Source organism: Marmota monax, unplaced genomic scaffold (assembly GCF_021218885.2).
Source record: "Marmota monax isolate L192 unplaced genomic scaffold, Marmota_monax_Labrador192_F-V1.1 WCK01_AAM20220418_F8-fsc00188, whole genome shotgun sequence".
NCBI lineage: Eukaryota > Metazoa > Chordata > Mammalia > Rodentia > Sciuridae > Marmota > Marmota monax.
In genome coordinates, this window is record NW_026692655.1 from 2,890,448 (window position 1) to 3,034,626 (window position 144,179).

The window sequence follows — 144,179 nt, forward strand, 5'->3', positions numbered from 1 at the left end:
AAAATGATAACTCTGAACAAAGAACTGGAATCTATTTGGCGGTGGGGAGGCAAATGCTAATGCACTTTCAGCTAGAACTAAAAATTAAAGCAATTGAAATTAATTCAATAGATAAATGTAAAACCAGATTAAATGCACCAGAAGAAATGAGGGTAAAGAGTAGAAATGATTCCAATTGATAGAGAACAAAGAGAACAAAAATATAGAAAAATCCATAAGCAAAAGATCATAATGAAAAGATCTAACATATGTATAATTGAAGACTTAGAGAGGAGTGAGAAAAAAAACAATAAAGAAGTTACTGGGGGAATGATATTAACCAAATGAGACTGTTATATCATGTGCATGTATGAATATGTAACAACAAATTCCACTATTAATAAAATATAATTATAATATACCAATAAAAACATGGGAAAAAAGAAGTACTATTGATGAAATACATCAGGATACAAATTCAAAAAAAAGCTCCATAAGCCCGAAGTAAAATGTTTATTTTTTTAAAATGAATAAATTATATAAAACTAATAAAGACCAAAGAATCTTAAAAACTATTGGGAAAATGGTAAAAAGAAAAGTTACTTTAAAAGGACCATGAATAAGTCATTCCTGACTTTTCACATATATCATGCAAGCCAGAAAACAATGAAATAACATCATTAAACAGTGCTTTTCTAAATGCCAAAGAATAAAGCAGAGTGGATACTAGAAAATATTCTAAACTAAATAATATTGATAAATAGCAACACAGTTTATGGTATGTGAGCAAAACTCAGGGAGAAACTCCAAAAGATTTAGAACTAGAAAATAATTAAGGTTGAAGGTCAATTCTCTAAGTATTCATCTGAAGTCGGGGAAAAAAAAGACATTTAATCTCCTGAAAAACACACAAATTGAAAACCAAAATAATATAATTGGAAAAAATGACAATACAGAAAAATCTAAAATTGCTTATTTGAAGTGATGAATAAAACAGCTACTCCCCTAGAAAGAGTAATCAAGAAAAGAAAGAAAAATCCAACATTACAATATGACAAAGATAAAGACCACATCACTACAGGATCTATAGACTAACAAAATAAGAGGATTACAACATCTTACGCAAATAAATGTGAAATTTTAAGTAGAATGGGCAAATGCCTCGAAAAACTGTTTTAAGGGGAAATGCAATCTGAAGAGTTCTTTATCTAGTAAATAAATTGAATCTGTAAATAAAACCTCTCACTAAGAAACCTGCAGTCCCACGTAGCTTCACCATCTTTAAATATTTAAAGATGAAATTACCCCAATCTGGCTAGATGTTTCTAAAGAATAAAAGAAAAAAATTAACAACTTAATGACATCTCCACAATGTTTTTATGTCAAAACCTGAAAAAAAGACAATCCATAAAAGGCAAGTAACAAGTCGATCCCTCTCCTCATGAACATTTTCTTTCAGTCGAAAGCAAGTAGAACAACAGTAATAGAAATTGGAAAGTAGGGGCTGGAGTTGTGGCTCAGTGGTAGAGCTCTCACCTAACAAGTGAGAGGCCCTGGGTTTGACCCTCAGCACCACATAAAAATAAATAAATAAAGGTATTGTGTCCAAGTTAAAAAAAAAAAAAAAAAAATATATATATATATATATATATATATATATATATATATATATAAGAAATCGGAAAGTAGAGATCTTGAGTGGATAGTGAGAAGCTGGATGAGCCTGGGTGATGGCTCTAGATGGATTTGAGTAGTTGACCATTTTATAAATAATTCATCACAATGAATGTACTTGTACATGTGTATTTTAATCGTAAGTGGTTTTTAAATATGCAATACAATAATTTCTTTTCATCTCCTCCTCCTTTCAACTGACACGGATATTATGCTCTCACTGCGTTACCATTTTCTACAGTTCCAAGCACATACAAAGCACTTAATAAATATTTGTTGCAAACTGAATGGACAAACCTTTTGTTAAACATGTAAAATCTCAATGCAGTGTCAGACACACACAATGGATGTTCAATACATACGTATTTTTTAAATGAATAAATAATGAACTCCTGGATGAAGGAACAAACTCAGGAAAATGGTACCTTTTGCCAAGACTTCTTAACAACAAAAGTCCTTGTGGAGGCATTTAGAGACCCAATAAGAGGAAATAACTGAATAAACATAAAATACAAGTGAAGGCCGCACAGAAGAAAGTAGGAAGAAAAAAGAGAAAGAGGTTTGAGAGAAAGATGGAAATGAAGCATAAGAAGACAATGAAAATTCTCAATGAATGTCAACCTACTAGGGCCCACAATACAAGTATACACTTGACTTCAAAAGAAAATTGGGAATTTCCTCTGGGAAGAAAGTCAGGATGTGATCAGCACTGATATGAGGCCTTCATTTCTTCCTCACTGATCCTACCTTCTCTTCTATTTTAGGCCTTGGAGTCAAGGGATTAGGAGCCATCACCTGATAATCCTGAGACCTAGATCCAGGCAGCCATCTCACTCTCCAGGGCACTAGGTGACTAGCCAGTAAATTGGGAGGAAAAGTTTTCTTCATAGCCTACTCATCTACTCCATACGACTGAAGAGTCTTCTGGTGCACTGAGATTTCCCAAGTAGTTCTAAGCTCCCTTCTTTAAAAACAAAGAACAGATGCTTGCAGAAAAAGGTAGTAAGGGCATTCCGTAACTTGTGTTAGGAAAGGCTGGCAGGAAGCCTCAGCTTCCCCTCCATTCTCAGTCTCAAATTCATCATAATACTTCAGCACAATTAGGCAAGCTGCTCAGTTGCTCCAAATATCCATCTCTCTTTACAAACTATCATTGAAGCCTGTCAAAGCAATGTTGAAGCACCCAGCATTCTCCTCTCTGAATGTCATTATGGACAGAGGCTTGCATTATGCTAATTACATAAGCTGAACAATGTAATCTCACCTGATTATCACTATTCTTTCCTGTTGTCCTTCTCCTCTCTCCAGGCCCTCTGCCTCAGCATTTTTGCTTTTCTTTCATTCATCCCTTTCATTAATCCATTCATTCATCCCTGCAAGAAATATTTCCTGAATATCTCCTATGTGCCAGGTACTTTATATATACAAGTGGTCCCCAATTCAGTATGGCCTGACTTATCATTTTTGTCTTGTTTTGTTTACTTTATGATGGTTGGAAAGAGATACACATTCAGTAGAAACCAAACCATGCTTTGAATTTTGAATTTCGGTCTTTTTCTGGGCTTGCAATATGGAATACCATACTCTTTAATAATGTTGGGTGGCAGCAGTAAGCCACAGCTCCCAGTCATTGATGCAATCACAAGTGTAAACAGACAATACTCCACAGTGTACTGTATTCAATAAATCACACAAGATAGTCAACGCATTATTATAAATAGGCTTTGTTTTAGGTGTTTTTGCCCAACTGTAGGTTAATATAAGTACCCTGAACATATTTACAATAAACTAAGCTAAGCTATGATGTTTTGTTAAGTGTACTAAATGCATTTCCTACCTATTATATTTTCAAGATTCTATGAATTTATCAGATATAACCCCATCATATGTCAAAGTGTGTGTGTTTATTCATGTATATAATTTATATATATGTATATAAAATGAATGTATGTGTCAATAATAAGCCAGGTAAGTTTCCTGCCCTTGTAGATTTTCACAATCTTCTTTCACATGTCCTTCACTTTAGTTGGAGCTAAAGTAGAGTAGAAAGACACTTTAATTATAATTAGGCTTCCTGTGTTCTTCTACCAGCCATTCTACAAGTCTATCCGGTAAGTAGATTCATCTCTCTGGGAATAATTTTTCCCTTCTGCAAATAACATTGTTGAACAAGACCACTAAAGATTTCTCACATGGGATTTTTCAGTGGTTCCTAACTAGTCCCTGCTTTCCTTTTGTTCTTCCCCCAGCACCCCATACCTACCTCCTTCCCAAACACACATTTTATTCTGGACATAGTAGCCAGACAAATCTTGTTTAAATGTTAAATCGGATCTTGTTTTTCCTCTACTCAAAACTCTCCAATGGCTTCCTGCCTCATTCAAAATAAAAACCCAAAGTCCATCCTGTATCTACCAGGTACCAGCTCCCAACCTCGCCCACAACCACTATTGCTTTCACTCACTATGACCAGGCACACTGGCCTCCGTGCTATTTCTTGAACACTCCAAGCACATTCCCTTCTGGGAACTTTTATATTTGCCTTTCTATCTTTCAGGAAAACTCTCCTCCCCTCTCCAAGATTCACATGGTTCAGTCCCTTCCTTGAATTATTTGCTCAGGTGTCCCCCTTTCCAGAAGGCATTCCCCGATCTGATCACTTCACATAAAGTAGCATCTCCGTGTCACTCTCTGCCCTTACCCTGCTGTTTTCTTTTTACTCTTCCTGATTGCTTAACACACCATTTATTTCCTTGTTTAGCTTCTGTTTCTCTCCACTGGAACATACACTCCATTAGAACAGGGATCTTTGCCAGTTGTATCCCCAGTACCTAAAGTGGTGCCTGACACATAATACATGTTCAATAAATACTTGTTGAATGAATAAAACAATAAATTTTTCTACTAATAAGATAAGTTTCACTGTGTGTCCAAATTTATTCATACTTAATAGGGTTCAAATCTGACTATTGAAACCTAAAGAGACAAGTCAAATATTGAAATTACACTGTATAGTGGGTTATGCAGAATATTTTTTTAATTTTTATTGTTGGTTGTTCAAAACATTACATAGTTCTTGACATATCATATTTCACACTTTGATTCAAGTGGGTTATGCAGAATATTTACCAATAAAAATGGACCACAACCTGAAGCCAGTCTGTTCCATTCCATAAAAATTTTTGCTTAGTAGCATGATGAGTTATAGTAAGATAAGTTCTCAATATCATTTCTTCTATGCAGTTCCTTTCGGTGAGAAGAGTAGGCCTTACTGCCCTCATTTGACTTAAGCCTGAAATTTGGTCATTCGTCCAATGCATACAGCCCTTCTGAGGCAGAGATAAAATAAGGACATAAATATCCTACCTATTCCACAAGTTGTTTATTTTCAACATTGATCTACATAAGAACGGGAAGATCTGGGTATAGTATTTAAGAGCATAAGATGATGCACAGAGTAAAAAGTGTAGATTAACAACCATGAGGTACTTTTTTCACTGAAGCAATTGCATATGTCAGGGGTTCAAAGTACTGTTTATCTTATGTATTTTTATTCCTCCAATGCTTGGCCCATGTTCAATTCAGATATGCTGATTAAATGAAAATATCAGCCTCATAGTTAAGAGGAGCCTATTGAAAAACAAAAACTCCTCCCTCCAGATAATACCCTCATCTCCTTCACAGACCACCGCCTTGGAGTCATGCTCAGTCACAAGCACCAACAGAGGGAGAAAGAGAGAGAGAGATAGTTTCCCTTGAAGGAGAAGAAAAAGAAACCTCTACGCATTGTGCATCCACATCTGATTGCACTGGTGCTTCCTATCTAGTTGAGTGCAAGGACAACCTTGCCAGTTCCCAGTGTGTTTCAGTACCTCTGAGGCACCACAATGACACACATAAGGTCGGCGGAACTTACATGTAAGTAGGGCATATGGCAAGGGGGAGACCCATTGACAAATACAAATGGACAAATACATATATATACTTCAAATCCTCTTCAGAATTAGGCAGAATACAAATCACAAATAAATTTATATAGAGAAAAAATATATACATGCTGATTTTGTCCAGTTATACTTAGAAATGTACCTGTATGCATGTACACAAACATATGCACAGAGATAATAATGTATATCTCAAGGTATGACTGTGAAATGTAAATGAGGTTACATCAAGTGCACAAGAGTACCAGGCACATAAAAGGTTAGCTTTTGATTATGTATTACATATTTTTAATAGTAGATATTACTATCTATACATATATTTGAATCAGATTCATGTGAATACTCATCATCAAAGCAAAATTTCCTTTTCAGTCTCTATGCAGAGCATCGTGGAAATTCTGATATATGGGAGCCAATAAAAGAAGCAGTAGTATAGAGTGTGTTGTTACAGCACAGAAGGGAAATCCTGCTGGTAGAAAGCTGGTAAACAAAGCTTTCCAGACATCCTTGCTTGAGAGAGAAGACCTGGATGTGGAGAGGGATGAGCTGTTGAGAACTACTCTAGGAAAAATCAGTCTCCAAACAGTCCGAAGAAGGCGTCCCTAAAGTTACTGAGTAAGGGGGAGGGGTTGCTATCCCTCAGTAGCCTTGGAAGGGAGAGCCCCCAGAGTCCTCGGGAGTTTAAATCAGCCAGAAAATCCTGCAGAGGCTATTAATCCACCAAAGTCGAATAGCTTGGAGAAAATCTGATTAACTCCACCTCTCCAGATGGGCTCCAAAGTGAAATGTATATCTGGTTGCTGAGACTCAAACAAGGTGGAGAAACAGAGAGGTGAGATGAAGAAAAAAAAAAATAGGAAGAGGGAGCAAGAAGTGTTGGATACCTGTGTGTACAGATTGACCCTGACATTGATTTGCAGCAGGTTACAAGCTCTAGAAACTCAGCTTAGAAAATGTGAATAAAACTGTCTCCTGTCCACTTGGAAGAAAGCTATTTTTCTTCTCTTCCAAAAGGGTGCCAGAGAGGACAGCTCCCTCTTGACCCTGGAAACTATTTAAGAATTCTTTCCTGTGTTTTTCTGCTGCAGTGACCCTGGATGGGGACTTCCTCTATCCACCAGACTTCTTTTTGAAAGCCTCTCCTTTCCTTCCGGAACCAAATATTGTAACTTCAGAGTTCTAAAGAAATTCAGTGATCTGGCTCAACTCTTCCCTTTTGAAATGATAAACTGAGATCAGAAGCACACCCGAACTGGGACCCAGGGTGTTTTACACACTTACGACTATGTTCTTGTAAATGGTAGGATTTTGAGAGGCCTCAAGAGATTAACTCCGTAACCGCCCTCACCCCGCACCAAACGCTCGTAGAGACCCTGGGGCCCCGGGAAATGGGGGAAGCGGATGTCGCCCAGCACTCGAAGCGTTAAACTCAACCCAAGGTCTAACACGCGATTGGCCAAATACCGGGAGAAGATCTGGTTTTCGCAGCCGCGGGCCAATGAGCACCTCGAGTGGGAGGGTTTGAAGATACTAAGGAGTTTTTCCCCCCTTTTCTTTCCCCTCTCCACCCCCTCCTATCGGCCATCGCCCCCTGCCCGCCCCTCCATCCCCTACGCCGTCAGTTTGTTAAATTAATGCAGTAAGAAAGTCTGAAGATCTGGAGGAGTCCTGGCCAAAGGAAGATGGGCGAGCCCAGAGAACCGCGATGCATCTGAAACCCTGGGCTCCTGAGCCCCTCGGGGTAGCCATGGACCCTAGCAGCCCCTGAAACTTGCCCTGGGCTCTTTCCCGCCTGCAATCCTAAGCAATGGGACACCTTTCCTTCAGCGATCATAACTTATTCGGCGGGGACCAGAGAACAGGGATTGCACAGCGACAGCAGACCGGAACGGAGACAGGGGAGCAAGATTCTGGGACTCGGTCGCGATGCGCCAGCCTGGCACACTCTCCGAGATTTAACTGAAGGCTGCGCCGTCAACCGCTTTCCCCTTGCCCCTGACCCCCTCAGGCCAGCCCAGAGCCATCAAGCCTTGCTGCGTCTACCCAAGATGCTCGCCCAATCTAAAGGTCCGCGGCCAGCGCTCTGATCTCCACAGAAGAATTTTGCCCTTTCACGGAGCTGGCCGTTTAAACAGAAAAACAGGGGTAAAAAAAAGAAAATATACCCACCCCCAAACGTGCCTCCCCAGCGCCGCAGGGAGCCAACAGACACGCTGGAGTTTAACAAACAGCAATACTCTTCGCGCTCCTGAAAAGCGGGGCTGGACGCTCTCCGTGGTGCTGAAACGCTACGCGGCCGCCGCTGTCCGTGGTACCTACAGCCTCCTCGCTCCAATTTCCCCTGAGGCTCTCTCTCCGCACCCCTATTCCTCACCTACCCTTAACATCTGGATTATTTTTCCAATAGCTCTCGCTGGTTTTGTAAGTGCCAATTTGAAACATTTTTTTTGCCCCCGAAACTCGTGGACTACAAAGCACAAGGACCTGAAAAATGTACAGCTTCAATACTCTTCGACTCTACCTTTGGGAGACCATTGTATTCTTCAGGTATGCAATTTTCTACCGACCATATCGCTCTGTTGGAAATGGGGGGAAGGAGTACAGACGCTTGACTCTGCCCGTGGTCCCATCATTTGAGGGAGGGGGTTGCTGTGTACCGCTGCAATCGGGTCCTTCCATCCCCCGCCCCCTTCTCCCCTCCCACCCCCCGCCCGCAGGGTGTCTGGCTTGTGCGTGGAGGTCTGAGACAGTCTCAGCTCTGGCAGCTGTTTGCCTGTTTCTTGCGGTTTGTTTGTACTTCTGCCTGCTACACCCCGACATTGGTTCCCGGCCCCCTGTGCATATTAGCTTTCACTCGGTTGAGGACTTTAAGGGGAAGCTTTAGGAGTTACCCAGTTTAATTAGGACTGCATTCTCTGTAACCGCAGTGCCGAAAACCTCAGCTCTCCCGTCTGGGAGCCAAGTGACAACTAGCGGTGATAGGGAAGGTTGCACTCCAACTCGCTGGACACAAAACATACCATTTTCTATCCTTTTTGTTGTTGTTGTTTTCTTTTTTCTGCGGGGGGACAGGGAGGGGTTTACTGAGGCTTAGTGCTAGGAAACAAGAGAGTTATGACCTCCGTTTGTAAAGCCCTGAACTTGGGTGCAGAAAGAATTTAAGAACAGATACTGTGAAACGTTCCCCCTATCAAACTTTGACTCTCTCCTTTCCCCTACCCACCTTTACAAACTACTCTGTTAGCAGCAGATCTTGAACTAATGGATAATGCCTCTTTGTTTTGTTTCTTAATTTATCCCTATCCTTGACTCTATAGCTGAGTTTCCCTATCCATTGTCTCCTACGTTAAATTTTTTCTGCCTACAGGCTTGGCATTCTTGTCTTAGTACAAGTGAAAAGTGAAAAATCATCTCTTTAGGAAGTATTGAAATAGATGGGCCTTTTGTAAGTGAGTGAATCATGCCATCTTCAGAGATGGTTATGATAAATTCCATTTATATGAATTGAAAAAAAATTATTCTTCTTCCACAGCTTGCAAGGATCATTAATCTTCCTCATTTTAGATGCCTGCTTCTCATGTTTTACCATGGCATTGGATTAAAAGACATTTGAAAAACCCCACTACAGTTGTTTCAAATAACTCAGTGACCACCAAATATTATCCTCTCCCATCATAAAACAGCAAATAATTCTTTTTTAATACATTGAGTAAAAATTGTTTGTTTGATTACTCCATTGATTTGTCTATTAAATGAATGACACCTCCCCCAAAAATTTTAAATTTCTATATGTAAGTCTCTCTCTTTATGTCTTTCTGTCCAGATGAAGACAAGATCCCCCTCTTCTCTGAGGTACCCAAAGCTCCAATTCTACAGTTTCTAATCTCTGGTTTGAATAATTGGTTGTTAGGTCACTATCCTGACCACAGCTCAGAATGTAAATAGTCAAGTTATCAGGTAGAATGAAAAAAGTACAGTAGTTCAAGGCCTTGTAAATTTTACCTACTTTAAAGCAGAAAGTGTCCTCTTAATACTATCCGATCCTGTCCCCCCTTTATACCTGGTAGAACTGTGAAATGCTGTAGAGATGGGGTACTTGGTAACATTTGTATGCAAATTGATTCTCTGTTTGTCTTACCCGAGACAGAACTGAACCAGAGAGATTAAAGAGCAAATTAATAGGACAAGCACATCGTTCTACCCTCTCCATACTCCTTTTTTTCTTGATGAACAGTATGCGATGCCTGATTTTCCATTCCCAGACATTGTCTTTCACAAAAAGGAGACTCAGTCTAAAAGGTCTGCATTGTAATCATTTTGATAAGGTTACGAATCTACTGCTGCATTAATTCTTCAGGTAAACTGGTAATGGCCTATCAGGAAGCATCAGTTTACATCTCTGTCCCCTACGTGTGTGAAGGCACACATGAGCTTCAATGGATGTAAGACACAATTCCATGTGTTTATCAGGAAAAAAAATGAGTCACAACTATAGCAGGCTGGAAAAGCAGTGGTGCCATGGCACTTTCAAAATATAGGAATAGATACTTCATTTGAGGAGCAACTCCATTTCTGAACCATAAATATGGGGAATTGAACCAGGGGAGTACCCTAAGCAATTTTTTCAGACAGATGAAAGAAAATAAAAGGTCAGAAGGAGGCAAACTGAGTAGATTGTCTTTCTTCAATGGGTATTTCCATTTCTCATTCTTTTATTTTTTTCAAATTTTAGATGAAAATAGAGAAGTATTAAAACCTGGAGACTTATTAAAATGGGTAAATGGGTGCTGGCAGCTCCCTAGCAGTCCCCGGTTGAATACCCCCTTCTCCCCTAAGGCGCTGCTTTGGGATGAACCAATCCAATTGTCCCAGGCACTCCTTAGATTAAGATATGCCAGCTGCCCACCTTGCTGAAAAATAGTGGGGGCTCGGAAAGCACTCACTAACAGAGGGGCTGCTGCTGCAACCTATAAGCAATGAAATGGCAAAAATGATAGCAAAACAAACAGAACAACAACTGAAGAGAGTACGGACAGAATCTCATGTGATGCCAACACAGAGAACGAATCAAAGCCTTAGAAAGGGAGACTTGGGGTCCTAGGAGACCAACAGCATTGCGGCGCTCATCAACTGTGTCCCTATAAGAAAAAGGAGGTGATTTGGCAGAAGTTCCTGCTCTGGTTTTTGTAAAGCCTGAGGTTCTAAAATACTGCAGGTGGCATTCTAGAATTCAATAAACTAAATTTTTTTCTCATTTGGGAGATGGAGTCTTATATCCAGACAAACCAAAAATAACAGACAAAAACATTTTGTTGTGATGATGGGAACACGTCCCTTTCAAACCATCTTTCAAGCCAGAGGTAACTTGGCTTTAATCCCCAGAGCCCTTACAGAGGCTTTTGTCCAGGACAGGTCTGGTAGGACCCCAAAATTCTTTTGCTTTATCAACAAGTCAAACAGACCCACAATAAATAGCATTTCTCCACTTCTACACTATTGGCATTTTGAACAGGACGATTCTTTGCTACGAAGGCTATCCTGTGCACTGTAGGATGTTTAGCAGCTTCCCTTCCCCTCCCACCTCCAGTCATGACAATCAAAAATATCTCCAGACATTGGGGGGAGGGCAGGAAAAGGAGACTCAATTGCCCAAGTTTTGATCTGCCATTTGAAATGACCAAATTTTTAATGATTTGCTTTTAACATCTGAGTTATAATAAGGAAGTTAAAATAAGAAATTCTAGCTTCCTTTAGAAAAATGTCCCCAAGGAGATATACAAACCCTCCCAGTGAAACAAAAAAAAGGGGGGGGGCCTAGCTTGTGCTTCAGAAGGGAATAAAGATAGGAAGATAGATGTAGTCTAATCTATGTGTGGCTCTCCCAAAACATGATTAGGTTTTCTTCATGTGCCCCTTCCATCTCCCATTCCAGTAAGATGGTATTTCGCACGGGTTTTGTATTAAATATGGTACTCATTTACCAAGAAAAGTCATTAGAGCTTGAAGGGGAGATGTTTCAAACACACTAGGATCAAAAGGAACATGATAAGCACATTGTTTTATACTGCAGTCCTAAAAATAACTACCCAGTTGAAAAGTAAATAAACTTCGCTTGAGGTGGCCCTTCTGGCAGCTGGGTCTCCCAGCTTGTCAAGAAGGGCAGATGGGGGGCTGGGGTTGTGACCAGTGGTTGAGTGCTCGCCTAGCATACGTGAGGCACTGGGTTCTAACCTTAGCTTCTCATAAAAATGAAATGAAGATATTGTGTCCACTTACAACTAAAAAAATGAATATTTTTTAAAAAGGGGGCAGATGACCACCTTGATCTTTTTCTCTTGGTGACATAGTTATACCCTGCCTTGAGTCTTACTTGCTGCATTTTTGATACTGCGGAAAGTGTCTAAGAGCTTCTGAAATAGGCCAAGGACTTTTTCCTAAGGAAAGGGGAGGCTGCTGGGCAAGTTTGCATCAGGACCAACAAAAAATGTCAATCAGTACACCCTCCTTTTGGGTTTAGAAACCTTAACAGGGGTGGGGGGGAGTCATTTTTTTCCTTCCCAAGTGTCAGCCTGGACAGGGACCCAAAGCCAGTAAATGGAGTTATGGATCAGCACACGAACATCTGCATATTTGCCAAACTGGTAATGACCTATCAGGGAACATTTAGGGAATTTGTGTTTGAGACTATCTTATGAAAGAGGCTGTAACTATATGGTGCAGTGAAAGAGCAGTGTGGCTATGATCTGAGAGCCCCTGCTTCTAGAGCCAGCTCTGCTCCCATCCCACAGCTTGGCCATAACAAGCTCCTTCCACGGTGAGGACTCAGTTTGCAATTCAAATGACTGAATCCAACCCTTGTAAGTTCCCTTCGGCCTCTGGCATGCTCTTTATCAAAGACAGGGCCCCAGACCCACAAAGGCTCAGGATGAATTGGTTCTAGTGGTGGCCCTGCCTTCATTTCTTCACCAGACACTTACTTAGCATGTGCATACGTGTCCAGTCCAAAGCTAGGCTCTCTGCAGGGCAGATGTCACAGTCCCTGTCCTTGCAGAAAAGGAGACACTTCTTCCTTTAAAGCTACACTAAAAGCGTCCTTCTCCTTCTTCAGAAGGCCCACAGAGCTCTCCTCCAGGCAGCCTGTGCTTGCGTCCTGCAACAGCGTCACATTTATGTGGGCGTCATTAACTTTATTTCCTTCATCAGCTGGCAGAAGCCAGAATGATTTTTAAGATGGATGGCACTGTCTCCCCGCATGGCCATCTTAATTCTATTCGAGGGTTTTAAAGTACGCGTTAGGCAAAGCCGCACTGGCCCAAAGGCCGCAGATCCAGGATCTAGAGTTTAGCTGAGTGTGACCTTGAGAGGGTTCTATGACCTTTCCGGCCCTCAATTTCCCCACCTGTAAAATGAAAGGATTTGACCAATCACTGTCTCTAAAATTATTTTTAGCTGTATCGTTCAACCTCTTCCATCACAGCACAGTTTGGGTTATAGCTATTGCAGAATATTTTAATTACTACCAAAAAATATATAGCCATACCAAGGTATATCCCAGGTCAAGACCTGAAAGAATTGAGAACTTCACAAAGCCACTTCACTCTTTGGAGGATTATCCTAACCTGGACAGGATTACTGACAGATACTATAAATGTGTCAATTTCCCCCAAGAAAAGCTTAGAATATTGAGAAAATGTGATACCTGATCACTGTCTTCAGTCTGAAAAAATGATGCAAGACAGACAGACCAAAGTTTCATACTTCCTATCAATAATTCTTCTTAGCATGACTACTCCACAAAGCCTACGCTTTAGAAATTTATTTACTAAATCCCATTCAGTATTAACTTATTTTTCCATCTTTATTAATCAAAGGCATACATAACTGCCATAAATACCAAATATCACAGCACAACGCCACTCCATTGACCTAAGAAGAAACAAAACTGAAGATATGTGATGCTTTTGAAATAATCCATAAAGCTTTGCCAGATGTGAACATGTAGTTTGTCAGTCTTTGGCTTGTTTAAGATGGATTCTGAGTCCTCATTACTATTTCATGCGCCTCCTAGGTGCCCAGGGACCCCATATTGGGAAACATTAGATTTATTCTATGTAACTACAAGAGAAGAATTGGTAGATTTTTTTTTAATGCATACACATAAATTCTGGCTCAATGTAATTCAGAACTTTCTGGTAGCTCTGTCAAATGGTGCAAAGGGCTTCCTCAGTGGTAGTGAAGGTTCCTGTCAGTGGAGGTGTGCAAACAGAGAGTGGAAATCTGCTTCCCAGGAGAAGCCTAGAAGAAATCCTTCTTTTGTAAATTGAGGTTTATCATTTGCTGCAGAAGAATAAATAAAATGCAGGTTAGTGACAAACCTTCACAGTGCTAATGCTCCCCATTTCCTGATTCCCAATTTACCATCTGATGGGTATAAACTGACTAAAGCATACCATCAACACATCCTCTCTGGGTATTTTTTATTTTTTTAAATAAACAAACTGGGCAATAAACATACACAATGTGACAAAGAATTATTAAGAGGAAATCACCATGGTTATGGAAAAGCCTGGTTTTAAGAAATGAGAAGCACCTCAGCATAAGCCAGAAGGATCCACCGGAAAATGCCAAGGTCCAAGGACGAACCCTCAGACCTGGTCAGTCCTCAGGACTCTATGCTGAACTCCAGCCGTCTCCCCTGAAGGAACCTCCGTTAAGCCTAACACAACCGAAAACACCATAGGGGGAGCCAGCAAATCCATTCAGAGAGCACATTAAAGGAAACAAAGCTAACAGGGCCCAGGCTTTGTAATGCAGGCCCTTATGAGGGCTGCCCAGACCCCAGAGCTTTTCAAACTCTATAAAGGAGCCCTTTGTGGTTTCCTGAAGTTGAGATTGTCCCAGTCTCCTGAGGCTAATTCAGTGCAATTAGATTACCACTCTCTGCCTTTGAATTCGGCTGTTTTTCAGTGTCCGTTGCTAAATGAGTTTACCATCTTAACAGGGAACTGCCAACAAACGTTAATCCCAGCCGTGAAATGGGCAATGGCTCCTGGGCAGCATTCTGTCTAGCCCCGTAGACAGGAGACCCCCAGGCACAGAAAGAAGAAGCCTCAGCTCCCGACTGGGTACATTCTCGACTTACCCACCTGTCCCGCACCAGATATCACACTGTCCTTTGGAGTCTCGGGGCAGCAAAAGGTCTAGAAAGTTCTACAATTCGGTAGTCCCTCACTGTGAGGGGTTTGTCAAAAAGACAGAGTCCCCAAAATTTTCTAAGAGGGTAAATCTTAAATATTCTTATTACAAAAATAACAATAAATACAATAAATGAGAGGACAGGAGCAAACCGTTGGAGATGATGGATATGTTTATGGCATAGATTGTGAAGATGATTTCACTTAACTCCAGACTCATCAAGTTCTCTACATTAAATATGTACAGCTTCTTATATGTCAATCATATCTCAATAAATGATTTTAGAAATTAATCAAAGTCAGAGCCAGAGGTGTAAGCATTTGTCTAGCATGGGCAAGGCCCTGGATTTGATCTTCAACACTGCGAAATATTTTAAAATTAAAATTAAATAAAGTAAATTATATATTTGTAAATTGCTGAAACAGAATTTCCCAGGATGAGAATAGAGAAATCTGCAAGGTCAAGAGGAGTCCCTAAGTCAGTGCTTTCCAAACTCCTGTGTGCATGGGAATCACAGAGAGTGTAACAAAGACACAGCTGCTGGCCAAGTCGGCCTGGGGAGCCTGAGAATCTGCATTTCTGATAGCTCCCAGGGGATACTATTGCTACATGGACAGAAGGCTTGAGCAGAAAGAATCTAAATCATCCTGACCAAAACCTCTGACATAAATCGACTCTTTTATTTTTTAGAGGAAGAGAGGATACATGAATTCCTCAAGGTTATGGAGTGACAGGACCCTCAAAGTCATGCCCCAGACATTGCACACGCAGCATTTGTATACTGGTCCCTATGCCCTGACTACCATTGCACTTTCCTTCCTTCAGTTCTCTCAAACACCGTCAGTCTCATAAATATTAACCCTTGCACATCAAGAGGACTCCTCAGGGAGCTAGCTCCATCCCTGAACTGGTTCTGGTCCCTGAAGACCTAGTGAACCAAAAGCTCTCATTTACATAGCTAGGAACTCTGTGTGACAGAAGGACCACCCAAGGAATCAACCTTTAATCCAGGCCCCCTGGGGCCTTGGGTCATATCAGTGAGGGCCTGCCTGGATCAACAGAGGAGGTGAATCAAAATAGTCAGAAGAAGGAAGTCTGTTTTTTCTCCAAGGAGCTCACTTAGCAGCCTTCCTGTGCACACTGTATAACAGTGTGCATAACAGGAGGATTGCTTAGGACTCCCAGATGTCCAGAGGCCACTGTCCCATTTATTTGATCTCAGGACCCTGTCCTTCTTTCTTTACCCCTTTGTCTGCCCTTCCACAAAGCATGTTAGTATCTTATACACCAAACAGATTAACTGCCGTGGTCTCCAGCTTTTTGATAGCTGCGTGTTTATTGCTACACACTGCATTCTGCAACCCTCCCCAGCACCACAGAACTGCGGCAAGGCCGCCGCAAGCCTGGCTGCCAGGTAGATCTGCTGTACTCTTACCAAAGCTCTTTATGGGTTAGAGTATCACATAGCTCCAAGCCCATCACCTTGAAAAGTAGACAGCAGACTGTGGTCACTGTGCCCATTTTAGAGCTGAGAAAACTGAGGTTTGGAGAGGAAAAGTGATTTTCCACTTGGTAATCACAAGTAACCAGGCTGTTAATCTCACAGTAAAGCCAGAATTCAAATACAGATTTCCTTGCTCCCAACCCACCACACTGAAATATGTCTGTGTATGTCTGTGTGTGTATGTATACAGTATATCTATATAGATAGATATACGCTGATAGATCTATCAATATAGAGAGATAGATCATATAGGTGGATATACACTGATATACACCCACACTCTGCACTCCTGTGAACTGCTACAGACATCAAGAAAACAGTCCCCTCTCTCTGCCAGTGGGCCACAGAGGTGGAAAGAAGATTAGGAGAGGAGAGCAGGAATTTCCCATGAGGACTTTGGTTTGAGAGAGCCATAGTCTTCCTGTTCTTAACTAGAAAGGCCTTTCTTCCTGTGTTTTCATTCTTTTTTTAATTTTTCAGTTGTTGATGGGCCTTTATTTTATTCATTTATTTATATACGGTGCTGAGAATCGAACCCAGTGTCTCATATATGGGAGGAACGTGCTCTACTACTGAGCCACAACCTCAGCCCTCTTGATCATTCTTAATGGTAAAATATATGCATACTTTTTAAAGAAATTCTAATACTATATTTAAGCCCAAAGCCCCCTTTGATAATGACCTCCAGGACCCTCCAACTGTTATCCCTCTCTATCATTTTTATTCGTATGCATTATATTCTACATACAAATACACGTGTGTATAGCCACACACACACACACCACATACACCCACTCATTTCTTGCACTCACTTTGCCAACATAATTCCGCAGTTTGTTTTGCTCATGTTTCTGTGTGTCTTGGGAAGCCTTACCTGTTGAGGTACCTCATTCCTTTAGCCACTGCAGAGCATTTTATGCTATGGAGTTCTAATTGTATTCTGCCATCTCCCTATTGATAGGCATTTATACATTTTTTCCCTAATTTTCCCACTGCAATTCGTGCTACAGTAGTCACGGTGCACATACATCTTTGTGAACACATGTGTCATTTCTCCAGGCAGATAACAGAAACAAGAAATGGAGTTGCTGAGGCACAGAGCGTATGTATCTTTTATGTTAATAGATAGCACAGGCAGCCAAATATCCCTTTCTTCCTGAGCCTTCTCTTCTGTCCTTCTCATGTTGACCCAGCTCAGCCCAGACTGCAACAACTCACCAGTAATAATCCTTAGTACTTATTGAATATTTATGGAATCCTAGGTACTGTTACTAACAACATCATATACCTCATCTCATAATTCTCACACACAAAAAAAACTGAGATGTAAATAGCATTATATTCCCATTTTATAGGCAACAAAATGAAGATACCATCAGGTCACGTAACTTGATCAAGGTGAGATAACTAGTAAGAGGCAGAGCCAAGATTGAAAACCAAGTCTGACTCTAGAAATCACTCTTTTAATTGTTCCGCTGCCATCACAACTCCACAAATGAAGCAGAGTAGAAGGGGGAGGAGCCTGAGGTGGATGAGGAAGGTGGTGGAGATGAGTTTGCCTCTCCAGGTATTCAAGAGCTTATCTCTTCCAGCTTGTTCCAGGTTATAACAAACCTAAGAGGCATCTATAATAGACGTGTGTTTCCAATCTCCACCCTTTGCACAGAATTTCACTAATTTTCACGCCCATCAGGAAGGCATCTATGCAGAGCTCAGTGGAAGGGTGGAGATGATTTACTACATGGCATCTTTTCTTCTCTGTCCCAGATGCCTTGTGGACAAAACCATTCAATTGAAAGAGCTATTTAGGATTATGGGAGAAAATTTCTGAGTTGGGAAGTCAGGAAGAGGGACAGCATTGCCTCTGGCCCAGGAACACAATTTTTCACATTTTTTATTGGTGCATTATAATGGTACATAATGGTTACCTCTTCATTCATGCACACAACATAACAATACAATTTGGCCAATATTAATCCCCAATACATCCCCCTTTCTCCCCTCCTCCTTCCCCTGGTTCCTTTCCTCTATTCTACTGGTCAACCTTTGGTTTTCATGACCAGGAACAGAATTTTTTTAACTATTGGTCCCTGGTACTCAGATCAAGGATCTGTCAGTCTCACCACTAACCTTCCAAAATTGCAGGACTGAGTAACCCCAGTCTCCCTTTATCTTCTGTATGAGAGGTCAGAGAGTCAGTCCCATCCCCAGAGCCAGAGATCCCACCACATGTCCAAGATTGCCACTCCCAAAGCAGACCCAATGGGCACCTCAGAACTTCTCTATACCAGGAAGCCACACCCAGTCCAGATGTGTCAGGGTGAGGACAAAGGGGGAGGGAGCGAGGACCGAGCCAGTCTTCCTTTATGACCACGAGCATCACTCCAGATGTAGGACCCTGGACAATGCTGTCTCAGACACCGGTTTTCAGTAGCTTTCTGATTGATACCAGAGATACCTCCCAACACGTCCCTAGCAGACCTGTTGCTAATAGAAGAAAAAAATACAGTAGAAATAAAGTCTCCCAATATCAACTCTTGAAATAGACCTGCTGGCTTTTTATTTTGTTTTCCTGTCTTTTGGTTTGTTACATTATAAATATTACACTTGTTTGCCTTAAAATATTAAAACAACATAGGGAGAAACGTTTCAAAACAAAAATACACTGAATTTTATTCCCTAGGATAAATCATTTAACAGTTGGATATTCATGCTCCCAGATGATTTGAATAACATAATAATAACCCAAATATAAGTGCTCATGTGCCTGATGCCATTCTAGAAGTTGAGTGTCTCTGAACCCATGCTGATCCTCAGAACAGTTCCATAAAGCACACAGTATTCTTCATCCCATTGTAGGGAGGAAGTTAAAGAATTTCCCAAGGATCATCCAGCCTGGAAGTAGCAGTGTGGCTCCAGGAACCATTTTTAACTTCTGTGCTACAGTAATAAGCCATTTGTGCTGTACAAAAAAAAAAAAAAAAAGGAATTACTCTAAACACCGTGTTCTTCGTCTTCCTTTTATCACTCAGCAATACTGTCACAGTACCTACAGATAGATGCATCTCATGCCTCTTGTAGCCATGCTGCCCTTCTCCTGAAAACACCAGGTTTGAGAATAACACAAAATTCAACTCGCCACCCTTGCAACCCCCATCTCTATTTCCAGCTGCTTTACTTCACACAAACCAAATCCCAACCCAAAACGGATTTCTCATTGTCTGTAAGTCTCACCTTGCAGTGTTTCCAACCCCCTCCATAAATCTGGAAACTCCCCTCCCTTCAATTCTGCCTAGAAAGACCTCTGAGCCAGCTCTGGTTTCAAGCTAATCTGATTTGGATCCACTTGCTTCCCGTAGGATCTTGGCAGTTGGCTCAACATTTTCTGAGCTTCGATTTCCTCATCTTAAAGACTAAGGATAATAATTTCACTGATAAATAATGAAGCTCCATTCCAAATGCTTTTTCTTAGCAGAACACAAGCCCTTAACCAATAGTAATTCCCTCTCCGTGTCTCTGAGATCCCATGGATGTATGGAGACCCATCTCTAGCAACGCTTCCTTCTTGGTATCCCCTGGATTGCCACACTGTCCCTACCCACAACTGGTCACAGACTCTCCTTTCTATATTAAATCTCCTTGGAAATGTAGGTATTACTGTTGTTTCTCAGCTTGCTCAATATATTTCCATATATTTGTGGAGGGACTTGCAGCTCTCCTGATGGATTGTAAGCCTCTCAAAGGCTAAGAACTTAATGAATTCCTTCGTGCATGCCAAAGGCAAACAAGACAAGGGACATATCCCTGGTACTTCCTACAGTCTTCAACTGGCTCCGTTTCCTCTCACAAAGCATCATCCCAGTGGAACTCAGTGTTTCTTAACCAAATTCATTTGTCCCCATATGCCTGTTCACGTCCTCCTCTTATTGGCTCTGCAGAAACCCAGGACCTGAAGAAATCCAACCCACCAATCCCGAAACTCTGCTGTGTCTTACCATGACCTCTTTTTGCTCCAAGAAATAAGTCCCAGTGAGAGAGTGCACTAGCTATGGCAGCTCAGTCCTGGCTCTCTCGCTGTTGCAGTGAGGGGTTCATCCTCATCCTTGCTGCCTGACAGGCCATGTCTGAACTTTAGGCCTTTCAAAATATCTGAGCCACTGCAGATAGGGTTGCTTCCCATGGTAAGCTAGGCCTGCAGAGAGGCCTCTTCCATAGGACAAGACAAACTTTCTAAAATGGCTTTATTTCTGCAAAAAGCATGAATTTCATTGGAGGTAGTTTTATCACTGTGACCCAAAACATCTAGTAGAAGAGAAAAATTCTCCACAGGAGCCAAGAAAAAGATTGCATCATGCCCAGAGAGAGGGGGCTTGAAGGAACTCATAGAATTTGTCTTGGAATGTAAAAAATCTATACCTCCTGAAAAATAGGCTGAGGAGGCTCAGGCGAAGCCGTGATGCTCCATACTGCCTCAAAATTAGACCATCTCGAGATCAGAGCAAGATGTTCCTTTCCCTACAGGCTCTCCCCTGACTTTGTGAGTCTAATTTTCCCCAGGCCTAAAATGAGATTGGACTAGGTAAAGGCTATGGGTCCTTCCCCTGTCAATGCGTAATCTTTAAGTTGAGTAGGATCACAGAAGACCCAGCAGTGGAAAACTCTATCTTGGGAATCAGTTATAATCTGAAATTCTAGTTACACCACTTACTAGGTGTATGCCCTTGGAGCAAAATTGCTTTTAAGATTTCAAAGCCTCAGTTTTTCTTATCTGTGGAATGGGAGTGACAGGTTACTCTAAGTGTTAAATGAGAGAAGAGTGTTGGCACAGCATTTGGTGCATAACTGTACAAAACAAAAAACGCTGTTATTACTATAATTAAAATGGGCTGGGTGCAAAGTGTGGTTGAAGGTTTAAAGAAAGTCTGACTAATCTGTCTGGAGGCGAGCATATAGCATAAAGTTGAAGACAATTTTGTAGAAAATCAGGACAATAGAGGATGTTTAATTCACCAGGTGGCCAAGAGTACCCACAGAGTGATACCTGTGCAGGAACAAGGCTGGCAGAGGAGGCCTGCAGGATGATGCTGACCTCCAGGACATGGTGGGCAACTGTCCAGTTGTTACCCAGGCTCAGCCCAGTTCTGCTCTGCCCTGTTCTCTCTCGGTGGATCTATCAACTAGAAGCCCAACTGAGAGTAGATAATTTGTTCTAAGTTCTGAGGACAGAGGCATCAATGAACAAACAGAATAAGCAGGGTCCCTGCTCTCGTACAGCTTAAACTCTAGAAGGAGGTTCAAACAACTAACAAATTGGGAAGCTAGAATTTCAGGGTCCGGTAAGTGCTATAAACTCAATACCACAGTAGAACAGGACACAGAATTGTCCACCAGGGTCTACCCCTTGGCCAGGTACCTACACTTTGAAACACAACCTTCTCTTTCTTCAGCCTTCTATCACAGGGAGTTAGAGGAGGCTGCTCTTTTTACAGGTGAGGAAACTGAACCCCTGAGAAAAAATGACCATGTAATGAATATCACATGATCAGTCAGAGCCATGCCAGGTGACCTCATTCCAAGCAGAAAAGTCAAAAATATCCTGGATGAAGGATTAAATCAGGCAGGTGTGGGGAGACCAAGTAGCAAAAGAGTATTATGGTAGGATCCCATTTTTACTTTTTTGTGTGGATTAATGTTCTCATACAAGGACAAAAACCTAGAGAAATGGATCGAGAACTGTTTATACTTTTTATTATCTCTTGAGAATGAGACTAAGGGGGACTTTTATTTCCTGCATTAAATATTTCTGTAATGCTTGAATATTATATATTACTTTTAAAAGATGAAAAATATTTTTTGTAAAAAAAAAAAAGAGGATGTCAGAGAGTACAAAGTTGGAGACATACAAATTTGGAGCCCTCCTTAATAAAAGACAACCTGAACCAGGTAGGGGAAAATGACAAATCCAAAGAAAGCCAACTGGCCGAGCTGATTGTGTTTTCTTCAAGCACAAATGAGCCTAGAAGCTGAGACCATTTGGTGCGGTCGTTGGAGTTTTCTGAGCAACTAGAAGCTGCTTTTCCCACTGATATCATCCTTCTGGAAGTAAAATATCACTACAAAACAAAAGGCCAGAGTTAGGCTATTTGTGTCTATAGAACAAAGTGATGAGTGGAACATAGTCTCATCAGAGGGATGAATGCCATCAATACCATATGCAATTTCATCAGATCCTCCTAGTCACAAAAGAAGAGAGAGTTAGCCATGAAAAGAATTATCTGGCCCAATTCCTTAAATTTACAGTGGATTAGATCTCAGCCCCCAAAATAACTGAGGATTCCGAGTCTCTTATGCCCATGACAAGGTTCCCTAAAATCCAGTAAGTGTGCCAATAATAGTGTGCGAGGTAAATCGCAGTGAATTTTATTTTGGTAGAAGATTTACCACTTCCACTATAATATTAATAATGTTTAAATTGTTTAAGATAAAAGTCAAATTAAAAAATAAATAGCAGGTCAGGTCTCAGACATTGACCGACCAGAATAGTAAATGAGAATAGTTCAGATTAGCGAATGAGACAAAGAATGGGAATTTGGAGGTCTGGCTTTGTCATAGGCTACCAGGGCATCATCTGTGAGTCTTATCTAAGTCACAAGGAAGAATGTTTCTTTGCAGTAAGCCATTTCCCAGAACACAAAAAGATGTGTTGTGCAATAAAAAAATGATAATTCTCCAAAGCATAAATTGGTTGGACTAAGGAACAAAAAACACATCAGAGAAGATGGCCTTTAAAAAAAAATGATACTGAGAAAACTGAATATCCATGTGTAGAAGAATAAAAACAGATCCCTCTTATCTAGCCCTGTATAAAAGTCGACTCAAAATGGATCAAAGACCCGGGAATTAGACCAAAAACTTTGCAATTGCTAGAAGAAAACATAGGGTCATCATTTCAATATATTGGTGCAGATGCCAACTTCCTTAACAAGACCCTTAAAGCTCAAGAAATAAAACCAAGAATCAGTAAATGGGAAGGCATCAAGTTAAAAAGCACAGCAAAGAAAATGAGGGCATGAAGAGAGAATCTACAGAATGGGAGAAAATATTTGCCAGCTATTCTTCCAACAGAGTATTAATATCCAAAATATAGAAAGAACTAAAAAAAAACTTACCATAAAAAAACTAATAAAAACAACCCAATCAATAAATGGGCAAATGAACTAAACAGACACTTCTCAAAGGAAGAAATACAAACAACCAGCAAATATATGAAAAAAATGTTCAATGTCTTTATCTATCAGGGAAATGCTCATCAAAATTATACTGAGCAGGTCGCGGTGGCACACGCCTGTAATCCCAGTGGGTTGGGAGGCTGAGAGAGGAGAATTGTGAGTTCAAAGCCAGCCTCAGCAAAGACGAGGCACGAAGCAACTCAGTGAGACCCTGTCTCTAAGTAAAATACAAAATAGGGCCAAGAATGTGGCTCAGTGGTTGAGTGCCCCTGAGTTTAATCCCTGCTACCAAAATAAATAAATAAATAAAAAGAAACTACATTGAGATTTCACCTCATTCCAGTTAGAATGGCAATCATAATGAATGCAAACAATAATAAGTGCTGGAGAGGATGTGGATAAAAAGGAACACTTATACACTGTTGGTGGGATTATAAATTAGTACAATCACTATGGAAATTAGTATGGAGGTTCCTCAAAAAATTAGGAATATAATCTCCATATGGCCCACCTATACGCTCACTGATATTTACCCCAAAGAATTAAAATCAGCATACTGAAAGCAATACTTGCATACCCATATTTATAGCAGCACAATTTACGATAGCCAACTGCAGAACAACCTAGTTGTCTGTCAATAGATGAATAAATAAAGAAAAACCGGTATATATTAAATAAATAAATAAATAAATAAATAAATAACAGTATGTGAATTAAGCAAAACTTGTGGCATGTTATGCAAGTGGTTCAGGTTTGGAGAAAGTGAAAACTATCACAAGGACTTGTGAAACTGGCCAGTTCTGAGCAAGCCTAACTTTAAATTTAAACCCAAATTGCTTCTCTGGTGGGTCATGTACTCACAGTCTTCGATTCCCTCCGTATGTTAGAATGACATCTGTGACTTCCAACATTGCCTTATGGACAATAATTCCTCTAATAATATTTATAATTAATAAGGTTAGCAAATAAGGTGTAGTTGGAGCTTATGTGAGGAACTAGGCTAAAAGCTCTGTATGTATTAAATATTTATCTTTATAGCAACCCTATGAAGTAAGTACTATTATCATCTCCATTCAGGGATAGACTAAGGTAGTAATCTTACCAACTTGGGACCCCTTTAGGCCACCTTGCCAATCCAAGTGCAAATGAAGGATGTTTCATATGAAAAAGACATACAAACTCCTCCAGGGATGTGGTGGGGTAGGATGGAGGTGTAGATACTGTGAAGAAGAAAATCAAGGTGCTCACCCCAAATGACAGCCTTTCCCAGTGGGGAAACAGAGGTGGGGAGAACCTGTCAACACACTTCCCCCTCATTTCTGCTGCCCAAAGTCCTGATTTCCTTTCCATTGATCACCATGGGATTTATGAAGAAACATGAGATTAATAAAGATGTTGGAGTTGAGTGCAATTTGATCTCTAGACCCAGGTGGCTGAGGCAGAAGAATTGAGTGTTCAAAGCCAGCCAAGGCAACATAGGCAACATGGCAGACCTTGTCTCAAAAAAAATAATAATAATAATATTGGGCAAGAAATAAAATGGAAAATTTTTAAAATGAACAAGAAAGGATAGGGAAAGAGAAATCAAGAGAGCAATAAAGAGGGAAGAGGAGAGAAAGGAAAAAATAAGCCTAGTAATAATTAGTAAAGGACACTAAACACGGGTCTACCAGGAACTCACTGTGTGAGTCTCCTCTGGACCACAGTCTTCTCATCTGTAAAGTGGATGAGTAGCTTGCACTAGATGACTTTTAAGATCTCTCTCAGGTCCGCCATATTGAAGGTAATGGAAGGTCAAAAAACAGAAAAGAAGAAGAAAATGCTAAGGAGGAATGATGAAAGGAGGAGGAAACCAGAAGAAAAGAAGGCATCTTCCAGAGCAACTGGAATCTGCTTATCTTGTTGCAAAAAGGAGGAGGAAGAAAGCATCAAGAACTTCAGCAATTAAAGCTTTCCTCCTCTCGCAGCCAACTCCATGCCTCCCTCTGGTGGGGCCCATGGCTGATGGTGGTTTACAATCAGCCTAAAGTCATGTGTACAGAACAGGGACCTGAATGGAATCCTGATAGGAGGGAGGATGCTGCCCGTTCCCTCTGAGAAAAGAAGGTTGCCTGGAGGGTCTTCCTCCTCCAAGCCCAACAATATATCTATTGTTATGATTAGCATATTCCCAAGCCCTGGAAGATATCCCAGTGAAATGACTAGAAATATGTCCCAAGAAACACAAAATTGCAACATTGTCACACTGTGCCTGCTAAAACAAACCCTGGGGACCACCAAAAGGAGAAAGTCCCAGGAAACAGATCTTCCAAGGTCATCTTCTCAAAACCACTGCCTCCAAGCACCCCTCATCTAACTGCCAATGGGGCTATAATCCAACCCAAAAGATTCAGCATGGACTGATACTCAGTCCTATTAGCTAATCTCTTTGTGATTATTTGAGCCATCCCAGGCCTTCAGACCTTTGAAGACAAACACTGCCTTCACTGATTGAACGTCCCTTGATCCACACAGCGTAGTGAAATCCATCTGATATTTGATCAATGGGTAAAGTAATTCTAATCTCCGTTCTCATAATATCTCTTCTGTTGCCTAACAGTTTAGTCTAACATTCTTTAATTTATTCTACTGCCCCTATTTTCAAGTCCAACCTGTCACTGGCCAGAGGAGACAGAAACTAGTAGTTACCTGCCTCAGAAAACTCATGCTGCTAGAGACCTGCTCAGCTCAGAAATTGACCCCCGTGATGAAGTGTGTAGATAGTGTCACCATATAAATGAGAGCTGCAGATGAAAATATGCAAATCATAGATAATTATTCATTTAATATATAATGTATACTAGGTTCTTAGCTAAAAATTTGGTCTGTGTTTTTTAAATTCTCCCCAACTGTTCTAGAATTAGCCAGTATTCCCAGTTTATGGAAAAGAAAACTGAGGCTCAGAGAGGTTAAGCAACTTTCAAGAATGCACAAGCATTCAGTAGAGTCACAGTCCTATCCCACGCCCTAGCTGTCATGCTTACAGCCTCTACTTGAACATTTCTGATGGCCAGAAATCCAGCATCTACCTAGGCAGCCTCCCGGGCTACCAGCGGACTGTCATGGTCAAATTATTCTTTCCTTACAAGTATCAGGCAGCTGTACCCTTTGAAAGTCAGACTTGCCTTTCCTGGTCACTTGGAACAGTCCATGGGCTATAGAAGGTGCCCAAACTATGGAATTAGAATGATCCGGTTCCATCCCTGCCCTGCTACCTACTAGCCAGGTAACTTTGAACCAAGTCACTTTCACCCACATGCTTCAGTGGCTTCGTTTGTACAACAGGAATACAAACACATGCATCCTCTATGTACAGTGTCTTGGAGACGGAAAAAAATCATATTTGCAGAGGGCTGAGCTCAATGCCTGGAAAATAGAAAAATACTCAAAACCATTATTTTGTTAAGTTTGTTCCCTCTTCCCCACAACAGCCCAGCAGACTGATCCCTTCTGCCTGAGTCTTTTCTGAGCCAAACACCCACAGAGTCTTTAATTATTCCTTATAGGTCAATTTCAAGTTTGTTTACCAGCCCAGTTGTTCCTTTCTGGACCTGTTCCAGCTGTTAATGTCCCTCTTAAAATGCAGGACCTACAACTGAATACTATAAATTAGCCAAGATTTAAAGTACAGCCCACATCCAGTATTTCCTGCTCAGGATTATTTGTTTTAACCTAGGCTGAGCTAAAATTTTAGTGAAGAATATCTAAACTAAGGAATAGATACTTTAATTTTTATATTTGTGAAAAATGGCTATCATACTCCATGGTTTGTATGTGCCTGGCAACTGTGATTAGCCCTTATAACATATGTTCACAGGTAGTTCCAACAATCTAGGAAGGGGGTCTCTTATTTCCCTTATTTTCCTGATAAGGAAACAGTTGAAGGAGTTAAGTGACTTGCCCAAGGTCACACAGCTAGTTAAGTGACACAATCAACATCGGGCCCACCATTTGATCCCACCTCCCATTTTAAGCATTTAGAAGATATAAGGGTTTTCAGGGATGACATGTGACACAAAGCAGAAGACAACAGCAAAGTAATTTAATCCTCAAAGAGATGCAGGGCATGGAGCAATGTTGGGCTTCTGAACAACCTATCACAAAGATGTCCCCATCTGCCCCCTAGCGTGTCCCCATGTCTGTGGCTCCATGGGCAATATGAGTCAGTGAGGGAAAGAGGGAAATGTAGAAGCAGTCTTTCACTTTCTTTCACTTTCACTTCTCACCACTGCCTTTGGTCTTTGCCTGTAACAGACTCTGTACTACGAAGAATTTATTTTCTTTTTTCCCCCGCCAAGTTGCTGGTCCTGGGGGCTAGGAGGGGCACTGCCACACTGGTAGAGCCTTTCTGCCTCAGAAATATTCCTACCCTTTGACTCAGCACTTTTGCTTCTAGGACATGAACAGAGTTTTGTCACCAAGGGGGTTTTTCACAGCATAATTTATAACCACTAAAAATTGAAAACTGTATAAATGGCCATCCACAGGAGGATAGCTAAGTGAACACTAAAGCAGCCACACACTGGCATATGTAGCAATTTAAAAGTGTGTTTCTAAAGGTTTAATAATGAGAGGAAATGCTCACTTAGAATCTTTGGTTCATAAAAAGAAGGAAACAAAAACTGATTATGATCTATAGAGGGAAAAAATAAACCTAAAAAATAATCGACCAATATGTTAACAGTAGGTATCTGGATAATGGGATTTCCAAGTGGGTTTTATTTTTTAATTTGAACTTCATTGAATTTTTCCAATGTGCATTTATTGCTTTAATCATCAGAGGAAAATGATGTTTTCTTAAAGGGTTGAAAGAATCTGGTCTGAGGGCAGCCAGCCAGCTCGTGAAGATCAGGTTTCCACTGGACAAGGTCCATCTGTGTAGCAGCAATTACTACTCTGTTACCATCAGATCATCTTAATCCTATTGATTAAAATGCCAAAGTAATGCTATTAATTTACTACTTAAGTGGTAAATTACTAAGAGCAAAGCAATAGAATTACCTGAGAGTGCTGTGCTACTCTTCTAGGTGTGTGAGTGGGTAGACTCCAGTCTCTTCGTAGACTCCCGTGTAGCACACAAAGAAACCCTGTAGAAGTTCATATATTTATTCCCTATCACAAAGCCTAGCTCAACCAACTCTCTTTAAATCAATAAGAGTTATATTGAACATCTACAATGCACCAAGAACCAAAGTAAGCACTATAAAAAATATTTGTTCTTTCTAACAATGTGGTGAGAGGCAACCATTATTCTCTCTATTTTACAAACATAAAAGCAAAGACTTAGGATAAGTTTCTTGTCCAAAGCCACATAACTAATACATGGTAGAGCCTGGATTTGATCCCTGAGAACACCTGCTTAACCCTGGAACATACACTATTTCAGCCTTCCACCAAAAAATGAGTTCCTGTTTGTTTCGTATCTTCCACTTTCATTGACATGGTGGGTTTGGGTGTTTTATTTCTGGGGATCCAACCCAGGGCCTCACACATGCTAGGCAACAGCTCTACTGCTGAGCTACATCCCAGTCCTCGACATGATTTCAACTTGTATTTTACAAGTTAAAACAGAGGGTACCTACGCTTTATGGGTGAGGAAGCTGATGTTTAAAATAACAAGGACTTGTCCAAGATCATAAGGGAAAGAATCACAATAGGTAGAAAGAAGTCACACTCAGGATGTCTGCCTCTGCACCCAGAGCTTGTCCCATTCCTTGAGTCACTTCCCTTTGCCTCTGTGACATGCAAAAAGAAGCAGGAGGGGCCAGGGTTGTGGCTCAGTGGTAGAGCACTTGCCTGGCATGTGTGAGGCACTGAGTTCGATCCCCAGCACAATATAAAAACAAATAAAATAAAAGTTTAAAAAAAAAGCAGGAGGCAGTGGGAACTAGGCTCTGATCTTGTCCCCCTGAGCTATAAAGAGGTGACCCTACTAGAGAATCCTGAAGGCAGGAAGTGAAGAAGAATAAAACTCCAAGATGAAAATACTTGATATCTTTTCATTTGAAAACAGGAAGGGGCCCTGGACATAGAACCTTGCTGTTCCAACATCAGACATTAATCTTCTTTCCATCTCATTGAATCCTACTAGCTGTCCGTTAACACCTCTCCTGAATTCTCCTAATACTCCCATCGCTTCCCAGGGACTTTGTATAGAAGCTTATACTAAACCACAGATGAGCAGAAATTTAAAACAATGCATATTTGAGTTGAGTGAGCTGTTCTAGCAGATTTGAACAGCTGCTCCGAAGCCTCTGCCAAAATTCCACCTCAGCTGGATTCATGTATCAACTCTGCCTCCATGTCACCTTGGTTCAGTCAACCTCTCTGAATGTCAATTTCCTTATCTGAAAAATAGAGAAGAAAATGGTTAATGTTCCTTAAGGTTGTTAGGAGGATTAAAAAGCTCCTAGGAAAAGGTTCTTAACTCTGTGCGTGGCATCTAGAAACTACTAGACCATTGACAGCTATCACTATTCTCAGTTCATCTCTGAGTCATCTCTTGCATATATAAACCAGAAATGACAGTCCCTACTGACCTTGCAGGACTGTGATATATAGTCATTAATTAACAGCAGATGGTCAACAAACTTTTGTTGTTGTTGTTAATGCACAAGGTGACTAGGTCCCTTAAGTCTGATTCTTCTACCCATCTATTCCCAAGACTTTGGAACCTGATGCATGAGACAGATTCTACCCTTCTGAGAATAGCTGTAGCTTTGATTCTGGATTGGAGATTCAAGGGAATCACCAATTTGGAGAACATCACTAGAGACGTGGATCTTCCCTACAATTCTATGTTAATATCCAAATACTTGCTTCAGCGAAACCCTCCTAACTCATCAGAAAGTGCTCACTTTCTGAAGACCTGTTCCTGAGCTTATTAAAGTCAGCTTCGAGTTTTGCTGAAAATTGCTCTTTCTACAATTTAAGATCCTTTCCTCCTTGGTGCCTAGCAAGGATTGGTTGTTTTCTGGACATCATCCTTTGTACCATAGTCTTCTGAATGTTTGAAGACCACACAAACTTCATTCCAATGAAAACCATTGGAGGGGATCAGTGGCATCATTTGTGCTGATGCGTTTCCCATGGGTTTATTGCATTTTGGCTTTTTTATACCACAGGTTAGAAATAGTATAGACTTGGGAGCGGGAAATGATGTACTTTTTCCTAATAGGCCCATAGAGGCAAGCACATATTTGTCTTCACAGAGATTTTCCTCTACTAGTTGGAACGTCCTTGGGAAGCAACGGTTATCACATGTTCATCATTGATAAAGGTAAAAGAGAAGGCTGTGAGGGCAGGTGAATCTGGATAATCTATTTAATCCCATGAATCTCAGTTTCCTCATCTGTAAAATGGGAATATGATACCCAACTCACAAAGTTATTGGGGAGGTTAAATATTATTACACACAAAACTATTAGTATAATATATGGCACTTCAGAGCCACTCGATAAGGACTAGCAGTTGTTGTTTTTATTTATATCCTGCTCTAGCACCTAGTACTTGAACACATAATAGGCATTCTGTAATCATTTTTGTCATTATTATTATTATTGTTGTTGTTATTATTTTGAATACATAAGTAAATAAAAGAAATAATAAACTAGATGGAATGATCATTACCTCAGAGTGCCTTTTAAAGTTAACAAATCTGAAAAAGAAGAGTTTCTTTCCACAGCATTTGTAAAAGCACTGTGGAAAGTGCTTTTACCATTCAAAGAATGCCTGCCCTTGGTAAAGATTGAGACTATTTTAAGGATGAGAGAACTGGGACAGAAAGGGGTAAAATGAAATGCAGGTTGAATTCAGAGAAATGTTGATAGAGTCAATTTAATAAATAGTCAAGAAGGTTTACCCAACCCCATGCTTCATTTGGTGGAGAGGGGGGTGGCCAGGTGGTCAAGCAGGTGTCTCAGACACATTTAGAGATCCCCCCCATTATGTTATGCTTGTACCATCCAAGACCCCAAGCAAGTCCCTCATCCTCCAACGGAGCCTTATCACCATCATCTGCACATGGAGATGCTATCACAAAGAGGTTGTGGGGATCAAAGACCGTTGTGGATTTGAAAGTGCCATAGAAACGGAAAGTGTTATATGTGGGCAAACGATTGCCACATGGCTCCCAACCCGTACTTTCCAATTCTCTCCTGCTCCAGATTCTCTCTTGTAATTCCAAAAAGTCATGGGAACATTTATATCATGAACTGGAGCAGCTCCTCAGAGGGACTTTGGAAATCACTATCACTTGAAAGAAGCAATAGACTGTGGTGGTTCATCATGTGGGCTTTAGAGACCAGTTGACTCATGGACTTGCCATTCACCAATTGCAAGATCTTGGCTAAATATCTGAAAACCAATGTGTCAGCCTCCTCATCTATAAAATGGGGATAATGATGCCATCATGGGGATGACTAGGAAGATTACATATGGTAACGTATGGAACGTGTCCAGCCCATCATGAATTCTCAGTGGCAGCTAGCTATTCCTCTCATTGGCTGATCCAGTGTCTCCATCTATTTTGAGGCTATTACTATTTCTTCCCATTATTTGTACCCCTCCCTGAGGCTTCAAGTGACCAATCCCTGCTGTTCATTGTCATTGTTTTTCCCAAAACTTTTTGTCCAGAAGCTCTGAGCTCCGTCCTCTGCAAAGATGCATTTCTGTAGTGTGATTTATCTGATTAAAAAGAAAGCTGCATTGAAGGTAATGAGAGCCATTTGCTCTCTGTCCAGCTCGTGGCATGCATGCTAATTACGCAGGGCCTGCTAAGAGCTTTTACTCAGGCAGAATAAGCCCCATAGGCCTGGCCTCCAGCACTCACACCTTTGGAAAACCCTCAGAGCCCCTCACGGTGTACCACATGGGGGTGCACAATGCAGATAGGCTTGCACTGAGAGTTTTTTCACCAAATGATCAGACTACAGAATGGCAATGAAAGTCAGAGGCACAGGAAGATTTCCCCAAATGAGATATATAGGGGCAATCAGGGCCAAGTGAGATGGTTGTTGTAGGATTATAGGGAGTGACGTTAGAGGCAGGAACATGGGGTTTAGGAACAGACATATAGGTTTGGCTTAGGCCAGTTGCCCAAGTCATTGCATAGGAAGGCTCAATTCTCTTATGGAAAATAGAGAGAGAGAGAGAGAGAGAAAGAGATGACTTCTTCCCTACTTTCCCACCTTAGATTTCCCCAGAGGACATTAAGTATTTTTCCTAAGGGGTTAAGGGTACCAAGAACAGAGTTCAGGGCTTTTTTTTGACTCTAACCAAACACATCACTGATGCCACATGGCTGCACAGCTAAATCTGGAATTACAGGTACATAGCAACTGGTCAACAAAATCTATGAAGCCATGATCATGCACCAGGCTCTGTGTTTCATGAAAACCATGTCTACAAAGAGCCCAAAAAGAAGACTGTGGGAATCGTGCTTTGGGTCTTGTCTACACAAGACCTTGCTTGACACCCTGATTCTGAGGAAAAGGAAGGTTACTGAACTGAAGGTTGCCCTTGAACCAGAAAAGACTGAAGGCTTCCATGCGTCTAGGCTTGGGAACAAACATCTCCACTTCTCAGGCTGTTTGGAGGATGAAATGAGACAAAATACATAGTGGGGGCCAGGTGTGGTGGTGCATGCCTATAATCCCAGCAGCTCAGGAGGCTGAGACAGGAGAATCCCAAGTTCAAAGCCAGCCTCAGCAAAAGCGAGGTGCTGGAGCCAGGATTATGGCTCAGTGGTAAAACACTTGCCTAGCATGTGTGAGGCACTGGGTTCAATTCTCAGCACCACATAAAAACAAATAAAGGTCCATCAACAACTAAAAAAATATTGAAAAAAAAAAGTGGGGTGCTAAGCAGCTCAGTGAGACCTTGTATCTAAATAAAATACAAAATAGGGTTGGGGATGTGGCTCAACGGTCAAGTGCCCTTGAGTCTAATCCTCAATATCCCCCAATATGTGTGTGTGTGGGGGGTGTCTTTTAGAGTGCATAATAGGAACAGTAGGTGCTCAGTTGTTGTTATTTCTTATCACTAAAGAAGAAAATCCAAAAAATGAAGCTTTGGGGAAATAAAAGGGTTGTATGAGAGGCAGAGTCTCCTCTTCGGACAATCTACAAGAAATCCCTACCCTGAAGAGTGGGGCTTGAGGCTCTAAGATGCAGTAGCAAGGCCAGGACTCGGGGAAGGCAAGTGAGGCACCAAGTTTAAGGACACACTCAGCCTGTGGTCCCTGCCAGGGCACAGCTGGTACTTACACAAGCCTGAGAGTTTTCCTGGAGTTTTGCTAGGCACCTCATGCACCTCATTCTATTGTTGGCCCTGCTTTGTGGGGTACATAAAATGAATCACAAAATTTATTCGTCTAGAGGAACAGACTAGATCCCTAGGGATCCCTAGAGAATCAGGGGCAGAAGCAGATAGCATCTCAAGGTTCCTGCCAGCTCCAAGAATCCAGGATTGTATTTTGTTATCAGAAGAGAATCATGTTAAAGTGCATATGTTCCTTACCCAGAGAAGGCTCCTTGTAGGAGGAGATTCAGCTGTGGAAGGGGGAACAAGAAGGAGAGAAGTGTGTCTTGTTCCCTAAGACCCTGGGCTCAGAACATGCCGACTGTGACATTGTGCTCCCAGGGGTGCTGAGCAGATCAAGAAGTAAGCGTAATAAAATGTCAGGCACTCCCCTGCCAGCCTAAGCCCCTTACAGAAATCAAACAAAATCAGAATTGCACAGCTGGCTGGGGGAAGCCAGATGTTGATCTGATGATAAAACTCAGGCAAGGACAAGGGTAACCAGCCAGCCCAAGCTGCATGGCAAGTGCCAACCAGGAACAGGAAACTGGTTCGGTCCATAAGGCCAAGAGAGCCACTCTGGCTCAGCTCCACCTATCCCCAGGGGCCTACAGCACCTAGTCCTCTACCCTCCAAATTCTTTTCCCAAAAGCAGAGCCCCTGCAATGGAGCAGGAGAAGTCTTTCTCCCTCAAATGCCCAACTTGAACAAAGCCAAATGTTGGATCTTTTTAAAATTACACAGAAACTAATATCAGCAAAATTCGAAGTTTCTCTGATGAATCCGCCCCACCCCCGCCTCCTAAATACCGCCTTCCTCCTCCAAAACACCAGAGCGGTCCAGTTACGCCACCTCAAACAGGTGACCACCTCTTATAATGATTGCTAAAGCACCTAATCTATTCTGTCCACTGAACAAGAAATAATTAGAGGGCAAATGTTATTCAACAAATGATTACGGATTGCTACTACTTGCCAGGCTCCAAAAAAGACAGACACGTTCCATCCACCTGGGGCACTTTTTCTGGTAGGCAGTAACATGTTTAACCTGTACCCACCCTCATATGCTTGTGCATACAAGGAGTGCTGAACAAATCAAAAGGGTCATAGGATTTTAGAACAAGAGAGCCCATGGAAGCCAGAAGTGCCACTACTCCCCAGCACAGGGCCTTGGCAGAGACTGATAATCTATCCCACTATTCCTCCCTCTGGTTCAGCCCCAGAACCCTTCTCTGAGCAGTCAAGACCAGTGGTATCGGCACTCCAGATAAAACTGTTTGCCATGCCTGACCTAATCAAAAACTGCCATTTATACTCAAAGAAACCGAGGTCCACCTAGGAAAAGTAGTGTTAGACATCCATCCGAAGCTACCCAGGGTTCCTGGTTTCTACCTCAATGCTCTATCCTCAATTGCACGGCCACCTTGATAGTTGTGTATTAATAAAATGCCTAGGGTGACCTAGAGCGGGCCCTCCAACAATGCTGGACTAGTTGACCAGGCATCCTCAGCACAGAATAAATTCCAGTTCATTGAATACCTCCCTGCCGAGGCAAAGCAGGTCAAGTCAGAGGACAAGTTGCGTGGAAACCAAAGACACTGACCATTGGGTGGTGTCTTTGGAGGCCCCATTCCCCAAGCTGGCCCAGGCCACGGTTCAGTTTAACCAGATGACAGATGAGACATCAGATTGAACATTGTTACTGTAAATGGGTTGAGGAGGGATAACCTTACCTGAACTTTCAGACACACCATAAGGACACAGACCAGAGGGTCCCATCCTTGCAACTCCCGCGGACACTAGTGTTCCATCTTCATCAATTACCATTGTCCCCACCTCCCCACATCTTGTACATACATCAAACTTCTTTCACTTTTCCAAGTTCTCTCGCCTCTAGACTTTACATAAGCAGTTTCTTTTACCTAAAGCAAACTTCCTCTCCTATTTCTCCAAGCCAAGTCCATACCAAGCTTCAAGTTTTGCCACAAAAGCCATTACACCTCCAAACCCTCTTGGAATCACCCCCAACCCCCATCACTGCCCTTCCATCCACAGCAGTTGAGTGCACAACCTCTAGGCACACAATTCCTCAGTAACAGCACAGCGCATGCCTCAGACATCTCCTCGGTCACACTCTCCTCTTCCTCCCCACTTCCTGCCTCCTTTCCTCCTCAGTCTCTAGCCCCATAAGTCCCACCTCTGGTTACCCTCAGCCTCTCGGTCCCTCTTCTGCCGCTCACCTATCCTTCCCTTCCTCTTCCTACCTGACCTCCAGGACTTCCTACCCAAAGTGAACGAGGCCACTGGAATCTGGGAACAGCCCTGTGAAGCCAGAGTGGTTCTGGGAGGTGTGATGCCCTGGATGGTAGAATTGAAATTGTTACTCCCCACTGTTTTGGCAAACCCCAGTTCATCTGAAATTCACATTGACAGTTTCACATTGACTCTCTGTTTCCAATTGATGTTGTAACTGGAGAACGAGAATCTGAGCATCGATCTGGCCTTTCTTCCACCAAATTCTTGAGAAACCATTTGGCTGACTGGAGAGAGATCTTGAGACTGGATGGAAAAGAAACAAGATAAACATATTTCCCCACAGGAGTTCAGGCAAAGTCAGATTCTCAGACCAGATGCATGAACAATAAGAGAGAATATTACAGATTCATAAAATGCTGGCTTACAGCTGGAGGAGTCTTAGGAGATCACCCCAATTCCCTCACTTTATAACCTTGGGAAGCTGGAAGACAAGAGGGGAATTGGCTCGCCCAAGGTCACACAGTCCCCACTTCATTAGAGCCCATGACCTCTGTCAAAATCTGTTCCTAAACCTTTCTGTGCTCTTTGTCATGATTCTTTAAATACCACACTCTCGATGTGACAAATCCCAACTAGAGGTGACAGAATCTAATGGTCCACCCAAAGTACCTATCACCATAAGCCGTCAGTGGGGAACAGAAAACTTGATCCCAGAAGTCCTCACTGTCCTTCAGAGATTACTACTAATCAAAGCTGTCTAAACTGAGCCTGACCCACCTATTACATTCAGTAATCCCTGAAACAATTTGTATCATTTCCAAATACCTTCATAAGGTCAGAAAATCCTAGTGAGTGTTTGCTTTCTCAGATTCATTCCCAGCTTCGCTGCTCAGCATCTCAGAGTCTAGAAGCAAATGCTTAAGTCCAACAGAGGCGGCAGTTACAAATGCGTCTCAGTGTCCCCTGATGTGTGTTTACTCCACACAGAGGCACAGAACACAGAGGCACTATAGGTGGAGGAAGGCTTAAAATAATCCTGTGCAAATTGTACTGTCTAAATATAGGATTACCAAGAGTGAGGGAAACGGCTATTTTGTCATTAAAGGAGACCCTTTATATTTCACAGGGGAAAACATTGGGGAACTTTTGAACTAGAACTGTGAGAAATGGGTTGGGGGTGATTTATCATTATTGAATATACACAAATAACATTGAGTTATTATTGAACCCATCCTCTTAACCATCATTGCATCTAAACAAGTCTCAGTGAGGTGTTAGTACGTCTCTAACGCCTTCGAACACTGCTGATCTTCCTTTGAGCAGCCCGCAGATTCAGGACTCTGACAAGAGGCAGCAACAGCCCAGCATCTTAAATGCTTCTCTTTTTGCCTATTCTCATGACACTTGCTATTATTGTTATCTTCTATTACGGGAAGTGACACAAGTTTTCCACTTCTGAATAGTAAAATGTAGTTTCCTTTTTTACAAAGAAAAAGTGTACATTTAAAAGAAGTGAGAACATTTAATTTTTTTAAAGTGAAGTAAATAGTAGAGGTGGTACACAAACAGAACATGAGTTATAAAATGATCACGGAAAACCACTGGTAAATGATATATGGGAAAGACTGGACCAGAGAATCTCAAAATTTCAAAGAATTCTGCTGTGAATCTCTGAACAAAAGATCCTTTGGTATCTGGCGATTGTATCTTCTCCATTTTTAAGTGTTGTCAGTCAAAGCTGTGCGTGCCGGGATCACTAGAAGTCAGACATGTGTTTTGATGTTCTTGGATACAACAGGATCTAACAAGCTTCAACAACAAATAACAACAGATACAGTCATCTGATCTTTGACAAAAGTGCCAAAAACATACATTGAAGAAAAGACAGGCTTTTTAAGAAATGGTGGTGGGAAAATTGGTTATCCATATGTAGAAGAATGAAACTAGATCCTTATCTCTTACCCTGCGTAAAAGTCAATTAAAAATGGATCAAAGACCTAGGACTTAGATCAGAAACTATACAACTCCTAGAAGAAAACATAGGGTCAACTCTCCAGTATATAGGTGTACACAATGACTTTCTCGATAGGGACTCCTAAAGCTCAGGAAATAATGCCAAGAGTTAATAAATGGGATGGCATCAAGTTGAAAGCTTCTGCACAGCAAAGGAAACAATTAGGATGTGAAGAGAGAACTTACAGAATAGGAGAAAACCTTTGCTAGCTACTCTTCTGACAGAGGATTCATATTCAGAATATACAAAGAACTCAAAAAAAAAAAACCCAACTTAGAACCTAATTAATAAATGGGAAAATGAACTGAACAGACTCTTTTGAAAAGGACTCTTAGGAGATCATCCCAATCCCCTCACTTTTGAAAAGAAAAAAATACAAATGGTCAACAAATATATGAAAATATGTTCAACATCTTTAGCAATTAGGGAAATGCAAATCAAAACTACACTGAGATTTCATCTCCCACCAATTAGAAAGGCAGCCATCAAGAACACAAACAATAATAGATGCTGGAACACTTCACAGAAGAAGAAATATGATCCATCAACAAATATATAAAAAAATGTTCAACATCTCTAGCAATTAGAAAATGCAAATTAAAACTACACTGAGATTTCATCTCACTCCAGTCAGAATGGCAATTATCAAGAATACAAATAACAATAAATGTTGGTGAGGATGTAGGAATACATTTCTGGTGGGACTGCAAATTGGTGTAACCACTCTGGAAAGAAAGATGGAGAATCTTGGAATGGAACCACCCTTGACCCAGTTATTCCACTTCTCAATATATACACCCAAAGGGCTTAAACTCAGCATACTGTGGTGACACGGCCACATCAATGTTTGTAACAGCTCAATTCACAATAGCTAAGCTATGGAACCAACCTAGGTACCCTTCAATAGATGAATAGATAAAGAAAATGTGGTACACATACTCAATGGAGTACTACTCAGTGATGAAGAATGAAATTATAGTGCTTACTGGTAAATGGATTGAACTGGAGATCATTGTACTGTCATGTGTCACTAATTAAAACAAATTTAAAAAAAGAATGTGGAGGAAAAGGTACACTTCTACACTCTTGGTGGAGTTGTAAATTAGTACAACCACTATGGAAATCAGTATAAAATTTCCTCAAAAGGCCACGCATAGAACTACCATAAGACCCAACTTTGCCATTCCTTGGTATTTATCCTGAAGAATTAAAGTCACCATACTACAGTGATAACACGCACACCCATCTTTAGAGCAGCACAATTCTCAATAGCCAAACCACAGAACCACCCATCTGATCCTTGGAGGAATGGATAAAGAGAAGGTGGTACAAATACACAGTGGAGTTTTAGTCAATCATGAAAAAACAAGAATGAAATTATGTCATTTGCTGGAAAATGTATGGAACTTGAGACCATTTCGTTAAGTGAAATAAGCCAAACTCAGAAGGTCGAGGGTCTCATGTCTTCTCTCTCATGGGGAAGCTAGAGAAGAAAAAGGTAAAGAGAGGTTTTGGGGGGAATCTCATGAAAATTGAAGGGAGATTAGTTGAGGAAAGAGTCCAGGAAGAAGGAGGAGGAAAGAGAAAGGGGAAATACCGGGGAATGATATTGGCCAGATCATATTGTCTTATTGTGGCATATATGAATACGGAACAACACAACAAATCCCACCATTATTTACAGCTACAGTGCACCAATAAACATATGGAAAAAAAAGAAAGATTAAAAAACAAATAACAATCATAGCAGCTATCCTGATTTACAGTCTTCACCATTTACAAAAGGCCTTTCCTTATGTCGTATGTAGCATTTCTATAAGTCAGCTCTTGAAAATCTGAGTTCTTATCCCTTCTCTCATTAAAGTGCTGTGTGGCCGGGCGCGGTGGCGCACACCTATAATCCCAGTTGCTCGGGAGGCTGAGGCAGGAGGATCTCGAATTCAAATCCAGCCTCAGCTACTCAGTGAGGCCCTAAAGAACTCAGTCAGATCCTGTCTCTAAATAAAATATAAGAAAGGTCTGGGAATGTGGCTCAGTGGTTAAGCACTTCTGGGTTCAATCCCTGGTACCAAAATAAATCAAGAAAGAAAGTGCTGTGCGACCCGAGCCAGTTATCTAACCTCTCAGAGTTCTCTCCGGTTCACCTCAGCGGTTCACCTCAGGATTTTCAGTGAGCCAATGGCCAGGTGACTAGACTGCAAATACCTTGCTGCAGACACGTGAGCTAGAATAACTAGAGGACTCGGCGGCCGGTGGTGGAGGATCCCAGTATTAAATGGCACGTTATGCTAATAGCAAATGGTCTGGGATAATTGGGGACGAATTCATTCTCCCACTGTACCGCCTAATAGGATTCAGGCTTATGAAAGAGGCCTCAGAGCCAAGAGATGGCTTGTGCTCTAGTAGCTGCTGGGAGGAGTGCTATGTCCCCGAATCTGATTATCAAACTGCCACTCTGAAAGAGGTTCTAGGGGAGAATCAGAAGCAGAAGAGTCTCACATCACCCACTGTATGCCTGGACCCCTTTACTCCCCAGAGCTGCAGAGTAGCCAGGAGTCTCCTGCTGAATAGGGAAAGGCTGAAACTGTGGTGCTGATAGCACTGGGCCTGAGAGAGGGCTTAGCCATGCAGGTCCTTGGTGCACCTGGGAGCAGTGTGAGAGGAGAAGCCCTCACATACACACACACACATACACACACACACACACAGCATAAAGAAGACTGTATGGAGGGCCTCCTGTGTTCCAAGAACTGTCCTGGATATTATTTACAGTGCTATTTCAGATACTCCTTGTATGAAGCTAATGTGATAGATGAGAAAACTGAAGTTCAGAGAGGTTACTTCGCTTTCCCCAGGTAACACACCTAACTAATAACTGAGGTAGAACTGATTTCAAATCACCTGTTTTCTTCTTCTGCGCTATCTTATATCTCACAGTACATTCAAAAACAAACACACCGAAGATACAAAATCTACAAAGGCATTTTATATATTTATACCGTATACCCCACATACACACACAAAAATGCCCATACGAAATGCCACCCTTATCACAAACACAGGTATCCATAGTTTTGCACATATTTATGTAACAATCCACCGCACAGCCACAAACACTCCTGTGCATGCTCTAACCCCGGCACACATACTGCACATCTATCCATTTGTACACATGACACACATCATACCCAGGTCACCTAGAGACCTACATCTCAGAAATTCACCTGCATCCATAGTCACACACATAGAAAAATGCACCTTTCCCTCATCCTGTCCATCAAAACTAGCTCTTCAGGGTATGCATAAGGTATCTTCAGATTGTCTAATCCTAGAATACCTTCTGAATCCTCAAAAGAATACCAGATGGTGTCAGTATTTTCATGACTGTGTAAAATAGTGTCATTATTTTTAAATCGTTAATCCATATATAAATATTTATGAACGCTTCCTACTAGCCAGGATATTTGATTAAAGTGGCATCTTATTCATTCATTCATTCACCGTGCAATTACCGAGCACCAATTAAGTGTGAGACATCCCGGTAGACACCGTGGGGGGTTAAGAGAACAAATAATAAATAAAACCACCACGATTTCCAACTCTTGTAAGACAAGCACAAATACTGATGCTGCAAAGTGACCTGGCTTGTGCCTTGACAGGACCTGCTAGAGGAGGGATGAGCCAGGAGAGGGGGACAAGAGAGGGTCTTCTAGTCCTAGAGAACAGGGATACATTGGTGTCCTCTGGGGAAACTGGGATCTGGAAGGGCAAGTTTGGGAAGGAAACTGTGGCTGTCACAGGTGGACTTGAGGCACAGGGCCTGCAGGTGTTTGCAACTGAGGAAAGAGGCCTTCAAGGGAGAGCCCAGAGTTGAGATAGAGACTTGTGAGTCATCCTTTAGAGCAGACCCCTTGAACACTTACAACTGAGGAGATCAGAAAGGGAGCTGGCGTGAAGAACAAGTTGAAAAGGAATCCTTGGGGACCGCCATGTCCTACTTAATTCCCTGACACACCTCTCTCCCCACGCTCCCTCCAACACATCAGCCCCACAAGCACAGAGCTCCGGGTTGCATCGGGCTCTGGCTCTGCCCTGGGGGTCATTTCAGGATTAGGAAAGTTCAGTGGCCCAAGCAACCCAACGATTGTTCTTCAACCTGGAGCCTCCGATCTTGACTTTATTGAAATCTGTGCACCTTTGAGAGGTTGTCAGGTGGAAGGTCACTGTTCCTAGACATGAGTGATTCAGACTGTGAGGATGTGAAACTGCTTTGCTGAGGGAGTGGGGGACAGAAACCATGTGAGGCATTCCCAGGAGTTTGAGTTCAAAGTACCCAACTCTTGAGACAAAGACCACGGATTGACTCTGGAATCTATGTTAGTTTCTCCTGTGAGCTGGGTCTCAACTTTTCCAATTAAGCACTTTTTAAAATGCATGTTGCATGAGATAGTAGCCCCAGAAGCACCCACATATAAATTTGTTAAAAGCTCTGTGTAGACCTGAGGTGAGGATGCCTGGTTCGATTTGTATTACCAAATGCATTTGACATTGGAAACTTTTTTTTTTCTTTTTTTAACTCAGTGACTGATTCTAAAAAGACACCTTGGGAGAGAGAGCCTGGATAATTCCCTGTCCAAGGTTCGTTCAGTTATCTGCTCCATGGACCTATGAGAGGGCAGATACCCAGGCAGAGGGTGTCAAAGGGTTAACCCTTCAATCTTACCCCCTAGGGAAACACAGTAGCCAAGTGTGATTTCCTCCAAATCCCAGAGATGACACCTTACAGAAGTCGGTAGTTTCTCAGCATCAGTCAGACACTTGGCTGCCTGCCAGAATCCCACAGTGGTTTATATATTTGGGTTGGGTAAACAATTTAGCCTGGGCCGTCCTTCATTAGAGACCATATGACTGTTCCTGGGGCTAGAACACTCCAGAGGTTCCACAGGGCTGGACAAAGCTGGGATCTGATCACCACATGAGAAAGGGTCACCGTTAACCTTTGCTTTTCTCTTGCTCTTCTTAGCCTTGCTGCTTCTAAGGAGGCTGAAGCTGCCCGCTCTGCGCCCAAGCCAATGTCACCCTCGGATTTCCTGGATAAGCTGATGGGCAGGACTTCTGGATATGATGCCAGGATCAGGCCCAATTTTAAAGGTAGAGAAAAAAAATTCCTTTCAGATCCATAAGAAAATGCTTTCCCAAATTACAACATGGTATTTATGCAGATAGTAAAATCCCATGACTCTTTCTGTACCCAGGACAGACATTGCTAATCAATTCAGTCTCCTCTCCCACCAAGCCCAGACAAAGCCTCAGAGAATCTGACTCAACCGTACTTCTGGCTACTAGAAGTCAATAAGTACATTAATATCTATTTGCTACTTCTGGTGTAGACAGAGGATAAACACAGAATGTGGAAAAATAGGTTCTAGTTTAGGCTCAGGCACAAATTTACTCTTTGGGGGTGGAGGGAGTACCAGGGATTGAACTCAGGGGCACTCAACCACTGAGCGACATCCCCAGCCCTATTTTGTATTTTATTTAGAGACAGGGCCTCACTGAGTTGCTTAGCACCTCACTTTTGCTGAGACTGGCTTTGAACTGCGACCTAGATACACCTGTGGTTTGTCAAATTGCAAACTCTAGACCAGGCGATCTGAGAAGGTTCTCTGAGCTCTCATAGGCCTTGAGATCTCAATGTCTATAACAAGAGAACAGTTCTCTATGTCTACTGAGGCCTTGAAGGTGTAATCACCTTAAACTGCCTCCTTCAAGTCTGGGGGTCTTAATGACCTTCCTCCTAGCAACCCTGCAAAAATCTTACTCCAGGGACCTGCAGGTCAACCTCCAAACCAACTCCTGATTCCGGATGCCCTTCCTCAGCTCCTCTGGGCTCCAATCCAAGAGCAAACAAGGGATGTGACAGCTGTAATGGTTTTCTGATATTTGCTCAGGTTCCCCCTGTTCTCTGAGTCCCCTTCTCAGAGGGCTCTATCCACAAGTCTCTGCAAATAGAAAACAGTCCATGAGATGCACTTAGGTTTGTGCTTGCCCCACCCCAACTCTGTTCACCTTAACACTCCTACACTACCGCTGCCCCTGCCCCTTGCCTCTGAGGCCATATTTTCCATCATCATTAACAAGATGGGTGAGTCAGGCCTGAGGTTGCCGGCATAGCACAGTTGACCCAGTCCGTTGACCCAGTTCTTCACCAGGGTCACAATCTCAAATACCCTGATGGGCCAGGCAAGAATTTCTCATGAATGAAACAGTATGAGGAGAAAAAAAAATCAGAAGACGTAAGCTTATCGAAGGGTGGCCTCTCTTTAACTCCTGCCTGTGGCTCCTGGCAGGAAGGAATGTGGGCCCTGGGATGCCATGCCTTGACATAGGACTTAAATCTAGGGTTTTATCCAATATTCTCTAAGTTTACAATTAAATCACCACCTTTAAAAATATCATTGACTAAACCGAACCCAAGGAGAATGGGTTATAAGCCTCCCCACCAGGTCCCATCCTTTACCACCAGTGGTTTCTTAGGAATTCCAGTCCACCACGCCCCCTGGTGGACTCTCTTAGAACTTCATCCTCTGGGGTCATGGTCTTGCTCTCCTGACAAAGATTCCTTCATTCGTTCCATGAGGGTGTGCCCAGGGTGGGTCACTTATCCGGGCACAGGAAAGGCCCTCAATAAACTTTCCATGAAGGAGTGAGTGACCCAGTGAGTCAGCACATAGGCGAGGTGAAGGCTTAGAGCTGTTAAATGACTTTCCCAAACCATGCTGTCAAGACCAGGATCTTAATCCAGCTACTATGATTCCCTTCTTTATCTAACACTTGTTTACTCATTTATTTACTTACTTACTTAGCGGAAATACTTTTAAGAAATAAAAATGTTATGACTGGGGATATAGCTCAGTTGGTAGAGCACTTGCCCTGGGTCCAATCCCCAGCACCACAGGAAAAAACAAAAGAAATAACATTTTATTTTATCCAGACCACTGAATCAGGGCCCCTCCCCTGCCCACTCTGAGAATCTTACTCACAATACTTGAACCCAAAATCAACAGACCTAGATAAATCTCCTTGGCCTCTCTCAACCCTACATGGGCTCTAACCCCTTGGCCCTCCTCCTCGCTCAAGGTGAGGTACAGCTTCCTGGAGCCTCACCTCAGGAACTGAAGGACGGGTTTGCTACTTTCCCTGTGGTGAGAGTTAAAAAGCTGGTAAGAAGCGATATCCCACCACTGAGCCCCACAATCCCCTTTGCATTTCCACTTAGGCACAAAAAAGTTTCCCCAAAGCGTTAGACACACCACAGGGCTCCTGAAAAGGCCATAGGTCAGGCCCCCAACATCTCAACACACAGGGAGAAGCCAGCATTCTTTTTTTTTCTTTTTTAACTCTGCAGAATGATAAACCACTCGGCAGCTTCCTTAAGGCATCAGAAATTTCCCAGCTCTTAAAGCTAGGGGTGGCCAGGAACCACAGGCATGGTCCACAGAGCCCAACGGTAATGCAAATCATACTGCAGCTATAAAGCACTAGAACTGGACTCTAATCCTCCCCCCCCCCATGTACATGATGCGTGTGACCCTGAATAAATCATTCACTGTATCTGGGCCTCTGTTTTTCAGCATCTGTAAAATTAGCCAGTAGGACTAGGCCTTTCCAGCTCTGATGTTCTGCCTCTTTTTCTAAGAATTCATGGATTACGATGGCTCCCAGGATTAGGGGCACAGCCCGATGCAAACACTCACACAAAAGCAAAATTAAACTTTAATATTTAATGAAATATATACATTATCCTGCTGCCAAAGGCAGCCTGATTGTAATTTTCTTGAGATAATTTAATTTCAGATTTATGTCAATGAACCGCACCTCCCCATGGGGTCCTTTTGGCAGGCGCCCTCTTGCACACATAAATCAGGATCTAATTTATATGGGCTTCACAGTACCAGACAATTGCAGGGCCTGGGTGGGAACCCTGCATGTCATTTCTAGCCATGGGCAGTAACTCTTTGGGGCATCTTAATGGTATGAGGCTAAATGAAAAGAAAAACCTAAGTCTGAGGCTAAACAAAGGAGAAAAAAAAAACAAGCTTTTGTTTAAGTGGAAGTAACAATGAGGCACATTTCCACTCAACGAAGGGGGAGAAAAATAACACAGAGAGCTATCCAGCTAGGAAAAGGGCTCAAGACTGAGCATCCCCCTGCTGGAGGTTCCAAGGCATCAGTCTTGAGAGGAGAGCTGCTGTATTGCATTGGTCCCCAAACCTGGCTATACATGAGCATCACCCAGGAAACTCATTGAACAATAGCCTCAGGGCTCATCTCCAGAGATTTGGCATCACCAAATGTGGGGTTGGGCCAGGAATTCTGCAATTTAACAAGTTTCCTGGGTAATTCTACTGCCCATTAGAGTCTGGTCTGCACATTTGTTTTAAACGCAAAGGTTGAGGTAACCTGTAAGAAATCTTCCAGCCCTGAAACTTTGTAACTCTGAAATTCAAAAGGATCTTGAAGCAGAGAAATTTTTAGTGGAGAGCTTCCCTAAGATAATCCCAACCCTCTGGGGCTGAGAATGGCTTCCTAGTTCAAGAGCTACTCTCTCTCCAGATGGCTAGGGAAACTGAGGCCTGTCAAATGGGAGGGGCACTCCTGAGGTCAAACAGCCAATGAGTGCTTGGAGTTATGCCTAAATTCCATAGGCCCTGACACTCCTGCAGAGGAAGAACCCGGATTCTAACCCAAGCCTAAGTCTCCTCCTATGCACCAAGATCTCAGAACAGAAGGAGATCTTGGCTAAGTCTGGGTACAATAATTGGGGCACCTTTTAAAGAAGAACGGAATGGATTGGATACCAGAGGACAGACAGAGATTTACTTCCTTCTTTCCACTATCAGCAAACTTTGGTTCAAGTCCAAAGTTTCACCCCCACTACTTTTTAGCTAAATGAGACTGAGGCCGTTATTAAAACTCTGTGCTCATAAATGAAGTGGGGACAATGATTCTTTTCTGCCTACCTCAGTCCCTCATGGGGATCAACATGAAATTGGTCTTTAAAAAATTTTCAAAAACTGCAAATTACAATCATCCTGTGAAGGATTATGACCTATTATGGAAGCTCTAACCACCCTCAAGTTCAGCTCAAGGTCATAACTGTTACAAAGTCTTCCCTGTCTCACTCTTCAGAACCTTTCTCACCTAGACTCTTGCTGTTTTGTTTTATTTAATTTTTTTTAGTTGTTGATGTACCTTTATTTTACTTATTTACATGCAGTGCTGAGAATCAAGAACACAGTGCCTCACACATGCTAGGCAAGCTCTCTAGCTACAAACTCCAGCCCGACTCCTGCTGTTTTTATCACCCATACCCAAGGTCTTGCATTTCTCTTTTATTATTTTACACTGGTGCTCTTGTCAGCAAATGTGGAAGCCCAGTGATTAAAATTCTGGATTCTGCCAGTGTCTGTAACTCTAGCATGCCTCTTCCTTCCCCTGAAATCTCTCTTAGAGTGTAGACATTACGATGATCACCTTTGGCAGGAGACAAATCTAAACTCAAACCCTGGCTCAACCATTGATTAGCAGTGGTGGCCATGGACAAATAATTTAACCTCTCAGAGCCTCTGTCTCCCCATCAGCAAGAGAAGTAACATACCCATTCCTTCTCATGAAGTTGTTGGGAGAATGCAATGAGATGATCTTTAGTAAAACTTAGCACAGCAGCAAATGCTATATTGCTTGGTAAATGGTAACTGCTATATAAATATGATAAAAGAAAGAAATTGGGCTCCAGCTAGACAGAATGCTCTCCAACAAGGAGATACCAATGCAGTGAATATTCCTCCATTTCTTTCCTATCTTTGGCTGTAAGATTAAAAAAAAATTAAATTAAATTAAATTAAAAAAACAACTTGCCTTGAAAGTGTTTAACAAAGATGTGGACATTCCTTGAGATTCCCTCTGGATTCTCCACTGGTGATTCCTATCATCGCCCTTTCAGGCAGTCACTCTTAGTTCATAAGTTCAAGGCAAGGAACTTGCTGTTCCTTGCGATTCCCAAGATGGCCTCCAAATGTTGGAGCCATAAATACATTTCAGACATAAATTAGGAGGCAGCCAGTGGGGTTTGGAGAAGGGATTTCAACCATATGGCAGCATGATGAATCATCCTGTGTTAATGAAAGCACATCTCAGCTCAGCCTCTGGTGTTCTATACCTGCTGCTCACCTGGGGACAAGGAAGTCTGGCATAGAGATGTTAAATGGAGGCTCCCCCCACCCCTCCCATGCTTGGGGGTGGGGTGGCAGGCAAGTAAGGAGGTCTTCCACCAAGGGGACCCGTCCCTGAAGTCAGTGTTCTGAAATAGGTCCTATACTGTGGATTTCTCCATGGCCCGAGGCTAAGCAGGAATCTCTCTTGATTGGCAGGTCCTCCCGTGAACGTGAGCTGCAACATTTTCATCAACAGCTTCGGATCTATTGCTGAGACGACCATGGTGAGTGAGTCAAAATACAAGCTGCTACTTCCCGCTGGGGATATGTCTCTCCCGGAAATAGTTATCCTCTGTATTGATCTTCCCCAAGGAGGTAGAGACTCAGTGTTTTATTGTCAGGTCTCAGTGGTAAACCACAGGGCTCCAGTGTTTTTTACTGTCCTATTCAAAGCTGTGGGTATATACACAACATATGAAAATGGATAAAAAAAATAATAATGATAATAACAGGGCTAACACTTGCCAAATATCTAGGATTACAAAAAACAAAACTATTCAACAAGCTAAATTTTTAGATTACAAGAAAATGTGAAAACCTGGTCATATGTTTAAAATTTGACTGCAGAATGGCAGAAGACTTCTGGTTCTAGAAGCTGAAATGATATGTTGGGTTAACTGCGCAATTTGCTCCATTTGTTAATGTATTTAAAATTTTTCTGCAATAAAAGCTTAAAATAGATCAATTATACGAGAAAAAAAAGACCATAAAGCAAAAATTGGTGTTAATAGCAATTGTCTCCGAATCACTGACTTACAGATAATTTTTATTTTATTCTTTCAGTATTGCTGTATTTTTCAAATCTCTACAAGGAGTGAATATTACATTAATGATCACAGATATATTCGAATGACTAACATTTTTCTCAACCTTTGGAAACAAATAAAAAATAAATCAATTGTACTCATGTGAACAGAATGATCTAGACTGTGAAAAAATAATCAGAGCGACCAAAAATCAACCCTCTGAGCAGAGAGACAGGCAGCCAATGAAGCCAAGTGCCATGTATACTGTGGGAGACCAACCTTGCACTTGACTGAGTCACACTCTTTGGCTGGGTGCTGAGGCACTCAGTCGCAGAAATGTGGCAGAGCATTCCCCACCCTTCTTGGGTTCGAGGGTCGAGGGTCGGTGTCTCTGGCATGGGTGTGTCTTGCTACAGCCCTTGGGTGGAGCTATGCTCACCTGTTCCTTTGTAATATAACCCCTTGCCCTGTTTAGGATAGAATCTTCCATGGAAGTGCCTTGTGTGTGTCCCCTTCTCTTACTGTGCCCTTGGGTGTGGCCTACCCAGGTGTCAGTCAACCTGCTGACAGTGGACATCATGAAGATAGACTCAGCCCCCTGAAACCTGACTCCTTGCCTCATTTGAATAGCTTCTCAATAAAAGGAGTCAGCGAGTGCTCTCGCTCTCTGTCTTCCTGCAGACCCTTAAGGTCAGAGGAGCCGTCACAGCGACCCCAAAGAAAAGGGTATTTGTGTCTCTTGTGTGGTTATTTCGTGCAGCCCAGTTAGCCCAGTTCAACTGGAGTGACCCCTGAGCATTTTAGTCGCTAACAGAAACCCGGCAGTATACTGCTGCCCCGAGCTCTCGAAATCATCCATTTCTCCACATCCACCTGCCCCTTCTCCAGTTCAAGTGGCCGTCATGACTTGCACACATTCCTACAAAGCCTTCTTGCCCCACTCCAGTCGATCCCGCAAAGCAGCATTTCTCAGACACAAATCTAGCCACCCACTCCCTTGCTTAAGCCTTCCTGGTGGCTGCCCACCCAAATTCCTTGCAAAGCCTTTGAGGCCCTTTGTGATCCTGATCCGCTTCATCTCTTCTCTCGCCCGCCGCACGCTAGTTATGCCCATTGCTCAGTGTTTGCCACACAGATGGCTTCTCTTGGGTTCACAGGCTTCAGTTGATGTCCTGAGGCCTCTGCCTAAAGCACCTGCTTCAGCTTCTTTCCCTTGCCAACTCCTATTCTCCTTCAAGACTGTGCTTAGAAGTCCCTCCACAGGTCGCCTTCCCTCTCCAACATATGTGTGCAGGCGTGTGTGGGTTTAGACGCCTTGGGTCTCTTCTGTTACGTCAAGACACATTTTACTACTCCCTCAACGGCACTTGCCACTGTACCCATCTGTATTCTTTGTCCCTCCTATGACTATAACTTAAGTTCTTTGCAGGCTAGAATCTTCTCCATTTCCTGGAGCCACCTCAGCATCTAGCTCAGGGGTTCAATAATAGACACTTAATAATTTTAAATAAATAAAGCAAATAGGATATATTGTTTGTGAGTTCGAACCATTATTCACTCCTAAAAACATTTATGAAGATTAGATTTAAATTTTTAGTCAAAGACTGGCAAAAATCACTAGGCTCTGTAGGTCATGGAGCAGATATCCCCAAATTTATTCTTTTGCAAGGAGACTTGTCTGGATATGATCAAGAAGACCCAGTACACGAAGGGCAGCTGTGAACTAGGAATAACTGTGGCTGCTTTTCACCAGGTGTCCAGGCCAAAGAGCCAAGTTTTTCTACCCCCTGAAAGACTGTCTCACAAAAACTGTGAAGGAGCCCTTCTGCTTCCCTTCCTCTCCTCCCAAATCAGAAACATGTTGGCACCTGCACTACCCATTACCTTTGCACTCGTCTTCCTCAATGGTAGGTGGTTAGCAAACCAAGTCACAGTCTGGACTGCCTGGTTATGTAAGGGGACTGGCTCTTTGAGGTCAGAGCAGGTATCTGCACAGCACCCTCCCATTCCTACTCACACTGGTTTCCTTTTATGACCCAACAGATTTATCTCCTTATTACAGATTCCTGAAAGAATAAGAGCATATCCTTATTCTGTCTGGGTGGAGATTAAAAGCCCCTGCTATAGAGTCACAGACCTGAATTTGAATTCACTCTCCATCTGCAAGGAGTTTATTTGCTTCATGTCTTTAAGCCTCAAGTTCCTCATCTGTAAAACCCCAGGGGTGATTATCACACCGACCTCATCAGGTTATTACGTGTACCATATGCAGGAAAGTATTCATCTCAGTAAATGCTTTATGAATGTTACTAAATATTTTGGCTAAAGATAATGACGATGTCGAAGACGATGATGATGATGGTGGTGGAGATTCTGGACACTGAAGCCCCAACACTTACACTAATTAGCTGTGTGATCATGAACAATCCCTAGACTTCTCTGAGCCTTGGTTTCTCCCTTGCCTACCCCCATGTCTTCTACCCCCTCCCTCTTGACACTTTTTACTTTCTAGAGTGACAGTATAGCACAGTGATCAAGGCACTGTCTTCAAGACCCACACAAAAATCTAAGACTCAGCACTGTGACCTTGGGCAAGGCCACCTAAGTCAGCTTCCTCAACTGTAAAATGGAAATAGAGATGGCCTCATCTCGTGACCTGTTGTCAGAAGAGACAGTGTGAAAAGTGCTAAGCACAGGGCCTGACTCAGAACACACAGGCAATGAAAGTCTGCTCTTTTGATTCCTTCACCAAATGATGGGTCTTCACACCACTCTGTGAAGTGGACCTGGCTTACACCCCATTTTACAGCTGAGGAAGCCAACATGGAGAAATTACATCACAGAGGCAGTTAGAGACCAAGAAAGAATGAGACCTGATGTTCAGAACCCATAGATAAGTGTTCTCTACCACACTGCCATAACAGCGAAGAACTCAAGGAATCAGGGGCCAGAGACCTACAAATCACAGAGAAGCAAAAACCAAAGGGTTCTCAAAAGTGGAAATCCATAGTGGGTACAGTGACACACAACTGTAATCCCAGCTACTCAGAAGACTGAGGCAGGAGGATCACAAATCGGAGGCCAGCCTCAGCAACTTAGCAAGACTCTGTCTCAAAAATGAAATACAAAGGGCTGGGGAGTGTAGCTCAGTGGTAGAACACCCTTGCCTTCTATCTCCAGTACTACCCGCCCCCCCCCCCAAAAAAAGAACAAAAAAGAAAAATAAAAAAGAAAGAGAAGGAAAATAAATCTAATCCCAGATTATGCCAGCTCACACACCAACTGATAATGGAGATGACCAATAAAAGAAGCCCAGAGGAGATGGCCCCTTCGGTGAAGATTAATCATCTTTAGAGAGGAAATGAAGGCTGGGAGTGAGAGCTTCCTTAGGAGAGGTTCACGGTTCACGTTGCTCCCTCCTATTTATTAAGGTAATCCAAGGCAGGGCAGGGGCGCCATTTCCAGCTTGCACCTTTGGTGATATTGTGAATTTTTTCATTAGCTTCTTAATTATCTGTATGTGTTAAATTTTCTTTGCAGATAATTTAGAAGAAAAAAAAAAAACCTAGAATCTCAATCCTGGGGGGAGGCTCTAGAAACTGTCTAGCCCAGTTTTACAGAGAGAATCTGATGGCTAATGTGATATAGTCCCTTGAGCAAGGTCACATGGCATGAAACAGGGAGACAGAAAGCCAGGCCCCACGCTCTCTGCAGTAGCCTAGGTTTTTCCTCCCTTCATCTTCTTTCTCCCCAAGACCCTACCAACCCCCTATGGACCACTTTCCTACCGGGGCCTTTCACCTGTCACTCAAAGTGTGTTTGGAGAGCAATGCTGCACCTGTATTCATATAACAACACGAACAACAGCTTGTTCTCGAAGAACATTTCAGATGCTACCCTGTGTCAGGCAGTGTGTGAAGCAATTCTATGTATATCACCTCATTTCAGCCTCACAATTACCCCCAGAAAGTAGGGAAGGTTATATACCCAGTTTATAAGAGAGAAAATTGAGGATCAGAAAGGTTAGGTTATTTACCCAAAGATACATAGCTAATGAATAGGAGAGGTAGAATTTGAAATCAGAGCTCTCTGACCCCAGCACATGGGGTCAAATAGAAATATCTGATTCCTGGATGTTTGGGATTTCCCAGCCATTGCTTGTCTCCTTCGATTATAGGGAATTAGAAGCGAAAGGGAGCTCCTTTGAACAGACACAGAAACAAGCGGCTGGAGAGAGGATTGAACTTGCCCGTGAACCCAGAGCTAATAGGTGCCGCGGTCAGCCCTGGGTTCTGGCTCTCCACCCACACAGAGCTGGCTGTGCACATGGACATAGTCCCAGTGTCAGAAACTTTCCAGACTGGGTTTGCTTCCCAGGAGCAGCAGGATGCAGAGCAGCTCCCGAGACCGCTGGAGTCCCCAGGCCTAAGTGTCTGCCTCCCAGGGCTTGGCTCTGTTCACTGGAGCTAGCAGACCTGAGAGCAGAGAGAGGCAGCCAGCAAAGCCACGGGGCCTCGGTCCATTCCCGTCCCGGGGAAGCCTGACTTGGCCTGCCCTTCATCTGACCTTCGCAGGGCTCTTTTTGAATCTTCCCAATAGGAAGGTACAAGTCCATGGGCTGGGTCTGTGGCTCAGGGGTCGTGCACTTGCCTGGCACGTGTGGGAGACATTCTCAGCACTGCATATAAATAAATAAAATAAAGGTCTATCAACAACTAAAAAAAATTTTTTTAAATATAAAGTAGATAAAAGTACATGCAGGAATACATAAGAGAGTGGAAGAAAGGGATCCTGATCTAGAGCTAGAAGCCAGCTTCTCTGAACACGTGTGCTTTCGAAGGCGCCGTCGTGTGCGCCCTGGGAGACAGTGATCCAAACCCCCGGCACCAGGGTTTGAGTTGTAGCCCTGCCGCCACCTATGAGGCTCGGGTCCCCCAGGCACCCTGTTCTAACAATGGTGCATAGATTACCCAGAGCAATGGGGATGTAAGCATTCTGTGACTGCTGCAGAGATGTAGAACATTATTATCCACAGAACTAATCACACAAGGGCTCCAACACATACACATGGGGAAATGCCTTTCTGGTTGGTTGGTTGTATCTGTTTGCTATTCTCTCTTCAATCCGGGGCTCTTTTCACCCTACTTATGAAGGTTCTATATGGGTTCAGTGTGGTTGAGGCTCTAGGGATGGAGTTCCATTTCGGTCTTTAAGCTAAGCATTTTCACAGAAACAAATAAACTCCCAAATCTCAGTGTCTTAAAACAACAAAGATTCACCCCTCCTACAAAGCCTGCTGCAGATCTAGAGGACTCTCCAGGGCTACTGTCTCGGGGCAGTGGCTCAGCACTGCGTTTCCACATCAACTCACAAGTTCACATTTTCCATTAAAGGCAGGATGCACGGGTTCATTAGTCCGCTTGGGCCACCATAACAAAATGCCAAACAATAGAAATTTACTTTGACACCATTCTGGAGGCTACCAGTCCAAGATCCAGGTGCCATCAAGGTTAGTTTCTGGTGAGGTCCTCTCTTCCTGGCTTATAGACAGCTCTCTTCTCACTATGTCCATGCAGGGCTGCTTCTCTCTGCATGCAGAGAAAGACAGACAGACAGACCAACACACACACACACACACACACACACACACCTTCATCTCCTTCTAAGGACACTAACCCTATCAGATTAGGGCCTCACCATTATGACCTCACTTCACTTCCTAAAAGACTCACGAATACATTCCCACTGGGTGTCAGAAAATCCTCTTATAAATTTTGGAGAGACACAAACATTCAATCCATAACAAGAGACAAGTAAATGCTTTTTACCTATAAGTGACATCGGCCACATCTGCTCCCATTTTACCACTAAAATAAAGACACACGGCTCTGCCTGAAGAGTACACTCCTCCCACGTTTTTAGAAATAAACAGGAACAAGGCACCAGGGAATAGTAGGTCTCCGTTTTCAAGGAATCTATTGGGCAAAGAAACCAAAGATAATAGTAGAGTCTGATGAGTGAGATTACAGAGGTATGCACAGGGTGTTATAGAACACAGGGAATACTAATAACCAAAAGTACCACAAGCTAGTACTTACTGAATGCATGTCATGTGCCAAGCACTGTGAAAAGTGCTGCTCTGTGATTTGGAGTAATTTTGCTACCGGAGCAATCTGATCGTGCTATTCTCCATGTTAAAATCTTCCAAGAGAGCACAGTTTCAGGGGATGACTCAAAGGATGAGGGCTTTGAAAAAAATGAGTCTGTGCTCCGTAGTGCCAAAAAAAAGGAGGAAGGTCCAGTAAGACTATAGCATAAGGGCTGGGGATGTGGCTTAGTGGTAGAGCACTTGTCTAGCATGGGTGAGGTCCTCGGTTTGATCCCCAGCACCCAATGGATGAATAAAATAAATAGATACATAGAGGAAAAGAGAAGAGCATCCATAGGTTTGGCAGAGGGACATAGGAGGAGGGAACATGTACGAAATTAGGGAAAGTGATTTCAGAGGCATAAAGAAAGCAAAAGGCAAATGAATACAACGACGGCATACAGATAAGGTCTTTCAAAAAGCTCTGCCGTGAATGGAGTGTGAGGTTTTATATTGGTGTTTGTCATGTATTGAATACTTTTCTGAAAGCCAGATAACTGTGGTTAATGAATTATGGTAATTAGGTCATATAATACAACAGCCTCATTTTATAGATGAGGAAAATGGGGCTCAGAGAGTCTTGATACACCCAAGTTTTTCCAGCTGATGAAAACATGAAAAGGATAAAAACATAAAGGAAAAAAACCATGGGAAGATTATAAAAGGCAGTTCTGATCTCCAGGCCCCCTGACTTCTGGAGGCCTGTCCTTGGCCTGGACCATTGCTAAGCATGAGGCAAGAGGGAGGTGGCCGCGGGGGGTGTAGCGCCAGGGTAGAGCACTTGCCTCTCACGTGCAAGGCCCTGGGTTCCCACCCCAGTACCGCAAAAGGTAAAGAGATGAGATGAGATGGCAGAGCCACGTGAAGACATAACCCCACCCTGGTCTTCTGCCCCAGGGTTTTTCCAATAAAATACTAAATGGTATTTATTTAATTCTATCAGAACATTTATTACAAGAAGACTCTGCCCATCCATCCCTTTGGGTATTTGCAAACAAGACCTCAAGGTGTAGGAAAACAGGGGGAAAAAAAGATATAGGAAAAGGCTCCCTCACAAGGAAAGTAAACCCCTTTGGCCCAATCACAAATATTAACACATTGGCTAGGAAGCATTCACTGCCCGTTGCCATTCAGCTGGGTTGATCGAAAGAGATACTGTGAATCCTAGGAATCCATCTGTTGTTTTCCATCTTTGCTGCTGTCAACTCTAGTTAAAACTGACATCATCTCTCTCTTGCTTGACAAAAACAGTCGCCTGACTTCCCTCCCTCTGCTCCTCCTGTCCCCTTCCACTTCCGACTGTTGCTTGGGGGTTCATTTGAAACCCCAGGTCAGATCACAGAATTCTCCTGCCTCCTAATTCTATTACTTATTCTGTTCCCTCTACCCAGAAAGATCTCTGCAGGATTGGCTCCTTCTCATCCTTTAGCTCTCAGCTCAGGTATCCCAACCCTCTTGCCTAAAAAAATTGCTCCCCTTCCTAGCTACTGTCTATCACACTACCATGTTCTCTATCCTCAGAGCAATACCTAAAATTTTGAAGCTTCTTATTTGTCCATCCATTGACTTGCTTGCTTTTTTACCAAGAGCAGGGACCTTGTCTCTCCTCTTAATCAGCTCTACATTTCCAGGGCCCAACACATGGTTTGAATCATAGGAGCTAATCAGTGTTTGTGAAAAGAATTAACCTTGGACATTCTCTAGTCTGACCTTCATCTGTTGTTAGAATCCCTGCCACAAACATCGTGGCCAAGTAATTCCTGCTTGCATAGCGCCAGTGATAGAGACTCTATTACCTCACACAGCAGCCCTTTCATCTTTGGACAACTCTCAAATCTCTACTTACCAGTGGTTTGAGTCCTGACCCTGGCGCTACACAGAAACAATCTATTTACCTGACGACCCTTTAAGTAAATGAAGTTGGCTCTCTGGACACCTCCCAAGCCTGGCCTCTTCAACCATTCTCTCTAGATGTCAATCGCTTCACCATGCATGTGGGGCCCTCTCCTTACATTGCATCCATACACCCGGGAGTGGTCAGAGCAGAGCAAAGGGATGGCATCATCATCCTTATTCTGGTATATTGAATTTATTTATTTATTTATTTATTCTATTTTTTATGCATGACAGTAGAATGCAATTCGATTCATAGTACACATAAAAGCATAATTTTTCATGTCTCTGGTTGTACACAATGTAGAGTCACACCATCTGTGTCTTCCTACAAGTACCTAGGGTAATGATGTCTGTCTTTTCTACTCCCATGTCCCCTCCCTCCCCTTCCCTCCCTTTTGCCCTATCCAAAGTTCCTCCATTCCTCCCATGCTCCCACCCCCAATCCCCATTATGGATCAGAATCCACATATCAGAGAAAACATTTGACATTTGTTTGGGGGGGGATTGGCTTACTTCACTTAGCATCATATTCTCTAACTCCATCCATTTACCGGCAAATGCCATGATTTTATTTCTTTTAATGCTGAGTAATATTCCATTGTGTATATATATCACATTTTCCCTATCCATTCATCTACTGAAGGGCATCTAGATTGGTTCCACAATTTAGCTATTGTAAATTGTGCAAAGCATTACTTTTTCTATTAGAGCTTTATAGCTATACATATTAATTGGGTTCATCCTGAGACACTCATACGTGCATGGAAATTGATTTCAGTTCATGATCGCCCCTCCATTTTCCCTCCTGTCCTACCTTCCCTTCCCATTCTGCTTCCTTTACTCCACTTCCTTTCACTCATCTATTAATTTGTATTTGATTGGTTCTTTATATCATCCTATCCTTCCCTTCCTCTTACATTGTACTCTAGCTTCCACATATGAATTTCTGAGTTTGGCTTTTTTCACTTTGCTTGATATTCTCCATTTTCATCTATTTACCAACAAATGCGATAATTTCATTCTTTTTTCTGGCTGAGTAGAACTCCATTATATATGTACCTGAGTAATACTTGAAAACAATCATTTGCAATTAATCCAATCGAAAATAGAGCAAGATGGGCTGGGGCTGTAGCTCAGTGGCAGAGTGTTTGCCTAGCACGTGTGAGGCACTGGGTTCGATCCTTAGCACCACTTACATAGAAACAAATAAAATAAAGGCATTCTGTCCATCTACAATTACAAAAAATAAAAAAGAAAAGAAAATAGAGCAAGAGCCAGACACTGTGGTGCACGTCTGTAATCCCTCAGAGGTTGAGGCAGGAAGATCGCAAGTTCAAACCAGTCTCAGCAACTTAGTAAGGCCCTAAGCAACTCAGAGAAACCCTACCTCAAAATAAAAAATTAAAAGAGGATGTGACTAAGCATGCCTGGGTTTAATCCCTGGTACCAAAGGAAAAGAGAGAGAAAGAGAGAAGGAAGGAAGGAAAGGAGGGAGGGAGGGAGGGAGGGAGGGAGGAAGGAAAAGAAGGAAGGAAAATAGAACAAGAGAGAAATAAGAACATTCCTGCTCTACCCTCCCCTCAATTCCTATTTTTTTTAACCCTGAGGTAACCACTACAAATAAAATGTAGTGTACACCCAACCAGTCACTTTCCCTTGAATATACATACATTTAAGTACACATGCATGCCTTTGAATAACACAATTTGCTTTTCCTCCTTCCATCCTGGCTGGGCATCTCTGTCTACATCACCACATCTAGGTCTACCTCATTCTTTTTAACTCTCTTCAGGTCAGAAATTTGGAAATGTGGGAGAGGACATAACAAATGACTTATTAATACTACATTAAGTACACGATATAATGATGCCATTTATGCTTCTGGACTTTGTCCTATAACATTCTATGGTGTGGACTCACCACCACTGTTTCATGGTTTTCAAATACTTTCCCCATGATGCACCTTTAGGTCCATCTCGATTTTTACTATTATGAACAATACCATAATGAACATTCTGCTGCATAATTCTATGTTAATTTCTAATGTGCATTGATAGATATTATTACCCAGTTCCCTTCCAGAGACACTTCAATAATTTACATTCCCTTCAGTAGTGTTCATTACTCTCCATTCTTGCCAATCCAAAACATTATCAAGCTTTTTTTTTTCATCAAATGTGATTTCAAAATGGTGCATGATTGTCTTTTTTGATTTATACTCCAAATTCCTAGTGAATTTGAGTATCTTTGCATAAGTTCAGTGAGCATTTTGAATAATATAGACGATTTTTATATGTACCTCCATTTGGAATCTAATCTTCTATGGAGTTAGTTGTCTAACTCTATTTTTCTCTGATTAGATATCAATTATTCCAATGCCATTTGTAAAATAGCTATTATTTCTCCAACAATTTGAAATTTTACCTTTCTCATCCACTAAATCCCCATATATACATTTTTAGTTTCTAGTTCCAGTTTATTTCCTGTTCTAGTCCGCTTTCTTGCTACTGTGACTAAAAGACCAGACAAGAACAATCTGAGGGCAGGAAAAGTTTATTTAGGGGCTCATGGTTTCAGAGGTCTCAGTCCTTGGAGGCTGGCTCCATTCCTCCAGGCTGGAGGTGAGGCAGAGTATCATGGCAGAAGAGTGTGGCAGAGGGAAGCATCTCACATGATGATCAGGACGCAGAGAGAAACTCCACTAGCAAGAGACAAATATATGCCCCAAAGACACACTCCCAATGTCCCCACCTCCTCCAGCCACACCCCACCTGCCTTTAATTTCCTCTCAGTTAATCCCATCGGGTGATTAATTCACTGATTTGGTTAAAGCTCTCATAAACCAATCATTTCTCCTCCAAACCTTCTTGCATTGTCTCACACATGAGCTTTTGGGGGACACCTCACCTCCAAACCATAGCGCAATCTTGCTCCGTTGTTCTACCTGTTCCTAGACTAACACCAATCCTTTAATCACTCTGACTTAAACTTTTATGTCCATATCTGATAGAAAAAGCCCTCCGTTGTTCTTTTACAAGGTTTTCTTGAACTTGCCAGTCGATTTTCTCTTTCCTATGAACTGTAGAACCAGCTTTTTGAGGCTTATAAGAATCCCCTCAGATTTTGATTGGGATTACACTGAGTTTATGGGTTAACTTGGGGAGAAATAGTACCATTGCAATATTTTATAAACATGGTATATCTCTCCACTTATATAGTTTTTCCTTTATGATTTTCCATAAAGTTTTGTAGTTGTTGGGTTTCTTAATGTACACAATGCACACATTTCTTGTGTAGGTTTTTTCTAGATATTTTGTGAGGTTGGTTTTTGTTGTCAACAAGATCTTTTTGGTTATTGCTTTTTCCGCTACCCTTTCCACCTTTCTACACAGCTTTTATTAGCTTATTTCGATACTCTTGGATTTGGGAGATCCCAGAGAAAGTCTATTAAATGGCATTCAGTCATATATATGGCTCGACTCCACAAAGCCTTGGTAAACGAGGGCAGAGGAGTGAGCCCTCAAAAAGGCCAATAGATTCTGTTACAGGAAGAAAATGGGATTAAGAAGAGTCTTAGCCTCCCCTGCTGGATGACTCTATCTCAGTACACCACCAAAGAAGGCATCACAATCATGACTTTATGGCAGGTCAGAGTGAAGCTTTCCACGAGATCAAATTCAGGAAATCAAATCCACAAAAGACTAAGGTGGTGAAATCAGACTGCCGAGTTATTTCAATCTACAATGGGGCTTCCCATTCTAATAATAGGAATGTTCATGTATGCCCCTTACCATTATCCGGTACCAGGAAAGTCAAGCAAAAGTTGCTTTTACCAGTGGAGGAAAGGGAGGTAAACTTCCTTGAGGGAAATTTGATTCAAGCCAGAAGGAGATCTAAGAAACCATGCTGAACTCACCACACAGATACCCTCTTTCCAGTAACAAGAAAGTTGGTTCCTCTACATATGGCCATGCTGTCCCCCAGATAATGCTAGATTACCAACTACAAATTTCTGCTTCTTGAACTGCCCTTTCTTGTACTATATTATGAATTCACACATGTTTATAAAATAGTTCTCTAAATGAGATGCAGTATAAAAAATTAGGGTTCCACTTATTCAATTAAAATGAGTGCCTGTACTAAAACATGGAGGTCACACGTGCACCATTTTGATTGATGCTGGGCCTTCTCCAAATTCCTCTAGTTTGTATTCATCTCTGTTATCAGTTTAGCTTTCCGAAAGTGACCTTCTTTCCTGTATTTCCAAATTTGTCTTTGCACTTTGAATTTAGCATCCCATTCTTTCCTAACCTGGTAAGAAATCTTCTGTTAATCTAATGGGGAATCCCTTATGTAAGACCTGACTCTTTTTTTTTAATATTTATTTTTTAGTTGTAGATGGACACAGTATCTTTATTTTTTATTTATTTATTTTATCATGTGGTGCTGAGGATCGTACTTAGGACCTCATGCAAGCAAGGCAAGCGTTCTACCACTGAGCTACAAACCCAGGCCCTTGTCTTGTTGTTGTTTTTAATAGAATTTTCTCTTGTCTTTGATTTTTGATAGTTTGATTATAATGTGTCTCAGAAAGAACCTTTTTGGATTGAGTCTATTTGGGGGCTTTTGAGCTTCCTAGACATGGATATCCATATCTCTTCCACAATTTGGGAAGTTTTCAGCTATTATTTCATTGAGTTTTCTACACGTTTCCCCATCTCTTCTCCTTCTGAAATGCCCATAATGCATTTACACATTTACATTTTGTCTTATAAGTTTTCTTCATTTGCTTTTTTTTTTTTTTTTGTAAATTCAGCAATTTGTTCTGCTTAATCTAATCTGTTGTTGAGGCCCTCAATTTACATTTTTATTTCAATGAGTTTCAATCATGATCTCCAAGATTTCTGTTCAGGTCTTTTTTCATGATATTGATCTCTGTTGAATTTCTTATTTTGTTTCTCATATTATAAATTATTTTATGATTTTGTTGAATTATCTTTATTCACTAATACCTTACCGAGTTTCCTTAAAATCATTATTTTGAATTCCCTTTTAGGCAATCTGTTGATTTCCTTTTCTTTGAGGCCTGTTACTAGAGAATTATTTTGTTCATTTAGAAGTGTCATGTTTCCTTGCCTTTTCATGTTTTGTGTGAGTGTGTGTGTATGTGTGTGTATTTTTATTGATACATGAACATATGGTGGAACCGTGATCTCTTTTTAGCTTTTGTAGGGACTTTTCCTGTAGTTAGGGACTAAGGTATTGATTGGGTAGGGTGCCATGGCTTTGGTTCTGGGTGACCACAGTAACATAGTCTCCATATGACTTATTCAGCATAATCAATGCGTGTTCTCAATTTGGTGCTATGCTATAGCAGTTTGAGTCCCACTGAGTAAGAGGAACACTATACGAGTTTCTGTTCTGAAGCAGTACAGCTATATGGACTTCAGGAAGTTCCCTAAACGGAGCTTGGGGCCAATGAACTCTCCTATAGCTAGGACTATAGTGATCGCGCTAGTAATGGGGGGCATTGGAAATCTCCTTCTTACCTTTTCCCTACAGTAAGAAGTCTCTCCTGCCTCTGAGCTGATCCGCCTAGGAAACAAGTTATTATGGTTTATATTTTAGGTGCCCCCCAAATGCTTATGTGTAAGAAAATGCAAGAATTTTCAGGATGAAATGATTTCCTTATGAGAGATGTAACTTAATCAGTGAATCCACCCACTGATATGGATTAACTGGGCAGTAACTGTAGGTGGGTAGAACGTAGCTGGAGGAAGTCAGTCATTGGTGGTGTGCCTCTGGTTTTTATATTGTGTCCTTGGTGAGAAGAGTTCTCTCTGCCTCCTGGTTGCTGTATCCTGAGTTGCTTTCCTCCACCACACCCTTCCGCCATGATGTTCTGCCTTACCTCAGGTCCAGAATTGGACAACCATGACCTGAACCTCTGAAACCATGAATCAGAATATAAACTTTTTCTCTTTTAAGTTGTTCTTGTCTGGTCTTTTTGTACACAGTAATCCAAAATCTGACTAAAATGTGTCATAGAGGCAGAGTACTTTGGTCCCTTCTCTATGTATCTGAATTTTCATGTCCTACAGTGTTCCCATCTGTCCCTTGCCAAATTCCAGTGTTTTTCCTTAGATCACTTCCTCAGAGTGTAGTTATCTATTTGTTATTTGGGGTTCTTTGCAGGAGATGAGCACTGGGCGCCTCTGTTGGGCCTTCTTGATGATTTTCCTTCCATGTTTTCTAGTGGCATATCTCATGACTGTGGACTTCACTGCCACAGTGTCATTCTTCCTCTTTCTGAGTTAATATCTATCCTTCAATTTGCATCCTTTGGCAATCAATTATAAATCCACCCCATAGTTCAATATCACAATCCAAAGTTCTCCGTCTGATACTGACTATGAGAATATTTATGAGCAAACCTGTCACATGAGCTCAGTGGGGTCCTAGTATGCTCTGTCTACTATATTTCCTTCATTTACCCCAGAGACTGTTTTAAATTTTATATCTAATATTGAATAAAAATTTTAATGAGATGTTTTAAATATTTAATAAAATGTTTACTATTTAAATAGTATTTAATTTTAAAATATTTAGTTCAAATAAATATTTAAATATAATAATTATAAATATTTCAAATAGATAATTTAGAATAGAATAGATGGAACTTGGCTTAGATTTTTTTTTTTACAAAAAAGGAAATAGACAGAACAAAATTATATTTTTTTAAAAAAGGAGTGTGAACTTGGAAACCATAAGTCCTGTATCTGTATAGATGTTCTAGTACCTATAACTACATGACTTTAGGTAAGACCCCTAACCTCTGCTTTAACCTCACTGTTTACTCATACATAAAATGAGTATGGTACTACCCAGTATGTTAGGTTGATGAAAAGTTTATAAATACATTTACAGTTCTAGCAAATGTTAGCCATCCAATAAAAGTAGTGGCTATTAGCATTTTTGTGTGATTATTAAACTCGTACTGGGTTTTAGTGATTCCCTACAGACATAGAACGATGCTCAGCTCCACTGGTCCAAATGTCTACAGTTCTTAACAACAAATGTAGCTCTGACTGTGTGATCTCCAAATGAGCATGCACCAGACAGCATGGTGACTTAGAGAGGTTTAAGCACAAATTAGGCATCTGGACAAGGAGACAAGAGGCAGGATCTGGGGAGTCTGCCAGCACTGGACTTGAGTATAACCAGACCATGAGTCAAATCTCTGGGCCAAATAAGGAAAAAGGCACTGTTAAACCTGGGGCAAAAGCTTTCTGTTCTTTGCCTTTTATAACACTTCCTGCTACTTGTGGGTGACCACAAACCCACAGGTAGGTAACAGCAGCCAGAGGCCATAACTGATAGCATTGTGGTGTCTTGAATTCTCAAGGCAATTCTGGGAGTTGTTTGATGCTCTACAGTTTAAATGCCTAGACTCTGGCTTTAACATCCTGGGTTCATATTTCAACTTTTCCACTGACTAATTGTCTGATGTCAGCAATGGTATTTTAATTTCCAAATGCCTTGATTTCCCTACTTGTAAAACAGGAATGATAATATAACATACATTACAGGAATAGTGTGAAGATAAAGTAACACACATATACAAGTTTTTAACATAGTTTCTTGTGCATGGTAAAGTCTCGATGTATTAGTCTTATTTACCTTATTACTATCAGTCCTGGATCTACCAGTACCTGGCAATGGGAACTTGAGCTTTGAGGGCTTATTTCCACATATGTTCAATGGGAATAAGAATCTTCTCTTCTATACCAAACCTCACAGACAAAATCTAATGTGAGAGTGGCTTGGAAAAGCAAAAAGTAGCAAATTATAATAAGACATTGTTAGTAATAAGAGCCAATAAGTATATTACTTAAAAGTATAGAACTTTGAAGTCAAACTTTCCTGGAGCTGAATCTCAGCTCTGCCACTCAGTTTATACAAAGCACTTAATATCCCCAGGTCTCAGTTTATTTGCAAAACAGTGTCACTATGAGAATTTGGTGAGAAGTTCCCTATAAAGTGCTTCACACCATACCTGCCACTCTGCGATGGTTTAGTGAACCCTACTTGCGCCAGCTGAGCCAAGTTCACATGCTCAAAGGACATTGCAGAGAATGAGGCTCTTACCATATTTGCAGGGTAAAAAAAAAAAAAAAAAAAAAAAAAAAAACACATAGGACTCATGTCATAGTGCTTCTCAGAGGTCCAGGAAAGTGAGAAGAAGAGCAGGAGTAAGAAAGGAAGCAACAGGTCATAAACCAAGCCTGAGCATCCCCACTCAGAATGAACCCCATGGCTCCTGGTCTTTGGCAGATTGATTCAGCTCTTATGCATCTTAATCCCATACCCTGTCAGAGCCAAGCCCATGCTAAAACTTCTTCAGGAAAGCTGAGCCAGCCTGACGGCGGATTCATCTGTGCTCCCTTACTCCTGGGCCTGGGGCTACCTCCAAAAGTATAAAATATAGAAACAGAAAGAAGTAGGATAGAAGTAAAAATGACTTCATATGCATTCCATCTTAGTCACTTAATTGATGTGGGGCCTGGAGAAAGGCACTTTCCTTCTCTGAGCCTTGTGTAAAATGAAGAAGACAGAGGTCCCCAAGGTTCTTTCTAGCTATAATATTTGATGGTGCAAATGATGATGATGATGATGATGATGATCAATAACTACGATTCTCTTGCTTATGCCCAGTTCCCTTTCCTACTGTCTTAGTTTAGATTCTTCTTACCCTTTAAACGGGACTGTCAAACGGCCTCAAACCAGACCTCACTGTATCTGTTTCCTCTCATTTCCAATACCTCACGATCAGCCCTGCCCTGCTGATTATGAAGTTGAACTTTGATACCGGTCCACCTTGTAAGTCTTCAACGGTGTCAAATGGGCTACAAAATAAAAGGCAAATACCCTGGTTTGACAATCAAGCATATCCAGAGCTCACGTCCCTTCATTTCACCGCCTTATGACAGCACAGTGATGCGAAGCAAGGACTCTATATCATGAGATAAAATAGGTTCAAACTCCAGCCCTCCCCACCCGTTACCAACTGTGGGATGTGAACAAAATAGTATGAGGGTGAACCTAGCTATGTCATGGGATTATTTTAAGGATAAAATAAGCTAAATCGTGTGCTTCCCACCAACTCACACCTCTTAGCTTTTTCCTATTAAAGCGCTTCGTTCTATTTTACTGCAATACTAAATTAAGAGCTTACTAGAAGTTAGAATCTCAAATTAGACACAGTAAGGGTATGGATGGGGACGGATCTAACTGCAGGTGACACATAGCAAGTCCTTGATATGTGTTTGTAGAATGAACAAAAGATGAGCTTATGCTCTAGAAGCCAAACAGCTAGTTGCCCAGTTACCAGAAATCAGAGCATCAAGGAACCTCAAGGCAAGATGAGTGAGTTGATGCTAAAGACCGTTGGACTTGAACTCTAGAAATCTCCCTGCTTCGGGGTAACAGGCTACCTTGGGAGACCTAGAAATCAGCTACTGTAAGTGGAAGTTGGAGTTCTGGGCTGAAGAATTCAAATGTTGCTTCTCTGGCCCCTGAACTTGAACATGGATCCCCAGCATGTCGAACATCAACCAACAGAAGTACAAGGCAAAGTCAGCAATACAGCATTTAGCTTTCAGCCTATTACACGAATTACATTGATCTCTTCTGAACTGCATTTCCCACTGCTGTTTACCAACTTGGGAGGAGAAAAATCAATGGTGGCAACTCGTTTGGGTAGCAGCTGCCGAGAAAAGGAGCCGGCTGCTACCGCAGAAGGAGTCAAGCTGCCTGGGGACAGACACTGAGCATGTTCTCCAGGTCTCTTGCTTTAAATTTTCATTAGTCATCTTATAATGAGACACTATGGGTTCTATTTTTTTCTTGTAGATAATGAACATTTTAATTTTTTTACAGTCAACAAATTGCATTACTTCTGCAATTAAAAAATAGAATATTTTTAAATACTAATAATAAAATGCAAGTGGAATAATGTCCCTTTATACTTAAAACTCTTCAAAAGATTCATATTACTGTCACAATAAAATCTGAATTTCTCGGGATGGTTTGCAAGACCCTTTCTGCTTTCTCCCACTCCTCTCCTTCATCATTTACCTGTCAGTCTTTCCACCCTTTTATTTTGCCTCAAGACCTTCATAAATGTACTTCCGAGTGACTGAGATGCTTTTCCTCTTTGGTTCAACCTCTGGTCTCACTTTAAACATTGCTTCTTCCTGGACACTTCTTTGACCTCCAGCCCTGCATCTAGATGCAGAACACCTGTTTTCTGAAGTCCCAGCACCATACATAGCCCCCACCAGAGCCCTTACCTCAGCATAGTACCAACATTACCCTATAGACTCTGTAACTGAATAAATAGACCTTTCTTTTTCTCAGAAGATTCCCCAGGATGTAGAACAGTGCCTGGCACTTAGTAGATGCTAAGTTAAGTGTTCTTGGGTAAAATGAAACTCATGACACTCAGCTATTGGATTGGGTAGGTTCTTAGAGACCATCTCACCTAATTTCTAACAATGAGGTCTAGAGAAACAGAGCCAGATTCTAATACCAAGTCCTTTCCTGAAATGCTACATGACCTTAGATAAGGCCTTCCCCCTCAGGGTCTCAGTGTCTTCAGCTATCAAAGGATGAAAGCCCATTCTGCTCCAACCTGTTCTGACTTTTTCTGCTTCCCCTTCTCCTGGGTCTGGGCAGCTGATAGGCACACTGACTGGGAGGGTAGGAGGGATGGAGCAAGAGAAACTAAATCTGCTACATCCCTTCAAATTGCTGCCAAACAAGTTGAGAAAATAAGTCACACACAGGGAGCAAGTGCTCAGCTAAATGCTTCTGGTGATTCCCTCCTCCTAGGAGATCAGATAGGGGAAAAAAAAAAAAAGCCTACAGGTGCCAGGGCATCCAGGTTCCTGCAGGAGATAAGGCTTAAGCCGAACAGGCAGAATTTGCCCAAGCAATGAGGACAAGAGAGGGTGTCCCCAGCAAGAATCGACTCCCTGCGCCCATGTGAGGTCAGGTGGGAGTACTCACTAAAGGGTTCCATCCACGCCAATTCTGATCCCAAACCTGCGACTCACTCACCCCACGCTTCGACACTTTCTCCACCTTTCCAAACCTGCTTCCTTACCCTCGTGGCGGGAATCTGAATGTTTGCTTGCAAAGATTTTGTGAGAATTAAATGTGTGTGACAGTATCTAGAACAGCGCCTGGTGCCTAACAGACCATTTTAAGAAATGTCACTTTCTTTTCTTCCTTCCAGCTACATAAACAGTCTTGACATGTCACTGGCAGGGACATCAAAAGTACAGCAGGGGTTTGGGGACTGAAGACTCTTTTTGCCAAACCATTTATATTCTGTTCACTCTGATGGGACTTTTCCCGTTCCTCATCACTCCTCATCATAACACACACACACACACCATGTAAAACCGCAGGGGTGGGGAGAGGGGGTGTTTCCAACCCCATGGTCAGGTGGGGCCAGATTCAGAGGTGTCCATTATCATCAGCAAAAAAAACACAAAGTACCTACATCTAGGCCTGGCCTCAAATTCTCCCTCCACCACGGGACTTATAAGACACGAGATTATGAGACCAAATGTCACTTTCTATGGGGCTGGAGGGAGAGCCTTTGATTAAATTAGAGGAAAAGCCTATAAAATACCTTGGAACATTTTATGAAGTTATTGATATTTCTGCAGGCAAACAGTGAGGCATGTGCTGAGGGAGGAATCAGGCAGGGGTAAGGGCCACAGTGGGGAGGCTGTTAGCCCTCCCCCATGATGATGAACTGAAACTAATGAGGATTTAGAAGCAGCACACCAAAAGAACCACATAGTATGACCTCATGCATACATCACCCTCAGAAAAAGAGCAATAGCGGCCCTCATGTGTGAACATTATTTCTTTCTTTTTTCTCGGGGGGGGGGTGGAGATGCAGAGATTTAACCCACAGCCTTGCATATGTTAGGCAAGATCTCTAACCCTGAGCCACATCCCCAACCCTGGACATTATTTCTTGAAGGAAAGAATATAAAGTTGGACTTAAATGAGGTTATTAATTTTGGGGGTATAAGGGCGGTGGTGAACTCAGGAGGCTGAGGCAGGAGGATTGCCAGTTCAAAGCCAGCCTCAGCAACTTAGCAGGGCCCTAAACAACTTAGTGAGACCCTGTCTCTAAATAAAATATTTTTATTTTATTTAGAGTGCTGTGGATGTGGCTCAGTGGTTAAGCACACCAGGGTTCAATCTCTGGTATCAAAAAATAAAAAAAAAAGTTGTAAGGGGAACTATAGGACCTTTTGAGAATCCAACACAGAATCTGTGCCCTTCTTCCTTGGGAAACCCCAAATTCTATTTGTAGTGCCACATGATTCATGGTACATGAATCACTGACAAAATACAAAAGTTTTCCTAATGAAAGATTTAATCGCATTAATCAGATTTCTGCCACTGAGACCAACACACACTATTTATTGCCTCCTCTAGTTGTGAATGGAAACTAAACGGACTTTTTTCAGCTCCACCAGGATCAGCAGGGACAGTTAAGCCCTCAGCAGAGAGTTGGGTCATGTGGGGTCCAAAGAAGTTACAGTACTTAAATGATACAGCTTGATCTGTAATGTGTCATTTCTCTTATCCAAAAAAACATGAAGGAAACATGACAAAAGAGGATGATGAAAACAGGTGTATATTACATTAGTCTTTAAACCTTTTAAATTTTTTTTAGTTGTCAATAGACCTTTATTTTATTTATTTATTTATTTATTTATATGTGGTGCTGAGAATCAAACCCACTGCTTCACACATGCTAAGCAAGCGCTCTACCACTGAACCACAATCCCAGCCCCAAAACCTTTTAAAATTTTAAGAGAAATAATAACATTTAAATAACCTCAGTTCAGAGTCGAGTATACTTAGCCAGGTATTGAGAGAATTATCTGGAGTCATTCCAACTCTCAAGGTCCCTGAGGCACAGACTTTTACTTTTTTTTTTTTTTTTTTTTTTTTTTTTTTTTTTTAAAGAGAGAGTGAGAGACAGACAGAGAGAGAGAGAGAGAGAATTTTTTTAATATTTATTTTTTAGTTTTCGGCAGACACAACATCTTTGTTTGTATGTGGTGCTGAGGATCGAACCCGGGCCGCACGCATGCCAGGAGAGCGCACTACCGCTTGAGCCACATCCCCAGCCCCCAGACTTTTACTTCTTACCCCATGTAAGATGCAACCAGACTACAATAATGTCCCCCAGGAGGGATTTTGGGAGAACCCTGGCTGAAAGGTGACAGCCCTCTGAGAGTTGGCGTCCCCTGGCCTGACCCTGCCTCCTCTTCCTTGTTTCCTGGCTACAGGACTATAGGGTCAACATCTTTCTGCGGCAACAGTGGAACGACCCCCGTCTGGCCTATAATGAATACCCCGATGACTCTCTGGACCTGGACCCATCCATGCTGGATTCCATCTGGAAACCTGACCTGTTCTTTGCCAACGAGAAGGGGGCCCACTTCCACGAGATCACCACAGACAACAAACTGCTGAGAATCTCCCGGAATGGCAATGTCCTCTACAGCATCAGGTGAGTTCCCTACAGGTCTGTCCACTCCCTCCTGAGAACGTGCCTTTGCCCACTGCCCTCCGGAAGCAGGCACCAGTGTGGGGGTCTGACAGAGGAGAACAGGCCCTGCAACTCAACCCCTCTGCAGCATAGGCATGGCCGGCTTGTAACCTAAGCTCAATGAGTAAGAACAAAACACCACGTGGAGTCCCAGGGGCAAGTGGTTCACATAACCAAGGAGATCAGGGAAGGGATCCTAGAGAAGGTGTTGTTAAAGCAACCCAGCATTTCAACAGAACAAGAAAGAGGAGTTAAATACGATCGTCATTGGCAGAAGCAATGGCACAAAGCCTGAAAAATCATAGCAACCAGGAAGTTGGTGGCCTGCCGGGTGGATGATCCTGCCACAAGCTCCGGCAGGGCCGCTCTGTCCTCTGTAAACCCCCTTCCCACAGAGCTGGCACTCAAGAGGCTAGACCCCCTTCCTCAGCTGCGGGGTATTCTGAAGACACTGGATAGGGGCAAAGCTTTCAGAGTGTCCTGCCACTCCTCCCCACCTAGTCCCAAATCTCCTCCCCCAAGGTATGGGGACACTGACCAATGGCCAAGAGGTAAAGACATGGCCTGACACATGCAAAAATAATAAGTACCATTCATTGAGAATTTACTCACTGTGCTAAGTATTTTTTATGGACCTAATCCTTTCCACAACTGTATGAAATAGGTTTTATTACGCCCATTTTGCAGATGAGGCAAGTGAGGGTCTGAAAAATTCAGATAACAGGCCTAAATTCCCACAGTTAGTTCATCACAGAACCCAGATTCCCACCTGGGCTAATCCCAAAGCCTACAGCAGGGAATGGTATTCAATAGGTACTTAAATATTCAAAGAATAAATATGTGTTTATTTCAAAGTAGTTTAAAGGACACTGGTCAGAAATGACCCGCCCTCCCCCTTCAGTTCTTCAGGGGAATGGACCTTATTTCTATTGCGAGATGAGCCTACAAGGTCAGGCCTGTGGGAGAGGTCACACCTAACCCTCAGGTGCAACTAGACCCAGTTTCCCATGGGATAGGTGGGGAGGGGGTTCGAGGAACCCACCCCCCAGGGGCAGGCTCACCTCCCTCAGCGCCATATGCATGCAGAGGGGGAGAGCCATGGGTTTTTAGAAAATGGTTGGTGAGGCCCTGGCAGGCTGGGGGAGGAGAGGGCCACCCTGCTTGGGTTTTGCTGCTGCCAGGCTAGTTTCCTATCTCCAGGAAGCTAAGTCCCAGTGCTGCATGACAGAAGGACAAATCAGCAGAAAGTGATGTTCCCAAGGTCATTCAACTTCAGGAAATTAACCCAGTGTGACAGCTGCCCCACTTTGGAGCTTTTTATCTTCAGAATTCCACTGCATTCCCTTTCCCTTTGTTGTTCCCCTCCTTTCCCCACTTCCTCCTTTCCCCCCTTCCTCCCCTCCCTTTTCCTTCCCCCTTTTCCTTTCTTGCTTCTCCTTTGTACTTGAAGGCACCCACATGCAGAGCTGTGGGTGTGAGCTGGAGGGAGAAGGTTCACAAAGGGCCGTTTTCCCCATGCACGGCTGAGATGCACACAGCTAAGTCTCCCCAGAACAGCATCAGTTAGGCATCTTGGGGTGTGACGGGGAACACTGCAGGACAGCGCTGCAGGAAAACCAGCCAGCAACACACGAGCCAACCCCACTGGTAGTCTGAGTCCAAAGGCTCAGAGACATGGTTTTGCCTCCTGGCTGAGCCATCAGCTTGCTCTGCAACCTTAGATAAGTCCCAATCTATTCTCCCCTGCACCCCAGTGTCCCCACCTGTCAGAAGAGGGAGTTGGCCTGGTGATCTGAGAGCTTTTCTTCCTTGCCACCTGCAGTGGGCGTTTTGATGTTGGCAAAGCCTTTCCAGCGGAAGTCTCATATCCCAGCCCCAGCCACAGGCGTCCATTCCCCTGAGGGGGGAAAGCCTGCAGCCCTGGCAAAGGTTGAACAACCCGAAATAAATAGCTAGCCCAGAATCCTGGGGATCGTGCCGCCTGCCACCTGACCCTGGCAGAAGCCCACAGATGTGTCAGCTGGGTGTGAACCTTCAGCAGACAGGGGCCCTCTTTGAAATAACTTCTAAGGAGCCCAGCATGTGAGGGGAGGCAGTCAGGATCCACTTACAGCCCCTGGGAGGATGCCTGAACCTGGTACAGCTCCATTGATAACTTGGACTCTGTCTCTACCTGAGGACTCTTCAGAAGAGTCAGAATAGGAGCCCCTGACCTCCAGGCAGCCTATTAAAGATGGGTCTCTAGAAGCTAGACAGACTCCAAAGAAACCTGTAAGTTCCTCTGACTCCGAGTTACTTTAGACAAGCTACTTGGCCTCTCTAAGCCTCTACTTCCATATAAGGAACTTCGAAATATGCATACATTTATTCAATGAACACTAGTTTTTTTGATCTTCTTTCCCTGTCCAGAATAATTGCTTTTCTGCTAGTAACTAGGATGGAGATGTAATCTCTCTGAATATGGATTCAGCATCATTTAACTCCCTGTCTTCCTAGAATCACTCTGACACTGGCCTGCCCCATGGACTTGAAGAATTTCCCCATGGATGTCCAGACCTGTATCATGCAACTGGAAAGCTGTGAGTCCTTTGCATGAGTCCTTTCTAGAGAACCAGGCTCCCATTTACCAAAAAAAAAAAAAAAAAAAAAACACTGTAAAAACTCAAAACACTACATAAGGGCTTTGCTTGTAGAAAATACACTAGAAATATAACTGCCCTTACCTTCTTCAACCGAGGCCCAAGTTTGGAGTCAACAGCATTCTCCAAACAAGCATTGTTCCATGTCTCTTGTGACTGTGCTTATCAGGAACTAAGGAGAAAGATCTCAAATAGGCCAAGATCCATGAACTCCCAGCGATGTTCACTTCAGCAGAGGAGAGGCGACTGACTGCACAAGTAACTCTTACTAAGGGCAGCCAGTGCTAAAAATGTTGTTAGACATGCAAATGCTGCAGCCACTTGGCAGAGGAGTCTTTTCCTCTACTGGAAGGAGAGGGTATTGGAGGCTTTGTGAAGGACCAGGATTTTAACAGATTGGAAGCCAGGTGCGGTGGCCCATGTGTATAAGCCCAGTAACTTGGGAGCTGAAGCAGGAGGATCACAAGTTCATGCCCAGCCTGAGCAACTTAGTGAGAATCTTTCAAAATATAAAACTAAGAAGGTCTGGGATATAGCTCGGTGGTAGAGTCCCCCTGGATTCAATCCCCAGTAGTGCTAAGAAAGAAAACCTGACTTCCTACATTGCAAACATAGAAACCAACTGATTAACTTAAAAGTTCAAGAACCAGAGCACAGCATTTAAGTGTTGGGAACTAATGGACCATTTGCTTGGAGCACCGCCTCCGAGGGGAATCAGTACCAGCCAACTCAGAACCTTCTTTACCTCTCTCAAGAGTCAAAAGTCCTGGGGCAGAGAGTCTGATTAGTCTAGCTGGTGCCACTATTTCATACCTTATCCCCTCCCAGCAGATTGTCCTACCATGAACGTGAACAGTAGAGTCATTCCCCCCCCCCAAGAAAATCTAGTGCAAGAGAAAGAGGGGGCTGGCCAGGATGGTGTGCAGGCAGAGCAGCATGGGGGCAGGGGAGGGCACCAGGACAAGCTAAGGCACAATATGGAGGAAGGAGTGGGGGAGGGTTGTGGGGGAGGTATAAACAAAGTTTTGCCCTCCTTTGTGAGAAAGAGAAGGCTGCATGATCCTGTGAGTTCCATCGAGTGACTGATGGCTCGCCCAGCCTCTAACCCTAACCCCAACGCGCTTCTAACAAGTGACCCTAGGTGATCACTGCCGCTTCTTCTCATCCCATCCCAGTTGGATACACCATGAATGACCTCATCTTTGAGTGGCAGGAGCAAGGAGCTGTACAGGTGGCAGATGGACTAACCCTGCCCCAGTTTATCCTGAAGGAAGAGAAGGACCTGAGATATTGCACCAAGCATTACAACACAGGTAGGTATGCGGGGTTGCTGTCCTCAGATCCCACCCCCAACCAGGACCAGAGGTCATCTCAAATGCTCATATTCTATCACTGATTCTATAGTGCTTGTACAGTGCCCGTGGTGCACACAGATCTGTATTTATCACCTAGTGGTTAAGAGAACAGGTTTTGAAACCAAAAAGTGGTTCTGAAATTTTCTCCCTGTGAGTCCTGGGGTAAGTAACTTAAGTTTAGGCCATACCTAATTACAAGGGAAGCTGGTAAAAACAGTCTTTATTTGAGGTAGCAGAATGGATCCTGTTCCTGAGGCTGAAGGGAAGAACTCATATTGGGAGGACAGTCCCTATCACCCAGGAATTGGCATTTCTGATAGGGCAAAAGTATAGAGAATACTCATGCGAGACCTCAGCAAGAGGGAGCTACCTTGTAGTAACTAGTTAGAAGGGGTCCACTCACCTGGGAGCCACAGGAAGAGAGGAAAACCACAACTGCTTAGCTCACACCCTGTCTCTCCTTGGCGGGGAGATCGATACGGGAATGAACTGGTGTTGGATCAAGACTGGCTTTGCATGCCCTGTCACAGACTGGGGGAGAGCTCACGGAAGCACTGTGGGGGACAATCAGTGAACTGGCATGTCAGCTGGCAGGCTGGTGGGGAGCTGCTGTCTGAACCCAGCTGAGAGGAAAGGTATTGACTGGTGGCAGGTCACAGAGAAGAAGGGGTGAAGGGGAGGAACTGAGAGAAGCCACTCCAGGCTCTGGTGCAAATAGAAATCCCAGTTGAAGAGACAGAAAGCCTGGATTCTGGTCCATCTGGGATCCTCTTCTGGGTCAGCTCAGAGAAGTCTCAGAGCCTCCAAAGGCACTGTCTTCATCCCTGATCAAGTGAAAGTACAGGACATGCTCACGACAAGGGAGGGAGTGGGGACCAAGGTCAAGGATGGTGATATTGATGATGATGATGATGATGATGATGATGGAGACAAGTAACAATTCCAAGCATTTATAATATCTGAGGATTGTGCTAAGTTCTTCAAAAGCATCATCTCATTTTATCCTCACAATAACCATACGAATAACCACATGAAGTATGTATTACTACTACTACTACTACTATTACTGCCATCCCTTGGTATCAACAAGGGATTGGTTTCAGGACCCCCACTGGACACCAAAATCCAAGGATGCTGAAGAACTTTATATAAAATGGTGTAGTATTGGTACATAACCTACACCCATCCTCCTGTGTGCTTTATCTCTAAATTACTTACAATACCTAATACAATGCAAATGTTATGTAAATACATATTATACTTTACCATTTAGGGAATAATAACAAGAAAAAAGTCCATACGTGTTCAATACAGATGCATTTTTTTTTTGAATATTTTCTACCTGCATTTGGTTGAATCCATGAATGTAGAACCTGCTGTTATGGAGGACAAACTGTATTATCCCCAATTAACCACAGATGAGGAAACAGATACAGAGCCATTCATACTCTTGCCGAAGCACACAGCTAATGCGTGGCTGAACCAGAACTCCACTCAAGTCTATTTGACCCCAAACCCTTTGCTCCCACCCACCAGCCTAACTTGTGTTCTCACTATAATTTCTTACAGGTAAATTCACCTGTATTGAGGCACGGTTCCACCTGGAGCGGCAGATGGGCTATTATCTGATCCAGATGTATATTCCGAGCCTGCTCATCGTCATCCTCTCATGGATTTCCTTTTGGATAAACATGGATGCAGCACCAGCCCGTGTGGGCCTGGGCATCACCACTGTGCTCACCATGACCACTCAGAGCTCTGGCTCCAGAGCATCCCTGCCCAAGGTCAGTGACACTGCAGAACACCTGCACAGAAAAAGACAGCACTCATCTGCCTAGACTGCCAGAGACGTGGGGAGCATATGGAACTTATCAGTAGGTGTTTACCTACTATATGTTCACGGTCCAGTGTTCTAATCCATCCAACCTTGCACCAGGCTCAACATTGCATTCCATACAGGCTGCCAGACACCACCTTCTGCTCCATTCTCTACTATCACTAGACACATACTCTGTTTCATCTACTATTCAAACTCAACTTTGCAAACACACACACAAAAAAAAAAAAAAAAAACAAGGAAAACTAAAACTTGCCAAGTGCAGTGGTATATAGCTCCTCCACAGGCTGAGGCAGGAGGATCTCTTGAGCCCAGGAGTTCCAGACCAGCCTCAGCAACAACGTCACAAGACCCTGTCTCCAAAAACCTCAAATTCTTAACTTCGCATTCTCCTCCATGCACATTTAGAGCTAATTATCATATTCTTCTCCTTTCACGGTAAATAGTAAATAGTTGTATCAGGGGTCTCCAAGACCATCGCCACATTCAGAGAGCTGACAGGACTCAGGACTCAGTATATACCCTTGCACTCCCAGCTAAGATTTATCATAGTAACAAACTAAGGATATATTAATAAATTATAATAACACAGGCAGACACAGGAATCCATGTCTGGCTTCTTAACTCTCTCTGTCCCATAAGGAGTCACAAAGAGCTTACTTATTCAAACAACAAAACTGTAGACGCATGATACATCTGTCCAGAGAGGCAGAGACTCTCTTGGTACTGAGCACCCAAAATTTTAACTGGGGGCTGGTACTTTCTGCCTAACATGTACCAAAATTTCAGACTCCTTGGTGGAAATCAAAAGTTCAGCATAAAGCATGTTCTTGTATAAGCAGTTACAGTACAGTGAGCCATGCTCATCAGTTAGGGAAAGTAGGAACAGTCCCCAAATGCAAGATCCCAGACACCAGTCCAGGGTCAACTTTGCAAGCAAGTCCTTCTTAAAAATGACAGCCTCATCTATGCTATGGTGAGAGATATCCAAATTGGCATATGCAAATTACCTGCATCACTGCTCTTGTGCCTTAGGGCAATGATTAAGTAAAATAAGCGTTACTTGAACACAAGACATCAATATTTTGACTTTCAATCTGATAACCAGGAAAGCTACCAAGTGACCTGTGGATGGGTAACAGAGATAGTATGGATATGCTGCACAAAGGAATGCTTCATATTCTGGACAGGATGGGACAGGATCATGCCAGATTTCATCACACAGTTCAGAACACTGTGCAACTTAAGACTGATAAGTTATTATTTCTGGAACTTTCCATTTAATATTTTAGGAGCATGGTCACATCTGAAACTGTGGAAAATAAAATGGGAGGTAAAGGGGGACTGCTGTTCCACTCTCCTCGGCTCTCACCCCGCTGCGTTTCTCCCTACCCTCGCTCCAGGTATCCTACGTGAAAGCCATTGACATTTGGATGGCAGTTTGCCTGCTTTTCGTTTTCTCAGCCCTGCTAGAGTACGCCGCTGTCAACTTTGTGTCTCGGCAACACAAAGAGCTGCTCCGATTCAGGAGGAAGCGGAGACATCACAAGGTAGGCCTTTGGGTCACTACCTAAGGAGGGACAGCTGGCAGTGGGTGGAAAGTTCCAAGCAGTCTTGTCTTGTGATACCTTTTTTTCCCTGGGCCATCCTTCTCATTGGGCCAGGCAAGCAAGAAATAGGAATTAAAGTCCTAGAGATCTTTAGTTTCACGGCCCACACCCCATATAATGACCTAGTTGGGTCAACAGGCGGTCACTCCTACAATCATGATGGCAACCACGCAGAAGTTACCAGGTTACCTAAAGGCAGAACTAATGGAGCAAAAGCTGAAGGGTCAAGGTAATAGCTAACTGTATACCTAAAGAAGGGAGGGTGGGAGACGTGTGTTGGTTTTTTTCTGCGAGACTACGTTACTTCACTGGGCTTGGTTCCAGAAGGAAACTGTGCTAGAAAAGGCGGGATCTTAAAACAGAATGTCAAGGTTCCAGGTCTTTATTGCCTGTCCCCAGGGAGGGGCCACAAGCAAATCCTCCTCCCAGTGTGGGGATTGAATAAAGGAACGTTTGGCAGGCTGTCTTTTAAAAGTCACCCACATCTGTTAACTCAGAGGTTATTAAATGCCATTGGGGAGAGGGCAGCCTGTTGGATCCAACCACCCCCCATCCTGGACCATATCGACCTCCCCACAAGACCTTTCTCCTGGGGATCAGAGACTCCACTTCCCTCTTTAGCCTCATCCCTTTGCTGTCTGATCACCAACCACAATAGCTTTTTTCTTAGCTCCTCGTACACAAAGGACATCAGACATCGCATTCTCTCTTCTCTTCTTGCTTTTCCAGTACCAGTACACCACCCCACTTGATATCAACCCACTCCTGTCCAGTTCTCAGCTGCTGAAGGCCTAGGTCCTTTGTTAAGGCTTTCATATAAGGGTATCAGGTGTGTTAGTGCAGTTTGTATCCTACAAGGGCCCTAGCCAAGGAGGGACTCTTCCTAAGCCATGTTCTGGCTTGAGACTTTATCTGAAAGGACTCCAGTTCACATGCCCAGAGAAAGGGACCCCTTTTTTTTCTAATGAGCACAAAGGTGTTGTGTGTGCTAACCAAGGCCATGTTCCAAATGAACTCGATTTCTATCCTTCTAAACATTGTGTTGGTCAATAGTTACACATTCTACCATGTGATTGTTTAATGTCCTTCTCTTAGTCACTGAGTTATAGGCCCATAAGGACAGAGACCACGTCTGGTTCTGCTTAGTACTACATGTCTGGTACCTAACACGGAGCCTGATGTATTATGAACGTACAATAGGCCTTGTTAAACAATTGAACAAAGGGAGAAACACACTAATGGATAAAGAGGAAGCCTTCCAGTCAGACAGCCTGCCCTGAAATACTTCCAGTAGCAGATTAGGGCAATCAAGAACCCCAGACACTCTGATCTATCAGGTTACACCACTCACCTGTGATATACCAAGGTCTTACAAGCTTCAGACGGACCTATTTAAAATAACTACTGAATGCTATCAATTACAAAAAAACCTCTGGCTCCTGGATTTTCTTTAGAATATGACTTCAAGTTAGTCTCTTTCTGGGCCCAGTTTCACCAGCCTTAAAATGGACTCAATGTGTCAATTGGGAGAGACTGGTGGGGATCAAATTAGAGGATGGTGGAGAAGCTGTGTCAAAAAGTAAAATGAGGGTGGGGGCTGCGGCTCAGTGGCAGAGTGCTCGCCCAGCATGTGCAAGGTCCTGTGTTCGATCCTCAGCACCAACCACATGAAAATAAAAAACAAATAAACTAAAGGCATTTCTGTCCATCTACAACTACAAAAAAAAAATTAATTAAAATGGTTACTACACACACATTTCCATCAATGTGTTTCTTAAACATCAGTGACATGATTCAGTTGACTTTTGGCAGTGTGCTAAAGGGAAGAGGCACCCCCTTCTGAGACAGAGGAAGTCCTTGGAGTTAAGACATCACCATGCATTGGGAAAGGGATCTGTGGGTTCTGCAACTAGACCATCTTAAAAGATCCCTAGCCTTAGTCCTTTTTATACTGTCCACTAGATTTCTAGCTACTCCCTATTAAAAAAATATGTAAGCACCAGGCATGGTGGCACACACCTGTAATCCCAGCAGCTCAGGAGGCTGAGGCAGAAGGATCCAAGTTCAAAGCCAGCCTCTGCAATTTAGTGAGGTCCTAAGCAACTCAGTGAGACCCTGTCTAAAAATAAAATATAAAAAGGGATGGGGATGTGGCTCAGCATTTAAGTGTCCCTGGGTTCAATCCCTGGTACCAAATAATAATAATAACATGTAAGAAAGAAACTGACCAAATACAATTGTCTCTGGAATTTTTTTTTTTGGGGGGGGGGCTGCTTGTGCATGCAAGGCAAGCACTCTACCAACTGAGCTATATCCCCAGCCCTCTGGGATTCATTTTTATTTTCCTTTTTTTTTATTTTCCCTGCATTTTCCTCTGCTAAAGACACTTGTTGGAAACACTTATTTGGAAAGACTATGTCCAAAAATGTGACTAAACCAAACCTTTCAATTGGGCACCACCACTATACAACTCCAGGAGGTATATTTGCATAGACGGCAGTGTAAACGGAGTCCCCTGTGGTTAGGTACCAGGTAGCTACTGTACTCCCAAAGGCTAGCTCCAACATCCCCCATACCCAATTCCCCCCTAAAGGAAAGCAAAAACTTTTATCTCCAGCCAGGTAAGGTGTGAACAAAACCACTATCCAGAATTGATCACATTCTCCTGCTCAGCTCCCTCCTGCAAGAGAATCTCAGAAATCATCTCTTTCTCTCCTCTCTTGCAACTGAAGAGAGACACTGACCACAGTGAGACAGAGCAAGTCCCCAGGATCCCACTGCAAGGACAAATGGCACAGGCAGGGGAAGTGCTCAAGGTGTTCTTTCCAAAACATTAACCATACACCATGAGCTCTTATCTGTTAAGCAGTGAGGCAGATAAACATAATCCTGAATTTATGAGATCATAAACAAGAAGTAAAACCTAACTCAAGGCACAGGTCACTAACTGGTACTAAGAAGGCTAAATTCAAAATGCAAATATCGTGGATTTAGCCAGCAGCGTTTAAAAAATCTAGAATAAGGTGCTCAGATCTTTTTAAAACCACACTTTTGGTGTCACTTGACAAAATCACAGCATCTGACCGTACTGGCCACACAATCCCACATGAAATTCATGTGCCGGAACTGTCTTTGGGTACAGAATGCATTCTCCAGATTACCACCACCTCTTCTAACAGATTGCCTAATGAGGCTGTTCACTTGAGCACTTGCAGTTCTCTCCGCTGTCCTGTTGGGCACATTTGAGTTTATGTGACCTCATTCATAAGGACTCTGAACTTGGCCCAAATCTCAGAAACTATAAGGACACAGATTTGGCCGCATCATAGCAAAGAACTTCCTTTGGATTAAGCCATTCCAGCTGAGGCTTATACATTAGAGGTATCCAAGTGTGGGTCACAGAAATCTCCTTTTAGCAGTAGTATGCAGAAGGGATTTTAGGCCCGAGATTGTGATCGGAGAGGAACTAGACACAGGCCTGAATTTCTGGAAGACCGTGATCTTGGCCAAACTCCCCAACTCTAACCATTCTCCCATGCTACCTCATTTGTTGGGCAGAAAGCATCTAGTCTTCCAATCCCTAGGCAGCCTCATTAGGCAGATTATTAGAAAATTCTGTGAGGCCTAGACTCAGCAGGTTTATGAGCAACCTCTCTAGGTTCCAGGGTACACTACCAGATTCCCCAGCTCCACTCCCCAGCCTCAACCCCAACAGCGGATAGGCAGATGTTTCCTGCCACCTGCTGGTTATAATAGGAATAGCAAGCTTCTTTCCGGTCATTCCTAGGGAATTTCCTTTCTCCCAGATACAATGTGAAATTGATAATCTTTTGGCTCAGAGGAACTTTCAGTTCCAAACCTCAGCTCCTTCCATTCTAGTGTTTAACAGATGAGAAAGGCAGAGAATAATTCATTCCTAAGATACATAGAAAGTTAATGTGGTGGTACTTCCCTACATATAAATACAGTCATCCCGCCCAAATGTTGAGTGTACTTCAATACTCCACAAGGGCAAATTTATATTTAAATGTCACAGAGTCAGAGCTAGACCCCTTTCATGTATCGAACCTGGTAATCTGGCCAGCAAGTACTACTCTCCTTGGCCTGAAATAAGCCCTCTCCTATTGCCCTACTCATAGATGAATATTTGTTGAGAACCTATGTGTAACAGAGTTTGCCTAATTTCCTCCACTTCTGTGTTGAGGGTGTTGGACCAGGTTCATTCATTTGACCAACATTTCCCTGGCATTTATCATGAGTCTCAGACCCTCCCGGTGCCAGGAATACAACCCCATTTAAACAAATGAACAAAAGCCAGGAAGCTAAGGCTGGTGACGATGAAGAAGTATGAGTAACCATTTATTTATTCAATCAACTTTGAGCTCATGTGCCAGGACCTGTTCACATGTGTTGAGGTTGTAGTGACCATGACAAGCTTTCCCTCTGCTTTCACAGAGCTGACAATCGAATGGGAGAGACAGACATTGGTCAAGGAGGTACAGTGGAATAAGAGATTTTTTTTTTCAATGCTGGGGGTGGAACCTAGAGCCTCTTGCATTCTAGGCAAAAAGCCCCAGGAATAAGAGCTTTAAAAGTGCCGGGGAGTGGGGGCTGCATTTTTACTGAGCACATAGCTAACCTCTCCTTGGGAGCTCAGGGAAAGCTTTTTTTAAAAAAAAATAATATTTTTTTCTTGTTATTTTTAGTTACAAGTGACCATAGAATGGAATGTATTTTGATATTTTACACATACATGGAGTATTACTTCCCATTCTTGTGGTTATACATGATGTGGAGTTACACTGGTCGTGTATTCATAGGTGAACATAGGAAAGTTATGTCTGGTTCATTCTATTCTTTTCTCTTCTCACCCCCCCCACTCCTCCCTTCATTCCCCTCTGTCTAATCCAATGAACTTCTGAGAAAGAAATTAGGCGAAAGAAAGAAAGAGACGGGGGATATAGCTCAGTAGCAGAGCTCTTGCCTAGAGTGCATGAGACCCTGGGGTGATTCCCAGTGCTGGAAAAAAAAAAGAATGAATGAAAGAGAAAAGAAAAAGAAAAAATGAAAAGAAGAAGAAAAAAGAGGAGTCAGAGGCAAGGGTCAGGTCTAGGTTGTATTCCAGGAAAAAAGGACAACTTGAACAGAGATCCAAAGAAGAAAAGGCAGATATATTTCAAATATATGGAAATACTGCAGGGTGACTGGGGCATAGAAAGTTAACTAGAGAACGCCATAGCGAGACTGGAGGTAGACAGGATCCAGGTCATCTGAGGCCTTGCTCACCATGTTAAGGATTTTCTTTTTCCTGAAGTCAATGGCAGCCCTATTAAAAAGTTCCAAGAAAAAGATAACCAATAAGATCTCTTTCATAACAATCCAGATGGGTGGGGGGGGTGGCAGGGAGGCTGGCAGCCTCCAGACTAAGCTAAAGGTTGTTGCAACAAATCCAGATGCTGGCCCATCCTAGGGTGGCACAAGTAGAGACAGAGAGGCACCGGCAAGTTCTGTATTGAATATCTTATTCTCGGTTAGCCCTGTCCTGCACAGAGACAAGCAAAAGACAGAATTCCTATCCTAAAAGCACTCCATATCTAGGAAGGCCATGTGAGCTGATAAAACGTTCCCAGAACCACACACTGAATCAACAAACAGTTCAGCTGAAACCAAAATACTGGAGTTTCAATGCTACTGCAGAATTTTCATGGAGAGATAGCAAGGCTGGATGTGACGAGAGCAGACAAAAGTGCTTCCATGACTCAGGCCAGGGCGAGATCACACTGACCTGGAGCAGGGACAAGCCAGTGGGATAAGGGAAACAGGCATTTTGCACAAGGGAAACAGAAATAGTCCAACAAAGCTGGCAGAGGTGCAAAGCACATGGGGGAGGGGCACCCTGAAAAGGTAAGTTGGAACCAAATGATGAACAAGATCTTCATAAAAACCCAGAGGTTACAACTTCCAGAGACGTGGGGACAGGAGGCAGGAAGAAGCTATGGCTTCCCTGGCTTGTGAAACAGGAAGGTTGAGATCTCTTGTTCTCTCCTGGGTAACAAGGGGGTGGGGACCAGGGCAAGGAAGCAACAGAGGCAAAACAGGGGATCTGTCCAAATTGTCCTCTGAACTTCAGACCAAAATCCATTACACAGCACTGAGTATTGACCCAATGAAATGTCTGAGGGTCAAAGCCTTGAAATGTAGTGAGGTAAATCTTAACCCGTCGTACAGGAAAAACGTGGAAGAACTCTGAGACTCACAGAAGGAAGGGATTTGCCAGCCCATGATGGTGCTGAGATCTAGCATGGACCTCCAGAATTTGAACCACATTCCCATCCCCTGGTTTGCACCTGTTTCCGCATGCAAGTGGCGCCCCTCTATAAGGCAGAACTCCCCAGCCAGCCAAAAAGCCTTCAGACACCTGGGAGAGTACATTGTGGGGATCAGGGAGAGCCAGATGGGCATGGCCTGGCCCCGGGGGAGTGCCTTGCAGGGAGGGTGCCCAGCCCCTGTCTTATTTTAAGTAGAGCCCCATGTTGAATCTGTTCCAGGAGGATGAGGCAGGAGAGGGCCGCTTCAACTTTGCCTATGGCATGGGCCCAGCCTGTCTGCAGGGCAAGGATGGCATTTCAGTCAAAGGCGCCAACAACAACAACACCACCAATCCGCCTCCCGCACCATCCAAGTCCCCGGAGGAGATGCGAAAACTCTTCATCCAGAGGGCCAAGAAGATCGACAAAATATCCCGCATTGGCTTCCCCATGGCCTTCCTCATCTTCAACATGTTCTATTGGATCATCTACAAGATTGTCCGCAGAGAGGACGTCCACAACCAGTGAAGGGCTGGGATGTGGGGGGATGCTGGGGGAGGCTGGGACAGGGCAGTGGGGAAGCGCACAGGAATCTGGGAGCCTAAGGAAGAGAGGCGAAGAGGGAGGGGCACATACACAACTCTTGACTCCCTCTCTCTCTCTCTGCAATATGTGCAATAGCAAAATGCACTAATGCATGAATTCTAGAATGTGGCACTATCTATTTAACCTGGGGTGGGTTGGTGGGGATGGGGCGGGTGGGACTTTTCTAATATAGGAACCAACAGAGGGCCAGGGAGGCAGGGTAGGGCATAGGTGGGGATGGGGAGTTGGGGAATAACAACTTTTAAAATTTGAGTCCGCGGACTGTGCAGTTTTCCTATTTGGAAGGAGAGTACAGTCTGCCCCAGAGCAGAAGGAAAGCAATGTAATATATGATATATATTCATGCTTAATATTAATGCAAAACCACAAGAACAAAAGATTTGTTTCTTAACCTATCAGCCTAGTAACTGCTTAAATTTTTAAAGTCACAGAAGTGATGGACAATTTTTCCCAAAGTGGAAACAGTCACAAAATAAGCTTGCTCTGGCATGTGTCCCACATCCTATCCCTCCAAATGCCATATCTGTCTTCAAACTGGCCCATGTGGACACATGCCAAAAAGCCATTCCACCTCTGCTTCAAGAGGGTTGTACACATGGACATGGGTAGTGGAGATGGGGAAAGGTGGACAGAGGAGAAGAGAATGACTAAAGTTCAGAGGCCTGAGGATTGGGAATCAAGTGACCCCACCTCAATCCCCATGTCTCGAGTTGAGGGACCACACTCATTCTTCCGTAAGCCCTCTCGCTTCTGTGTTTCAACACCTACCCCCACTAATCCTCCACCAGTACCCGGAAATGGCCGCCATGGTTTTCTCATTATATTGCCAATATGCAATCTTTTTTATGGTTAAAAAAAGTAATAATCTCAAGAAGTAATATGCAGATAGACTGAGTATAAACAGATGTACTTTTTTCAAATGTCTATTTTTTTGGAGAGTCTCTTTGGGATTGCAAATGGGTGCATGTTGGGGAAGGTGGGGGCCAGTTGGATGAAAAAGATTTATTATCTAGTGGATCTACAGAGTAAAGTTTTAAGAGGTGAAAGGGAAGTACTGAGGCTACTGTGGATTAGGTATATATAGGGGAAGAGAGAATAATATGTAGAAAGTCTGTTCATTATATTTTGACATTTCATGTATCATAGATAATGTGAGAAGTTTGGGGGGATGGCCCCATTATATTTTTATAAGTCTTTTTTTTCTTTTCTTTTAGGTGCTTTGTTTAACTTTAACATTTGGGAAAGTTAGATGAATATTTCTCTTTCCTCCTAACTCTGAAGTGCCAGAATTTTCCTAGGATAGTTAGGGCACTCCAGAGAAAAGAGAGGAGTAGGAGATGACTTGGGGGTTGGGGGGGCTGGAGAGTGCTGATGAAGGACAAGGACATTCAGATGGGAGGTCTGCAATGCAGAAACAGCAGGACTCCGTCCCCTCTGTCATTACCACTATGCCTGAAATGATGGCACCATTGTCTACAACAGTTTCCCTGCTTGGGCGCATGGCCCTAATACTGCAGTTCCATTTCTTACTTTGTACCTTCGTGTGCCGACTTCTGATCAAAGTTGTAGGCAGCATGGCGAGAGATGGCTGACAATCAGTGTGTCCTGATGCTTTGGGGTTTTGCTTGTGTCTGTAGAGCAACCCCAAGATGGAGCAGATGGAAGAGGAGCGGTGCCTACCTGCTCCCTAAAGCACCTTCCCCCAGGGAATTACCTCCCCTTTTCTGTGGCACAATTGTTAATGCCTATATAGGCTTAAAAAAAAAAAAAAAAAAAGCAGGCCAAGATGAAGAACTTGAGTGATTTAGATAAAGAAAATGCATTATGTGTCCCAAAAAAGTACTGGCTTTGAGGCTTTGGTGTTTGCATCCAAGCCCAAGATCAATTGATTGTTGCCTTCCGTTCTCTTGGCCTGTGTAGACCAAAGAGGTTAACTATAACCCAGCTGTGGATAATGTGAGATAGAACCTGTAGTCCTTTTTTTTTTTTTTTTCCCTAAGAAATCTTGAGTGGTGGCAGCTGAGTTGCGTGGGAATCTTTCATCTAAGACCATCTTTTCCCCACCACAAATATGTGTCCAAAAGAGGAAAAGTCAAAGAGGACTTGAGCAACTATTACCAGTTCAGGGCTAGTGGTCTCTGAACTGCTATGAGCCTTTTTTCATGAGCACTGTATTCACTTTACTTAGGTAAAGATTATTTTTAATTAAAATAAATAAATAATAAACAGTGATGCCCTTCTCCCCACTTTACTCCTTACTGGACTAAATTCAGGAAGTCTACAGTAGAGGTGAATGAGGCAGCAAAGGCACAAGGTCTCTGTCAGAGATTAAAGACAATATCAATCCTTCTAAGAAAGTCTTCCTACACACACTCACAGTCAGCGGACTCTACCATCTGAGCACAGAACAAAGGCCAGAGAAATGCAAGAAAATAAATTTCAATTGTTCAAGAAAAATAAAAACAACCCCTGCAGGTTCCAAACTGGCCTTCTCGAAGGCAATATCCAAAATCCCACTGACACAGGAATCCCCTGGGCATTTGCCCAACCTCTGCTGGGTCCCTGGCTTCTGTCACCATACTGCCATATTTAACAAGTGGGGCCATTGGGAGCTGCCAAGACTTGGGGACAGTATCCAGCAATCAAGGAAATCAGCTCTCTGGGAAACAGGAGGGTGATGTCCCTAAAATCTTCTCTCAGATTATTTCAAACTTACTATTCCTTGTAGAGATTTGATGTGATAGGAGAGTTCTACAAGCAGTGAAAAGAACCTGATTTTAGTCCTGCCACTAATATGCTGAGTGACCTTAGGTAAATGACTAAGCTTTAGTTTCTCTGAATACACAAAGGGGAGAGAGTGGTATAGTATCTAAACTCCACCCAGCCCTAACTGTTCTGTGAATCTGTATATAAACAGGTCTATGGGATGTTGGCCCAACTAAAAAATTTGTAATGTCACTTTGATTTTTTAACCCTCCTTGTGGATTGTGAATACAAGTACAGGGACCCTCACAATTCTTGTTGGCTTTCTTCTCTGGAAAATTTGCAGATTGTTTTTCTTTTTGTGCCATTCTATCAAAGGTGAACAATGGTGAAAAAAGGACATCAATCATGATAAAATCAATGATTTAGGAAAGGAAGCATTTTGGAGGAGAAGACACCATTATCCATGTATAATGTAGTAAGGCTTTAGCAATACATTATGTGAATTTCATCACTATAGAAAATCAAATATTTTGGGGGTGGCCCAATGTTTTTTAGGTGGCTCCAAGCAGCAGTGCAATGCTTCTGAATTTCTTCTTCAGTTTGAGCACAGGAGATGAGAGTACAGAAGCCAAGTGGTATGGTGAATGAAAAACTGGTTTAGGTGCAATTACTGACTCACTGATTTCAAACCTTTTGCACGAACAGACTGGTATTTATACATAGTGGGAGGCTTAGATAGTGGCAGAGAGGAGTTGATGACTTCACTGGTCTCCAAAACTGAAACTAATCCCAGGAGCCAGATGGTAATATTTCACCTATTAGTTTACAATGTATTTCACTTGTTTCAAAAGCAGCCAAAATGAATGGCTGAACTCCTTTTTCCTCTTGTCCTTTCAAACACCAAGGTTCGGTTCTTGGCTAAGTGTATAAAACAGGAACAAAGACAGATGTGAACAGAAACAAAAATGTCTATTTGTGTGTATGTGTAATTAATATCTGGAATTAATTCTACTTTTTGCTTGAGTCTAGAAAGACAAAGGGGGTGGGGGGGTCAATCATTTGACTCCTGTTATTTCTTCTTCCAAGCTGGCAATAAACAGGAAATGGATCACTTTCAGAAGTTCACCAATATTTTTCATAGGCTTATTTTTTTTATACTTGGAAAGAAACTAATGAGAGATGGTTCCTTTCCTTTAGTATATACATCTTCATGAGCATCATAAAAGAGATGGTGTTTTGTAAGGCTCCAGGATATTAGATTGCATAGAGGAGGTTAGTGCTCTAGCCAAACTGGTACCACTCCTAATAATAATCCTTTGTGAAAATTAGATCCTTAATTGAGACATACTGAAACTGAAGGGGGTTATCATTATGCCTATAGCAACTGCCTTCTTAGAAGAAGAATCTGGCAAGCAGAGTGCTTGGTGGTGGTACAGTCTGTATCAGCTTTAGGACTGGGGTCATGATCTGAGATTTGCAGCTATTTCCCAGTCTGGCCAGAAGCCCGGACCAGGGATAATGAACAGCACTCTGGAAGCTATCATACTTACTCAGCCAGCATCTTCTGCACCTTCTACCTACCCTGCACCCCAGCTCTGAAGAGACAGGCAAGACTGTATTTTCTCTGTGGGTTATGTTTCCTACATGACTTACTAGCTAGGTGATTTGTACTCTGAGAAGCTGCTAAGATCTGTTGAGAAAGGGTGAAAGGACCTTTACCCCATGATGTATGGAATCTTTACTTCATGAACCAACCAATTTTTTTCTAATCAGACAGACAGGAAGTACATTCTTAAAATAGAATTTGGCTTCTTTTCCTTCACTAAGCCCCTCCCCTTAGAAACCAACTCCAGAAATATTAATCAAGAAGCTTCCAATGTTCCTCCACTTCTATGAAGCCAGGAACAAGAGCTTATGTTCAAAGGGAGGAATAAAAAAAAAATATCCCTTGTTTTAGTTGAGTTGTTTGCCCTTGAGAACCACTGTATCAGCGTAAGAAAAATTATACATATTGGCAAAGCTTTGGTCTCCTGGTATCCTGAAGTCCCAATGGACAGAGGGAACATCCTTGGATAGGTTGAAATCCCTGCAGAAATAAAGAACTTTTTGAAAGCTCTAAAATGACACCTCCCCCTCCCCAATCCAACGTTAACAGAAGGGAAGCAGTGACTTGGATCTGACTATCTCAGCTGAGGATTTCAGAACTTCAATGTGGACAAGGGCACCCTACCACCATCTCCCAATCCTGAGTGCCCTCCACTCTCGAGGGCCCAGACTAGATGATACCTCTACTGAACTGTTATTCTGATGCTTCCAGAGGATTTCTTAAGCCATAGAGACAGCTTTGCACAAGATAGCTTTGCTCTTACGTGGGTGCTAGTCTGTGCCATTTAGATGGAGCTGTGTGGTTATTTAAAGCAACAATTAAGGTGCTTTTTCATTCTTCAGAACAGCAAAATGAGTTTCAAAGCAGAAAGTATTGCCCAATAATTTTTAGGATCATTAACGATTCCCCAGTTAGCATCCCAAACATCCCTTCTCCCTCTTTTCCTTTCCCCCTACTCCTCCCTCTGCTTCCTTCTCTGTTGGTATTTCCTGTTTCATCATTTTGCACGTCTTGTTTTATGAAACCAAGTTCTGCCAGAAGATGCTGATTTATTTCTGAGGGAGACGAGGGTTTGGTTTAAGGCTGAGGTTTCTATTTCTTCTCTTGCCCCATTCATTTTGAAATTTCATTGCTCTGGAAAATTTCCATTGGCACACTGGGTCAAAAAGTCATAGCGTAGAGGATGGATGGCAAGACAAAAATATGCCCTTCAGTGAGCCTAGCAATAAAATTTACATTCTACATAAGACCATTAACCAGCTACAAAGCAGTAACAGCTAACTAATCAGGGAATGAAAGACCTCTGCTGGCTTCGTGTAGCTTCCAAGCCTGTGGGCCTCCCTTTCCCACTTCCGGCCCCTTCTGCAATTCCCTGTGTTACCTTGTAGTGACTCTGCAGTTCTCCAAGTTCAATTGCTTTCTTACACAACTGCAGAAACCCAGTAACCTGGTTTGTGAAATAGAGGTCAGTGAGAGGTGGCTCCTTGTTCTGGCATTACCTCAGGCTCAACATGGAACTATAGGCAAGCTACTTATTGGGCTGCTTACTCTCCTGGAAAGATGGGAGTTGAAGGAGATTTTCTAAAGCTAAACTTTGGACATTTTGATGGGTTAAAAGAAAGGAGAAAAGGTATGCACCGTGTTGTAAAGGATTTTGTCATTTCTCTATTTTAGTGCTAGGTTTGAAACCCCCTCCCAGGCATTCTGGTAGATAGGTAGGGGGAGATTTTTAAAAGAGAAGTCAGTTTGGGCCCTCAAGTTCACAGTCTTAATCTTTTCCCCTGAGAGCCAGGTATTTCACAACCCTGAGAGATTTGCCTCTGAGTCCAGCTTCTCACCTGAGACTCTTGTCACAAATCAGGACACCACTTCACTCTGGTATTTTAGCATATATGTCCTACAAAGGCTGGAACCCATTTCCCAAGGTAGTTTTTTGAATTCTTTCTGCCCAAGCTTCTGGAAGAATCAAAAAACTGCATCAGAGCAGAACTCGTGAGATGTCCCGAGGGAAATAACGCTAGTGACCCCAAGTCTGCTCCCTGCCTGCTTCCCCCTCCACAACTTAATCATAACAAGAAACTTCCCACGAGATTTAAGAATATTTCACCCTGTGTATCCCTGTTATTTTGGTTGCAGTAGCAGAAAAAGTGGGGCCACCTCAGACCATGGGGGTGTGTGTGTCTAAATTCATACCATTAGCTAAACTAAGTAATATGAAATTACAGCAGGTGTGGCTGGTGCTGGGCCAGCTTTCTCCCACCCTCCCCACAAAATCTCACCCTGGGAATGTTCCTGAAATTGCTTCTGGACTCCTGTAGCTCAAAAAAATATTCCTTATAATCAGAAAACACTGTTCCCATCCTTTCCACAGAGACATATGAATGCTTTATATCAATGGAACTTCTTTCAGATGTTTATATGGTTGACACTTTGACAAATGGCCCTCACTCTTGTCTGGCCCTGGCATTAAAATATTGCAGACTAAAACTTTTTCTCAATCCCTGGTTTAAAAATGAATTAAAATGTTTTGACCTTTTAAATTTTTCATTAGTTGATTAAAAGACAAACTTATTTGAAACCAGTTTTTCCCATCCTTACTCCCCATCCTCACATAGCTACTTCTTTGCCCCCAAAAGATTCAAATAACAGACATTAAAGACCACTAGGATGGATAGAAGCATGATAAAACACAGTGGAATGATAAACACTACGTCATATGGTGAATATGGAGGCAGTCACAGTAAAATCACTTCCTGTTTTTCCCCTTACAGTCTAGTTTTCCCATCTGTAAATAATAGTATTGAATTACTTGATCTTGAAAGGCTTTTCTACTCCACTTTTCCAGTTATCACTTTATTGCACACACACAAAAAGGACTTCCCCCTGACTCTAAGGTTTGTGGTTTCCTTAATGCAGTAGAAAAGGCACCAGCTTCCCACTCAAAGCCTGCCTGAGGTGCAACTACTGCAGGCCCATGACCTCATTGAGCAAGACTTTTGTGGTGCTTGGTTTCTTTGGGGATAATAGTTACAACACAGGTCTGTCATCTAAACAAAATGACAGTGGATGTTAGCCCCACTTCCTCAGTGTAAACTGCAAAGCAGTCTCATTATCATCTCAGTCTCTCTCTGAAATTCTTATGTCCTCTTCCTCCATCAGAAGATGTCATCCAAGAACCGTCCTTCAGAATGGAGGCCTAGCTGGGCACAGGGGCACACGCCTGTAATCCCAGTGGCTTGTGAGGCTGATACAGGAGAATCATGAGTTTAAAGCCAGCCTCAGCAACTGTGAGACACTAAGCAACTCAGTGAGACCCTGTCTCTAATAAAATACAAAATAGGGCTGGGAAAGTGGCTCAGTGGTGGAGTGCCCCTGAGTTCAATCCCCGGTACCAAAACAAGCAAACAGATTGGGGGCCTCCTCCCCAATCTATCTGCCCTGCAGAGCAGCGGGTTTAGTGACATTCCCTGACTTGCCCCAGAGATTTCCTCACTGGTGAATTATGTCATGCTTGCCTCAGGGCTCAGTACTAAGAGACCTAAATTCTAGCTCTGATTGCACTTATCAAGCACTGATATGCCTTTTCCCCATAGCTAGCATTCAAGTATCAACTGAGTAGAAGGCACCATAGTAGGCTCTACTGATAGAATGGCTGTCATCACATGTAGACTAGGAAGATTGGGAAATCTGAATGCCACAATATTTTACTGAGCACCTGTTTTATGTTAGTCTCTATACAATTCCCACCATGACCTTGACCTTATTTTCCATTCATTGATGAAAATTTAAGGTAATTATCCCAAGTCAAAACCTTGCCAAAAAAGTTTGGGCATGACTCTAGACCATAGAAAGCTAAGTCTTGAAAGCCAAATGGCCTAAACTTACCTCTTCCATGTATATGTTTTTAACCTTCAACTAATCTTTTCCCCCTCTGTTGCCCTAAGTCATCACCTGAAAAGCCTTGTCTTCCCAAACTGGGTATAAAATCAAGGAAACAAAGTGCCAGTTGACTATGTCATATGGATTAAACATTTATTAATTTAACTGAATCTTATAACTGCTGATAAAAGAAGTATGGACTCATTTGACCAAGGACAGTTCAACATACAAAAATTTAATCTAGTAACTTAATGAATACCATCTTGATCAGGAACCAAACAAACCAATCTTTTGTCTTTTTTTTCTCCAAACATGATCAGAAACATAAATTGATCAGCCCACCTTACAAGGTTTAAGGGCCTATTAATCTGGTATTTGATGCACAGATTTGGAGTTAATATGTAGGCATCCTCTAGTTTTTCAATTGTAGAATAAAGAATAAAAGGAGTAAGCACCAGGACAGGAGGGAATGGGTAGCACTTGGAGGATACTGAGAGCATCCATTATCTGTAGTCCTGTATGAGAGAAGCATGGGCCTAGGAGTCAAGGGTAAGATTGCACCTTCTCTGAAAGACTTTCCTAAGTCTAGAATCCCTTTGAACATTCGCTCAAGATAAAGAACCTACTATAAACAACGACAGGCACAGGAATTAAAGTGAGCATCATCCCTAACTACAGAACTTGAATGAAGATGTAATGTGGGTATAAATAACAAATTTGGGGAGAGATGTGTTAACAAAAGGGGGAGAGAGTTCAGGGGAAAGAAGTCATGTCTCAAATCCAAGGTTTCTTGGACGATGGCATATTTGATCTCAAATTCCCAATTTTCCATAGCACCAGTTTACTGTATGAATTAACCATGGTCTTACTGACATTTTAAATGGTATAACTTCTAGTGGGCAGTTACCTAGTCATTTACTCCAAGCAGGTGTTCAGGTAAAAAGGGACCTTCTTTTCGTGTGGGATACTATTGAAACATAATATTCAAAGTGACAGCCTGGCCAATATTCCAGATTAAGGAGGGACTTCTAATCGCTCTTTACTCCCATCCAAGCTCTAGCAACCAGCTGGGAAAATGGAGTAAGAAGGAAAATGTGTGAATAGAGCCCTCCCCCTAACCATACATACACAAAATTAAGTAGATGGCTTCTGCTGGTCTCCAGGTCTTTCTGTTTCTGACCTAAGTATCACCTAGGTAACCTGATGTGCACAAACTACCCAGTCCAGTTCATGGGACAAGGCTTCTACCACTGTATCCTAGGACCCACTTGCCCTCACCTGTCTCTCTTAAGCTGCATCTATTAAGTTTGATCTTTGGCAAGACAGGACCATGAGTTACAATATAGTGATATCTGGAATGTCTTAGCACTTTCTAATCTGAAAGCCAGATTAGAACCCCTCTGTACAGCTCTAAATATTGGTGAGGCGAGGGGTACTCTGGATCCCCCCTAGGGGCCCCAAGACTGGCTGGCTTAGTGGGTCTCCAGGCAACTTTTATACATTTACTTTTGGATTATTTTTCACAATGTCTCAGCCTGGGGAAAGCAAATAGGCCTTTTGAGTTGAAATGTGCACAGGGACATCTCCAAAGTTAGTGTCATATCCGCACTAGAACATATTCAATCATATGAAATATTGTCCAGTTTTTTAATCTGTTTTTTAACCTCCCCACATCTGCCTCTTCAAAGCTTCCACCTTTTTCATTAAATTTCTGTCATAAAAAACATGACATCAGAATAAAACACAGCCTACTACTTTCCTATAATATAAAAGTACCAGTAATTATGAACAAGGAATGCATGAAGTATGTAACAGAAAGCAGAGTGCCATGAAGCAGGCAGAAAATAAATCAGCATGTTGCAAGGCCATCTGAGCAGTTAACTTAAAAGAACAGAAGAGAGTTGGGTGCAGTGGCACAGGTCTATAATATTACCCAGTGCCTTGGGAAGCTGAGGCAGGATCTCAAGTTTGAGGACAGCCTCAGCAATTTAGGGAAACATCTGAAAATTTAAAAATAAAAGGCTAGGGGTGTAGCAAGTAGTAAAGCACCCCCGGGTTCAATCCTAGTACCCCCCCCCAAAAAAAAAATGAAAAATAAGAGAGCTGAAACAGACTCTCATCTATAATACTAGTCCCTGGGGAGGCTAAGGCAGGAAGATAACAAAGTTTGAGGTCAACCTGGACTACTTGGGGAGACCCTGTATCAAAATTTAAAAAAAGGGCTGGTGATATAGCTCAGTGGTAAAACATCCCTGGATTCAATCCCCAGTAAGGAAGAGAGAGGGGTTTTGACAGATAGGGACAGTGGATTTCCAGGCAGAGATAATATAGCATGAGCAAAAATATTGTGGTAAAAAATAAGGGGCACAGACAAGGCAGTGATTATACACTTGGCTCCAGTGTAATGAATGGGAGACAGGTTGGGAAAGATACATTTGGAGTACATTGAAACATGCTTCAATAGGAATCCTTTTAGGACTCACTGTAGCAGTTCTCAGTGGCAGAGTATTTCTTCATGAGCAGAGCAGCTCATTCTGTCCCTTACTAGTTGACACTTCTACCCAGTTCAGATTTTTCTGTTCTTCTCTTAGAGGAACCTACCTTTTCCTTTCTCTCATAAGTATATATGGTACCCAGTAGCAATTTACACTTTCAAGGGCATCCGCTAAACCCAACAAGACTTGACATTGTATATGTGTGTGGGGAGGGGGAGTTAGTTGTAAAGTCATGGTTCTATACTCAGCTCCCATTTCTACATTAATTGTGAAAGTTATTCCCAGAGTTACTTACCACTTAGTACAATGAAGGAATTTCTAAAGGGGAGCTTGTGGTTCAAATGTTATCTTTTGTTGGATCTGTTATGTGTAACAGAGTAGACCTTGAGAAAAAGTGTAACCTTGAATGTCTCTTAACCTTCAGCTTGCATCTGAAATTCCTCCCCTCAACCCAAAAGCCTCTCTATTCAAAGCTTGTAATTAGTCCATAAATAAAAAAAGAAAAAAAAAAAAAAGACATGATTAGTAGAAATAGAGATTAAGTGTAGTTGAGTTTTACCAAGTCATTGCTAGTGCAAACAGGTAGAAGGAATAGCCTTTTACAGTAAGCAAATCTAGAAAGAATATTTTGGGGAAAGCTTAGTATTATCTACCCTAGTAAATAAAAGATTGACCCCCAATCTTTTTGAAAACTGGTGCTTACATATCAAACAATCAGTTTGGGAAACTCAACCTTTTCCATGTTAGATATGTTTCTACCTCATTTGAAAGTGCATACCATGTTCAACATGCCAATTTAGCCTGAATATTATGAAAGCAGAAAAAAAAGGACATTCCCATAGGGCATTTCAGAGTATTTAAAATTCATACTTCATATTTTAATAGTTCAATCTTCCAATACCTAAGTCATTATAATATTTTCAGCACTAACAAGTTAAAATGAAATGAGTGAATTCCAAAGGGACCCATCCTGCTACTTCTTATATTGGACATGGATGAAATGCCTACTCCCTGGGATTCTTGTGCATGCTAGCAAGCTCTCTATAAAAGTCTTTTACATCTGAGTTCTACTTTCAAAAAACAAATATAGTAGGGGCCTATCTCAGAGACCTTCAAGTAAGTTTGAAAAATTGGGAAAAAAAAATACAGCTAAAAAAACTCAGCAGCTATAGATGTGAAATAGGCAAAATGAACCACACAGTGGGGAAAAAAAAAAAAAAAAAAAAAACACCTCTCCTAATAAATTTAAGCTCTCTTATGATCCCAAGGATATTCTAGTCTCATTGTCTCAATATTACAACAGACCTGTTGGCTAAACCACCATATTCAGAACAGATGCAAACTGCTGCAGTGTATATAACTAGTATCATTTGAAAGAGTGGTGCGTGACAGGAATGCAATGACTACGAGTTTTGCATGTGTTCAAAGTACAGTACTTCCAAATCAAAAATTAAATCAGATTGATTCAAAACATTCCAAATTGAGTTATAACATTGTAAAATAAATGCTCTAATTCAGCCATTGGGAAAAAGGGTTATTTTATTTACATAATTTATCCTAGATTTAGAAACGTTTCAATTTTCATTTCGACTCAGAATGCATTCCACCAATTTAAGATGGGCTGGTTTCTGCCAACAGAACCAAAGTGTGCAATCTGAGTCCCACCCAAATCTTGCCAAAGCAAGTGACTTCTGCATAGCTGGAAGTCCCCATTTTACCTGTTCAGGTATTTGCACAAAACTACCCCTTGTCTTAATAGTTCCCTGGTTTGTTTAGGCAGAAAAGCAAATTCCAGGTGATTTTTCTCTGAGCTACTTCACATTTTTTTCTCCAATTTTAACATGTCATGAAATACAAAGCATAAATATCAGAAATTAAATTTCAACATGGGATATTTCTTGAAACCTAACTCTAGTTTAGTTGTCCATTATTCAAGTGAAGTTATTTTAACCCCAAAGAACAGAAGGGCATTGTGTAATTCTTTAGGACAGTGTTTACATGGCTATGAAATCTGTTACAGGTATGACGCCCACAAGTTACTATACTGACGGGGCTGGGGATGTGGCTCAAGTGGGAGCGCGCTCGCCTGGCATGCGTGCGGCCCGGGTTCGATCCTCAGCACCACATACAAAGATGTTGTGTCGCCGGAAAAAAAAAAAAAAGTTACTATACTGTGATTCCATGTACTTCTGGGAGGAGATGCAAGAAATATGCTTGGCTGGGCACTGAGTTCAGCTTAAAGTACCTGATCACGCGTTCACAGAAGAGACGATTCATACTTCCAACATGAGACCAGAAAAATCACAAGCCCATATAGCAGCAACTCTATAAACAGGTAGCCGAAGTAGATTTAAAAGTAGCAGCCTGGGGGCATCTTAACTGGTATGGAAAATTGGGTCAGAATTAATACTCAAGAAGTTCTTCAACCTTTCCCAGAAGAAAATGTGACAGTGTCTTTTATATGGAAATTTCTTTGTATATATGTATAAACTTGGTATGGCCTTAATGCTGCAGTTAAGGATTTGTTTGGCTACCACCTTAAGCAGCGTGTTAAGCAATCGCTTCCTTAATGTAACATTTTTACTTCTTATTGGACATTCAACCTTGAACAACCAATTCCCTTTGGCCCCTTACTCTTCCCTTTTTTGCATGGAGTCATAAAAGTTATGGCAGTTATTTTTTGGCTTGTAAAAAAATCTATTTCTGCAGTTTGAAGATGGAATGTAAAATTTCTGTGATACATGTATATAAAAGTATATTTATTGAACCATCCATACACATATCCATGCTGATTCCAATGGAAAAAAATTAAAGTTTTCTGAAATTTTCTGTGGTTAAGTCATAATTGTTATCATCAGATCAAATTCATGTGAGAAAACTTTTGAAGTCTTGCAGTTACCCAGAGAAAAACTTATGTATAACCTGGAAACATTTCACTTTAGACAAGCTTTATGCTGAGAAATGAGAATTCATTTGTTCATTCAAGAAATATTTATTGGTAGGTGCTACGGGGGATAACAAAGATGACTCTAGACACAGGTCCTGCCCGTAAGGAGCTTACAGTCTAGTGGGGGAGATAGAACACACAAGTGGGTGGGATACATGGTCAGAGCTAGGCTTTGGTAAGATGAATCTAATATTGTGTATAAAATAAGCTGGAGTAAGAAGAGATAATGTGGAGCTAAAAACTACTGAAATTACCTACGTGAGGAGAGATGTGAAAGACTACTGAGGTAGAATGATAGAGGACTTAGCTGGAGACTGGATGTAAGGAGTTAACAAAAAGGGAAGCAGACGACTCATGTGTAGGATAGGCCATGTTATGAATGAAGAGCAATGAAGGAACAAAATCATTTTGTGTGGAAATCCGGCATTGGGATAGATCAGGGACAATCTGATACAATGGCTAAAAATACCAACACCAGGAATGGAAGAAGCTCAATACAGCCAGTGACTTCCTCCCCATCCCCTCCAAATTTCCAACATTTTCCCCTACTGAAATGTCACAGTGCCTAAAATTTAGTGCACTCAAGACTACCTCCAGGCATTCTTTGCTTTTAAGAATGAAAACTGAAAATTAAATTGTTATTTAGGACTTCTAGAATAAGTCACTGTACCTTCCTATAATTAGAAATATAGGAATTAATTCCCCAGTCCTTGTCCTCTAGGAGCTTATAGTCTAACAAGGTAGTAAACAGATATAATTCTAACTCTAGGTTTAAGGAGTTAAGTTATAAACCATGAGAAAGGTATCAAGTGTTCTAGGAACACTTTAAAAATGAAGGTCAGAATTTCTGCAGTTTGAAGATGGAATGTAAATTTTCTGTGATACATGTATATAAAAGTATATTTACTAAACATCTGTACACACATACCCATGCTAATTCCAAAGGGGGAAAATACATTTTCTGAAATTTTATATGGAAATTTCACATAAAATTTAAAGAGAGAGGACAAAATGAAAGGGAAACATGAGAACAAATCTGTTCCTCATTTTGAATCCTGGATACATCAGTCCCCAAAAGGGATTCCCTATTTTTGATACAAATTTTTTTTTGCTGGGGGTGGGGGGGTGGGGGGGGGGAGAAGGGGACCTCCGGAACTGAACTTTGATAAAAATTACTTTGATGGCAGACTGGGGTCCAGGGTACAGATGCAAAAATGTATTCAAGGAGAAAAGGCACTACAGCCAGGGAATTAGCAAGGCCAAGCTGATTAGGGGGACCACAAGCAGTTCAGCATACTGGAGCATCATTTCTATAAAGAATGAGAGAAATAACCGGAAAGGAGTATTAGGACCCTGATACACATATGGCACTGCCAGGCACTAAACAGGGTATATGCCTAAGGCCAAATTGCTGCCCCCTAGGAGCTTACAGTTATAACAATACAAGGTGGAAAAGCACCACAATGTACAGAATACAAAATGCTGAAGGATTTTAGGAGAAAATTACAGCTGAGTTTCAGCTATTAAAATATTAGGATACCCAATAGCTTTCTGAGAGAGCTAGTAGTAAACCCATCCCTGAGGGAAGCAAAAGTTTTTAATGTCCTTAGACAACAGACCCTGCTAGAGCTGGGCATGAAGCCAGTTCTAAAAGGAAGAAAAACACCACACACACACACACACACACAGAGAGAGAGAAAACCTGGGTATGAAAACTAGACTGAAGGGTGAACTGAGTAAGCAAATAAAATGTGGTGCCTTCCCTTCTCTTCCCACATCCTGAACTTTAGCAGCTCTGGCCTTCCTACAGGGAACCTGGACTGGTGATCCCTGAAGATTCTCCATATTTCTTCTACAAGCATATTAGGAACCGTACTGACCAATCCTCTGAGCCATCTGTATCATCTGTAAAATGGAGGAGTTGGAAAAATCATGTATTAAGCCTTTCCAGCACTAACAATGTTTTTCTATGATTGAAAAACTACAGAAGTCTTAAGTCTTTCCTGTTGGAGAGATTCAGAACTGGGGGGGGGGGGGGGAGAGAAAAACCAAGATAATATTCTGATTTTTCCTCACTTAAAAATGTTGTTCCATATAAATCACAAATAATTCCTATTCCATTAGCTAAAGGCTACTTTAGTTCAACCCTCCCTTCAATATCTCTAACATCTACTTATACATGAATTTATTTTTAAAACATGTCCTACAAGCTACTCTAGTTAAATGTGCACCCAACTGTAAAGAGAAAGAGAACGAGCAAGAGCAAGCAAGCCCACCCTCTTCTTTCCTATGCCAGCTTCATGGTGTCTTCATTCAGTGCATACACAATCTTCACAACAAAATTTTAAAATGTGAACAAATCCAAAGTAGAACAGGTAATATCAAAGCATGGTAAATACCAGCAACCAAAATGGCTTTAATTGCAGCAACAGTTGAAATTGTTTCTGCCCAGATTGATACAATCTTCCCTCTAATTACTACCAAAAATATAGGCAAACATCTCTTAAGTGGATTCCTGAAAAACAAATACTTGCTAAAGTATTTCAAAATGAATTGATAAATACTTTAAACTTGCTTTAAAAAAAAAAAAATCCTAACACATGCTGTACCACCCATCCCTTGCAAACCTGTGACTGGCCATATTTCAAAGTATTAAACATTTCTGTTATTACTATAACCAACCACATCACACTTACAGAATTAACAGTGGAATAAAAAGAAAAAGCTACCAGGCTCAAGTTGGAAGCCAGGGAGTAGAAAGACTATCCACAAAGTTTTCAAAAAATATAAACAGAATTGAATATAATCTTGATTTTAAGCCATAAACATAATCAAAACCAAAATTGGTTAAAGGTGACTTCTAATCAACTTTTCACTCATTCAGGTCATGCTTTCAGACAGTGACATGAAAACATGAGCAAGACAGTCTAATTTATTATTCTGAGCTAAAAACATATCTACTAAGAATGTACAGAATTAAAGTTTTATCAAGTGTGTCACCATTTTTCCCTTACTATAGAGTTCACAAGCCTACCTGTGGTCCCTAGAACCTCAACATCAAGTGAACAAATATAAACCCCAAATGGCATTACTTTAAGACCAGAACTCCTTATTTCACTGTCTGTAGTGCCATACGGCTATCATTGAACCAGCAACCTTCATCTGCTCCCCCATTCCACACAGGACATTGCCCAGTTTTTAAAGCACTGTGGAAGGCTGTCTCCAACTGCCTGTTGACTACTTTTGGTATATAAGAAGTTAGCTAAAATCCCCACATTCCTTCTTTTACAAGGTTAAAAATTGTTGAACTAAAGTCAGAAATTATCTCATCTGTATGCAGTTCTGCAGATTCTTTTAAATAGCACAAAAATAAAACGGAAACGACATCTTCAGATCAGTAGATTTGACAAAAGCAACCATTTACTTAAAACAAATAAGTCATTCAGCATAAATCATTGCCTACAAATCTAAACTTCATGGAAAGATTATTTCCATACTGAGACTAACCGCTTTCTATAAAGTGCAACATTTTCCACTAAATCACTAAATTCTAGAAGGGTCTTCAAAAAAGGGCTGAAAAAAAGTGTCAAGAATGGCAATTGTATGTATAAAACAATTATAAACTCACTTGAATTATAGTAAAAATATTGTGATCATCTACATTCAGATTTCAAATTTATATCAAATGAATTATCCAAATAGATTTTTTAAAAATGCAGAAACAGTCAGGCATGATGGTACATGCCTAAAATCCTAGCAAGTGAGGAGGCTGAGGCAGGAGAAATGCAAGTTCAAGGCCAGCCTCAGCCACTTAATAAGAACCTGCTCCAAATAAAAAAATAAGAAGGCAGGGAATGTAGCTCAGTGGTAAAGCGCCCCTGTGTTCAATCACCAGTTTAAAAAAAAAAAAAATTAAGAACAAGTTTACTATTTTATGTTACTATACAATCTGCAAATATCAAAAGAAGACCTAAATCCAAGTTCAATGATTTGATTTGCATTAAAGTAAGTGAACAGTAATGATAAACTTGTTCTGAATATATTTCAGACTGAGGTCTCCATATAGTAGTAATTTTATTATAGAAATCCTATTCACTAAATATGCCATTCAAATATAAATAAGTAAACATGATTCTACAGAAAAAAACAATTTTGAAAGTCATTCTGCTCCTTGCTACACAGATGACTTTTAAGGCCTCATAATTTACCTGTTCTAATGCCATTTCTTCCATCTGTTTTATTGAGGATAACACCATGTAATCTACAGAGTAGATGTGAGAATTAAGTTTTCTAACTTAAAACTGAAGTGCAATTAAACTAATGCTGTGGTAGTAATCCAGTCATCCACAATCAGATAATTATTTTTGGATTATCCTTTTCACTACTCCCTAACAATAGCTCAAAAGACTTAAGAACACAGGAATACAATCTCACTAAGAAATAAAAATATTTTTAAAAAGCCAAGATCTACATATTATTTATCCATTTATTTATTTATTAGTTGTAGATGGACACAATGTATTTATTTATTTTTATGTGGTGCTGAGGATTGAACCCAATGCCTCACACATGCAAGGCAGGTGCTCTACCACTGAGCTATAGCCCCAGCCCCCAAGATGTATATTCAACAAGCAGGTCTTAAAAGACCAAAACACACCAAACCAAATTAAATTCACCCAGTTAAAATATTTATGGGTCAAAAATCTCAAGCTCATTAGCAAAGTATTATGAATTGGGCTATTCCTACAAATAAAAATTTGTACGTTAAAATCTGAAAGTTTTATGTAATAAGCTGCTGCTGCCTACAGAAATCTTAGAGCAACGTATTTCACTTCAACTTTCCAGCAGTGTCAATACATGCATCTTTATGCTCTCATGTTTATTCTGTAAGCAATAATGTAAATAATGGTATTGGGATTCTTAACAGTGTCAACTATGATGCTAAATCCTATTTCTTAGATCCAATGCCATTCAAAACCCCACATCCATCCCAATTCTGATGACTTGAAATTATTTAGGAAACAACTTTTGTTTTCTGAGATTATGCAACAATTCCTTGCAACATTATAAGCAGCCATATAGCACATATTGCTATACCTCTCCCCATTTAAACATTCATTTACACACACACACACACACACACACAAAATGCACGTGGCCGTACAAAAAATAGGAATTATTAATTACTTAAAACAGATGCTATTCTAATTCCTCAGAGAGATTTACATTTCCTAATTATTTATCTGAGGCTGAATTTCACTTCCTTCACTAGTTTCCCTAATCCCACTGTTCCACTTACCCACAGGAGTAGGGACCATTAGTGTTCTCAATGGGATTGCTTTACTTTTGCAAAACATTTGGTATCCTTGGTCCCCACCCAATGTATGTTATTGCCCCCCACAACCCTTCCAAATCTCACATTTCCAAATGCTCTCCAGGATGTACTAACAGCACTAACTCAAGAAATAACTATATCAAGTTAGTGCCCTTAAACTTCCAATTAATAGGAACTTGTTTTTTTAAATGCACAACTTTGTACTCAATTATAAAAAGTAATTTCTAAGCTATCTTTAATTTATGACCTTGAAGTTACTGCCAATTTAAAGCTTTTTTTTTAATCAAAAGCTTAATATAAGCTATGAATTTGCAAGTTGATTTCTTTCCAATTATCACTAATCTGGGCCAAATAAAGTGATTATCAAAGAGTTACTTAAAATGATCCACAAAACAGGCACGTAACTCGGTTACATAAATTTCTTTATGTGAAGGAGATGATGGCAATTTTCAAATAGCTGAGGTATGGAGACTAAATTGATAACATCACTTCAGTCTTAACTAACCTGTTCACAAAAAAATCTACAATTTCTCAGCAATGGTGAAACAAAACTGCTATTTCTATGTTATCCTCAAATGAAAAGTCCTAAGCATGAACACTGTTAAGAGTAAATAAACTAAATTTGACTAACCTGGTTGCCCTAATTATAACAAGTTACCAATATAAAGGCTTGTCTCACACATGTAAACAAAACCTTCACCCACCTCACACACAGCACTCAACAGATAACATACTATATAAAATGAGTATTATTAGTCTATATTGCCAGATTAAATTTTCTTCCAGAAATATTTTAATAAAAATTGGCCATTTCCAAGAAACACCCACTGCATGCCCATCAATAAAAGAGAACCATAACAAAATAGAAAATTTACCATATGGCTATGATTTAAAGAAAAAAAATTGCAGACACTAAACACATCAGCAAAGTCCAATATTAAAGTTGCATTCCTTCTTATGGGCTATGATTAAGAATCTGATTAGATATCAAAATAAAACTTAATACAAATGCTTAACTATTTAGGTCAAACGACCTCTACAAAAGTATCTGTCCTCCAAGGCATTCCAGTTTGAGACTCAGTTTTAGAATAAGGCATAACAAATATTAACAAAAGACATACAAGGTGATGAAAAGAGGAACTCCACAATTCCCCACATACTCTGAACCTAATAAAACAAATCTAATTTTTTTTTATTATTATTTTTCTTTAAACAACTGCCAAGATTGGAACCAAAGATAAATAGAAGGCACAACAGTTTTTGCTCTGGTTGTTATTTGGTTGGGGGGATTTTTCTTCTTTTTTTTTTTTAAACAAATACAAATGAAACATGAAAAAACTCTACTTCAAAAGAATCTAACAGTTCAAGAAAAGCCTATTAATTGCATTCTAGACATTTAAAACCTATCTCACAATTTAAATTTCAATGGTAAAAACAGTAGGTTTTAGAATTATTTTGTGATCACATATCAAAAGAAAAAAGTTCTATTAACACCTTTTATTCAGTTTTTAACCACATCAGGGAGAATCAAATGTCAAATTTTCCAATGGCAATTTTTCCACATCAGAAGGTAGTCGTAACTCTCAAAGAATAAACAATTTGGATTTTTCCTGCCTCCAAAATGCTTATCAAATCCTGCATTCCTCACAGGTTTTGAAACATGTAGAAAATAAGTAAGAAATATTCCAATGAATGAAACATACCAAATGTCAGTAATAAGCAAGACACATTCCTTTGGGGAAATGGCTGTTTAAAAAAAAAAAAAATTCCAGTCTGTATATGCAAAGTAAGCAAGGAAATTCAGTCTTTTCGTTTTTTCTTCTTTAAAAATTCGTTACTCCTAAAATAGCGTTCCACAAAACTGGAAGTGAAGGACTAAAAGGCCAGGAGAAGGGAAAAGGGAAGGAGCACACACCATTAACACAAAAAGAAGTAAAATTGTACAAACTTAAGCAGTTTATAAGACTAGGATCATCATACTCCAAGATAACAAAGGCTGGTTGAAGAAATTCACCATTCTGCAGAAGCTGGGGTTTTTATGCTTCATGAAGACCAGTGAAGAGCAATTCACTGCCGTGGAGCAATCCCCCTTCCCACTCCAAATCCTGGTTTCTGCACCATGCCTCCACGGGGAGGGCCTCTCATTCCACCGCCCAGCCCACCTCGAGGGCCTCCAGGTCCCCGCAGGCGGTTATCTCGACGGTCCCCTTCCCGAGCAGCTCGAGTCTTCTTCTCTTCCACATTCAGTCGGACTTCACCTCTGAACATGATTGGCTGGAAGAAATCAAGGTAACCAGACTCAGCGCTTATGAACTACACCTACCAAAAGTAAAATGACGCTACCATAAAGAACCAGAAGCTTACAAATCAGTCAAGTTCTTGCAATCAATTTTTGTTTTAAGCTCAGACAACATATTTTCCTGTTAACAAAAGCATGGAAATGTGGTAAGGTAGGCAGGCTAGTTAAAAAAAGCCAAATTAAACAACATAAGTAATTGTCATTATATTTACTTAACAAATCCTAAACAGGATAATACAAATGAATTGCCACCTTCTCCATGGATTTAGAGGCTTAGGCTAAAACTTCATCATAGAATATGCAGAGATGGTACTATACATATTTATTCTAAGTACATTCTCATCTCAAAAAAATGTCATTATACTGAGGCAAATAAAATTCTAAACACTAGCAAATTAAAGGCCAGGGAAGTTAAGACACTTGTCCCTTACAAGTGACAAGAGTAAGTCTATGGGTCACTGCACTAGTGAATGGGAGAAAAGGAACGTAATCCACGGCCTCCTGTCTGGGAAATATAAGCTTTAAACCACTGTGCTATATTACAACATAACATAGTGATCAATGTTGCATAAACTATTTCTGTACTCACAAAACATTATTGAAGAGAGCACAGCAGCAGACTTCTACCTATGCAATAAAATGAAGAAAAGGCAAGATACATCTATGGTTAACCCCAAAGAAGGAGTAATCTCCAAGTACAATTCCCAGACAGGTCTTAATGGGTTAAACATGATGGAATAAATTACATTTTACATATAAAGACACAGCTTAAGGATGAATACACTTTAAAGAACCAAAACATACCTATACTTCAAACATAAAAAAAGGAAGAAATCAAGATAAAAAACTGCTTACTCTGTTACTAAGAACTTTCTGAACAGGCTCAGAATCATCGAATACAACAAAACCAAAATTGGGTAATTTTCCACCACTGTTTATGCGCAGCTCCACCACATTCCCATAATCTGCAAGTGAAACAGATTTTCAAATAATGTATTAGCAGAAAGTTCCCTCTTAAATGTTAGATGTACACTGTTCAGTATCACTAGACACTGAGCACCTCAAATATATCTAGTCCAAATGGACATGTACCTTGAGTGTAAAATACACACTGGATTTCAGAATTAGTATTTTAAAAAAATAAAAAAGGAAAGCAAAACACAGGCTGAGTATCCCTTATCTGAAATGCCTAAGAACAAAAGATTTCAGATTTTCGTTTATTATGAAACATTTATAAATGTATAAAAGATATTTGAGGGATGGAATCCAAATCTTAACACATGAGGTCAAGTGTGGATTTTTTTTTCTTTTTCTTTTTTTTTTTTTTGGTGGTGCTGGGGATTGAACCCAGGGCCTGTGCATGCAAGACAAGCACTCTACCAACTGAGCTGTATCCCCAGCCCCAGGCGTGGAAATTTTCATCTGTGGCATAATGTTGACACGCAAGAGTCAGGTTTTAGAGGATTCCAGATGCCTTTTTAAAAAACTTTCTGGGGCCTGGGGCTGTGGCTCAGTGGTAGAGTACTTGCCTCACACATGTGGGGCACTGGGTTCGATCCTCCACACCACATAAAAATAATAAATAAATAAAGATATTTAAAACAAACAAACAAAAACTTTTGGTAGTACTGGGGACTCAATCCAGGGTGCTCTACCACTTAGTCACACCCCAGCCCTTTTTTATTTTCAGACAGGGTTTTGCTAAGATGCTAACACTGGCCTTCAATTTAGGATTCTGTTACCTTAGCCTCACAAGTCACTAGGATTTTAGGTGTATACCACCATGCCAAGCTTAAGAGCATTTTGGATTTTCAGATTTAAGGAAGCTTAATCTGTACCTGATTTTTTGTTTTTGCAGGAACAGGTACAGGAGATTGAACCCAGGGGTGCTTTACCCCTGAGTCACATGGAGACAGGGTGTCACCAAGTTGCTTCTTCACTAAGATGCTGAGGCTGGCTTTGAACTAGAGATCCTTATGCCTCAGCCTTCCAAGCTACTGGGATTACAAGCACGTGCCACTATGCCCATCTCCTCATATATTTATATTTTGAAATGATTTCTTTTTACTTTAACATGACTACTAGAAAACTTAAAATTATGTATGCAGCTCCACTATTTCTACTGGACGGTGCTACACTAGATTAAGTAGTGGTTAAAACTAAATAACTTACTTTGAAAGAAATCTTTAAGTTCTGATTTGTCCACTTCATGAGGCAGGTTGCCAATGAAGAGTTGGTGACTATCAGGATGTCTCACAATTCTTCGGGGCTCAATATCACCTTGCTCACCAGCCTCACGGACTTAAGAGACAAAAACAACAAGGAAAGACTAGAGAAAGACCTTTCAGGGACTATTCATAAGCAACACTTCTATTACTCCACAGTAAAAAATACTAAAATATCAATGTCTCCCAAGTTGTCATCTCAAAATCACACAAACTAGAGAAATTACCCAATTCAGCTCTTACTTGGTCTGGGTCCCCTCTGAGGAGGAATATTTATTCGTTGCTCTCGTACTCGTTGATCCCTCTGAGGCCTCTGTGGTGGAATCTGAGATTCAGGCTTAGACTCTGGACGGGGCTAAAATATTTACAAGTTAAGTTTTGTCTAAAAACAAAGCAGGCTCATATTTTTTCCTGTGAACTTTTTAAACTAACAATAAGGTTCAAAGTAAAATATGACAGTTCCCTCAAAAAAAAAAAAAAAAATCATTAAAAAACAACTATATGCCAGTTCCTGTTCTCTAAACCTCTGTTGAGTCGTATTAATTTGCCTCCAGTCAGAGCCTTACCTGTGAAGCTGGTACTTTAACTACGTGAGGTGGTATTCCAGTAACAGGAACAGCTCCACTGGGAGGAAGGTTCTTACTGGTCACAGATGCCCAAGAAAATGTCTAAGGGACCAATGTTACATGATTACATTACTTATCAAAACAACATAAAAGCTATCAACTTTTGATTTCCTGTGCATAATGTATGTATCATATTCTCATAGATAGAATGGAGATTATAAACATCTTGCAATTTCTTTCCTTCATCTACTCACAAATTTAGAACTAAAACTCCTTGAACTAATGATCAAGTTAAAGTCAAAGATGAAAAGATTAGGGATAAAGAAACTACTTTTAGTCAATCTGAAGATATATACACACACTCACACACACACATCATATATGTACATGGATAATCCTCAACTAGATTTCACTGTTATTTTCATTAAACTGATGTTTGCATTTATATTGTGCTATAATACTAAAATAATGATTTACAATTTAAGAAGGATCACTAAGTTTGAGGCCAGTCTCAACAACTTAATGGGATCCTGTCTCAAAATAAATAAATAAATGAATAAACAAAAACAGCTAGGAATGCACCTCCATGGGTAAAAGCGTCCATGGGTTCAATCCCCAATTCCACCACTAAAAAAAAAAGATGAAGTATCAAAAGACTAGAGATTGTTGATAATGACTGACAAAAATGGAACTTACCATTTGAATATCTAAGAGGCATTCAAGCTACCTTTGAGGGGGTGGGAACCACAGGCCATTTCTTTTGATGTTACAAAGTGACAGGCATCATGTCTCTTATCTGAGACATGGCCTAGTATGTAAGAAATTTCCCTAAACCAATAGGAAATGCATCAACAAGGTTAACAAAGCAACTAAAAAAGGAGAAAAGAGTTTTTTAAAAAGTAAAAATAGAATAAAGATGAAGACATGTTCCTTACCCTCAAGTCTTCCTGTACTGTTTGAGCTATATCTGTAGGTGCTGGAGAAGAACTCTTCTGAGCATCCTCAGGAGCAGGTTCTTCTAATACCGGCTCAGACTTTTCCTCTTGGATTTCAGATGCGGGTTCTTGCTCTGGTTCTGGTTCAGGATCAGGCTCTGGTTCAGCAACAGGCTCCTCTAAATGTTCTTCCAAGTCATTGCTTTCACAGGAAAATTTGAGAAATATAATTCTGCCTCCACCGACTTAGAAATTCTTTTTTTTTTTTTTTTTGGGGGGGGGGATACCAGGGATTGAACCAGAGGAGCTTAAACACTGAGCCACATCCTCAGCCTTTTTTACATTTTATTTAGAGACAGGGTCTCAATGAGTTGCTTATTGTCTCACTAATTTGCTGAGGCTGCCTTTGAACTTACAATCCTCCTGCCTCAGCCTCCCAGGCCACTGGAATTAGACATGTGGCACAGCATCTGGCAGAAATTCTTAATAATATATTAACCATGGAAAAAACTTCTCTCAGGGAGGAGGCTAGAGCTTGATGGTGAAGCACACGCATAGGATGAGCAAGGCCTGGGTTGTATCTCCAGCACAAAAAAAATAAAAATGTATCCCTCTTTTCAAAAAAGATAAAAGAAGCAAGTTTAGGGGGCTGGGGTTGTGGCTCAGTGGTTGTGGCTCACTCGCCTAGCTCGGGTTCGATCCTCAGCACCACATAAAAATAGATTATAAATATTAATAATTATAATTATTAATAATTAATAAATATTTAAAAAGAAGCAAGTTTAAAAAGTTATTTGCTCAAATTCAAGCCAAAATATTTGCTCAAATTCATTCAAAACAAATGAAAAATTTTCTCATCCTATAGAAATTCTAAAAGTATTGCCATTTACTTATCACACATCACAAAATCTCTCATACCTAATGGGCTGGGGGAAGAGGGAAAGAGGAAGTTGCTGTTCTTAAAATCTATAGTTTGTTTTGCACATTGAATGAAAAGTTCTAGAGATCTTTCATACATCTATGTGCACCTTGTTAAGACAACTGTACCTCATACTTAACACCTCATACTTAAACTCTCATAAAAACACATAAGAAATTTTAGGAGAAATAAAGATAGTTGTAATTCAGAACAGTTATTAAATTTCCACATAAATCACTAGTAATGCTGTTAAAACTGCAAGTGTATGCTGAGGCTGTAGCTCAGTGGCAGAGCACTTGCTTAGCATCTGTGAGGCACTGGGTTGGATCCTTAACGCCACATAAAAATAAACAAATAAAATAAAGGCATTCTCTCCATCTACAACTACAATAAATAAATAAATACATATTTTTTTAAAAACTGCAGGTGTTTTTCCTCCTGAAATTCTAATTCAGCAGATTTGTGGCATGACCACAAATCTTCATTTTTAACCAGCAATCCAAGTGAGTAATATTGTTAGACCATCATCACATTTTGATAAACAACTGAAAATATTTATTATAATTTTTTGACATTAATTAATATTAAGCACTGAATATAACATTTAGGATGTCTCATGGCAACATCATTTCAATCCCTATCAAACACATTTCTGTCCCAAGCACAAAAATAAAAAACCCTAAAATATAATGACATATTTGGCATCTGAGGTGGTAAAATTCTTTATTTCTACTTAGTTCACATATTTTAATTTATACCTGGTTACTCAGTACTTAACACTTTATATTTCCCCAAAAGCATTTAATGAAATACCTTGATTTAGTGAACTATTGATAAGAAATATTCAAAAATTTGTACTTATCACCAAGAAAAAACTAAACCAAAAAGTAACTGATAGGTACTATTCAAACAGTCCTCATAGAACACTCTACTATTCATTTTTTTTCATTTTGTCAGAGATACCAAAGCCAAATCATTCTTCTAGAAAATTATAATTTGATATCAAATCTGAGAAGGTATGATTGCTCTCTAACAAAGAGACAGATAATGCAATTTCTTATGTAGCCCTGGACATGTAAACAAAAATTTCCTTACCTGACAGTCTGATCATAGAAAGTTCCAGAATCATCAGGTACCACCTCAGGTGTTTGCTGTCTTTCTTCAGGCTCCTCTACTTCTTCCTCAGATTCTGAGGAAAAGAAATTTAAAACATAATTTGTGCTTACCTAATTTTCAGTTCATTATAATGTCTACTACAGGAGATTCATATCTTTTAAACTGATTTTACCAATAAAGATGAGAATGGGAAAACAATGTCTACTATTTAAAAAAAAATAAAAGAAAGAGAAAATGAGGTCATAAAGGGAAACATACATAGGGCAATTTGATAAAATCATGACACAGATTTGAAGGACAGATTAGTGTCTTGGTTAACACAGAATATGAGGTCATATTTCAATAATCTAATGTACCTTACTAGCTACCACTACCTTAGGTAAACTAGTATATCTCAATACCCTAATGTACTTATTGGAGAAACAGTACCTAAAGTACTGTCTATAAGGTGTATATTACATAATAAATATAAAGCACTTAGAACAGTCTGAGCCATGTAATAAAATTCAAACACTATCCATTGGTCTGCTTTTGCACATAATCCACAGCTATCCTTTCTTTCAGGCTAATTTTCAAGAATATTTGTATAGCAAACAGCCTTAGAAAAAAGTATTCCTCAAGAGCAAAGGAGAGGCATGTTACTGCCTAGAAAAGATTTGGTTTCCCTGAAATAAGGGTTTCACACCTTTAACAACCCACTGCAATGCATATATCATGAGACCTTCTTCATGGGGTCCTATGGGAACTAAAGCAAAAATGCTACTATTGGCTGCTGAGAATGATAATCTACTTCTGACCTTAGAGTCAGGTCGACTCCCAACCTCCATGAAAAAAGCTAATCAATTAGCATCCAACAAGGGTAAAAGCTGAGATTCTTCTTGTCTTAACAAATACTACTTAATCACAATAAAGAACCAACAAAACTATTCAATAAACCCATTATTCCCTAAAGGTCCATCAGATGTTGTTTAAAATGTTTAGATAAGTAACGTACAGTGCTTCACTACTTACCCTCCTGAGGCTCAGTGACAAAGCCACCAAAGACCTCATCTTGGTATCTGAAGATATCATTATGAACATAGAATTTATTTGCAACAGAGCCCTGCAATGCCAACAAAAAGTTTTAATTTATACAACAGACTTTCAAAGAGCCAAATAACTACACCAGTGTTCTAAACTAGCAGGAGATACTTGGCAATGTCTGGAGACATTTTAGTTTTCATGACTGGTACAATCACTTTACAACTATTAAGCAGAGTGCAGGGATGAACAAGATAGCCCCCAAAACAAAGAATTAGTTAACCCAAAACACCAAAAGTACCAAGATTAAAAAGTCATGCTTTATACTACAGTTATTTTAAAAACTATATTCTAATACATTTTATTTGTTCAAAACATTTATCCTCATCACCAGATGAATACCAAAAAAAAAAGATTAAAAACTCTAAAGTATGTAAGATGCAAAAGCTACCACCTCAAATCATTAGGCAATTAGATATTTAAAAGTCCCTATATCTGCATCCAAAAATATTCATTCTAACATTCCAGGATGGTTTAGCTAAGGGGAAAAAAATTGCTCACATTATGTCTAAGACATATCCAAGTCCAAATCCAGTTATGTTATTTAGTAGTTACTCAATTTCAAAGCTGTTCCCTCATCCATAAAAAAAGATCAACATATATACCTCAGTGCATGTGTTCTCAAAGTTTATAAAACAATGCATTATGTTAACATAGAAGAGTCATCCCTTTAGAGTCTGATGTATAAAAATGAATAAAAAATTTAAAATAAACTTTTCCCTTTAAAGGGGGAAAAAAAAAAAAGCTATACACCCCAATGCAATTCTTCACACATTTAAAAGTCCTTCAAATATTTTTTTTTTTTGGGGGGGGGGGGTACTGGAGATTAAAAACAGGGGCACTTAACCAGTGAGCCATATCCTAGGCTCCTTTTTATATCTCATTTAGAGATGGTGTCTTATGAGTTGCTTAGGGCCTCGCTAAGTTGCTGAGGCTGGCTTTGAACTTATGATACTTTGGCTTCAGCCTTCTGAACAGCTGGGATTACAGGTGTATATCACTCACTATACCTGGCTAGAATAGAAGTCCTTCAAATCTTTACCCTTCAATATAACCCTCCATTTAAAAGATGACTAAAATGATTTCATGTAACTTTTTCAAATAGACAAAAATATTCTCTTCTCAGTAAAAATATAGTATTGCATTTATTATTCTAAATATTAAAAATTATTTTAAAGATTTTAATACTAAAAAATAATGGTCATTTTTTCATCAAGTTTTTAATGAGCCACTTCTACATATTTAAGCAGACAGGATTCTTGACTGTGATCAATCTGGAAGACTTTCATGATAAGCCTAACTACAAAGAACTAGGGTTCCTTGAAGAAACAGCTGATTCTAGAATTGTGCTAAAGCAGGGTCTGTGCAAGCTGAGCCCAGAACATTTTGCTCCACAATGTTACAAAGTGGACCCCCCTCAAAAAATAAACAAACAAAAAAGACACAAAAGAAGCTTGAAGGGGTTCCCTCTGCTTGGATCTGGAACATTTTACACAAGACAGTAACAGATTACAACTCATTAAATAAACTAAAAATCTACAAATGATTAACAGATAAGAAAGAGAAAGTCCTTTATAGCAGGATGCCAACTAATAGGGGATTAGATAAACTCAATTTGTCACCATCAAAATAGCAACTGATTTCAACCAAAAATCAATGATTGCTAAAGTTAGCATACAAGTTGATAAGTAACAGGATACAAATCTCAAAACAATCTGCACAATGCATAAATCAGAAAAGGAAAAATACTTAACAACACAGTAGCAAAACCTAGTGAACATCACCTTACATAAGGTTAACATCATTAATAAAAGTAAATAACAGGGCTGGGGTTGTGGCTCAGTGGTAGAGCACCTGCCTGGCATGTGTGAAGCACTAGGTTCAATTCTCAGCACCGCATACAAACTAATAAAATAAAGGTCCAGCAACTAAAATATATAAAAAATTGAAAGACTCCTCCTCCCCTGCCCATCTTAAAACAAACAAAAAAAAAAACTAAATGACATCATATGCCTCTTTGAGGTACTAAAAGATACTTAAGTAAGAAGTGTTTACAAAATAACATGACCGTTCTCGAAAAACATCACTGCCATGAAAAATAAAAGATTAAGAAACTACTACAGGGGCTGGGGATGTGGCTCAAGCGGTAGCGTGCTTGCCTGGCATGCGTGGGGCGCTGGGTTCGATCCTCAGCACCACATACAAATAAAATAAAGATGCTGTGTCCACCAAAAACTAAAAAATAAATATTAAAAAAAAAAAAAAAGAAACTACTACACATTAAGAGACTAGAGACACATTATAGCTAAAAGCAATGTATATCTGTGTATTGAATCTTGGACCTGGAAAAAAAAAAAAAATCACCATGAAGTTCAATATTGGTGTGTTTTCTGAAATTCAAATATGGACTACAGAATGATAGTAACATTACATCAATATTTCCTGAATTTAATTACTGCACTATGATTACAGGACAGAATTCCTTATTCTTAGAAATTGCCCACTTAAGCTGGGAAGGTTGTGTGGTAAATCCCTTGCCTAACACAAGCAAAGACCTGGGTTCTTCCCCCAGCACCACAAAAGGAAGAACAAAATCAACATGCAAGTATTTAAAACAAAAAGAAAGAAAAAAGAAAATAAATGCCCACATAAGCATCTGAGCATGACTAGAAATGTCTTAAACTTCTTTTCAAATGATTTAGAAGAGGAAACCTTTTTAGGGATACCTAAAAAAAAAAATTATAGGCTGGAGATGTAGTGCAATAATAGAGTGCTTGACTAGCATGGGCAAAGCCCTGTGTTCAATTTCCAGCATTACAAAAAAAAAAAAAAAAAAAAAAACACAACCCACCATAAGTGGGCAAGTATTGACAGTAACTCTATAGCTATAGGTAAGGTTTACATAAGCATTGCTGCACTATTCTGACAACTCAATGTTTGAAAGTTCAAAAACAATTTAAAGATATGCAAAACCTTTCATTTTTTCCCCACATTATTTCACTACTAAACATACCTCCGGGGCAAGGACAAATGTTTGCATGAATCTCCGCAAAGCCTGGTTGTTGTTTGATAAAAGACCCATCACCTGGACCACCACACCATCATTTAGAGTAGCATGAGCATCAACATGGCGAATCTTAGTGTGGCAGTTGGTGAAGTTTTGTGACATCACCTTCCTGTGAATTTCCTAAGGAATCAAGGCCAGTAGTTAATGCCTTCAATTTTACACCTTCAAAATATCCCCAAATTTCCTAACACAACATAGATAAAAGAGTATATACATGTTTAAGTTACAACAAGAGTTTTTTTTTTTTTTTATTACTCTATTCCCAGTGAGTTGACTTGAATCCTTTAAAATAAATGTCCTGGATTAACACTTTTAAAAGCTTAGAAAACATGATCCCAGGCTAAAAGCAACTATATTCTAACATACAAAGCATTCAGAATATATCATCCAATGTGAACAAATGAAAATCACAGGCCATTCAACAACTATCATATTTATAAAATAGTAACTACCTAAACTTCTATTACAATGTTGAAAAATTCAATCTTTCAGTATTATCAAATGTACTAAGCATGTATCTACCTCAACTTTATTATAGGTTGGTTTCTAGATACTTCCAGACCCAAATAAAACTTGTACTTACTTTCTGTCCATAGACTGCATCTGCTGGCTTTCCATTTGAATCCAATCCCCCATGAACATAGGAAGAGTTCTTTCCATAAAATCTGTATCACAGGAAGATAATTTATTTTCTATCTTTAAGTACCCTAACAGTAAGTATTTATTTTTCACATTATAAATCTACTTCACTGGCTGATTATTGAAGGCAGGAATGTGTTTTCTTTCTTTATCTATATGCAATCATCTATCCATCCCCTCCATGCCATTCAGTTAACATTTTCTGAATAGGAATGGATTTGGTTAAGTGAGGCAGAACACTTATTTTCCAAGTGGTAACTTCCGCATTTCAGGATTATCATGTTGGAAAAGATCTTACAGTTCATGTCAGAAAGATCAGTCACTTAAACTTAAGATTCTGTTTTCACTAGGAGGAAGAAAACAGCAGTTGGGCTGGGGACAGCCACATTCTCCGTAGGCTTGATGAGTCCTTTTAGATTTCAGAATGCATATGAGCAGTTCCTATTAATTACTTGCAAACTCACACAGGCAGTTTTAGAAGTTTTTAACAATTTCTGCTGATGCAGTAAGAACTTTTAATTTCCTGTAGTTTTCGTTCATCTGTATCTTCAAATACCATTTTCACTACAACAATATTCTACCATACACACACACACAAATGTCCCCAAACTAGGCAAAAATCACTATTAAATATTTTTTGTTATCTGTCTTCCAGATAAGTATATTTTTTGAATAAATAAGCCCATACATATTATTTTTATATCCTGACTCCACTCCCCAACCCCCAAAAAAGGAATAGGTCTGGAATCACTAGAATAAGTCTTCCTTTTAAAACTACTAAGAAGATGTACATGTGTCAGAATCCATTCACTACTGGCTAAGCCACTTTTCATTCTAAGATGTGCCTACGTACTTCAGAAATTTAAAAAAAAAAAAGTGGGAAGGAAAAAAACAGCCTTAGAATGACAATATTGACAAGAAAATACATTAATGCATTTGATTAGTTTCTTTAAATTCTTGCTTCTTTTTAAACTCCAAGTTTAACTAACTTCTAAGGACAGAAAATAATAAAACTTTCATAAAACAATGAACAGGAAGAATAAAAACCGATTTGGGGACTTGTTCTACCACTTAATAGACATGAGAATAATACTAGCAAATTTTTAACTTCTCTGAGCTTCTACATCCACAAAGTGAAGTTAATACCTTAATGCCTTACTGAAAAGTTTTTGTAGGTAAAGTATAAAGTGCTTGGAAATGATAAAACCTTAAAAAAAAATTTGTTTCCATTTTCAGTGTAAAGCCAAGCCAGGTATTAAGACTGAATTTAGGGCTGGGGATGTGGCTCAAGCGGTAACGCGCTCGCCTGACATGCGTGCGGCCTGGGTTCGATCCTCAGCACCACATACAAATAAAGATGTTGTGTCTGCCGAAAACTAAAAAAAAAAATAAATATTAAAAAAAAAAAAGAATGAATTTATAGGGCAGGGGTTGTGGCTCAGAGGTAGAGATCTTGCCTTGCACATGTGAGGAACTGGGTTTGATCCTTAGCACCATAAAAAAATAAACAAAACAAAGGTATTGTGTCCATCTACAACTAAAAGAAATTTTTAAAAAGGATGAATTTATAGGGGCTGGGGATATAGCCCAGTTGGTAGAGTGCTTGCCTCACATGCACAAGGCCCTGGTTCAATCCCCAACACCACCATCAAAAAAAAAAAAGAATGAATTTATAAACCAGGCACATTGGCACACACCTGTAATCTCAGAGGCCTGGGAGGCTTGAGACAGAGATCAAGAGTTCAAAGCCAACCTCAGCAACTTACTGAGGTTCTAAGCAACTTAACAAGACCCTATCTCAAAAAATAAAAAGGGCTGGGGATGTGGCTCAGTGGTTAGGTACTCCTGAGTTCAATCTCCACTACCAAAACAAAAAACCAATCTGTAAATTTTCCTCATAACCATGTAATATTGAATATGTAAGTTGGCCACCGTACAAAGGAAAAAACAGTTCTGGCCAAACAAATATACATTTTGGAAATTATATGAAATTATTCTAACAAGTCCACATCAATAGTTTTGTATAATGTAACACTGTTTATAAAAGGATATACTGGAAGCACCCTACATCATTAGGAAATTAAAACATACTACATCTCTATAAAATAATCTGTCATCACTAAAATTAAGTGAATTACATGTACTACCATTAAAGATGACCTTAGATTACCAAGCAAAATAAGCTACAAGAATTTGTTAACAGAGTTTATTAAAACATGTTTGCATATACAAAAAAAAGATTTTAGTATGCTATTACCAAATATTTTCACAATTTGTTTTTGTTTTTCTGGTTTTTGCAATGCTAGGAATCAAACTGATGGCCTCTTATATGCTAAGGCAAGCGCTCTACCACTGAACCTAGATCTTCTTAAATATAGTCTTAATAAGTGAGATTATAACATTTGTAAAATTTAGTTAATAGTTCTTTTTAAATACTACTTAGAAATTCTTTTAAATTTTATAATTTTAACATCCAGTACTTACAGGTACTTATGTAAAAGAACTGTTACACAACAACCTCATAAGAAATATGCTGCTGAATGGAAAAATCTCACATATAAGCACCACACACTATAAAGAAAGAATTAGATTAATAACTTCTTACCTATGTAGCATGTCTGGGGCCTGGTTCAGCAGTGTGTAATACTGTCTCACAAACTCCCGCCCGACCAGCAGGGGACTAGGCTTCTCCATAACCATTGCTTTGGTCAATTCAACCTGGGGGGGTAGGGATGGGGATAAACATTAAAAAAACAAAACCCACACATACCAGGTGACATTTTACACATTCAAATTTACTAAAATCAGATGAACATATGTGAAGGAAAAGTCACTATGAAGAATTCACCACTGGGGCTGGGGTTGTGGCTCTAAGGTAAAGCACTTGCCTAGCATGAGGGAGGCACTGGGTTCGATCTTCAGCACCACATGAAAATAAAGACATTGTGTCCAACCATAATTAAAACATAAATATTAAAAAACTTTTTAAAAATAAAAAAGAATTCACCATTGTTCCCAAAATTCAATTTCCTTAACTGGATAAAATAACCTCAATATACACCCTACCATAATTTTCTTGAGTTAGTAAGTACACAAAAAACTATGCTGTATTATATGCATGTACATATATGTAGAAATTAATCCTGTCATTATGTGCATCTATAATGCACCAATAAAATAATGTGAGGAAGGGGCTGGGGCTATAGCTCAATGGTAGAGCACTTGTCCAGCACATGTGAGGCCCTAGGTTTGATCCTCAGCACCACAAAAAAAATAAATAAATAAAAGCATTGTGTCCATCTACAACTAAAACAAATAAAATGAAAGAAAAAGTGAAGGGGAAAAAACCAGCATTCTAATTGCAAAATCATAAACACATTCTTATTGTGGCAATAGAAGATTCAAGGACAATAACCTTAACATGGCTTTAACATCCAGGTACAACCTATCACACCTTCAACTCCATCTAAATCAGATAACCTTTAATATTATTTAAAAATAGAAACTATATATGTGTAATAATGATGCATTTTGCTGTCATGTATTTAAAAAATAAAACCAATTAAAAAATAGAAACTTTCGGGCTGGGGATGTGGCTCAAGCGGTAGCGCGCTCGCCTGGCATGCGTGCGGCCCAGGTTCAATCCTCAGCACCACATACAAAGATGTTGTGTCCGCCGAGAACTAAAAAATAAATATTAAAAAAATTCTCTCTCTCTCTCCCACTCTTTCTTTAAAAAAAAAAAAAAATAGAAACTTTAAAATCAAGATTTCTAAATGTACTTATTAGCTCATCTAATAATGGAAACAAAAAGACTATAAAAATCAAATGGGATAAAGTTAACAAGACGTTTTTACTCAGCAAAATAATTCCTACTACTCAAAATAATCAAGAAGGTTTGCAGGTAATACCTATGAATATTTAGATACTTATCAAGTTCTCAATTATTGCCAAGTATTACCAAAAATGACTTTCAGAAAAAATCTGATATTCTGACTTTTTATTTAAAACTGGAAAGAAAACCATTCTCAACTTACACAAATATACACACATTAACCTGATTATGATATGCAAAAGGAGAAGAACTTTATTTTATATTTTAAAAAGATGGGCAAAATGGATTTTTCCCCTTCCCAGAACAAGGGACTGAACCCATGTACGCGCACATGCTAGGTCAAGTGCTCTACCATTGATCTACATCCCAGCCCCTTTTCTTCAATTTTTTTAGACTAGGTCTTAAGTTGCAGAGGCAGCATAAAACTTGTGACCTTCCTGCCTCAGCTCCCAAGTTGCTGGATTACAAGGTGCATACTACCATGCACAGCAAAATGGATTGATAAATTTCTGAATAAACGATTTGTTTGCCCTAAAATCTAGTTTGTTTGTTTATTTAATAGATAATCTTGCTATGTTTTTCAGGCTAGCCTCAAACTCTTGGTGCAAGCTCAAACTCCTTGACAAATAATCCTCCCACCTCAACCTCGTAAGCAGCTAGGATGAAAGGAGCAAGCACTGAACATGGCTCTTGCATCATTCTTGAAGAGCTGTCCCCACTTACTACTTGCTTCACCAAAATCTATATCAGTCCTAAGACTGTTCTTCATTTTCCCCAAATTACAGTCCCTCAACATGGATCAGCTTTCATAATAGGAAAATATATTGCCTTCAGGCATGGTTATCAAGATACCAGAAACAAAACTCTGGAACTGAAGTATTAAACTAATAAACTATCAACCTGAAGCAGAACGAGAGCCATATCCTTCACCTGTCTCTTGATCTAAAATAATTCCAGCGGGGCTTAGTGGCACACACATATCCCAGTAGCGTGGGAGGCTGAGAAGCAGAAAGCCAACTTCAACAACTTGTCAAGGCCCGGAGCAACTTAGTGAGACTCTGTCTCAAAATTTAAAAATTGAAAAAAGGGGTCTGGGGATGTATCCATGTACCTCTGGATTCAATCCCCAGTATCAAAAAATAAAATAAAAATTTGAAAAATAAAATAATTTCAGGTTTTCTTATAGATCCCAGAATTTAAAGATATCTGGACATTAGAGATTCTTAGTTATCTATCTATAGCCTGTGGTTTCCAAGATTTAGATTTCCCCTTGCCACACTTACACGAAAGCAATTTCACCTATTTATATATAAAATAAGGTTTCCTTTCTTAAAAGGGGTTCAGAGGGGTTAGTGGTATAGCTCAAAGGTAGAACACTTGCTTAATATGCCTGACACCCTGGGTTGGATTACAGCACCACAAACAATTCAGAGGGAAAAAAATTCCTAAAATTAAGATAATTTCAAGGACCTGGGTTCAATCCCAGCACAACAAAAGGGGAGGGGAAATTAGCTACTCTCATTCAGGATTAGCATCTAACCCAAACAGATGAACAGGAAAAAAAACACTGTGATTATGTTATACTCTCAGACCTCACAACTAGTTTCAGAAATGAAGCAGATCTCTCTATCTCAGAAAAGGTAAAATATTTTCATTCCAACAAATTGCACTGTTATATTTATATAAAAAGGCTGAACATCAAGTTTTGCCTTCCTGTCTTATTCAAAATACATACTATATCCACAATATAAAAAGTAATTCAAAAGGCACCTTCTTCACAGGATAAAAGAAATCAGAAGCTGGTCATGGTGGTACATACCTATAATCCCAGTGACTAGGAAGGATGAGTGAGATGCAGGAGGATTGCAAGTTGGAGGCCACCCTCTGCAAATAAGTGAGACCTGGATTCCTTAGAAAACTTGGAATGGAACCACCATTTGATCCAGCTATGCCACTCCTTAGTATATACCCAAGGACTTAAAACTCAGCATATTAAGTGATGCAGCCACATCAGTGTTTATAGCAGCTAAACTCACAACAGCTGAACTATGGAACCAACTTAAGTATCCTTCAACAGATGAATGGATAAAGAAAATGTGTATACATACACAATAGAATATTACTCAGCCTTAAAGAATAAAATGGTGGCATATGTGGGTAAGTGGGGGTAAGTGGGGTGAAGCTGTTCTAAGCAAAATAAGCCAATCCTAAAAAAACAAATGTTTTCTCTAATATGCAGATGCTAATTCACAATAAGGGGGTGGAGGCTAAGGAAGAATAGAGTTACTCTGGATTAGGCGGAGAGGAGGGGGGAAAGGGAGGGAATATGAGGGTAGGAAGGAGAGTAGAATGAATTGGACAATGTTATTACCCTATGTGTTTATATGACTACCCTATGGGTATATGTGTGACTCTATATCATGTACAACCACAAGAATAAGAAATTATACTCCATTTATGTACAAGGTATCAAAGTGCATTCTACTGTCATGTGTAACTAATTAGAACAAATAAAAAGGGCCAGGTGCTTAGTAACTATTTTCATGTCCAGCCAAGATGTAGAGATTGCTGTGTGCTATAGGATTTTCTGTTGGCCTATTTTTCAAAATGACAAACCCGTCTGATCCAAAATAAGTGGGAAACTGGTTTACCTATTATGGGTTATATCTCAAATGATCTGTACATTTGGGTAGAACTCAATATTTTCTGTAGCTGGAAACTGCTAGTCTATCTCCTGTCACTATGTGGTAGTTACCTCAAGTCACAAGAAGTCATTTTCTTGCCTTCGATATAGAGCCTAAAGGATTTTGATTGTATGAGAGTAGTAGTAATTCATACAGTGTTATTTAGGAATTTATATTATGATGTAATTGGTACACTAATCATGTTTCAATAAAAGCTATGAGATGAATAGTCCTCTACTTCCCGGAAACAGTCTTTAAAAAAAAAAAAAATGTAACAAAGATGCCATGGTATTTTTAGATAACTCGAGATTATATTTGATTTAGTGACCATTTTATCATTTTATACTATGCCTTATTCTTTATTAATGAACACACTTTGATTAAAAAAATTATCAAATGACTTTTCACTTATTAAAAAAGGGGGGGGGGGGGTGGGACAAGGATGTGACTCAGTGGTGGAGTGCCCTGTATTCAATCCATAGAACTGTAAAAAAATTTAAAAATTAAAAAAAAAATCAGTAATTTACTTAATATGTACCTTTTTCCCCTTTACTCTCAGTACATTCTTCACCACTATCTGTTCTTCTTCCCTAGTTCATGTAACAAAACACGATTAGTATACCAATTACATCACAATATAAATTCCTAAATAACACCGTATCAATTACTGCTACTCTCATACAATCAAAATCCTTTAGGCTCTACATCAAAGGCAAGAAAATGTTAAAATACACACACACAACACACACACACACATGCGATCTGTTTTATTTGGGGTTGAAACTGTCAACTTTAGAAACACAAAAAAACCATTAGCCAAACCAAACTGTAACACTGTACTACTGAAGTTGCAGAAGTCTCAACATCAGGCTTGACTGAAATACCCTTGTATATTCCCATTTACAGTATAAACATTATTAGTTCCATGTGAATGGCAGCTAGCTCCTAAAGTCTCTCATTTAAGCTCCTTAATAAATATTGTTCCAACAGGGTGTGGTGGCACACACCTGTAATTCCATCAACTCAGGAGGCTGATGCAGGAGGATCACCAAGTTCAAAGCCCACCTTAGCAATTTAGTGAAGCCCTAAGCAACCTGGCAAGATCATCTCCAAAAATAAAAGGGGTTGGGGATGTGGCTCAGTGATTCAGTGCCTCTGAGTTCAATTAGTGGTACCTAAATAAATAAATATTGCTCCAAAGAGCTCAAGGGAAATGGTAGTGGTTATTTAGAATATTCCACATAGGGTAGATATAGACAGCAGGTTTATTTTCTAGGTCCTAGCGCTAAAAAACATCCCCAGTCAAAAAAAAAGGGTGGGGGGGAACCTAACATAATGAAAGACTGAAAGATTATCCTAAATAGTAAATTTCTTTAGATTAGGGACAGACCACATATCTTGTTCAATTTTTTAGCCCCTTATTTTTTTTTTTCTCATGATACTGGTGATTCTACTCAGGGCCTTATATATGCTAGGCTACCACTCTACTACTGCACCACCAGCGCCCCCCACCACCACTTTAAATCTTTATTATTTTATTCTGCTGAGTCTGGTCTGTAATTGTCCCATCTCAGTCTCCCAAGTAGCTGGGATTACAGGCATGCACTATATCTGGCTACCCCCTAAAATTTAATGTCTGATAGATAAAAAACTCTAAAGAACTTTTGTTCAACATTCTTACACAAGAGGTGGTTAGAATTCAATACAAACAAAATAGATTTTTTTTTCCCCAGTGCTGGGGATTGAACCCAGGTCTAATGAACTCTAGGTAAGCTCTCTACCACTGAACTACATCCCCAGCAAGGGAAGCAGATTTATTACCATCTATCAAAACTGAACTGTTAGACTTTTCAGTATTTAGATTATAATAGAGGATACAACAGTCTCAATAAGACCAAAGAGAAAACTAACCTAAGGTGTCAGAATCCAAAAAAATGGTTGCCTAAGAGGAAACTGACTAGTAAGGATGAAAAAGGAACCAGCTAGTTTAGAAACTTATGCAGTTGGATGGTTATATGAATATGTACAATTAAAAAAAATTTCAAACTGAACTCTCAAAATTGTGTATATTTTATTGTGTATAAATTAAGACTTCTAAAAATAAAGAATCTAAAAAGCACTTTGACATTAAAGAAGAAAAAAAAACTTCCAGATAAAGTGGCACATGCCTATAAACAGCAATTCAGGAGGCTGAAGAAGGAGGATTTCAAGGTCAGCCCTGGCTGGCTGATGAGATGTAAAAAGTAAAAAGAGCCAGGGATATAGTTCAGTGGTAGATAGTCCCTGGGTTCAATCACCAATATGGGGGCGGGGGGGGGGGGGAGGGGGAATCCCGACGATATCAGAAGAATACACTAGAATAATTAGGGGATTTTTTTGTCTGGCAGTAGGGACTGAACCTAGGGCCTCTGTGCACACAATGCTCTGCACTATATTTCCAGCAGAATAATTAAGAATATTAAACCAACATGTACCTGTACTACCAGTTACTACAGATAGGTCAGGAAAGTTCTTCAGTTATGTAAGATGATACACTGTTTTGTGGGTAACTTGATCATTCAATTTTAAAAAGTAGTCTGTTTGATCATTCTTAATTAAAAAAAAAAAAAAAAAAACTTTGGCAATTTGAGCCCAGAAGACTTGTGTCTATTAAATGTCTCTATCAACCCTAATTAGAGGAAAATTTGTTTTTTATAAATCACTTCTGAAATCTTTATTCTTTTCTCGCTCAAACATAAAACACAAGTTATGAGAAACACAGGACTAACAAAATAACTTGACAATAGTCTCTATTCTCTTTATTCATCAACTCTCAATTATATAAAATCAAAATAATTTTAAAAAGCAAACTGAAATGGATTTATCATAGAAAGAACAATATTTTGCCAGTTACTGATCCACTGTGACAAACGTTTTATAAAAACTATTGGGCTGAGGTTGTAGCTCAGTGGTAGAGTGCTTATCTAGCACATGTGAGGCACTGGGTTTGATCCTCAGCACCATATAAAAAATACAGTTAAAAACAAACAAACAAAAAAAACTATTAAACCGAAGGAAAGTACACACACCCAGAACTATGAAACTACTAGAAGAAAACACAGGGGGAAAGTTCCAATGAAAATATACACTAAAAACTTCCAAGATTCTCCCATTCTAACACTCTTGGATACACTGTGTCCTTTCCCCAGAGTTTTTTAGAAATGCCTACAAATAGATTCTAGTTATTCCCAATTTTAAAAAGCATATATCAAGAAAACAGTATTGGTTAGAATATAAATCATGTATCAAAATAAGAGTAAGAAATAAATCAGTTTTATTATTTCAACCACCAAAAACAACTCTCTTCCATGCTGATGTGATGGGCCTGGGGTCTTCCTATAAGACCAGAGCAGCTTTTCCAAGAAAACTAAGTTTGTAGTGATTCAGGGGGTTGAAGCCCCTAAGCAACTTAGTGACACCCTGTCTCAAAAAATAAAAAGCCTAGGAGGCTAGGCGCAGTGGTGTATGCCTGTAATCCCAGCAACTCAGGAGGCTAAAACAGGATGATCTCCAAGTTAAAAAAAAAAAAATTGGTGATTGTGTGAACTGTGTCAATGATATTTCCATGATGTGTGTCTGTGTTATGTAAATTTTTTGCAGTACTGGGGATGGAACTCAAGTTAGCCAAGCATGTTGTCTCATGCCTATAATCCCAGCTGCTTGGGAGGCTGAGGCAGGAAGATTGCAAATTCAAAACCAGCCTCAGAAACTGAGTGAGGTGCTAAGCAACTTGATAAGATCCTGTCTCAAAAAATTTTAGGACTGGAGATGTGGCTCAGTGGTTAAGTGCCCCTCGCTTCAATCTCTGGTACCAAAAAAAAACAAAAAAAAAAAAAAACACACAAACAAACAAACAAAAAAAAACCTTAGGATATAAGTACATGTAATCAACATAAGGTATAATATATAAAAACATAAAGTACACATTGTTGCACTACATGTATTATGGAAAATTGTATTACATTACATATAATGTATATACAAAATTATGTAATTGAATACTATGTGGATATTAAAAGGGAAAACCTTCAGGCTACTAAATGGGCAGAGAAATAACTATTTGATTCCTAGCACCAAAAATAAAATGTTAAAAATGTATCAAATGAGGAAAAGTTGCCTAACAATAGGTATTTAGAACTAAATTTTTATAAGGAAAAAAATAAAAACGTAAACTTTAAGTACTCCTGAAAAAAAATCCAGAAAAACTTGTTATCAAATTTCTAAACCTCTAGGGCTACTTCTAAGACCTATGTATTACTGTACTGTCTTGGGATGAATATGCTTTACATTCATAATAAACAGAAAACAGCAAAGACTACCAACATCCAATTACTAGTGGTATGGTATCTTACATATTTTAGCTCTCTTGAAATGATCTTAAAATCCCTGCTAGATATGTAACTTCATAAATTCTGCTGTGTATGGCAGATCTGAAGATCACAGAACAGCTCTAGAATTTATTAGCACAGGTGTAATTAGTCCAATTTTAACTTTTTTGCAGTGCAGGGACTTTTCTATGTCTGGTACTTTCTCCCAACTTTCAGAGGTAAGACCTCAGAGCCATGCATCCCACCCAAAAAACTGCTTAAAGAGGACAGGGAAGCATCTTTGTTTGCCTTTAAGTTTATATTAAAACAAGATATTTACTTGCTAATCAAGAACCATATTAGAATATAAGTTTTACATAAGATGGAATTCATTTTGTGTTTGATTTTACTTTGTGGCTTTAGGATCTCTCTAAAATATAATGAAAGCATGATTACCAGTAAGGTATTTTACAGAGTAGGAAAAAACTGAAACTGAAATTATCTGCTACCTACAAGCAGCAAAAAATGAATGTCACACTTCATACTTAAGTAACCTGAAAAGTACCTAATACCTTCAATACACACTATTAGTATAAACCAGGTTAGGGGTTTATTTAGCTCAGCGGCAAAGTGCTTGCATCCATCCTCAAGCCAAGTTCCACCCCCAGAACTGCAAAAACTACATATACCCACACAAATCATAGAAATATCAATGACATCAACAGTTCACATCACCAATTTTATTGATTGACCCTGACTTCAATGCTTTCAAATTTTTTACTTGCTTCCAAGTTTCTAGATTGCACAAGCAACTTTTTTTTTTTTCTTCTCTTTTTGGTACTGAGGATTGAACCCTGGGGTGCTCTACCACTGAACTACATCCCCAAGTACTTTTTTAAAATTTTTAATTTGGAGACAGGGTCTTGCTAAGTTGCTTAGGCTGACCTTGAACTTGTGATCCTCCTGCTTCAGACTCCTGAGTAGCTGAGATTACAGGTGAGTGCCATCATGCCCAGGTAACAACAACAGTAAAGAAAATTCTTTCACTAGCAATTCTGCTAAAGTTAAGCATGAAATGTTAAGGGTGCTTCCTTTAAAGCCTAATGAAATGAGGAGCAGGGAAGCATAATGAAGGCCAACTATACTCCACCTGAATTTAACAACAGAGCTTACTCTAACAAAATTTTAAAAAAATAGCAAATGCCTTAGTAGGTCACTATAATGGCAAATTTAAATTTTTTAAAAATATAACATCATGTAAGAGATCAATATATCCATAATATTGTATATAGGAATCAGGGTGTAGACTCAAGTCTAGACAGTGTAACTGGTATGAACATATGAACATGGACCTGGGTTTATTCCTAAGTGTAACCAACCAACCCTGCATACAAATCACTAAAGAATAACTCTAGAGAAAAACACACAAAGGATAGGGATCTGGTAACCCAGGAAAGTACTAAATGGACAACCAAACATATGCCAAGTTACCAGTAAAATGCAAATTAAAACCCATCACTCCTCATTTGAGAAATCCTGAAGTATTAGTACATAAAATCTTTGTAAATACTAGACACAGGAAAGCATGAAGGAAGAACAGTTACCTAAAGATGGAGCCTCAACTGGTTTAAACACAGTGGAAAACACTTTTGCAGTTACCTAAAAACACTGATTTTAAGTACATATGTAAAAGAGAAACTCAGCCATTTGCATAAGATGAATACAGAGAAGTAACAGCTGCCCTATTTCTAAAATATAAAACTAACAATCTCCATGTCCAACAAATGGAGAATGAGTTGAATTCTGGTTCATTCATACCATAGAAACCTCTATATTTAAGAATAACCACATGCACACTTATAAGATTGAAAACTAATACTATTAATTATGCCAGGTTAACTGGAGTGAATTAGGGTTATGGATATAAATAACTATATAGGTATTATATAAGATATAGTCCCCCTATTTATAGCTGTCAGAAAATCAGCATGGAATAGATCTCAAAACAATGTCAAAAAGTCAGTTGTCGAATATGTACTGTATGACATAGCCTGATATGTCTAAATGTTTTTAGCATATACAAAGCAATATGACAAATTATTTATCCATGCAGATGTAAATAAACTTTTAATAGGTTGAACATAATAGAAAAAATGGATCCATGGAACAGAACAAAGTTCACAAATATAGCCACATATCACTATATAACTAATTTCCAACAAAAGTAGAAAGACAATAGTGTGGTAAAAGGATACTCTTTTCAAGAATAGTGACAGAAAAATTCAACATTCATTAAAAAAAAATAAATAACAACTTACACCACATATAAAACTTAACTCAAAATGGTCCAAACCAAAATGTAAAATTCAAAACTAAGGAAAACCTGTATGAGAACAAGGTAAGCAAAAATGTCATATATATATATATACACACACACCAAAAGCACATCACAAGAACTGATAATGTGAACTTTTATCAAAATTAAAACCTGCTTTGCAAAAGACACTATTTAAAAGAATAAAAAGACAAGCCACAAACTGGGAGTAAATATTTGCAAAGCATATATCAGATTTAAAGAAAACACAAAATACTTCAATCCAAGACCTATAAAGAATGCAGGTGCAGGGGCACATGCCTAATTGCAAGGACTCATCTGCAATTTCAACAATTTGGAGGCTGAGGCAGGAGATCGAAAGGTAAACACACACCCTCTAAAATAAAGTTCAACATCAGCCTGGATAACTTAGAGAGACTGCTCAAACGAAATAATAAAAAGCCTAGGGATGTAGCTCAGTTGTACAGTGACCCTGAGTTCAATATCCAATACCCCCGGCTCAAAAAAAAAAAGCCATGAATTTTGTTTCAAGGTTACTTTGTGTATTCAAACATTTGAAACTCAGTTGACAATATTTTCCAAATACCAGAGCAACTTTAATAAAAGCAATATCAGTGCCCGAAGAGCAACAGCACCAAATCTGGTTCCACTGACAATCTATTTCCCAAACTTTTCACATTAATCACCTATCACCTTCCCTTCAATATTCTGACTGCTCCTCAGAAGAACTGTTGATTCTAGCCCCAGTATAGGCAAAATATTTGTGAGCCTCAAGTACCTGACAATTAATACAACAAAGAAAATGCTTTAAAAAAAAAAAGTCACACTGGGACACACTTGTAATAACAGCAACTCAGAGGCTGAGACAGGAGGACCCCAAATTCCAGGCCAGCCATGGCAACTTAGTAACTTGAAAAATTAAAAAGGGTTGGGTGGGCTGCGCATGGTGGTGCATGCCTGTAATCCCGGAGGCTGAGACAAGAGGATCCCAAGTTCAAAGCCAGCCTCAACAACTTATCAACACACTAAGCAACTCAGACCCTGTCTCTAAATAAAATACAAAATGAGGTTGGGGATATGCCTCAGTGGTTGAGTGCCTCTGAGTTCAATTCCCACTACCCCTCCAAAAACGGGGGGGTGGGGGTGGGGGGTGAATGCTGGCTGGGGATGTAGCTTAATGATAAGAGTACCTCTGGGTTCAATCCCCAGTATTGCAAAAAAGAAGAAAAAAGGCTACCCATATTGACAAGATCCACTAATAAATGCTAAAACTAAGGGGAAAACTTTAAGGAGATACAGATCATTTGCATAAAATATTTCTCCCCAAAATATTATTAGTAGTAGCCATATGTGCCCACAAATTCTGATTCTGTTCCCTTTACAAGAATGTGATTCCTCCCTCCCCTTGAATTAGAGCTTTTAGTAATAGCTTCCCATGAATAGCAAAGAAAAGGGGAAAATACTAACCAGACAGATCACCTCAATCAAATGATCAAGGTTAAATTCAACTAATGATATTACGCACCTATGATACAATGTGATAAAGGGTATATGTTACACCTCTGTAGCATTCTTTCCCCAAAGCCATAAAATCAGTCAAATCATAGCATCAGACAAACTAAATGAGATCTTAAGTTCATGAAATCAAGTTCATGAAACAAAACAAACACAGATTAGAGGAAACAAAGGAGAGAAGAAGACTAAATACAATGTGGCATCTCAACACAGATTGAGAAACTGAAGAGGCTTTTTTATAAAAAAAAAAAAAAAAAAAAAAAAAAAAAAAGCCTAAGGATACCAGGCAGAGTGGCTCCAGAGGTTAAGTCAGGAGGATCCCAAGTTCTGCAACTTAGTGAGACCTTGTGTAGTTCAATAGTAAAGTGACCCTGAGTTCAATTCCCAGTACCAAAGAAAAAAGGAAACCCAAATAAAGTCTATCTTTAACAGGATTTTGTTTTTTTGGTTTTTCTGCAGCATTGGGAATTGAACATAGGAACACTTGGCCACTGAGCTACATCCCCAGCCTTTTGTTTTTGTTGTTTTGGGGGAAGGAGGGAGGGAGAATGGGGATTGAACCCAGGGGAGATTTACCATAAGCTATATCCTCAGCCCTTTTGAGACAGGGTCTCACTAAATTGCCCAGGCTGGGCTCAAACTTGTGATCACTGTCCCAAATAGCTGGGATCATAGGCATGTGCCACCAGGCCCTGCTAACAGGATTCTTATCAATGTTAATTTCTATTTTGATAAATGTACCAAGATTATGTTAGATGATAACATTAGAAAAGATTAATAACCAGTACCTAAGACTGCTAATTAACTCAGAATTACTAAATTGGGGAGGGGGGAACTGAGGGGACACTTCAAGAGTCCACAACAAGAGTCCACAAGCTTAATAATTTGCTATCTTTGAGTATCCCTTCTCTATTTCAAAATTAAAAACTAGTCACTTAGGTTCATAACTCAGAAAAAAACTTTTTTCATCACATGAAAAGTCAGATTACAGTTAATACTAATGCTTATTCATGAAACCTCTAAAAACATTAGCCTCCTATTTTTTGGATCTCATAGACATAGGTGCACACACCGTAGGAAATCCTAAGAGTAAGCTGAGAAATTTTAATAAAATTTGTCAATTTTATTAAATTGACAAAAATTTTAAACCTAGATGTACTTAAAGCATAGCCTACAGGCCTACTTCCTACATAAATAGAGGCTAGCACAGCCTATAGGCCAGCACAGAGGATGGGAGAAGGCTGGAAACGTAGGTAGACACAACATTCACGTTTCAGATTCTATATCCTTTTGGTTACAGCACCCTTTTAAGTACTACATGTGCACAAACTAGATATATTTGGGTTTCACAGCTTCAATTTTCAGCAAAAATATCAGAATACCTACAATGTGAAAGTACTTTTAAAAACATGCAAATCAAGGAGGAACATGAGTTCAAAGCCAGCCTCAGCAACTTAGTGAGACTCTGCCTCAAAATAAAAATTAAAAGGGCTGTGGATGTGGTGGTTAAGTGCCCCTGGGTTCAATCCCTCATACCAAAAAAAACTAACCATGCAAATCAGTTATGGTTGTAGCTCAGTATTAAAAAGTTCATGCTTAGATCCTGGGTTCAACCCTAGCAATAAACTAAAATATGCAAAAAAATAAAATACTCAATAATACTGTTATATAGTCACTTAATACCCACCAAAAACTATATCCCTACAAAGCAGATATGTGTCCCATCCAAGAAGCCAGATTTTCTCTGAATTGTGTTTATTGCTTTCTGCTTTTTAACCTAACTTTATTCTTCATGTGTGGATGATTCTCACTCTTAACCCCATCACCTGACTTGCAATTCAGTCTCCCCTACTAAGGCCAGATGAGGTTTCCACACTTTAAAACAGAAAGCTGATTTAAGATATAAAAATATAAATGTAGTTAGCTGCCAGTGTGATCAAGAACTACAAGTGGGATTACAGTTGCTGAATCTAAATTTAACTGCAGAGCTTGGAAGGACAGTTACAGGTTTTTCCCACTAACTGTTGCCAAAAGACTAGTGGGGGGAGGGGGTTTTGCTATTATATCCTTTGCAGAGTAATAGTTTTATCCAAGGCCATCAAAATGCACAATTTAATTAGATGAAGAGTACACAATGCCTACTTAAGGTCGGTAATTTTTAAATATCCAACCAATTCGCAAAATGTAAAAAGATCAAGCAATTTTATTAAATTGACAAAAATTTTAAAAATGGTTTTAATAACAAATTCAGGCTTTATATTAAATCTCACTTTTAACACTGATCACATTTTCATCCTAAGAACTATATACAATTATAAAGCTATAAAAATGTAAAATTTTGTGTCCTTCACTTTCCCTGTAAAGTACTAAAACAAGTTATTAAAAAAAAAAAATCCATGTTAAGTAACAACAACAAATACTTCACCATAGGTCAAGAACAAACATTACCAAAGTCTCCTAAGGTTTCTGTAATGGACTGTCAGCTGAAAAGCAAACGGAGTTAAAGAACTGCCTCTTTTCTGCTAGAAACTCGGACTGAAAGGACTGAACTCCAACAAAACTAACCTAAGGCTGGGGACGTGGCTCAGTAGTTGTGTCTGTCTGGCATACTCGAGGCCCTGGGTTTGATTCCCAGGACCATGCACAGAATAACCTATGTCTTGGGTGAGAAGTAAGGAGACAAAGTCTTATACTACTCTATTATCCCAATTTACTTCAATTCACTTTTGGAGGGAGGGTACTGAGGACTGAACCCAGGGGTCCTATAACTGGAACTACATCTGCACCTCTTTTTAGTTTGAAAGTGTCTCAAAAAAAATTTGCCAAATTTGTGATCCTCCTGTCGCAGTGTTCCTGGCAGCTGGGATTACAAGCATGTGCCTGCCACCAAAGCCATTCACTTGTTCTTGACAAACTAGAGCACAGGTCGTGACAATAGCAATTTGTGAAATAATCATATAATGTTCATATTCCTGCCCACCTGATAACCATTTGCCTGAAGCCAATAAAAGTACAGGTTTGTTTTTAATATCTGAAGGTGAAATTAATGAAAATTTCCCTCAATTAACTAATGCCTAATGTGTTTTCATTCTGATATATTTTGCCTGGAGCAATAATAAAGTTAGATGAACAAACTTAATACTTTAAATGTAAGTGGTTATTTTATTTATTTATTTTAATGTGGTGCTGAGGACTGAACCCAGTCAGTGTCTCACATGTGCTAGGCAAGTGCTCATACCACTGAGCTACAACCCCAGCCTCTAAATGTAAGTCATTATTTTAACTTTTAATAAATTATTCAAACTTAAGATAAAATGCAAACTGAATAGGTAACCTATGTATAGAAGGTAGGCTAACCTGAACAGCAGAGTGCAAGTTTCAAGTAAAACAATGTTATAATCCAAAGCAATCAGTTATTTATAGTAACACCAACAAAGGTATGAACTTGTCTGTACAATATATTGCTACTTTCTGGTAAGAAACAAAAGGTAACTACTTGGTAAATACATTTATAAATACTAAACTACCTGACTTTTTAACTTCTTTACATGGAAGTCAATTTCAAATTAACTCAGAACTGGCCCCGAAACTTTTGTGCTATAAAGTTAATCATGCGAATCTAGAAACATAGGAACACTTACTTTATAAAACCAAGGATCTAAAATGACAACTGTACAAGAAAAACAAACTCAAGTTCTTGAAAGGTAAGAAAGGGGTCTTTGCATATAGATAGAATTCTAGTAGGATAAATGCAAAAAAAATTCTGAATGTAGACAGACTTATCCACGAAAGACCCTAAACTGCCCTAAGTATACTTTTCAATAAATCACAATCACTGGTTACTCACCTACAGTGATCCAGTTTATACTCTAAGGGGGCACCTTTCCATTCCAATTTCAAATTTTAGCCCAAGTCTCTGGTGAGATCTGAAATTCATTTTGAACCTCGTTCTCTTAATTAATTTATTGTAATGATAATCTCCAAGTTCTTCCTCCACAAAAAAAAAAAAAAAAAAAAAAAAAACGGAAAAAGATTCAAGGTCTACTATCAGAGTCTAACTTCTGCTGGCGGGAACTTCCCATCACCCTGTTATGACTTTCAAATCTGAGCCGGAACACTGTCCATGCTCATTTGCATTTACTCATTCTTTACTTTTTCCAGAAGCTGATCGGTCACATCTATCGACTGTACAAATACGGGTAGGGAAGTAGCCTTTCCTTTGTCATAATCCCACTACCAACCCAGGTCTCCCTGGAAAGTCCTAGGACTGGCCTGTATAAATACGCTGCTGCAGTCTTCTCTGCAGTTGGCCTTTCAAAGCTGAGGCTGACCTCAGGGGAAAGTGCTCAAGGGGCAAAGGTGCCCAGGGTGCGCACAAAGCTGAAGCAAATAATAAGCTGGGTTGGAAGGCTCGGAACCCAAAGAACACAGATCCAAATACCGTCCCCTTGCCGTCTGAGTGCCTTTGAACAGGTCACTCCACTTCTGTGCCCTAGTCGCGATGAAATAAGAAAAATCGCACCTACCCCATTAGGTCGTTGTGAGAATCACATGAAGTAGATAAGTGGCTCAGCACAGTGCCTGGCACAGTGAGGGATTAGAATCCTAGGTGCTATTGTCACTAACTCTCCAAGCACTCGCTGTTCCCTCAATGCTAACTCCTGTAAAGCCAGAAAGCTGCACTTCTGCTTTGCGGGCCTAAAGAGTTATCACGCTTCAGTATTGTCCCCATTCCCAGATTAAGAAAAAAAAAAAAAACCCTCCTGATCTCCGCCGAGCCGTAGCTCGGTGACCAAGCGAGGAAAGACTACCCGGCGAGTGGCGGATAAGGCAGGCGGGAAAAGCTGGCCAGCGGGCCGCGCAAAGCCCCCAGGCCGCGAGATCGCCAAGGGGCCCGGGCGGCGGCAGCTGCTCGCTCCCGCCCCGCGTGGCCGTTGGACGCGGCACGCGCACGCGGTGGACATGGCCACGCGCTCCAGGCAGCGGGGGTTGGGGAGCCGCCGCGCACTCGTCGTCCGCCGCGCGCGCCGGCGGCCGTTGGGGTGGGGGTGGGGGTATGCGGCTCGCGGGCGCTTCTCTGACTTCTCCTCTCTTTCACCACCGCTCCAACTGGTCCTCGTCCTTAGGCCGCACTGTCCCGCCCACACCCCAGCGTACCTGCGCGGCTGAGCGGGAGAGGAACAAGCTTTGCCCCACAGCACAGAAGGTGGCAGGAATCCCTCACGCAAGTGCGTCCGCACACACGCGTGCTCCGCCGCCGGTCTATATAACCGTGATTCAGCCTAACTTGTTGCGGCCAGGTCGGGGTAGCGGAAGACCAATCCCGACTGCGTCCTCTGAGCTCTTCGAATAGCAATTGGGTACCGACTCAGGATGAAGGCGTGGCTCTTGATTGGCTTTGACTCATGCCTATAAGACCGTGAGGATCCTGCTTCCCTATAAGGGATTGGCACTAAGAAAGGCCAATAACTTGAAAGCACACAGGGAAGGAGGGTGGGCAGTTCTTTGACCGATATCCAGGGTAGCCAATTACTACAGGGGACTGCTCTCATTGGTTAAAATGTCTTCCCCTGGGCGGAGATCCGTTTTCCTTGCAGGAGCGGTTGCTCCACAAGGTGGGACCCGTGTACTTTGGGGAAGTAAACCCCAAGCAACTAGGAGGTGGGCACTGGGGAAGCCAAGAAAGGCCCAGACCAATCACAATGCCGGAAGGAGCTGATTGACACGGGGGCTGGACTGTTCCAAAAAGGCAGAGACCCAGCGCCTCCTGGACCCTCTGTGGCGGTTATGAGGCTGACCCCGGTTTCTGTCCCCTTTCCTTTCTTAACGTCCCTTGGGTCCGGACCCTGAGACTCCTTCTCCCGCCTTTCCGCACAGTTTGGTACCCAAGGATCCAAATGGCAAAGTTTCTGTTTTTTTTATTAATTTATCATCCTTATTACAACTTTTTTCATTTCCGTGCGCTGAGAGTACTTGCTGGCTCTTACCATTAGTCAGCACTATTGTTGGGCAACTGTTATAGGAAAGCCTAAGAAAAGAGTAGCTGTGTGTATGCAAGGTCCTGTAAAAAGGTCAGACGCGAAAGCTATTGAGTTTGAGAATTTGCATTTCCATCCGGTTGCTTCTTGGCAGGTGCTGCTACAGGTTGGCCCCATCGTCGATTCCTGGATCTTTCAGTGAAGTTTTTGGGGGTTGTTACTGAAAAAAAAATGGCAGTTTTTGTATTCTCCGATCAAGTTTTGGCCTCCATGCAACATCCTGTGCGTCACCACCATTGTCACTCCGTTTTCTTATTGCTGTGGGTGAGGGGTGCTGTTACTTCGTGGCGTTATGCTTTTAAAAGGTAACTTGCCAAGTCCTATGCGGACATCCTAAAGATCTTCCCGAAACACTTCACGGGTTAAGGAGCCCCAACCCGCTTCTGTCCGGTCTCGGTATTTTGCTGGGCCCTCTGTTGGTCACCAGGAGTATTTTATGTGGAAATAGCTTTGGTTCCCACGTGCTAGACATGGACACGCCCCGGCCCCGTTGTCTTTCCAAACATCTGACAATGCGGGAGGGTCACCGGTTAAGTTTTGCTGCAATTTTTTTAAAATGAAGTAACATGGAGCGTACCTGTCGGCACAAAAGTAGAGGAGGCGCTCCAACCCAGCAGCAACCTGGTGCGACCCGGGCGATGCCTACTCGCGTCCTTCCAGGGACCAGACCCGGGTCCGAAACTCACGCGGGGAGGCCCAGGAGCGACATGAAAAGTTCCTTTGGCGGCCAGTAAGGCCGCACTTCCGCATCATTCCGGCTCATTCAGGCATTGAGATCTCCGGGTGCTGGGGTCGGAGTTGGTTGAAATGCAGTCGGGGTCACCTATTCAACAGTCAGACGCTGCGCTGACCCCGGAAACAGGCACCACCAAGTTCTGCAAGCAGAGAGGAAACTGCGCACAGAGACACGCCGCTGAAAGTTTTCTAGAGTTAAAGAAACTCCGAGATAGTGCTAGCCATGCCAAGGAACTTGGGCTTTAATCTGAGGGCAATGGGGAACACCTGAAAAGTTTCTTAAAAGAACGGACTAAGAGATTGCAACTTTTTTTTTTCTAGATATTGTTTCCTGCATGGTTTGCCTCCTCAGTCATAGTCCACAGACTCTGAGAAGTCGTAGGAATATGCAGGTGCAGACACAAAGCCCAGCTTCATCTCCAACGTTGTGGAAAGGGACTGTACATCATGGGGCAGAGCCCTGTGCTCCCCTATGCCACCTGGACAGAGCCCGGGGAGAGTGACCTCCCGGGTTATCCACGTTGGAAGAGATTGCAACTGTTTTTCCCCAGAAAACTGTAAAACTTTATTGATAATTTTAGCAATCAAGGTTGTAATATCAAGACTGCATGCGTGGCTCTAGATTGTCTTCTTTTCAACCCATAATGGCACTTAAATTGCTTCTGGCATTTTAAGGGGTTCTACATTTGATAGAATTCCATGCTTGGCATCAGAACCATCTCAACCTTGCACTTTTGGCCTCACACAGTTCCTGGAAATTAGCTTCCAGGTCAGGCCCTTGAAGCTCAGATTTCAGATGCTCCTTCGCTTTCTCCTTCTTGACCGGGTGTGATACCCTGACTTTCAGGTGGGGTGGATCCTCTTGTTGAGGTTGTTCATCACTGAACTGGGAAACCATAAGCTCAAGCAGATGAGAAAACTCTCTACCTATAGATTTGGATCTCAATATTATTTTTTTAACTGATGTTTCACATGACTGAGTCTCAGTTGGCTAAAAAGAATGAAAATACCTGGGGCACTAACTCTCCTGGCGTGTCGATAAGCACAGAAAGCAATGGCATGATGCATGCACAGTGGAGACTTCAGTTTCCTAGATGACTCCCGGAACTGTAAGGCTAATGAGTGCAGATGGGCAAAATTTTACATTTATGGATTGGTAATATAACCCAAGTGGCCTGAATTATGTACATTCCTCCAAAACAACAATACTTTTTAGCCACATTTGTTGACAAACACAGGTACCAAGGTGTTCTGCAGCATTATCAGAATGCTTGAAAACAAATGTTCATCAATTGGCAAATTTTTAGATGATATGCATATAATATTAAATGCAGCAGATTTAAAAATAAGGTGAAACTATACAGTTGGGTTCTGTCTCCAGTTGTTAGTTGGATTAACAATTGTTAATTGAGATTTCTGTAGGTTAAAATAGGTATATAAGTGTAGGGAAAGTGCTACATTTAAAATAAGAGTCATTAACCTCTAGGGAATCCACTAGATTGGGAGCAATGAAGCTAATATGAAGGAAGGGGGAATGGATAATGGGGGAGAAGTTGGCAGGACATCTCAGATGTCTATTGTTGTCTCCCAGAGGAGAGAAAGCAAGTTGGCATTCTCCTGTAGTAGTTTCCCCACCCAGATTAGAAACCCTTGAGCTCCAGATGCTGGATACTTAATACTTGGTAAATGTTCCATGAATAACTTACCACTAATGAATTGTCTAAAGCAGTGGTTGGAGTAGGGGTGGGGGTCATGGCCACAATTGGGTAGGGGGGCTATTGGCATCTACCAGATAGAGGCCAGGTATGCACAGGAGAGTGACCCCATAACAACAACAAAAAATTATCCACCCAAAAAATCAACAGTGCTGTGGCTAAGAAACCCTAGTCAAGATATCTCAGTCTTCTAAGGGAAAGTCCCTGGCCTCTTTCTGGTCTTTTATCTCCACCACAAAGCAAAATCTGCAAACCCCTGCACAACGCTACTTCACCTTGCTCTTTCTGCCGGTTCTTCTCAAATCTCAGAGAATTGGGCGGGGGGGGGGGGGGCGGGAAACATGAGCAAGACCTCAGAAGATAGTATGACAGGCAGTGAATGGGAAATATTAGGTAAGAAATCGTCTGATCAGTTTAACCCAACATAGTAAATCATTCGTGAAGGGTGATTAAAAATACTCACTGCAGTATTCTTTGTAGTAGAATGGAAATAGCTCAAATGTCTGACTACACAGGGCAATTAGAAACAATACTACAGTGCAGTATATTTGCAGGGGATTCTCATGCAATCATACGGAAAATGAGAGCAGATCTACATGTTCAGTTATAGAATGATCTCCAGAAGATATTAAGAAAGCAAAGTGCAGAATATTAGGGAGAGAATGCCTAATAGCATTTGGGTAAAAAGGGGTAGAGGGATGACATTTTCTATTAAGACATGAGTATTGCTGTAGTTATATGTACACATTCCTGTATGGTTTTGCTGTATATGCATAAGTCACAGGAAACTGTTAATGATTCCTAACAGGGAGATGAACTTCAGCCAGGACAGGAAAAAGGCTGTTTTCATTCTGTACTCTTTGGTAATGTATAATTTATTTTTAATGTGTCTATTAGTTTTCATAAAAATTAATGTTAATTACAGATTATGAATAACATAAGGAATTACAATAGACAGATTTTGATCTTTAAACAGGATAGAATACTCTATTACCTCTTGTGGGTGGGTACGTGAAGGGTCTTGAAAATGAGGCATCAAAGTTGTAATCTGCCTCTTCTGGCCTGCTAACCTCTTTTCCTCTTGCTTCTTCCCAAAGATCCAAAGAGAACTTGAAGCTGCACCTGTACTCCCAGCTGCTGGGAAGGCTGAGGCCAGTGCTGAAGCCAACCTAGGCCACACAGTGAGAACCTATCTGTTAATTGGAGGGGAAAGTGCTCTCAAAGAGAACTTTACTGGCTTAGAAATTCATGCCTAATTGAATTTTCCCCTCAGGCTTTGACTGTCTGCAAATACATATCCTCAAACTGTGGGGCACTGATCATGAGCCAGGCTTCTTGCTAGTATTTTTGTCAAGAAAAAAAACCTCATTTAATATTCACAAGCCCCTCTTTTCCATTTCTCAAGTACAGAAACAAATTCAAAGATGTTAAGTAACTTGCCCAAGATCACACAACTAGGCCTAGAAGCTACAACTCTGATTTCCAAGTCCATGTTATTTTACCCACTTGTTAATACTGCCCAGAAGGAGGATAAAGCCCTGACTACAGGGACATTGTCTCCTGGGAAACTCCTGAAAGGCTGGGATTATTTTTCCCCCTTAGGCATGGCATCAAGTAATCCTACAGAGACAGATTTCCAAGTGGTTTGAAAGTTATGGAGTCCAAGACAAAGTCCTTTGCACATTTGGCACATATACACCTTTAGGAGTCCTTACTTCCTGTGGCTTAGACAAGGCTAAATAACATTGTGTCAAACACTACTACATGTCAGGCAGAGTGCCAGTCTATTTTTCCATTCATCCTCACAAAAACCAACTCCAGTTGAGAAAGTTTTGATGACTAACTCAAGATTACATTGCTTGGAAGTGGTGGAACGGGTATTCAGCATCAGGGTTTTTTTTTGTTTGTTTTGTTTTTTAAAGACTTCTCCCAGAGGAAGAAGGGGAGAGGTCTTCCCTCTTTTTTATTTTTTAAGAGAGTAGATGGACACAACACAATGCCTTTATTTTTATATGGTGCTGAGTATTGAACCCGGGTTGCGCCCGTGCTAGGCGAGTGCTCTACCACTGAGCCACAATCCCAGACCTCAGCATCAGGTTTTTATCACTATAAATTTGAAGCCCAGTCAGGCACAGTGGCTCACATCTGTAATCCCAAAGACTAAGGAGGCTGAGTCAGGAGGATCGAAAATTTGAGACCAACCTCAGCAACTGGGCGAGACCCTGTCTCAAACTACAAAATAAAAAGGGCTGAGGATGTGGCTCAGTGGTAGAGTGCTATATATATGCTCATTCCATCAAATTTTGAAAAATGATTACTAATGTCAAATGTTAGCAAAAGTGCAGGGAAATAATTATTATGGTTAATACATAATGTAAATTGACATGGTCTTTCAGAGAGCAATTCAAAAGCATCTATTAAGTTTTTTGTATGTGTATGGTATTGGGGCTCAAAGCCAGGGCTTTGAGCATGCTGATCATGTGCTCTACCATTGAACTACACCCCAGCCCTCTGAAAATTTTAAATCCACATATTGTAGGAAATAGAAATGCTACTTTTTGGTGTTCATTCTGAAGAAACTCTCCCATACATATAGAGAGAACAAAGATAGCATTGTTTGTAATTTTTAAAGTAATAAACAGGGAAATAATGTCAACAAGGGAATAGCTAAATTTGCTATATTGTTTATGCAGCAATTGAGAGATTAATCTAGTTTAAATATATGCATAGGGGCTGGGATTGTAGCTCAATGGTACAGCACTTGCCTCTCACATGTGGAGTTCTGAGTTCCATCCTCAGCACCACGTAAGAATAAAGGTATTATATCCATCTACAACTAAAAAATAAAAAAAAAATGCATATCCATGTTTATGTATATTCATATACCTAGAAAATATATGTAACAACATTATATACAAAACATGAATCTCACCAGGCACGGTGGTTCACACCTATAATCCCAACCACTCAGGAGGTTGTAGAAGGAAAAACACAAGTTTAAAGCCAGTCTGTGTGACTTAGTAAAATAATGTCTTAAAATTGAAGGAAAAGAAAAATGTTATAGGAAGCTGTTGTTTTAAACTAAACTACTGCTCTGGGCCCCAACAGACCAGGTTAAAAAAAAAATGGACCCCTTTGGGCTGGGGATGAGGCTCAAGCGGTAGCGCGCTTGCCTGGCATGTGTGCCTCAGCACCACATACAAACAAAGATGTTGTGTCTGCTGCAAATTAAAAAATAAATATTAAAATTCTCTCTTTGAAAAAAAAAATAGACCCACTCATGCTAAAGTTCCAGTTACCAAGTTTATCTGACCTTCCAGAGAAATCAGGATTTGAGATAATAGCCAAATTTCTTCTATTAGCCTGTTTCAATTGTCATGATAATGAGATTCCCTCTGCCTTAATCCTTACACACCACCAAACAAGGTAACCTGAAGCAATCTGGTGTTAACTGACCCATTCTTTTTCTATTGCTCTGTTTCCCTGTGCCCATCTTACATGGAAAGTAACTTTGAAATGACTCATCTGCTTTTTGGGTTTTGTTTTCTACAGGTCTTTTCTGTCTTTAAAAGCAAACCCTTCTGTTCTCTGCTTATGAGAATACATTGTATTTTTTTAGTTTTATTTTTTAGTTGTAGATGGACACAGTATGTTTATTTCTATTTTTTTTTTCATGTGGTGTTGGGGATCGAACCCAGTGCCTTACACATACTACACAAGCGCTCTACCACTGAGCCAGCCCCCAGAGAGCACATTGTATTTTATGGAACAAAGTGTGGTCTGATTCTAGAGTTGAAAAGATCATTAAACTAAATTATTGTTTGATAATAGAAAAACATCTGAATGTATATACAACAATTTGATAGCAATTGCTATGTCTGTGAAAGAGAGTGATCGTAAGGGTTTTAAAGGCACTTTTTCTTTACGTGTATTGTTTTATAATTTTTTTATATTAAA

At 40.7% G+C, this 144,179-nt stretch overlaps 2 protein-coding genes, 1 long non-coding RNA gene and 1 other non-coding gene across 6 annotated transcripts; 1 reads left to right on the plus strand and 3 right to left on the minus strand.

The window, feature by feature from the left end:
* Window positions 1–8,088: 8,088 nt before the first annotated feature.
* Window positions 8,089–85,127, plus strand: Glra1 (glycine receptor alpha 1). Of its 2 annotated transcripts, none has more exons than XM_046446409.1 (9): window positions 8,089–8,144; window positions 43,156–43,283; window positions 48,566–48,633; window positions 70,588–70,811; window positions 73,347–73,429; window positions 74,665–74,802; window positions 76,414–76,628; window positions 78,085–78,231; window positions 84,816–85,127. In XM_046446409.1, exons 1-9 carry the CDS (start codon window positions 8,089–8,091, stop codon window positions 85,125–85,127), a joined length of 1,371 nt encoding a protein of 456 aa, XP_046302365.1. The 2 variants fall into 2 exon arrangements, with proteins under 2 accessions (XP_046302365.1, XP_046302366.1); XM_046446410.1 differs by having other exon boundaries at window positions 84,840–85,127.
* Window positions 85,128–105,426: 20,299 nt separating this feature from the next.
* On the minus strand, window positions 105,427–137,044 carry G3bp1 (G3BP stress granule assembly factor 1). Of its 2 annotated transcripts, none has more exons than XM_046446399.2 (12): window positions 136,892–137,044; window positions 119,625–119,737; window positions 116,964–117,045; window positions 116,327–116,500; window positions 113,245–113,335; window positions 112,213–112,306; window positions 110,199–110,400; window positions 109,264–109,365; window positions 108,941–109,052; window positions 108,645–108,773; window positions 107,328–107,437; window positions 105,427–106,447 (listed from the first exon to the last, which is right to left on the minus strand). In XM_046446399.2, exons 2-12 carry the CDS (start codon window positions 119,717–119,719, stop codon window positions 106,241–106,243), a joined length of 1,398 nt encoding a protein of 465 aa, XP_046302355.1. In that variant the 5' UTR covers window positions 119,720–119,737; window positions 136,892–137,044; the 3' UTR covers window positions 105,427–106,240. The 2 variants fall into 2 exon arrangements, with proteins under 2 accessions (XP_046302355.1, XP_058435895.1); XM_058579912.1 differs by lacking the exon at window positions 136,892–137,044 and adding an exon at window positions 136,261–136,415.
* Window positions 137,045–137,538: 494 nt separating this feature from the next.
* Window positions 137,539–141,683, minus strand: LOC131424241 (uncharacterized). Its single transcript, XR_009226942.1, has 3 exons — window positions 141,217–141,683; window positions 138,350–138,665; window positions 137,539–137,932 (listed from the first exon to the last, which is right to left on the minus strand). It is a non-coding gene; the product is annotated as an uncharacterized LOC131424241 (long non-coding RNA).
* On the minus strand, window positions 138,830–139,032 carry LOC124093885 (small nucleolar RNA SNORA73 family). Its single transcript, XR_006852064.1, has one exon. It is a non-coding gene; the product is annotated as a small nucleolar RNA SNORA73 family (small nucleolar RNA).
* Window positions 141,684–144,179: the final 2,496 nt, after the last annotated feature.

Bases quoted from the DNA above. Each gene is read 5' to 3' on its own strand.
- G3bp1 (XM_046446399.2), bottom strand. From the start codon at position 119,719: ATGGTTATGGAGAAGCCTAGTCCCCTGCTGGTCGGGCGGGAGTTTGTG. The intron at 113,336-116,326 runs GTATGTTTAGTA...TTGGCATTGCAG, and splicing joins CATTTGTCCTTGCCCCGGAG to GGCTCTGTTGCAAATAAATT. The intron at 107,438-108,644 runs GTAAGTTATTTA...TTTCACTTGCAG, and splicing joins ACTTAAAGATTTCTTTCAAA to ATTATGGGAATGTGGTGGAG.
- Glra1 (XM_046446409.1), top strand. From the start codon at position 8,089: ATGTACAGCTTCAATACTCTTCGACTCTACCTTTGGGAGACCATTGTA. The intron at 43,284-48,565 runs GTAGAGAAAAAA...CTTGATTGGCAG, and splicing joins GATCAGGCCCAATTTTAAAG to GTCCTCCCGTGAACGTGAGC. The intron at 73,430-74,664 runs GTGAGTCCTTTG...ATCCCATCCCAG, and splicing joins TATCATGCAACTGGAAAGCT to TTGGATACACCATGAATGAC.